Source organism: Chelonia mydas, chromosome 7, assembly GCF_015237465.2.
Source record: "Chelonia mydas isolate rCheMyd1 chromosome 7, rCheMyd1.pri.v2, whole genome shotgun sequence".
Lineage (NCBI taxonomy): Eukaryota > Metazoa > Chordata > Testudines > Cheloniidae > Chelonia > Chelonia mydas.
In genome coordinates, this window is record NC_057853.1 from 83,674,506 (window position 1) to 83,790,485 (window position 115,980).

At 42.5% G+C, this 115,980-nt stretch overlaps 3 protein-coding genes and 1 long non-coding RNA gene across 18 annotated transcripts; 2 read left to right on the plus strand and 2 right to left on the minus strand.

Annotated features, from left to right (window-relative positions):
- Nucleotides 1-455: 455 nt before the first annotated feature.
- Nucleotides 456-46,138, minus strand: ASCC1 (activating signal cointegrator 1 complex subunit 1). Of its 9 annotated transcripts, none has more exons than XM_043551526.1 (10): nt 46,036-46,138; nt 42,598-42,733; nt 41,306-41,405; nt 40,211-40,308; nt 38,073-38,251; nt 26,765-26,901; nt 24,797-24,916; nt 22,391-22,515; nt 20,860-20,939; nt 456-1,473 (listed from the first exon to the last, which is right to left on the minus strand). In XM_043551526.1, the coding sequence occupies exons 1-10, from the start codon at nt 46,093-46,095 to the stop codon at nt 1,357-1,359; spliced, it is 1,152 nt and encodes a 383-aa protein (XP_043407461.1). In that variant the 5' UTR covers nt 46,096-46,138; the 3' UTR covers nt 456-1,356. The 9 variants fall into 9 exon arrangements, with proteins under 9 accessions (XP_043407461.1, XP_037760641.2, XP_037760638.1 ...); XM_037904713.2 differs by lacking the exon at nt 46,036-46,138 and adding an exon at nt 45,761-45,903; XM_037904710.2 differs by lacking the exon at nt 46,036-46,138 and adding an exon at nt 45,761-45,865 and having other exon boundaries at nt 42,598-42,736.
- ANAPC16 (anaphase promoting complex subunit 16) lies at nt 45,832-67,161 on the plus strand. Of its 6 annotated transcripts, none has more exons than XM_043551534.1 (5): nt 45,906-45,961; nt 49,013-49,167; nt 59,375-59,449; nt 60,827-60,893; nt 65,000-67,161. In XM_043551534.1, the coding sequence occupies exons 2-5, from the start codon at nt 49,026-49,028 to the stop codon at nt 65,004-65,006; spliced, it is 291 nt and encodes a 96-aa protein (XP_043407469.1). In that variant the 5' UTR covers nt 45,906-45,961; nt 49,013-49,025; the 3' UTR covers nt 65,007-67,161. The 6 variants fall into 6 exon arrangements, with proteins under 6 accessions (XP_037760644.1, XP_043407468.1, XP_043407469.1 ...); XM_043551532.1 differs by lacking the exons at nt 60,827-60,893; nt 65,000-67,161 and adding exons at nt 47,081-47,159; nt 60,498-60,718 and having other exon boundaries at nt 45,925-45,961; XM_037904716.1 differs by lacking the exon at nt 65,000-67,161 and having other exon boundaries at nt 45,832-45,961; nt 60,827-61,652.
- On the minus strand, nt 58,148-74,294 carry LOC122466608. Of its 2 annotated transcripts, none has more exons than XR_006292255.1 (3): nt 73,161-74,294; nt 72,022-72,250; nt 58,148-60,956 (listed from the first exon to the last, which is right to left on the minus strand). It is a non-coding gene; the product is annotated as an uncharacterized LOC122466608 (long non-coding RNA). The 2 variants fall into 2 exon arrangements; XR_006292254.1 differs by having other exon boundaries at nt 73,744-74,292.
- Nucleotides 74,295-81,575: 7,281 nt separating this feature from the next.
- On the plus strand, nt 81,576-84,388 carry DDIT4 (DNA damage inducible transcript 4). Its single transcript, XM_007066743.4, has 3 exons — nt 81,576-81,966; nt 82,175-82,419; nt 82,993-84,388. Exons 2-3 carry the CDS (start codon nt 82,239-82,241, stop codon nt 83,481-83,483), a joined length of 672 nt encoding a protein of 223 aa, XP_007066805.2. The 5' UTR covers nt 81,576-81,966; nt 82,175-82,238; the 3' UTR covers nt 83,484-84,388.
- Nucleotides 84,389-115,980: the final 31,592 nt, after the last annotated feature.

A 115,980-nucleotide genomic window follows, 5' to 3' on the forward strand; every position in this document is an offset into this window, starting at 1 on the left:
CTATTAAAATAGAGTACAGGATAGCTTCAGACTAATGCGTGAATATTAAAACTGATTTTCTGAGCAAAAGGAATGTTGTGGATACAAAATGAAGAAACCAGGATCATCCATTTTTAAACTTTCCTAGTGGGGGGAGGGAGGGGGAAGGACTATGTTGCCACTATTACTGAATTCGGAAAGATGATCCCCAGCTAACATGAACTAAAACCTTTACAACAGATCAGCATTCTTTAAGCAAACTGTCTTAAGATGCTGTCTCAAAGTATCGCCAACTGTAATAATTTTGCTCCTTTATCAGAAAATCATTTACAATAAACAGATTTTTGACAGCCTGAGGAATGACTGCTTAAAACAGTTCTCACTGCGTTTATTGCAAATGGTTTATTAATACAAGTGCAAAAAGTTTACAAAAAATAATTTATGATAGCTTTATTAATGCAACAGGAGTTAAACACTGTTTTTGAAAGGAATTTATTTGGTTATTAACATCACTAATGTTACAGAAACACTGTCAAACTGTTTGGGCCTCAAGTAATGACTTGCCTTAACATTGTTATCTTACAGTCTGGGGAACTCTTCTGGATTTTAAACATTTATTTTGAGAGTTACAGTTGCTCATTTAAAAACAAAATTCTCAAGATTTGGTGCGAAACCCAGAAAGCCGGGTGTGCACCCTCTGCGGGTCTACAACAAGCAGTTTAGTGACAAATGTAAACAGGAACATGCAACATTCCTGTTCATATAAGGCCTGATCCAAAGACCACTGATTTCAATAGGAGTCTTTCCACTGACTTCACTGGGCTTTGAACTAGTGAAGTAAACAAAACGAAGACATGTCTTCTGCTCCATTACAAAGAAGGCTGAAGAGGGAGACTGGGAGAGAGAAATATTTGCTAGAGGGAAAAAAAACTGAAGAGAAATGCATGTTATTTTTGTAAACTTGTAAGATGGCACCAAACATCTGATAAAAACGAGAAAACTGCATATAAAAGGTTAGCTGACAATGACCCTTTATCCTAAAGATGCCAGCTAGCTTCCAAGTGGAAGAAACCTGTAAACTAGAAGTGTTAAGGGAAATGAAAAAGCTGTGTGAGGTGGAGGTAGGAGACCAGAGCTTTTTGAGAGGATAGGGAGATGGGATATTTGTAGGAAGGACTGCAAGAGAGTTCCACCAAGAAAATGCAATGTCGCGGATTGTGCATGGTTCTTTGAAGACATAACATGGCATCCCAGTCTTTGTAGAATCCTTAGAAGAGATCTCTGTTCATATTTGAGGCTCCAAAATTAATGTAACTCCTTTACAATTCTGCAATTCTGGGGGCACAGCAGATCTGTTGGAGCAGCTGAGTTTTTATTTCAGAAGAAAGTGAGCTGCCCAGATGTAGCGTAGTAACCTGAGCTGTCTGTGGAGAACCTCTGAGAAAGGTGGACTGAATTCAGCTGCAGTTCTCCAAAGTAGAAGTTCTCAAAGATCTGAAAGAGAGGAGTTAGAACCCATAAGGAATGTCCAAACAGAACAAATTGAGGCATGTTTTCAGACCTGCCTGTAAAAATCAACCTTGGAAAATCTCTTCTGACATTTAGCTCTACTTCTGTATTTGTTTTGCATTTAGAATGATTCTTCAGAAGAGTGTGTTTTTTTTTTTTAATAGAAAGTGAGATTAGCCTTTGTTGAGGATGCCAGATAAAGTTTAGGAAACTGAATTCCTGTAGTACCAAACAGCTCAGTAGCGGTGCAAGTTTTCACCACCCGACCTCATCCATTTGTCTCAGCCATGAACTAGAGGGACCACACCATTAGACAGGAGAAATTAATTCAGCCTCCAGGCCTATTCCAATCCTTAGTGGAGATCACCAACAAGGGGGCCAGTCTGGGCTAACTACAATTGGTTTTGCAATGTCCATAGGAAACTGGATTGAGACTAGATCATTCACATGAGTCAAACAGTCCTCAGAAGGCAATGTTTGTGGCCAGTCTGGTCCAAATTCAGATTTGTACATAAGGTAGAAGGCTCTTTATCCTAACATTAAACCCCAAATCACTGAGTCCCTCTTTATTCAAAGACTTTCAAGAGCAAAGGGGAAAAAAAGCCAACACAGTTCATGAGGGAGCCACTCCAGTAATTAATGCCATTTATGAGTCACGCACAAAAGTGACATCAGAATTAATTATTGGAAAGTTCAAGCAATACTGCTTGGAAATGCATCATGTTGAAGTATAAAGTGCTTTTCCCATTCCATTAAGATGTAAGAAATTACTCTACCTTAAAATACCAGTGATGCCTGAGGAAAGCTTTCCAATAAAAATCCTACTTTCAAACTCATTTTAATGTTGCAATGCTGAGGGTCATCAAGGGCCTGAATGGTATGGTCTCCCTACCCCGGGGGAACTTACAAACCCTCATTCCGTCTGTCCCCTATTGAATTTTATCTGTCCCTGTAAACACTGCCTCAAGACAGCCACACAGCTCTTCCTGCCATTATGGAACATGCAGACATTAATGGCTAGGAAACACTCTGTTCATTAAAGCCTGCCCTTCTAGGGCCAATGATGCATTGATTTTTCCATATGTAATCATCTTAAACCCAAGATCTAGTGCATCTATGAGGATGCACTTTCCCCTTTCCAAAATGCATGCAGGTCTCCCCAGCACTGATTTATACAATTTACTTCTATTACTGGCTTTGACAAATTGGTCTGACATTGCAAATACCCCTTTCTGTAAAAAACAAAAAACAAAAAAAACACCACTGGAAATGCTCATGAGACAAGTCTTGATTTTATTTTAAAGTGAATTTAGCTCTAGTGAAAGCTGCTCGATTAATAGCTTTGGAGATGGAAATTCCCTATTTATCCACAGGAGAACTAGTGAAAGCTCCCCCCCAAATGCTGCACCAGCAGAGTGCTCCAGCTGGATGCATCAACTCCAGCAGTTGAAGATAGTTGAGTCATCATGGCTAATACATCTCTCTGCACCTCTGTATGAAAATACCAATTTGTCTGGACACTTGTCCACTAGGAACTGGACTAAGACTAGCAATTTATTCATAGTCACCAAACTATTACATAGTAACTTTTTGCTTACTCTCACTACCAGCATGGGATAGATTCAGAACAGTGACCAACATGACAAAGGCTGTGTCCCCCATTACCAATCAGCCAGTTCATGGTGATCTTCATAACATTTGCCCATGACCTATTTTTTTAAATTCGTAACTATTAAAACATTTTACCTCCATTTATTAATTCTGTTCTCTTCTTTTAGAATCTAGTATACATCTAATTAGAACCCACTGCCAATTTACTTCTAACAGGGATTTAGTGGTGGAATTACCAAATTCATCATTCATAATCCTATTGGGTTAGAGAAACTGGTTGTAAGTCACCAAAAGGTAATTACAAGAATGCACTTGGCATTGACAGAAACCAGTTGCCCTGCTGATGGGGATCTCTCAGATTTATTTCCTGGCAGGAGGCTCTCCCACAGTACTGGTCACTGCATTCTTTTAAACATGAGTAAGGAAGGGGGCAGATTTTGCTTCTAACTAAGGCAGAAATTCAAGTCACTATAAGGAGATGGACTTTAGGATTGTCACCCATTTCTTCATACCTAGGTACTTTTTTTCTCTAATGAGTTCTGCCCTCCCCTCACTGCCCAATCCATTTGCATGGAAGAGAGCTGCTTTTCCAAGCAGTACATTAGTCAAGTTTCCTCCATTATCTAGGAGGATCACTCCTGCGATGCTTCTAGCCCCCCTGAGAACTGGAATGAGAGGTCACTCCCAAAACCCAAATTTCCCAAGTGCTAAGTACTCTTCATGTCTAGATCCTTGGGCAAGCTCAATTTCAGCTCTTTCACCTATTTATCCACCTCAGTGGAGGAATCTGCTGAGGTCTATTACTCGAGTTGAGGAGAAACGCTTTTCCTGTTCATAATTTTTGTCATCTCCTCCTCTCGTGCTGTATGGAGTTTTGAGGACTGGATGGATATAGCTCAGCTAGCAGGAATGTAACTGAAATGCAGCTGTAGCTCTAACGGAGCACACACACCATTTAAAATGAGATATTTTAATAAAGTATCTAAACAGTAGGAGGCATGAAAGATGAGAAATGACTAAGAAAGCCCAAACCCCATTCTATACAATTATAAAGATTAAGTATCAGAGTAGCAGCCGTGTTAGTCTGTATCCACAAAAAGAAAAGGAGTACTTGTGGCACCTTAGAGACTAACAAATTTGCTTGAGCATAAGCTTGAGCTGCAGCTCACGAAAGCTTATGCTCAAATAAATTTGTTAATCTTTTGGCACCTTAGAGACTAAGTACGTTCCCAGAAGCTTCTGAAGTTCACATTTAGCACAGAGGACCACAGTGTCTCATGGACAAGCATTAGTGAAGGTAAAATGATCTTCTCTCTCTCTCTCTTTTTTTTTTTTTGCTTTGATTTGCTCTGAAGAATAATTTTCATTACATCTCCAGACCAGGCTCAGTGTCAACTGACCTGAAATCTACCAACCATAAGAAAACTTTAAAACTCTCAACTCTGTCAAGATGTTCATACAGTTTATTCCCCGCCCACTGGTCCTTATAACCCTCTTCCTTGGAAAAAGGGAACACAAATCTGCTTCCACAACAAAAATGATCGCCCCATCATTGCTTACACAACAGAGATTGCTGTAAGGTTCTTGTGAATCCAGACATGCTGGCATTTTAAGTGATTTGTAAAGAGAAAACTGAAGCATTTATTTTTGTGGGAAAAATAATATACTCAGAATTCCATGAACTTTGCAAATAAATAATAAAGTTACATGTTGGGGCAGTCCAGTCCCAGCAGCAACTCACTGAAATCAAATCCATACACAAAACAGTTTATAATAGCAATCCTTTCAAAATAATTACTTCTGCAATCTTTCAATATAGCAGTTTGGTTTTGTTTCTAAGTCTCAGAATAATAAGTGGCAGCATTAATTAAAAAAATTTCTTGAGTAGCATCAGTCATTTTGTCAGTAAGATCAGAGGCTTTCCATTCATACGATGTAAGAGGTGAAGAGCTTCTCCTCCCTTGGCTTTTTTTTTTTTTTTTAAGAAGAGACAGGTGTGTGGTGGGTGTGTTATCCCCAGGGATAACACTGCTGAAACTCCTGAGTTTTAGGCCATGTCTACACTAGAGACCTTTCAGTGACACAGCTGTACTGATGCAACTGCACCACTGTAAGATCTCCTGTGCAGCTGCTTTATGCTATAAGGAGAGAGCTCTCCATCGACATAATTAAACCACTCTCAACAAGCGGTGGTAGCTCTGTTGGCTGGAGAGCGTCTCCCACCAGCATAGTGCTGTCCACACTGGTGCTTCTGTCAGTGAAACTTATGTCGCTCAAGGGGGTGTTTTTTTCACACCCGTGAGCAACTTAAGTTATACCGACAAAAGTGTTAGTGTAGACAGCCTTAGTAATAAAGCTGTACATTCTCAAAGTAAACATGCTGCAAGGACACCCATAGCCATTTTTCCTACCTTATTTCAAGACTTCTACACTTTTACTGACACTTCCTCACTCCCTCAGGGTCCCAATGACAGAAGCCATTAGAGTCCACAAATACTAATCCTGGGTAGCATTGCCACCTGTCTATCCACACTGCACTGCTGCCGGAGATTGCGATCGACTGGTTGGCAACCACTGTTAGACACTCCTGTTGGAAGTTTAAAAATAAACTATTCCTGTCCAGAGGTTCATTCCCCGCTACTATGCACAGATTACACTGCAGGGTGCCCCAGGAGTGCTGGCAGTCATTTTATAAACAAGGATGGAACACTGAAGTATTTGTTTTGGTAACCCCCCACACACACAATTAAACACTGCAAATGTAAGCAAAAATGTTACGACAAACTTCAGTCCAAACCTCAACAGTATCCTTTTTAAAGAGGCTGTAAGTTGAAGCAGGCCATCAAAAATAGGTGAATTTTTCTCTGCATTTTTAAAAACACACAATTACTTATTGCAAAAATACAATCAAACGAGTAACATTTCAAGATGAAATATAACTGTGCCCACATTACTTTTCAGTGCCTTATCTTATGCATTTGTAAAGCACTCATCACCATACTACTTATGTCCTGTGGTTTCCTCTAAACAACCTTCCCAGAATAAGTCGGTACCTCTGTTTTCAAGCCTTGGAACAGCAGTGGTAAATCACAGAGCAAAGCCACAAAGACAGCAGCAAAGCACTTCAGCTCCACTTATTCAGAGAGGGAATAAAAGTATCAGTTTGTGCTGGCAAATCATCTACCACAGGTGCAACAAATATGAGAAATAGTAATGGATTTGTCTGAAGAGGCAATAGGCAGCAGAAGGACAAAAGGCAAGAGGAGGAAAGGAAGCAATGGTATTTAAAACTTCCTTCATGTAATCTTTTAAGATTGCACTTTCAGCTGCTTAGCCTGGATTTTGCTGCTATTGTCAGGATTACTGATAAATCTGAAAGCTTTGCTTTGCCTCAAGTGGCATGACCAAAATCAGAGTGTCTAAGTAGTTCTCCTGAGAGTCTCAATACTCAAAATGCCAAACGAACAACTGACTGCAATGCCTTGCAATTAAAAACTACCATCAAAGAGCTGCACTATCACTGGATAAAATGCACACACATCATAGTCTGCAGGGAGATCAGTCTGCTGCAAACTCCAGCCACATCAGTACTGCCTTAGGGTAGGGCTATTGTAGATTAACCGTACAAAACTGTCCCTGGTGAATCAGCACTGCAGCATAGCGGAGGCATATTAGGTCACTAGCCTGTGACCGATTACCCTAAAAAAATAGCTTCCTTTTTCATGGATATGATAGGCTCAAGTGTTTCAACCTGAAGCAAGTACCAAAAATATGAACTCTCTCTTTTGGGAAGCAGAGGAGTAAGGGGTAGTGGCCAGTACATATAAAAAAATAATAATAATCAAATGCCTACCTGGTAGATGGGAGGATAATACAGCAATCTCTTTTCTCTCCAGTATGCAGGTGCTGCACATTTGTTAAGATTGCTTAGTGAAATACATGTATGCAGTGTAGTAGGATGACTTTGCTCTATCCCTGCTGGTGTGCAACTCTTTCAAAAATGAAATTCTGAAATGCAGCATGCAGTTAGCAAACCAGCACTTTGCACACAAAAGGCACAGTGCTGGGAATCAGTGGACAGAAATGTCAGGTAACAGAGACGTGCAGAGACTGCTTATGCTAGGATATCAAATTCAAGCTCAAAAGGAGGGTTTACAGACAGAAAGGGTCAGCTGCTTTGCATACTGTGACAGCAGCCACCAACTTCCCCAACCACATCCGCTACTTGGCTGGTCCTGATCAGAAACTGCATTCGAGTATATGAAAGAATCATTGAAAACCAAAGTAGAATTAAAAAGACAAGTTCCAAGGTACTAACAGGTGTGATGCTGGCAAGCAGCAGAACAGACAGACATTCACCTGTATGGTAATCTGCTTGCCTGATTATAAACACACACAACTAGCCAAGCAGAATTCTGTGGCGGAAGTTCACCATCCTCAAGAGCATTGGGGATTGGTTGTGTGTGTGTGTTGGGGGGAGAGGTTGTTAGCAACCCCAGATTTCACCAAAGCATCTGGCTGGTCAGTGCAAAAGGTTCGGTCCCATATCAATTTTCAGAGAAGCTGGGAGAACAGAAATTGTGTTCGGAACTGTATACTCACCATACCTCTCTCTGGGGACACCTCAAGCAGTGCCAGGTAAGTGAGGTACAGGAGCCCAGTGATAGCGGCCTTTAAAACTAGAAAAATCTAAACTTAGATGAAATAAAATCTCTCCTATCTCTGAAAAATAGCAATAGGTTAGGGAGGCACTTCCCTAAAAAAAAGAAAAAGAAAAGAAAAGAAAAAGAAACACACACATTATCCAGTCCACTAAATTGCAGAGAAGATCCAGTGGCATTTCTTAAAATGAATACAACCCCTCTAAAATCTGAGATAACAGCATAAAGCAACCTATTCATTAATTTTTAATCCACCCACAGCTGTTTCAAAGTCCACTCCAGGACAGAGGTCTACACACAAGGATGGATGGTTTCCTAGAAGAAAAAGGATGCTCCGCAAGTTAATCGAAGTAGAGCGATCAGAAGGCACTTTCTGGGGGTCTTTGGGCAAATCGGGGTCTCTCCATACTTCAGACCATCAGTCTGCCAAATGCTACTTGTCTGTCTCACAGGAGTACTGTATAATTTAATTAATGTTTGTATAGTATTTTTATAGCTTGTGCTGGAATATGCTAGAGAAGAGCAAAGTATCATTATTCATCACTCTGAAGAATTTGGCTAAACCAGAAGTCTGATACCAATATAGACTAGAGAGGATAGGGCACTTAACTCAGTATGTCTCCCCACCAACCAAAGGATAAAATTCAGCAAAGGTAGTAAGGATACATTCTTCCCCTTGACACAACTGATACTGGTACCAAGAAAGAGCGGAAGGACAAGTAGATCAAAGTGACTGATGGCAAAATCACTCCGGACAAAAATGATTTATAAAAGTGGAGGTCAATTTTAGAGTTCATGAATGTGTGCATCAGACAGCTCTAAATGCAGTACAGCTTTGCAAAGCACCTGGCTTGTACTTTGCCATCTGTCCCCACACAGCTTTGCTAGTGAACCTCAAGTGTTTTATGTAAACACCCTGCTATTCCAGTTCTGGGCCCTCATTGAGCTGTCTAATGCACCTCAATCCTAATTTGCATCACTCACCTTTTCCACTTGGAACACCCAAAACAGATCTGCCAACGCTGCTTAGTTCTGTGTTGTGCCCCTGCTGTTCCTAGCAAAGGTTTGTCTAGAGAAGAATTTGCCAATTGTAATTAATTTTGGGCAAATGCCCCTTAAAGACTATGCTGAGAGAAAGCCAAATTCATTTCATTTGTGACCAAAACTAAATTTCAACACCTCTAGAATAGGTGTGGCCAAACTGTGGCTCGTGAGCCGCATGTGGCTCTTTTACAGTTAAGTGCAGCTTGCTGAGCCCACTATGTACCCCTCCACTCTCCACCTACCAGACTTGGCGGGGCGGGGGGCAGGGTTTGGGGCTTCTGCCCTGTGGCGGGGTGGTGGGACTAGGGGATTCTTCCCTGCAGGGAGCGGAGCGGGGGAAGGGCATTGTCTAAGAGCTTTAGCCCCACGCCCCAGTAGCACTGCTCCGCAGGGCAGACTGTGGATGTCTTGAGGCTCTTGAACTTCAGGATTATTGTACACAGCTCGGAGGGTCAGTAAGTTTGGCCACTCCTGCTCTAGAAGTTAAAAATTCTCTATTAGCACATGAAGAAAAGATACAAACTTGCAACCAAGCATACAACCTGGCAACATGTCAAATTCTCGGAAGTTTGTTCAATTAACAGCTTTCTATTTTCACATTCAAAATATGTTTTCTGAAGCATTTCAGAGCCAAAAATGATTTTACTCTGGTTATTATTCACTCCGGGCTCTGTTACCCCCATGATTATCTGACAGAGGTTTAATGATGTTTGGAAGCTTTCCAGCAATAATGTAGAAGGACTGCAGAAAGAGCAGGCAGACAGGTGCTGATCCAGAGAGGCAGCTCCTTATAATGCACACCACCTTCTGTCAAAACTCGAAAGCTGCTCCCTTTTAATGGCTTAAGGCATTCCAGCCAGATGATGAACAAAACATTTAATTATTGCACAGGTGTTTTATGATTAAGATGTGCTCCAGAGGAGTTCCACAGCAAGCACAGAAAAAAAATTACTGGGAGTGGAAGAGAGGGAAGCATTTTACCTTCACAAGCACACACCCCACACCAGGGATTCAAAATCAGAAAGACAAAGAACATGTCAGATAGCTATTTGGATCATTGGTTTTGTTCTGCAAGCACACATATCTGGCTCTGCCCCACTGACGTGCAGTGTAACCCTTATGCTCTTGATAAGGTGATGAACAACCCTTAAATGTTATTTCTTGCATCCTAGATTTCTGAAGGGGCTGTAGAAGATATGCATGTACATATTTTATCACAGATACAAAGAAGCAATATGGACTTCTCTGTGGTAGAATGTCTAGGACGGGGTTCTCAAACTGGGGGTCAGTACCCCTCAGGGTGTCGCGAGGTTATTATATGGGGGGTCATGAGCTGTCAGCCTCCACCCCAAACCCTGTTTTGCCTCCAGCATTTATAATGGCGTTAAATATATTAAAAAGTGGTTTTAATTTATTGGGGGGGGGGGGGAAAATCACACTCAGAGGCTTGCCATGTGAAAGGGGTCACCAGCACAAAAGTTTGAGAACCACTGGTCTAGCATCATAAAAATTCAAATGATCCATTCTCGATTTTCTCAATTAATATATAATGCAAAATACAAATACCATAATTTACCAAAAATTCATCATTCATTTTTCTCTCAATTCTATTAACTGGTTTTGCAACAAAGCAAATAAACATGAAATTATTACAATTGAGCTTTTAAAAAAGTCTCAGTGTAAACCACAATGCAAAACAAAACTACTTATACATTTTCTTAAATAAAAGGAAACAAAATTAAAATAACCTCTTAAGTCAGCTATGCTTTGGCTTTTAAAGCACTAAACATGTAATCAGTTCTTACTGGAAAGTTATCATTACTTATTAAGAATGGGGGGGTTGAATTTGTGGACTGCATGTGATTTTTTTTTAAGTTTTCTTTTATTGAATCAAAGTAAAGCAAATACAAAAACAAAAATAACCATTTGCTATAAAATAAGAAAGAACTATATAACACTGGGTGTTTTGCACAAATTTCATGCAACAATCCCAAAATACATAAACATACTGTAGGTACAGATAATATAGTAGCCAACATTTTAAATGCAGGTGCAAAGCCAATATTTAGATACATGAATGAACGAATGAGTTTTCAAAAACGTTCAGCACCAACAGCACCCGCTGAAGTCTATGGGAGCTGCGGCATGCTCTGCACTTTTGAAAAACAAGCCATTTATTTAGATGTCTAAATACAGCTTTAAGATTGAGATTTTTTTCAAAGCTATGCAGAGGATCTGCCACCTAATTAACACTTAAATTAATGCCACCTCCCTTCCTGCCCCAGCTTGAGGAGGATGTGGTTGTAGTACTCCAGGACTTCAGTGATCCCCAGCTTGCATGCAGGGGATTTAGGGCTGTTACAGGGGCTGATATAGCTTAAAGCAGTCAGCATAGAACCATCTCCAGAACTGGGGGCCTGTAAACAACTCTTTTGCTGCTTCCACCACAACCATTACTAGAACAGCTGAGGACTGAGTCTGGTTCACAGAGAGGCCAAAGATTACTGACAGCAATTTAGGACCTTCTTCTTTTTGGTTTTTTTTAAAAAAAGTAAATGGTAACCTACTTCAGGCTCTATTTATCTCCCAGTTTTGTTTTGGTATCTGGTAGATGTGAAAAATTCACAGGTTGGTTGGAAATATAACAGATGGTTCCTTCTCCTCAACTGCTGTTCTATGAAATCACAGTTCATTGTGAAATTGTGGGATGACTACATCAACAATGAGCATGTGATACATAAGCTAAGGGCAATGGGAAGGTAGTCAGGGAGACATACTCCATCATGACAGTTCAATTAATCTGGTAGGTGCTTGCTGTTGTTTCTTAAGGCAAGACTTTTTGGGGCTAGCTGACAGGCTCTCTCAGTGGAGGCCTTTCCCTTGGGAATTCACTCTCCTTCACAGCACAAATCTTGCAGTGTTCAGGGCACAATGCAAGATATTTGTTTTAGCTTCCAATTCTCTCTCTTCTCCCTCAGTTTATAAAATAAATGCACTTCAGCTATATAAATAAGGCCTAGCTGCTATGGTGAAAAGCACTTTGCAAACCAACAAATAAATACAAGTATGTCTCAGAATTAACTGAATTACTAGTTGTTTTTGAAAACACCAAACTTTTGCACATTTACAGGTTGCTAACTTTCTAAAGTCTACTATACAAAAAACTGGTGGATACAGGGTTGAACATGTCTTTGGAAAAAGTTTCACAACTCCTGAAGTAAACTTATTAATTTCCAAAGCGTGGCCCACCTATGACCAACAGAGGTCACCTGCAGCCCACCTCTCCTCCTAATCAAGAACTGTGCAACATCCTTGTGGCCCCATGCAGTACATACTACAGCAAATGCTTATATGCAGCGAGGCTGACTAATTTCCAGCGGCTTCCGTAATTGTTTATGCTTATTTTTGCAATGAAGAGGCTGGATGCCCTTAGAAGCAACTGGAAACAAGGAGTAGCTGCCACCAGCATATGATCAGCCAGCTCTACTCAGACCATGAGTGGTCCACAGAGTACAGCTTAGGAACCACCGAGTTAATTCATAAAGACTCAGGAAATTAAAATACAAATGGACCCAGCTGCCTTTTGGATAAACCACCTCCCTTCTCTAATCCACTTGTTCTTTCTCATGTACTTCAACACTATGTCTCTGTATTCTATTAAGGAACCATTTTAATTCAACTCTTGACAGTTACTGGTGAAAACCATCTCCTGAACACCAAAGAGGTGAAGTTGGTGATTGCTGTCTACGGCAGAATAGTGATTTCAGAGAAACTAAGAGATGGGACGTCCACTGGAGTAACAAGGAGGAAATGGGCAAGGGGAAGGAGAAACGGGAAGGAGAGCTACTGAATTCCTAGAGCTTGATTTTCAGAATTGCGGCGCACTCTCAACTCCAACTAATGTCAACAGAAGTAGAGGGTGCTCAGCAACTCTGAAAGTCAGGTACCTGGTCTACTGACACATGGTCATCAAATCACCTAGCAAAGCTAAAAAAGACCACTCAGGCTAGCTAGTACAACATACATCCATTATAGTTTCCCCTCACGTGACTTGTCTCCGCTTTTCTGAATACTTCCAGTGACGACTTCTTTGGTCTACTTTAATGACTGAACTCTAACAAATGAAATATTTTCTGAATGCCTAGTATGAATTCTCATTTTCCACTCCTTGTTTTGCCATACTCAGATGATGTGTATAAGCCTCTTTCTTCACGGATGTTATTTCAATGAAAGTATTTATACAGTGACCTCCATTTAATCTCTTTTCCCAGATAGTACAAAAGTTGATCTTCAGTCTCATCTTCAAAACGGTCCTAAAATCATAGTGTCATTCTAATTGCCCTTTTCAAATCTAGTATAGCATTTCAGTATCCTTTAAATAATGCAAGGATCAGAACTGAATGCAATATTCTGTATTCCGCAAAGTGGAATTACCATCTTTGAAATTTTGCTTTTGATTCTTCTTTAAACATACCTGAGAAAGCACTAGCTTCCCCCCCCCCCTTACAATAATGCTGCATTACAGGTTTCTGTTCAGTTTCTCTCTTATCCTGTCTTTTTCTGATTCAAAACTTTCTAAATAGTTCTCTCTCATTTTATACTGGTTACCATTTTCCCCCAAATGTATTACTTTGGATTTATTTATAGTGTATCACCTTGCTGACTGCAATGAAAAATCTCTAATCTTTTCTGACTGTTCCACAGTTTTGATGACTCCTTATGTATATTTCCTATCCCTTTGATTTTGTATTGTCTGTAAATTTAACTTGAAACAGAGTCTATTTCCTCAAGATCATTAATAAAACAGCTAAACAGTATAGGTCCGAACACCGATTGCTGTGGAACACCATGAAAAACATTCCCTATCTGGAGGTGGTACTATTAATGATTATTCTATTCACAGTCAGTCGGAGAGCTGTTAATCCATGTTATTGTATTTTTATCTAGGCAGTTATTTTTCCTCTCTCATAATAATTTGTTTTTATTTTTTAAATGTGGATACTATATTCAATGCCTTAATGAAATCCAAATACTACATATTATGTCCACTGCACATTCTTGGCCACCAACATAAAATTAGAACAGAGAATACGGTCACATTCACTTTGCAAGATTTGTTTTTCATTAGTTCTTGTTTATCACTCAATAAACATCTTTTTTTCCCCATCAAGTGTAGGCAGATGCAGTCCCTTAACATACTATTTAATCAGCTGTATAACAGCAGAACCTACAGGCCCCAACTGAGATCAGGGCCTTCCCGCACTTGGTACTGTATAAACAATAAGAGAAAGTCCTTGCCCAGAAGACCTTACAATTAGGGCTGTTGATTAATCGCAGTTAACTCAAAAAAAGTAATTGCGATTAAAAAAATAAATTGCGATTAATCACACTGTAAACAGTAGAATGCCAACTGAAATGTATTAAAATATTTTTGGATGTTTTTCTACATTTTCAAATATATCAATTTCTATTATAACAGAATACAAAGTGTACAGTGCTCACTATATTTTTTATTACAAATATTTGCACTGTAAAAACCAATAAGAGAAATAGTATTTTTCAATTCACCTTATATGAGTACTGTAGTGCAATCTTTACAGTGAAAGTGTAACTTACAAATGTAGATTTTTTTTTAAAACTATACTCAAAAACAAAACAATGTAAAACTTTAGAGCCTATAAGTCCACTCAGTCCTACTTCTTGTTCAGCCAATCACTAAGAGAAACAAGTTTGTTTACATTTACAGGAGATGATGCCTGCTTCTTATTTACAATGTCACCTGAAAGTGAGAACAGGTGTTCCCATGGCACTTTTGTAGCCAGCGTTGCAAGGTATTTATGTGTCAGATATGCTAAACAATTGTATGCCTCTTCATGCTTTGGCCACCATTCCAGAGGACATGCTTCAATGCTGATGATGCCCATTACAAAAATAATGCGTTAATTAAGTTTGTGACTGAACTCCTTGGGGGAGAATAGTATGTCTCCTTCTCTGTTTTACCCGCATTCTGCCATATATTTCATGTTATAGCAGTCTTGGCTGATGACCTAACACATGTTCGTTTTAAGAACTTTCACAGAAGATTTGAAAAATGCAAAGAAGGTACCAATGTGAGATTTCTAAAAATAGCTACAGCATTCCACCCAAGGTTTAAGAATCTGAAGTGCCTTCCAAAATCTGAGAGGGTCAAGGTGTGAAGCATGCTATCAGAAGTCTTAAAAGAGCAACACTCAAATGCAGAAACTACAGAACCCAAACCACCAAAAAAGAAAATCAACTTTCTGCTGGTGGCATCTGATTCAGATGATGAAAATGAACATGGGTCGGACCGCTCTGCTTTGGATTGTTATCGAGCAGAACCAATCATCAGCATAGATGCATGTCCTCTGGAATGGTGGTTGAAGCATGAAGGGACATATGAATCTTTAGCGCATCTGGCACATAAATACCTTGCGACACTGGCTACAACAGTGCATGCGAAAGCCTGTTCTCACTTTCAGGTGACATTGTAAACAAGAAGCAGGGAGTATTATCTCCTGCAAATTGTAACCAAACTTGTTTGTCTAAGCGATTGGCTGACATAGGACTGAGTGCACTTGTGGGCTATAAAATTTTAGATTGTTTTATTTTTGAATGCAGTTATTTTTTGTACATAATTCTACATTTGTAAGTTCAACTTTATCATGAAAGGATTGCATTACAGTATTTGTATTAGGTGAATTGAAAAATACTATTTCTTTTGTTTTTTAAAGTGCAAATATTTGTAATAAAAATATAAAGTGAGCACCGTACACTTTGTATTCTGTGTTATTGAAATCAATATATTTGAAAATGTAGAAAACATCCAAAAATATTTAAAAATTGTATTCTATTATTAACAGCCCAATTAATCACAATTAATTTTTTTAATCACTTGACAGCCCTACTTACAATCCATGACTGACTCCTGGCCACTTTGGTAATACAAATAATAAACAGAGAAGACAATCAGTGTGAGAAAAGGGAAGATTATTACACACTTTACAGATACTAAATCTCTCATTTCCTGACTTGCCCAACATCACATAGGAAGTCTGTGGCAGGAACTGAACCTATTCCTGTTGAATCCCAGCTGGTGCCTCAACCACAAGGCTAACCTTCTCTATCATAACTTCAAATATGTTACGCATGACAGAGATTAACCATAAAACTAATTGGTTAGTAGTTCCCATTATTTTTTTATTTTCTTTTACTCTTTTTAGAGATTAATTTTTCTGATGAGGTTCAGTTGATTTTTCACAGCTGCATCCCAACTGTCCCTTTGATTTTTCGCCTATGTACCTATTAATACGCAACAGAAATATAATGTATGTGTCAAGGTTAATCTATTTACTTACCCAAAGTTAGTTTCCATCTTCTTTAAAGATAACTACAATTACTCCTTTATTACCACTACCCCAACCAACAAAACAAAAAACCACTCAATTCTCATCCAACAAGAATCCGGATGTTTTTCCATCCTATCTTGGACCTTCTTTATTTCAGATGTACTAGCAAATTATACCCATTATATATTTGCATGTTTGATCTTCTTAAACTACATTATGGTCTGCTTTCTGACCAGATTTATGCCACCAAAGACCAACACGGTCTTTGCATGTTTACTGACTTTGAACAATTTCAGCACTTTAGTGCTTGGACCTTGTGTGTGTTGCTTGCTGAACATGTCTGGCCAAAAATTCCATTTTTATTTAGAATTTAGTATTTATCTCAGCATCATTCTCCCAATCAAAAAGGGCTGAACTTAACTCCTTCCAGAGCTGTCAACCACAAGGAGCTGCTGAAGGTTCTCTCTATGAGGTAATGCAAGGTATTCCATATGAAGCCATCTACTACCTTTAAGCGTAACAGACTGAACAGGAATAAAGCCTGGGTATCTAGCATGTCAGTACAGGGCATTAAACACTAGGCTATTGGGCAGACCAATGTTTTTCAAACTGGGCTCTCGGCATCAATTAGAGTGGGGAGCCTTTTTCATTAAAATGTTTTTCAAAATGGAAGTAACTGTTTTCCAAATGACAGGTTTCAGAGTAACAGCCGTGTTAGTCTGTATTCGCAAAAAGAAAAGGAGTGCTTGTGGCACCTTAGAGACTAACCAATTTATTTGAGCATAAGCTTTCGTGAGTTACAGCTCACTTCATCGGATGCATACTGTGGAAAATACAGAAGATGTTTTTATACACACAAACCATGAAAAAATGGGTGTTTATCACTCATTCTAAGAGATCTATTCTCTGTTTAGGGTAGGATGGTACTGACACTGCTAATCCTTATTAATGCTAATAAGAGTGATATGTTTAACTCTCCAAAAACTGGTGGGAAAACAATGTTTTAAATTATTACTATCATGACATGCCCATGGTACAATCTAGACTGATGAACAGCTGCGTCACCTCAACCCTTTAATGTGGTGTGCCCTTTACACTGCTTTGCTGCTGTAGTCACCACTCCTGGTCTGTTCACACACAGCTTCCCGCATGTACGTCACTCCCAGCTATCTTGTAGGAGTGCTGCAGCCAGACACTCTTGAACTACACTGCAGTGTGACACCAACACATTCCCAGTCCTAGATATCCCCCTCCCCCCCCCGAAATGTGCATCTTGTACTGCTCTGCTTTCTCCTGGACAATAAAATTTCACATAAAGTCCATCATTTTGTTAATAGAAACAATATGCACAAACACTGTATCCCAAATGGATTTTCCCAAACACTTCAATTCAAGCACACTGGATTAGATAAAAACAAACAAAACAAGTTTTTAGTAACTACAAAGAGACAGATTTTAAGTGAACACATGTAACGAGGCGTAAAAGTCAGAATTGGTTACAAGGAAAATAAAAGTAAAATGCAACTAATGCCTAACAAAACGAGTGTAAAATCCAAGCAGTTTCTCTCACCACATGTTTCAGCAGTTCTACTGACTGAACTACATTCAGTCAGGATCCCTTCCCTACTCCAATGCTGCTTCCTTTGTCTTCAGGTGTCATGAATGCTGTGGGCAGAGAGAAAGGGAGGGACCTTTTGGGTTGTCTCCCCTTTCTTTTTATAGCCCTCTCCCTCCTTTGAGAAGCTTCTCCAGCTGGGAGCAGTGTGCCAGGCAGTCTCCCTGGACAGGAGCCCTATGCTGTTTCTTTGCTAAGGTCTGGTCAACACTATAGACCTATATCGGTATAACTACATCACTCAGGGGTTTGAAAAATCCACACCTTTGAGCAACGTAGTTATACTGATCTAACCCCCTCCCTGTGTAGACAGCACTATGTCAGCAGGAGAACATCTTGGGGAGGTGGTTTTACCATGTTGATGGGGGAACTCTCTCCTGTCAGCTTAGACCATCTACATAAGAGTCCTGCAGCAGCACAGCTGCACCGGTGCAGCTGCGCCGATACAGCTTCGAAGTGCCCTAGGATGTAGATTTTTTGCCCATATCCCCTTTCCTGCCAATAAATAGCCACTTAACAGGTGATGGCCCATTTGACCTTGTTTACACCTGGCTGAGGTGTCAGCTTGCCCTCTGTCTCTGAGGAACTGGTCTGGACACTCCCCAGACTTGAAACAAGTCTTAGTAACACCATACAGTGGAATCTTATAACTTTACATATGCTGCCACACATTTTATCAGAACACTACTGACCAGCAAATTCTGAGTTTTCAAAAGACACCTTACAAGGCATACTTTGTACAAAGATTATTTACAATAGTGTGCCGGTGTGAATACAGGGGTACAGACCGTCAAATATTTCCTCAGGAAGTAAGATTAAATACACTAGCTAGAGGTAGGTAAGTTCTTTGCAAGCACACACATCAACCTTGACTTGCATTACCCCTGCCATTCATGTCCTAAGTCTCCATATGACTGTGACAATGAACCACAATCCAGAGCTGCAGTATCCCTTGACACTCCAGTCTTTGGCTTCTACCGAACAAAGTCTGTCATTTATGATGAACAGTGCTTGGTATTGTTTGCACAATGAGAACTAGGATGGGTAGAATAAAACTCAGTTTTCCAATGTGATGATTTAGCTCATGTCTACAGTATTATTTCCCCACTCTGCTTACCAACTTCCTTTATGAAAACAATGCTGTCAAAACCAAATAATTTCAGAGAATGCTTGAGGATCAAGTTTAGGGCATATAGAAAAGAGAAAGTTTGTATAGCACATTGCACTTGGACAACAGAATAGCCCTGGAATACTAGCATGAGTAGTGGCAGTATATTAATCATTAGCCTATCATTCAGATCCTATTTCAGAAGTTAATGAAGCCACTTTGCAAAAGGGCAACCTCCTGAGGAGAAGAGTGTAAATAATGTATATGAAATGAGGGAAGTGGGGATGTGGGAAGAAAATCAGCACATCCCTGCAAGGTCGAGTTGGAATGCATCACTAGATCGATGGCTGGTTCTGGCAGGGCTCTATCGAAAAGCCTCCAGCCCATTATGAGTCATATAATGAATTAGTGACAACAGAAGTTGCTACGGGCACGTGGCTGACAAAAGGGAAATATTAAGTGACCAAGTTCAGGAATGTGATGGAGGTAGAGGAGAATGACAACACTTCTTACAACAAGGCTTGCTTTGAAGTAGTTATCAGCAGTCTTTTCATGCTCCAACAGCCAGTAGCTCTTTTGCCTAAAACAGTACAAATCAATTGGGAGTTTTAAAAAGACACTGTCTCATATTTCAGAGTGCAGTAGAATGAGAAATAGACATTTGTGGTAGACCAGATGGGTTTCCCTGCTTTTACATACCATACATCACTGGAGCAGACAGTCCCTAAGACACAGTGGTGCAGCAATCTATAAATTGTGGGGCCAGCAGAAGGAGCATCTTTTATTCCTTAAAAAGCACTGAGGTTTTTTGGATAAAATGTAAAGAAAAAAGGATAGTTTGATTCTCTCTCTCATAAAAATCTGAGGACAAATTTAATGTTTATGTAATGAAGGACTGGGAATAGTGGTTTGAGCTAGGCATAATGTGGCCTCGTACCTTGGAAGCTTCCCCCTTGGACATGCCAGTACACCTCACTTCCGACATGCAGTAGCCTCTGCTTTTAGATCCAGCTTTAGGATTTTGGGAGCCCACCACAATCTTAGATACCATTAAGAGCAGTGCAATAGTTGTGTTCTTATTGCCTCAATGTATGCCCCTTCAATATAAGGCAACGCTGAGTCATGATGCAATATTCACAACAACATTTTTGGACCGATGGTAGCTTTACTTCATTTACTGTCCCTTTTTCCTCAGCCATCTGGGATGAAGATACATGAGAGGACAACTCCCCTCCTGGTCTTTAAGCCACCACTCATTAAACCAACAATTTAACACCAACATCTATGAAATTATACACTGATCCTGCAAAACAAAAACACTGCTATGATTTCCCAGTAGCTCTTCCTCCTCATATGCCCGCAAGTCCCTTGATGTGTCTTGATTCCTACCTAAAACCTAAGGCCACAGCGTCGTCCCACTGTTGCAGGTTTCATTGGATAAAATCTGCATTGTCTGGTATGCCAGTCCTGGACTCTCTCAGATTACTGCCAATGCTCTCAATCCTGATTTAAGACCTCCCCCAGCTATTCCAATCTTGGATGTTTACTTTTTTAAGCAAAAAATCATGATAAAAATGTATGATGTGACTACTGGTTTAACTGATGGGAGTATTAGCTAGTGACTACAACAAGAGCAACAAAGTCATTTTTTATTCTGACCTATGGAAAAATATGGTGCAAGTCTCTAGGGGTAAACATTGTTACTGTAAACCACAACACAGATGCCTATTAAGTATCTTTTCCACATGCATGCTTCTTTGTTCTAAAATCTCACTGGCCTTAAGAAGGCGTGTATAAATACCACAATACTTCCAATTCTTAGTTACCTAGATTTGTTTATTTTTAAAACAGATTTTTCCCCTGGAGATCAAGGGCACAACACACACACTTTAAGTGACGTTTCACCTTATTTTGGATATACAATACCACAACCCAGCTAAGTCACAATGACCATTTAGCACTGACCTTCAGTATATTTCGGCCATCAAATGTCTCCCGTTCCTTCAAAGATGATTTGCCTGTAGTTGCATTATTTTTCTCTTCAACTGTGAAAAAGTCACAAGCGAGAACTTCAGATGGGATGATACTTTTCACTGTCTTTTCCCCCCTAAAGCCTATGTATTCAGTTGATAAAACATTTAGTACACAAGTCTCACTGAATTTTTATGTGAGCAAAATTTGCAATTTAATTTGAAAAGGAAACACCCCAAATCACAAATATTGTTGTGAGGATTTTGTATGGCTGACAGTACAATGTAATAGAATCAGTCAGGGAAAGCAGATTCCAATTTCTCTGGCTTGTCAGAAATTCAGCAATGACAAACTCATGCATCTCCTGGGATACCAAAGAGTACCTTACTGAGTATATGATCGTAATGCAAAGCACATTCTTGACAGCATCTAGAAAATCTGGATTGGTCTTAGAAATTTCACTGCACTTTTTACATTTTTTTTTAAAATATATCACACACACAATATACTCTCTCTCGCGCGCACACACCTATACATATAAAAATAAAACACACAAAACAAAACATTAAAGTTGTAGTCATGTCCAGAAAAGTTAGGAACTACAACCTTGTGTGTATGCACAATAATACAGTCTTTAAGTATGTGATCACGTGCTATTTTTTCCATAAGACCTCTCTGCCTCATTCAGTGAAAGGATAGTTATTCAATATTTCTTTTTATCCACAACATTCAATGTATGTTCCAAGGTCTCACCTAAGAGACCATCCAACCCCCGCTGCACTGAATACAAAATTATTCATTTCCTCACAGGCATTTCTATGGTGCTTCTACCACAGTATCTGAGTACTTCACAAACATTAATGAATTTATCATCAAAACACCTGTCTGAGAACAGGTGGTATTACTATCCTCATTTTACAGCTGGTGAACTCAGGCACAGGAAGATTAAGGCCAAAACTGTCAAAAAAACCCACTCCACTAATTTTCAGTGCCCAATTGACACCCCTATGGTCTGATTTTACTACATAGCATCTTCCATATGCAAGCCATCTTAGAGAGCTTTATAAAATAATGAGTTAGATAAGAAATACATTACAGCCTGCCAGTGCAGACACTGTTTTGGCAGAAATAGCAGACATTTAGGCACTCAGCAATAGCTCATATTCAGCCTTGGACAGCAGAACTTCATTTAACAAGAAAGGGAATATTGATGAAAACAACAGAACTATTTTCAAAAGTTATATGAAGTCTTTAACTTCTCCCCCAGAGATGATTATATAGGGCCATGGTTTGACTTCTCATCGAAGGTCAACACCTCTAATAATGCAGCACACCTGCTATTAATGCATTTGAATGCAACGGTGAGTGTAGGACTTGAATCAATTATCTTTTGGCCCAGAGCCAATGAATGTTATGAAGTGAACCGCAGCAATATCTAGACACACAATACCAGGGAACACAGCACTTCCTGTTCAGTGGTACTAATGTAGTTCAGATTTTCCACAAGGGTTCTAAAGATACTCACCATTTGGGTCTTTCCTGAAGAGAGTGTTCATGATGGTAGCATGCAGTTTCACCCTATCCCACTCCTTCATCATCAGCCCAGAGGTCACAAATTGCTCCATGAGTCTATCAGCTATTAGCTGTAATCTAGGAAGGTTGGGGGGGGAGGGGGGGGGGGGGGGCGGGGGAAGGAGAAACAGGACATTATAAAGCCAAGAGAAAAAAAAAAGCTTTTTTGTCCACTTTTACTCTCTTGTCCAGAAGAGGGTAGTGTATATGTAAAATGAAGTCTCAATATGCAAAAAGGAAAAACTGAGTGAAACTCTATTGGAAAGATAACAGACTAATCATAATCATGCCAGGCAAGATTGCATCCTTGTTTTTGTGTTTACTCAATTGCTTTTGTATTTAGAGACAGGATGGTTTTTTGTTAATGTCTGACGGGACAGGGAAAAAAGAAAGAGGGCTCATGCAAATAAGGAAACAAATATAAAAGTTCTGGCTGTTTGCAAAGGCTCCTGAGTAGTAACTTCTGTTACAAATATTTCAGTAAAAGAGGACATTAGCATAATAGGACATTTGATGTGGTAGATTATATTGGTTTGATAAATTGATGTGGCAGATTATATTGGAACTTGAAGGATGTATTTTTCTAAGTATCTGCAGGTTTTTCATACAGTACTCCCTTCACAACATAAGTAATGCCTCATCACACTACAGGCAGTGAGAGTTCAATACAACCCAAAGTTCCTATCCATTAAAATAAGATATAAGCATACTAAATGGAACTGATTTTTTACAGCCTGGTCACCATCCATGTCCATGAATACAATTCACTCAATAGTTTCCCATTTCACCACAAGATGCCACAACCTGGGTGTCTCAATTCGAATCAGGAAGATGGACATAGAGCAGTATTAGGACCAACTCCATATATCACTTGTTGAGCCCTCAGAAGTTAACTATACAGCCTACTTACTGGCTTTGTGCTGCCTCTTATAGGCTTCCATAGGTCATATGATAATTTCAACACTCTCAAACCAATTGTCATGGGTTTTAGTCACTGACTTTCTGGCTTTACATCAGTGATTTTTAAAATTAGCAATGACAAAGATTAAATGAATATCATTACAGACGATACTAAAACAAATTAACAGGGAATAGCTCAAGTAAAACTGGTGCTTTATTATGTTATAAAGTTAATCAAGGAAATAAAATGAATTAGAATGAATTATAGTGGAAGTTTTTGCCATGTGGGAAACATCAGAGCATGATCTCTCTTAGGTTGAGCCAGTATATATGCAGAAGAGCTCTCCAGTATCTAATACCACCATAGTTATGCAAGCTAAGATAGGGAAATCAAATCTGCTTTACAGCATAAGCTGATCAAGAATATGCAAAGATCAGGCAGGAACTCCTCTCTTGACATTGCCACGCACAGCATAGTACAGTTAGCTAGATGCCTTATGAGAATCGGAGGAAATAGCAAGGTAAACTTTCCTCTATGGTTCACTTACTGACTATTATGAGAAGCAAGATACCAAACTTGGACCAAGGTTCTGATCTGGCATAACAAACCATGTGGACACCCTTATCCTCATTAAATCTCTTCCAGCACTAGCCTTGTAGCTGATACGCAATACTCTGTACTGCGACATATTTCTCATTTCTCTGGGCAAAAAGTAATACCACTGAATCGGCATTACTAGCTCTTAGTGGAGAAGGAGGCGCTTGGCATAATTTAACAGCAGTCTCTCCAATCAGAGCAAAATTGAGGGATTTGGATAGTTCTTAGCGGTTACCAACTGGAAAACAGAGCATCCTTTGAAGTTTCAGGATGAAAAAGGAAGTGTGGGCAAGTTTCAGGGATCTTCCATAAAAGTAAATGTCTTCCCTTCCTTTTCTATCTGCAGAACAGACTTCAAATCTGAAGGGGGAGGGGTATATGTGAAAGCCTAGTGACACTGTAAAAGGCCAGCTCGTTCCTTTCCCTCAGGGCTAGCTGCCTGGCTTCCTCCATAACAGCTAATTTCTCCTGATAAGTCAGGTTTCCTGTCATCTCCTCCCAGTGCCATCCCATGAGCATCATCTCCGCCCTGCTTGTCATAGTTTCCCTTATCCAGCACGGGGGAGCATGAGCTCAGTCTTGCTTGACTCCATTATTCAACTATTAAGACTGCTAAAAACAAATGACATCTGTCTGCAACACTACCAACAATCAATCTAAAGACCAAACACATCACAGCTTTAACTCCAAGGGACTAGAAAGTAGTACCACCTCATCTTCTGGATTGCTAGTGTGATTCTCTCCAGCACTGCCCATCAGCTCAGAGAACAATAAGTTTGCTTTTGTTGCATTATTTCTGCCTCCTCAGGTACTGTCTGCATACCCCTGTGGAATGAAAGAGGGAAAGCACAGAGAACTCACTTGTCTGATCCATCCTTCATGCGAACTTTTGCATAAAGAACATCAATCATGGCAGGGTCATCATTCATGTATTCTATCCCTGCCACCTCCACAGTCAGGGATTTGCCTCCAACAGTTTTGCTAAAAAACAAAAAGTTCCAAGATATTTAAAAAAAAAAGTACCCATTTTGAATACAAAAGTAGGTGAATGCATGTTTTACTGTTTAAGCTACATTTATCCTCATTCAAGTTTACTAGCAGCTCCCACAACTACTACAGAAGTCAAGCAGCAATGCTTGTAAAAATGCTAGCCAGAGTCAAATCACTAATACAATTACAGGCCAAATCACGAATACAGTTTCCCTCATCATTATGCTGAGAGGAACGCAACAGTTCCAAGAACATAACATCCAACTTCCATTCCAGAACCTAGCCAGTGCTGGTGAGCACAGAGTTTCTTTCACAGCTGTGCCTGCTGTATCCAGAATGAAAGCCTTGCCCTCTGACTCTGCAGGCCCCATGCATGGACTTCCTCTCTCATGATGACAATTCAGCATGGCTCAGTTGCCAAGCACTCACTTCTGGGACAGAAAGTCATGAACTAAAGCACCAAAAGGTCTTGGATTTATATCCCATTATATTCGGTCCAGTAATAAAATGGTAGGTGCTTCATTACTAAACCTGCTGTCATTTCAAGGATGCCCTGAACTATGGTCTCTTCCATATTTATCTTGAAGTATTTTGGAGAGAGTAGGAGTTAACAGGGCCCTGACCAACATTCTCTAACAAGCCAGGCTCTAGCGTGTCCCTGGCTATGTGTAGATTATTGCTCAATGCAGAATGGTGGTTCCATTTGCTTGCATGCTAACAGACATATACTCAGAGGAAAAGTTTATAAAGCATTGAGAATCCTCAATAATTAAATAGAGATCTCAATAATTAAAAGAGATCAACAGACAGACAAACCCATACTCTATCATCAACCCACACACAGAACTCTAAGCTGGGGAAGTTTTGCATATGGACTGATGGTAGAAAGAAAAAGCTTCTTGTTTTAAGAAAATAAAATCTCAGACTGTCTAATATTTCTGGGTTGTAGTCAGATTATCTCAGTACAACACCCATTAGACCAGTGGTCCCCAACCTTTCTTGTGGGAATAGCATATTGCTATTCCCAGAAGACTGGCGGGCTCCGGACACCCCGCTGCCGAAATGCTGCCACAAAAAGGGGCAGTGGGAAGAAGCATCGCCACCAAAATGCCACCGAGAAACGGCAAAGCTTCTCAGCGGCATTTCGGCGGTGGGGTGTCCTGCAGGCGCACAAAAATGCCCTGGTGGACGCCATGGCACCCACAGGCACCACGCTGAGGACTCCTGCATTAGAACAAGCTTTCAGCTAGTTCTAAACCTCAAATATTATGGCTTTATCCTGGAAATTATGACAGTCTTAGTGCCATAGCAGCTTGAGCTAATATTTCAGACTGATTACTTATACAGTTCATCCTGTCTTTAAGGTTTTCTACTTGCCTCAAGAAATGCATTTCAGGGGTATATTAGCATCTGTTCTTAGGCAGAAGGGAGGCAACTTGCCTGAGACTGTTGCAGACAAAATGTGTTAAGACAATGGAGTTCTTCCTGCTCTTCTGGCCAGCAGAGGAAAAAATAATCTGTGTTCATAGTAAAATAATGGGGACTGCTGGGATATAAAGAAATAACTACTGAAGGTTTCTGGTAAACAGAGAAAGTCCTCAGTTATCGAGGCAAAATACAATTATGTCCTTGTCTTTCTTCTGGGTGGTTTCGTTTGAAATGTTTCAGTATTTTACAAATTTTCAAACAATGATTCAAAACTGTTGAATTACACCAAACAGGTGAACCACTTTCTCCTGCATTAGTTACCAGTGTTCTAAAACTAGTTTGGTTCTCCAAATATCTGCACTCAGTGACCATGTCCCTCCCCCTGCCCCATCATGCCTTTATTTCACTTACTTAATAAAGTCCTCTTTACTTCTCTGCAGGAGTTCACATGCCTTCTGGATCTCCTGCTCATTCAGGAGCACTAGCGTCCCAATAGTAAGATGGAGCTTTGCTGGGTTCTGGAATAGACTGCTATTGACTCCATGATCCTATTGAAAAGGTAACAAAAAAGATTTAGTGGGCAACTATATGACACAGATTATTTTAGAATTATTTCTACTTGGGTCACAATTTCTAGCACCAAAAGTTAAAAAGCCCATCCGACAGCCCCAAGAGAGCACAAAATAATACTTACCACACTGCTGAAAAGGAAAATATATTTCCCTGGCTCAAAATAAAGTTCATTATCTGAGATGAAGCCTTTAAAGTTTCTACACAAGATTCAGAGCTATATTTCAAAACTCCTCTTTAAAATGTTTAAATGGTATCCTGTCTCAAGTTGTAAGGGTGTTATGGACTGGGATGTGCGCAGCTGTGCCTAGTGGTCAGAGCAGGAGTCAGGAAACAGAAGCTGGAGCCCAGGGTCAGAGGCTAGCTGTCAGAGCCAGAGCCCAGGGTCTGAGTGAGGTTACCTGGAGTGAGGCGAGGCAAGGCAGGAGCAGGGCTGCGTCCAAGGTAGGAGTAGGACTGGAATAGGGTGGGAGCAAGGCTGGGATGGCAGCCAGGGCTGTCCCTACTCATATGCAAAGTACGTAGCTGTGTAGGGCCAAATTTCCTAGTGCCCTACGCAACTGCGTGCTGCTCCAGCCCTGCCTCTTCCCACACCTGCTCTGCCCCAGCCTCACCCCCACCCCACCCCTTCCCCAAAGCCCTGCCCCTGCTCCGCCCCCTTCCCACCCCCACTCCCCTGAAGGCTGCAGCAGGGGCCAGGCCTGAAGTCACCAGCGGCAGGAAGTGCAACGATCCAGACCCAGCCACACCACCTCTGAGTGCTGGGGGGCAGCTCTCCCCTGTCCCCCAGCCAGCCCCCCACCCATGGATGCCTGCCCCCCCCATGGGGCGGGGCGGGCTGCGTAGGGCCCCAGAATGTCTAGGGACAGCCCTGATCGCAGCCATGGGCATACGCTTTGAGAAATCCATGTCCTTCTGCTGCTGGTGATCTTAAGAGTAGATCTGCAAATCCCTCAGCCAATCAGGCAGCTCAGTCAATCAGGTGGCTCAAATCAGGCCCAGCTTTGCTGATGAGGCTGCCTGGGGTTAAAGCAGCAGGTAAGCAGGCTAGCAGCAGGTCCTTACTCCTGACACAGGATTTAAAGCCTCACATTTCACCCAGCATTTTTCATACCTAACTGCAACATCCACACAGGTTTTTTTATATTTATACTTATAGGCCAGTCCAGTGACCTGTGAGATCACATGATCTCATGCAGGAGCTTGCTCTCAAGTCACAAGTTGGCAAAGCCTGGTAGCCTTTGGAGGCAGCACTCTCAGGTCCCGGGGGGGGGGGTGGGCGGCACTTTGTGCAGCTGTTAATTAATTCACTGCTGAATTAATGCCAAAATCCTGAAACAGTAGTGTCAAAACCATCTGCATATTTCAATCCAACGTAGTAGCTTTTCAACAAAAGGAAACTACCTTGATAAGCAATCTCAAAAGCACAAGTAAGGACGGATTTCCTGTTTGAGAGTACACTTGATTTCAATTCTCTAGCTTTTCTATATTCTGCCAGGGACCAAAATAAAATTGAAAAAGGCTCTATGCTCCCTCTGCTTTAAGACATATTTGGGATGCAGTGCAAGAGATTTGTTTCTTTGGTTTTCTGGTTTTTAACTCGGGTCTGTAGTCAGAGGATATTTAGCCCATCAGTGGATGGAGTGGGAGACAGAATCTGGAGGTAGACTTGATTTATTCCAGTTGTTGGCAACAATTCATTTTAATTTCTGTAATGCATACAGATGATGATGATGAACAGAATACAAATTAACACAATAAATAAGTAGCTTGCAAGAGAGAAGAACTACCCTAATCTCATGAAGCAGATGGTGAAGGGTAAAAAGATAATGCAAACTGTGCTGTCTAACCTACTATTGGCCTGAGGAGCTGTCCCTTCTGCAGCTTTCAAACATCAGTTGAAGATATCTGAATATGGATTGATAAGTGCAGAGTCAGTGGTTGCACATCACCTGGGTGTGCCATGTCTTCTGTACTGGAAAGAAGGGGGACCCCAATGAACAGCCCAAGATTCACAGTATCTTCCCTGTGTAGTTCCAAAGATCTCAGGCCTACCCCAGAAATCCTTGTCACACCTTCCTGTGTTGCAGAACCACAGATCCTAAATCTTCCATGAAAAGATGTTGTATCTGAGCTGAGTCTTCTCGAAAAACAAAAGTTTCAAAATCTGCCTCCAAATGTCATAGGACTGAGTGGCCGGAAGCTGTATACTTAGATGCAGATAGGTTTTAACCCTCTTGTTCAAATCCCCAGCTTATGATTTATCATTAGCAATCACTACCATACCACTGTACTTCATTGATTTTTCTTTTAAAACTGCACTCAGTAATGGCATCAATCATGTCTCTGTACTGGTCTTCCAGCAGAGAGAATTAACAGGAAACCAAAGCCCAGCACACATTCAGTTCAAGGGTTAAGGAAAGTCAAATGGACATCAAGGGAGAAAGAGCCCACAGGATATGGGCCATATCAATATTCACCACTATGGTGCCCTAAGGACATCATCCAAATATCCAACAAAACATCATAGCTCAAATGCCCACTATGTATATAGAGAAGGGAGTGTGGTATAGTGTTCAGAGCAAGGGATAGGGACCCAGGAGCCCTGAATTCTACTTCCAACACTGACGATTAATCAAACTGGACAACTCATTTAATTTGAGTGCCTGTTTCTCCACCTGCAAAATGAATATAGCAGCTCCCTATGTCACAGGCATGAGCTAAAGTGAGAGGCAAGCAGAAGGGAGTGCAGATCCCTCTCTTCCTCTTAGCCTGGTTTTGGGTAAATTCTGTACTACAGAGCTTTCCTCCTCTTGCCCAGTTTAAGTCTGTTTCATGAAGTGTAGACTCACTAGGCATGGGAATCTGAAATCAGAAGAGCTAGTGCCTGGCTGAGGTTCTTGAGCAGCAGGTGGAGCTACATCAGCATCTGATAATGCAAGAAAAGGTGTCCTAGCTAAGAACAACAAGGAGCCCTTGTGGCACCTTAGAGACTAACAAACGTATTTGGGCATAAGCTTTTGTGGGCTAAAACCCACTTCATCAGATGCATGGAGTGCATCTAGCCATAACCTACAACCCCCAACTAAAGCGTCTCCACTGCATCATCAAGGATCTACAACCTATCCTGAAGGACAATCCCTCACTCTCACAGACCTTGGGAAACAGGCCAGTCCTCACTTACAGACAGCCCCCCAACCTGAAGCAAATACTCACCAGCAACTACACACCACACAACAAAATCACTAACCCAGGAACCAATCCCTGCCACAAACCCTGTCCGCATATCTATTCAAGGGACACCACCATAGGACCTAATCACATCAGCCACACCATCAGGGGCTCGTTCACCTGCACATCTACCAATGTGATATATGCCATCATGTGCCAGCAATGCCCCTCTGCCATGTACATTGGCCAAACCGGACAGTCCCTATGCAAAAGAATAAATGGACACAAATCTGACATCAAGAATTATAACATTCAAAAACCAGTAGAACACTTCAAATCTCCCTGGACACTCAACAACAGACAAAGGTGGCAATTCTTCAACAAAAAAAGTCAAAAACAGACTCCAACGAGAAACTGCAGAACTGGAATTAATTTGCAAATCGGACACCATCAAATTAGGCCTGAATAAAGACTGGGAGTGGATGGGGCACTACAAAAACCTATTTCCCTCTGTTGATACTCTCACCTTCTCGTCAACTGTTTGAAATGGGCCACCTTGATTGCATTGGCCTCATTAGCACTACAAAAGCAATTTTCCCTCCCTTGATATTCACCCCTTCTTGTCAACTGTTAAGAATAGGCCACTTCCACCTTAACTGAATTAGCTCATTAGCACTGACCCCCCTCCCCCATCTTTTCATATGTTGTGTATTTATACCGCCTACTGTATTTTCCACTCCATGCATCTGATGAAGTGGGTTTTAGCCCACGATAGCTTATGCCCAAATACATTTGTTAGTCTCTGCTGCCACAAGGATTCCGACTTGTTTTTGCTGGTACACACAAACACGGCTACCACTCTGAAACCTAGCTAAGAATGAATCTCTTATTTGCCTTCTCTCCTTTAAAGGAGTATCTGTCCCAAGCTTCCCATATCCCATTAGGAAGAGAGAATAGTGTACACCTCTTCTTTGCCTTCTCTGCCCTACAGAGGGAGCAGGAAAAGGGAGAAAACCACCACTGCTGCTTCTCCTCCCTAAAAGAGGAAGAAGGGAAGGAAGAAATACCAGTTTCCTGCCAGCTACCTCTCCCTTCCAGGGGAAGGCACATTATGTATAAAAATCTATCTTGCAAGGGTTATCTTCTAAAACACAGGAATTTTCCTAGGGTGTCACATTTTGTTTTACATCTACACGGAGACTTCATCCTGGTAGAAACTGAAGTTAAGAGCATTAGGGATATGGCCTGTATGCAGCTCCACACACTGCAGACACAAGAGCATTATTTTTGTTTAGGTGACTACGTTACTGCCTGGGAATATGAACCCCTTTTAGATACATTTCTTCTTATCCACAAGGTGTTATAAAACCACTTCATTCATCCATACCTCTGATGACAAGGGAAAAAAAATAGGTGAATACCCCTTCTTATTGTGATCTACTTTGACCATTGCTCACATGGATGCCATGAGGCATAATAAAATTTGTTAAATGTTTCAAGATCCTTGCACATAAGGTGCTAAGTAAGTGCAAAGTGGTAGCTGTTAACCTTTGATTTATGCCTACTGTTCCTTAAAATGTACTGGCAGCCAAATAAAAATACAAAAAGGATTTTAAAAATAAAGGAAATCACTGCCTCTCTAAAAAAATCCACTGCTCATGAACTTGGAATCCTGAAAGACATACTGAAGTTTCCATTTAAAATATTCCCTTTAAGTAACATCTACATAACATCACTAAGATTTTGGCATATTCCTGCCTTCCAAACACTGCCCTCTGCTGGATGGAAAGCCATTGTCAGCTCTCATGTTAGCAGCTCCAGTGTAGAGGGAACATAATAAGCTCTAAAGAAGGGAAGGGGAACAGATTACAGGGTTGTGATTTTCCCCAACCTCTGGAGGAAAGAAACTTTTTTCTGAAAAAAGTAGTAAGCCAATATTTGAAGGTTTTATGAAATGAAACAAAACACACTGAATGCTAGCTAACTTTATACACATATTTATTCCCCAAAGAGTCACATATGTTGTCTATACTGAAAAGCTATTGCAATTCTATACATGGAACAAAATAATTGTGTTCCCAATCTAGGCCTACCACTTTTTTGCATCTATATTTAAATACACACACATGCACACACACACCAGGCTCAACTGATGCAGAGCTGTCTGAAAAAGGAAGCAGGTCTTCCATAAAAATTGATAAAATTCTAAATTCAACTGTTCTACCTTCCATGACTGTCATATTTTTGTTGTATCACAATCTTATTCACAAATATATATTTAGGGTAGAAGGGAAATGACTAACCATTTCTACTTCCAGAGAGTGAGGGGGACAATTAACCACCCCATGGTAACTTTTAGGATCCAAATTCTTCCCCATTAAATATTTGACTCTTTCCCCACTGCTGAGGCTGTCTGTCCTAGATATCATCATTTCGATAGAATGCCAGACAACATTTTCTTTGAAGCACTTGCTTTTTCCTCCCAGAGCCCAAGCACTGTGTGTCTGCAGTACTCCCAACCCATTAGATCAGGGATTGAGAGACCAAGTTCCAGAATAAAACTCTTTTTAGCAAGGTGCATGAATAAACTATTTGATACTGAGCTTCCTCCTTCCCAGTTTTATCTTTTCTGCTACCCAAGGATCTAATACATAGATGGGCAAACTACGGCCCGTGGGACAGTCCTGCCCGGCCCTTGAGCTCCCGGACGGGGAGGCTAGTCCCCAGCCTCTCCCCTGCTGTCCCCCCTGCCCTGCAGTGATGACGCCGCGCGGGCAGTGAGGCTGCGAGCTCCTGCCGCTCTGAGCGGCACAGTAAGGAGGTGGTGGCGGCGCGTGCGTGGCAGTGAAAAGATTGGGTAGTGGGACCCTGGGGGCAGTCAGTGGACAGCGAGCGGTTGGATGGGGTGGAGGTTCTGGGGCGGGGCGATGAGGGGTTGGGGAACTGGGGGGGTTGGATAGGGCATGGAAGTCCTAGGGGGCCTGTCGGGGGGGTAGTCAGGGGAAAGAGAGTGGGATCTCGGTGGGGGGGGCGTGGTTTGGAGCAGGGGGTCCTGGGACGGGGCGGTCAGGGGACAAGGAGCAGGGGGGATTGGATGGTTCGGGGGTTCTGAGGGGGGCAGTAAGTGGGAGGGGGTGGATGAGGGCAGGGGCCAGGCTGTTTGGCGGGGGGGGGGGGGGAAACAGCCTTCCTTACTTGGCACTCCATACAGTAAAGTTTGCCCACTCCTGATCTAATATTTACATGAGAGTTTAAGAGCATTTTTATTTCTTACCCCCCCAATTATATGCCTCTCCAATCCTGATGTATGCACCTACAAGGAATGAGCAGGGTAATTCACAATTAGAATCACAGAATATCAGGGTTGGGAAGGGACCTCAGGGGGTCATCTCGTCCAACCCCCTGCTCAAAGCAGGGCCAATCCCCAATTTTTGCCCCAGATCCCAAAATGGCCCCCTCAAGGATTGAACTCACAACCCTGGGTTTAGCAGGCCAATGCTCAAACCACGAGCTATCCCTCCCCCACATATGACCTAAGGAATCACAGATACACTAGAAACTGGAGTGGAGGGTGAAAAGCATCAGACACACACACACACACACCCTTTTCACTCTAGGATACCTTCCTTTCATCCCATGTAATTATCTACATTCGATATTTATAAACTGTGAAACACCAAAGTAATTGTATTTTCCCTTCCACACTACAGCTGCAGCCTGCTATACATAAAGGCGGCACCTGCAGAGATTGCCAAGAAAAATCTTGTATAGTTCTTTCAATGTTGCTCCATAACCAGCCATTAAAGGATGGTGGAGACTGCAATGCATACTTCCTCTTCCACCCCCAGGATCAGCTATAAACATTTCAGTCCTCCCCTCTCCTTGACTGTCCACGATGCAAGCCTCTCAAGATCACCCAGAAACTTGTCTCCCATACCACAACAGTACCATCCCCCTAGTCAGAGACAGATGGCATACATGGAAATATTGGCCCTAGCATTCTATTTTGCCACTTCATTGTCTGGCTGCCTAACCAACATAACTGGCTTTGATAATGCTTAAGATTTTTGACATTTTAATGCAACTGTGAACTTACAAAACCTTGTGAAGCCAAAAAAGTAATACAAAGTATATACTGACACGCAAGACATCATTACAAAATATGGATGAATGGTTGTCATGGTAACAGTTTTAGAGAGCAAAGAATCCTGCACAAATGCTCAACAACCAGAAGAAATGCTAACTTACACACCTGGACTTTTCCCTATTTACTATCATTAATAAGCTTCTTTTGAGTACTGGAGTCATTAACTGACTCTGCACTGTTTTGAATCTGCAGCAGGAACAAAGTTACACAGTTTCTATACCTGAAATCTACTCAAGTTTCTCTAAGCATCCTGAGAAATCCCCTATTATTTTGGACAGCTCTATTAGCTCTCTTATGGCACTGTAAAGCACAGTTTTGAATTACTGGTTTTCATTACTGATATGCTTTCTAGCAGACCCGGCTGTGCGATACGGTGGCATTACTGGCTGTGGAATGATTGAAAGACACATGGAGTTGCAATATACGGTGTATCCATGATCATTCATGATAATGCTCAAAGGAAGAAGGGTGAAAAGTTAAGCACCACAATCCCCAAATCTCACATACATAAAAACACAAATATTTGCCACTGACTAAATTCAATATAGAAAAGTTAAAAATAATAAAAATTGAGGATCTGAATCCTGATAAAGGGAGTGGCAAAAGAATTATTTCTAGACCTAAGGCCAAAATGTCAAGGAAGCTATTTACAAGAGTCTGAAGGGGCAATGCTGAGAGAAAAAAATCTGTATTTCTGTTCACTGATGGAACAGGAGCAACATTAGCAGAGAAAGAAACGGTGAAAAGGAGGAGGAATAAAGAGAGGGAACTTATTTAAACCATTTTATAACCTATAACAAAACATACAGAGGTACTGAAAAGTGATACTGCAAACCAATTTTCTAGTTTAAAGAGTATAAAGTAGTTTATCATCAAATTTTTGGCATACTTAAAATGATCAAGACAGACATGTCCTAAGAATTGTACAGTATACATTAAATTTACCCAACTACATTCACTAAGTAAAACAAAACACCAATCCCCACCATTTTAGGAAGGCCCTAAAAATGCGTAATTTCTACCTGTTGATTACGCAGTTAATGAACATATCTCACTGATAAGTTTTATACATTCTCAGCGACATCATCCATACTACTGATAAGGGCTTTTAATTCTGGGTGCCAGGTCTGAATGCAGCCTGAGTCCCTAGTGACCAAAAGCCATAACTAATTGACAGATGATGAAATAAGTTGTGTATTTATATTACCACGGTGTTTAAGAGCCCTAATTCTGGACCAGGACCGCACTGTGCGAGGTACCATTCAATCAGAACAAAAAGACAAAGAGGCCTACCCCAAAGAGCATACAATCTAAGCACAGGACAAGAGACAACAGATGGGGGAGTATAAGCAAACAATGAGAAAATATTGGTCAGTGTGATAGGCAGTGGTCTCAGCACACAAGCAACCTAACTGTTGGGAAGTTTTTTGTAGGCAGCACAGCAAAGGAGAGTTTTAAGGAGGGATTTGAATGAGGAATGCCTCCCAAGCATATGAGGCAACACGAGAGAAAGCACAAAAGTGCTTGTTTGAAAATGTAACTAGTGGGCAATGCACGCTGGTGTCATGGGCCACTCAGAGGTGAGAACTAAAATTTCATTAGCAAATGAGCAATGATAGGTAGAGTTGGGGTAGGCCGTGAAGGGCCTTGAAAGCAAAGACAAGTGGCTTATGTGTTTGATGTAATAGAGAACAGGGAGCCAAGGCTAAGAAAATGATCTTTGCAGCAGCATTCTGAATGGATATGAGAGGGGCAAGGACAGAGAAAAGGATGTTGCAGTAACTGAGATGCAAGATGATGTGTGGATAAAAAGTATGAATTTTAGAGATGTTACACAGAAAGAAATGGTAAGATTCAGACATATCCTGGATGTTAGGACAGAGGTCGGAGTTGAAAATGATATCCAGGTCACACGGACCCAAGTGACAGGAAGGAAGGTGGTGTTGTCAACAGTGATCATTAAAGGAAGGGGTCGGGGAAGATTAAGAGCTCTGTTTTAGCTATACTGAACTTGAGCTAATGGCTAGACATCCACGAAAAGATGTCAGAGAGACAGGCAGAGATTTTAGATTGGACAGAAAGAGAAGTCTGGAGAAGAGAGATAGATATGTGAGTCATCAGCATAGACATAGTAGCTGAACTTTTGTTTGTAGATGAGATAACTCAGAGATAAGGTGTAAAGGAAAAAGAAACAATGATCCTCCAAAGGACACACTGAAGGAGCAAATAGTAATGAAGAAGAACAACCAGGCGAGGGCAGTCACAGAAGCCAAGGAGGATGAGATTTCAAGAAGAAGAACATGGTTGACTGTGTAAAAGACGGCTTACAGGTCAAGGAGGAGGAGAATGGAGTACTGTTTCTGAGCTTTGGCTATGAAGAGGTGAAGATTTTGATGAAAACAGTTCCAGTGATTTGCAAGAGGTGGAAGGCTGCCTGGAGAGGATTTTGAAAGGAACTGGAGAAGAGGAACTCCAGACAGCAAACAGTGATGTCGGTATGTATGGTGCTTATTCCACAAAACTCACATCAAGAGCTCTGCTTAGAGCGTGCCTATGACATGAAGGACCATCTCTTTCCACAACAGTTTTGTTCCACTGGAAAAATGGAACTGTAAACCAACAGAGGAAGCCAGGCCAAGATCATGGTACTCTCTGCTAGATAAAATGAGCACTCATCTTGCTGCACAGAGATGAATGCAAAACCTAACTCTGTCTAGGCTTCCTTCAATGGCACTCTTACACCAACACTCCTGATCTTCTATATTCAGTTTTAAAAAAACTAAGCCTGCCTCTTGCTCACAGCAAAAGAGTTATTGTTCTTATTCTTCAGAAGTGCTCAGGTACTAGGATGATGAGCACCAGTATCAGACCCTAGATAAATGAAATGACTGTCACATGCACACAATCTAGCACTCTCATTGTCATCCTCAGCAAAGAGGCCAATGAATGAATGGGCATGAAAACTGAATTAGCCCCTCCTCCCTAAAAGGTAGGCCTCCCAGTTTAGTGTTGAAATACATCAGCAGATGGCAGTTTAACACTGCTTTCTCTTCTGAACCTGTTCTGAGAAGACTCCATGGCTAACAAGTTGCAAGCTTTCACCAGCACTAAACTCCCTAACAAATTAATCATTCTTTAAAAAAATAAACAAACAAAAATACAGAGCATTCACTGAATTCTGTTCTCAATTCTGTTCCTAATTATTTCCTGCTGCTATCAGTTTAAGATTTGAAAACAAGCAAGAGGTAATAACAGAACAGTCTTGGGGGACGAAAGAAAATGTTGCTAAGTGATTAAGTTTCCATCGTGTCAAATGCTACCGAGTCATTTCTGGCTAAGTTAAGGTAATGATTCCCACATTTGTTCAAGGTCAGGGGCCAAAGGGATAGTGAAAAAAGCAGCAGCAAACTTATTAAAAATCCTTGTCACATGCTGGATATTTATAGTAGAAACCACGTAAAATGCAGCCAAAGGTTATGTACACTAATTAATAGTTTTCAAATTTTAAAAACCAAACTTTTGAATCGCAGAGTTTCCTCCAGATCTGTGGAAAATATTTTACTGTCAATTTATTACAAAAATAATTCCATGTTCCAAAAGCCTCCATTAGAGTGCTCTCAACATCTTCAGTAGAACTAGTGTTCAATGTCTACTTTTAAGGCCTCATAATTTATTACTGTACTTACGCATTCCACAATCACAAGTGACAGTTTCTCCCCTAACAGCATATATTTTAATTTGCCTTTAACAATATCAATAAAATAAAATAGCATCTTGGGGAAGAGCATCCATTTTTTACATCAGTTACTTCCAAGTATCATGGTTCCCTACCTTGGAGCATTTCTCCAATACTTCTTCCTTGAACTGTAGAAATTTTTCCTGAATCGCAGGCTGGTTGAGAGCAAAGGACAGGAAGTGTGTGAATGGCTGCTTCTTGCGGAAGCTCTCAACAAGAACATCAATCCGTGTTCGGGCTGAAATGACACCACTACGCTGCTGTCCAGTAATCACTAAAAGCAAACAAAGTAACACTAATTGTAACTATATGAAATCCACACAAGATTGGTGACATTTTGCTATGATGTCCACAAGAGCTAAGAACTAATTAAAAAGATACTGATCTTCCACTGTACTTATTAATGCATTTAACAATCTATATTGTAGAATATTGACAAGTTAAGTAAAAATATGAATTAAGTTCTAAAAGACTCAGGACAGAAGACAATCAAACAGAATTCCAATAATGATTTAATTCACTACAGCCAATATTATGAAGCATTTATATTGCAGTAGCACCTAGAGGCCTCAAGTAGTTTGGGGCGCACTGTGCCAGACACTGTAAAAAAACAGTCACTACCCCAAAGAGCGTACAAGCTAAAAAAAATAAACTTAGATCCTATTGGATAGTTATTTATCTACAGTACTATTAGCCTTGTTTATCTGCATCACTATTTCCCTTTAATTTCTTATTTGATATATAGCAGTATTAATGACAGAGAAATGTCTGGAGCTGCAATACTCTTTTTTTAATTACCTGGCAGCACTGTATCTTCTTATCCTCATTCCAGGTCTTAAAGGAGGAAAGGAAGAAATATAAAAGATATCCTAAACCCCTTAAACATAGCCAGAGAAGTCTTGCTAGACTCTTAATTTTACTTCAATGCCTTGCATTTTTGCTTCTCTATAAAATTAGGATGATGTCATTCAAATGGTTGCTTCTCCTTCTCCTCAGCAGCCTAAAGAAAGGTAGTCCCTAAAGTGTTTACAGGGCTGTGATGCCAAACAAAGTGATAAGATTCTCTCAGTTCAGTTGCTCTTGAAATGTCTACATAACTGTCTCAACTCTTCAGGTAGGCAACCCGTTACTTAAAAAGTCAAACATTTGCATGACCCCCTTACATTTACAACAAAAGAAAGAGTAAAAGATGTATCCATAACAACAATGGCAATCATATACCATTTGGTTGTGCTTTGAGAGGCTGATAGAGAATGTGTGACCTTGAAAGGAAAGGGCTTGTGGAGACTGAGGATTGCTTTAAATTAATTTTTCAAGGCCTCACAATCCTCCTAATTGCCTTTCATATCCCCCCAGAAGGTCACAACCCAGTGATTGAGAAACACTGGTCTAGAGGTTCACTTCTGAACGGTATTGACAGGCATGAAATTTTAAATACTATGAAAGACCTTTTTTTAACATTTATGTATATAATTACTGGGACATGTGGCACTAATATTATCCTGATGCCCATAACATGCTGTAGTGTGTGTCTGCTTCAGATATTCCATTCCTTTTGTAGAAGCCACAAAATGCAGCATATTATGGGCATTATGATGCTTTTTGTTATTATAAAACTAAGTGTAACAGGAGCATACATTACAAACCCACTCATTTTCATTGTGAAGTTCTAGTAACAAGAACAAAAGATGCAACAGTTTTATTAGAATACCTCTCTTTTTTTTAAAAAAAAAGATAGGCTTTATAACAACCTATGGTGCATTTAAAGAAAGTTTATTACACGTGTACATACACATTGAGAAAAGATGCCTTGCTATGTATGTACAACTCCCCATTAATATGGCTGTTAATATAAAAATAATTATTCAGGAACTTACACCCTAAATCCTGCAGAAACTTACATATATGCTTAACTTTAGACTACTGCTAGGTTTGACTTCAACGGAACTACCCAAAGTCTTAAAGTAATGAATATGTTTGTGTTAGGAAGATTAGGGTCTTAAATAATACTTTTCATCTACAGATATTAAAGCACTTTACAAAGGTGAGTAAAACAGAGAAAATAAGGTAAAAAGAAAAGTTAAGTGACTTGCACAAGATCACAGAGTCAGTGATGTGTCAGAGCTGAGAACAGAAGAGCCATCTCCTGATTCCCAGTCCCGTGCACAAAACACACACCAAAGGGGGAGTAGACAAGAGAACATTCATTCATCTTGTGCACATTAAAGCTTACCGATTTGTCCTTCCATTCCAGGCTTGGGAATGCTGATGGAAGTTCGAGTCTCTGTTTCTAGTCTCTTCCTGGTTTCCCCTTTTTTTCCAATTATATACCTATAGACATACAAATGCTATACTGTCATGCACAAAATGTCACTATTTTCTTTTTCTAGGAAGGGTTTGGTTGCTTTATTCTTTTCTTTCTTAGGGATAGAAGGGGGAGGATTCCCCTAGGGGAGTCTTCTGAAACTACCATATCATTCAACCACCAAAGAGAACACGGAGCAGAAACCTACAAAACGCGGAGCAAAGAAACACAATTCAGCACAGTCAGTTTAACCACCCATACATACTGAAATAAAAAATTGTGTATGTAATTGTTATATAACCATTCCTAAAAAATTGGCAAATATTACTAGACAAAGCTGTCATATCAGCTAGATACTTCCAAGCGCATGTCTACACTTCTAGCTGGGGGTGCAGTTCCCAGGTTGAGGAGGCATATCTGCACTAACTCTGAGCAAGCTAGTGTACTAAAAATGGAGTGCAGCCACAGCAGTGTGAATCCCTCCTACTGTTCACACCATTTCTGCCTACACTCCATTTTCAGCATGCTAGCTCTAATCGAGCTAGCATGGGTACGTCTCCTCCAGCTGTGAATCACACCTCCAGTTCAAAGTATGGACATATCCTTAGTGAACACTAAATTATTTCACTTCAAATATTCAATTAGCAAAACACTGCAGTCTTGAGTGTGCCTTCTCACAAAGTGTTCACAGCTTCCCCTGGCCTGGCTGCTTACCTCAGTCTCTCCCCACATTCTTCCATCTTCCTGGCTTGCTTTCATGTCCTGAAGAGCAGATGCTCAAAAAACTGCTACCAGCAAGAAAGCACAAGATGCACTTGCCACCATGGTGAGAGCCAAGTGCCAAATGTGAAACAGATACATTGGAAACGGATCCACACCCCTTTCCCCTACACAAATACAGAGCTCTCCACAAAACAGAAAATATTTGAGAGATCTAGAATCTACAGCTGCCTCTGAGAATCCAACCTCCCTGACAGATTCGTCTGTAAAAGAGGATTAAAATAAAACAACATATAGGCTCACTTGTATAGTGAGCTGGGAACCTCCACTGCACACTGGAAACCTCTCTCAGTCTCTTCCACCAGGAAGGCATCACAAGGCTCATCTGTAAGATCCCCAGGGCCTACAAAGTAAAAAGTCAAACTGTTCTATAAAGGTTGACAGTGTTTTATGTGATGCAACACTCTCATCAGCTTTCTTCTCCCAAGGTTAAATAAAAGAACAAGGTGGCTCCTTCTATCAGAGCCAACTGGCTTTTATTTCATCTTACGACCTGCTCAGAAAAACATCATGACACTACTTTTAAATCTTCCATTCTTGGAGGGTTAAAAAAGTAGCAGTTTCAGCCTGCTACAGAATAGTTTTTCTCTTGGCTGCAATTTGCAAAATAGTCCAATAGGATTTTTTTAAAGAACTGTTCTGCCTGTTGTTGAGTGGTAGCCCACTGGCTTAAGCATCAGAGGATATAAAGACACACTCTCATCCATGGACCACTTAGTCATATTTGTTTTTCAACCAAACCTGGTTAGCTCAATGTGAGCAGGGGTGGGTTTGGGTGGCAAGAAGCATATTAGAGTTTGCCCAGTTCTTTCAATCTTTTCTACTTGAAACAAATGGTGGATGTTTACCAGATATTCTTGGGCTTTTCTATATTTACAAGGACCCACACAAACATTACCTAATATGGTACACATACAGGTGAGTACACCAAGATAGAAAAGGAACAGTTAACCATGTAAATAGGTGATACCTTTCAAAATCCACATTAGATGGCCACAAGAAGACACCCATTTAAGGGCCAATATTGAAAGGTCCTGAGCACTTCCAAGGAGGTACTAAGTGACCTCAACTCCTATTAACTCCGAGATTAAATTCACTGTGGAAAATACCAAGGACAATGCACGAATAGGGAAAAAATATTCTCTACAAAGTCTTAACATTTTTACTGATCATTTTAAATTAAAAAAAAAAATCTTTTAACCCAGATAACATTGTTTTGCTGAATTTTTCAGTCAACAAATTAATTGATAGCCAGCAACCCACGTCAACTTCACAATCACTTAAGCCAACATTTTGTAACCAGAATTTACTCTGCTCCTCAGCCAGGACTGCTAGAGAACAATGCAAAGTATTTCTTCACTCAAAAGACTATGTCCCCAGTCCTGCAATAAGGGCAGACCCCTGTGCCCACAAGGAGCTCCTCACAGGCTCAGAGCCTGAGTTTGCTAACTCCCTGTGAGTCTTGAATGCTGATTCCCCACTTTGCAATATATTATATTTAATACCAGATTGGGCCCCTGCATATTAGGTTTTACCTGCATAGAAATCATCCTCTTCTTCATTTGGATAGGACTGTTGTTGAATAATATTTTTCCTATAAATGCGCCCTCCAATCCTTATAAGCGTTGGACGCAGAACTTCCATTGTGCTCTTCCCACCAATGATGGCACCCTACTGAAATAAAAATAACTCTGCTGACATCTCCCTAGAAATTGTAAATTCCCTGGTTTCCTATATGTACTTTCTAAGAGGTTATCATGGAGGCATCGGTAGAGACTCTGTAGTTAAGGCTGAGTTTTACACTTAAAACAAGGAATTCATCCTTTTTGTTACATATAAATAATACAGCAACAAAGTTTCTTCCCCAATATTACAGCACTTAGTTCAGGAGTGGCCAACTTGTGGCCCCAGAGCCACATGCGGCTCTTCAGAAGTTAATATGCGGCTCTTTGTACAGGCACCAACTCCAGGGCTGGAGCTACAGGCGCCAACTTCCCAATGTGCTGGTGGGTGCTCACTGCTCAACCCCTGGCTCTGCCACAGACCCTGCCCCCACTCCACCCCTTCCCGTCCCCTCCCCAGCCATGCCCTCGCTCCTCCTTCCCCCCCCCCCCAAAGCCTCCTGCACCCCACGAAACAGCTGATCAGGAGGGGAGGGGAGGCGCTGATCGGAGGGGCTGCTGGTGGGCAGGAGGCATTGGGAGCCAGGGGGGAGCTAATGATGTACTACTGTGGCTCTCTGGCAACGTATACTGGTAAATTCTGGCTCCTTCTCATGCTCAGGTTGGCCACTCCTGATTTTAGCCTTTTAGTAAGAAATTAATTTTCTGAGAATTTACAAGTAGTCTTAATTAGAAACTGAGAAATTTAAACAAAACTAAGAAATATAAGTGTAAGAGATTTAGCTCCCATCACGAGCCTTTTTTTTTTTTTGAGGGGGGATGGGGGGGAGGCCTAATGGTCAACCACCAACTCTTTGAAATTCCCGTGTTATAATTAAAAACTCTCAGAAAGTTGTGAATATACTACACATTTTAAATTATTTTTTGGATTAGCAGTCAATTTTCCCACATCATTTTTCATAATTGAAATTTTCTCCTGCAGAGGCTGAAAAATACAATGGTTACTACAGAGAATTCCACACAGAACTGCCTTTTTTCAAAAACCACTGTCATTTCCTATTGCTCCCAAAAGGAGCAAAGCCACAGAAGTCTCTCTCTTGCTGCTGTCAGTGGGCCTGTCTCTGCCTCCTCACAGCACAGGAAGCCTCCATCTTCCCTGATGGCCTCTGTGGCTTCAGGATGATTGAGAGCAATGGGAGATGATGGTCATTTTCAAAGAGAACAATTCTTCCTGACAGATAAACTTTGGTTACGAAAAACAACAAAAATGACCTTTCATCCTAAATATCTTTTCAAAAGCAACCCACTGCGCCAGATCTACTCAACAGATAGGCCAGGAGATGGGGGAGACTAAGTTCTATGTGTGTGAGAGAGCAAGAGGGAGACGGAGTTTTGGAGGGCATGAGGAAGAAAGTGCTGTGTACATTTTCAGCCGTTTTGCACTACACTGGCAAAACAAAGCAGCTGCAAACCCAGGTTAATTACGCAAAATACTTTTAGCTGTTCTGTGCTGCTCCAGAGTGAGATAAAGCAGCCACTGTGTACCTATATCTGGTAAAAGTTCAAAATTAAAAAAAAAATATGTGTGTGAGAAACTGCATATCTTCAAATCATTAGAAACATTACATTGTAACATACTCTTTGAGCATCTTGCTTGGAATCCATATAGGAAATTTTTAATTTAAAAAAAAAAGGAAATTCCCTGACAAAAATCTATATTAAAACAGAGTTAAGATTGAAATACAAATCAGAAATTTTGGGAAAGCTATATTTTAGGTATATTGTAATTATCCAAAAGCCAGCCATTATAAACCTAGGAAATCCAGTTAAACTTAAAAATAAAACCTAAATATATTAAAGTATATAAACAAACAGTTGAGGCACCCAAACTTTAACTTTGGCCTGTTACCGTCTTCAAACCCCCATATAATTAGAACTTACTGAAAACTTGTGAAAAGTATAGGCAAAGACTGAATTTTAAGGGTTAATGTTCATTCCCGCCTCCCATTAATCTTCATAACTGAGAGTTTCTCCTTTGTCAGAAACCTTATTCTGCATTATGATGACACTATGAAGGGAAAAAACCTGCCTCTGTTAAAAAAAAAAATTTTTTGTAAATCCGTTTAATCTAATCTAGGTCTACAAATATTTTGTCGGCAGTCTTACAACCTATAATGCTTTCCTTAAAGCTCCAGGGTTCTAGAGGTAATTATGTAAGAATCTCAGCTTTTATCTAAATAAAAAAGTAAGTTCCTTCCTAGCTCTTGTGGTTGTAGGGTAAAAGCTTGAAAATGTTAACCAAGGGCACCCTAAAAGCCCAAAAATCAGAAGACAAAAAAGAACAAAGCATTTCTTTTTACTTTGATGGGTGGGTTTGTTTTTCAGTCTCATGACTTTAAAGCCAAATTTGTTATTTTTGAGTGGAGTTGTGATTTTCTGAATATGCAAGGTTGACAAAATTGCATTAGTGCAGGAAACTGTGCTCGCAAAACCGGATGCAGGGCTGAGGCCTAGATCACACACCACAAAGAAGCAGTAACAAAACAATAATGAGGTGGCGGGGACCTGGCAGCGAAAAAACAGTGGGCTGCGGGGACAATCACACAAGGTTACAGAGCAAGACCCAGCTCCCACAAGGTGCAGCGCGTAGAATGACGGGTGCAACCCACAGCAGGGCATGGCTACCCCTCTGACACAAGTCTGGTGCCTGGGAGTCACTGGCCCAAACCCCCCAGTGACTCCCCCAGTGTCAGACCCCCTTAGTCCCGCACACACTGACCAACGCGCGGGCAGCCGCCGGGCCACCCCCGCACGCAGCTACGCGGGGCCCGAGCAGCTGCTCTGCGTTCGTCGGTTTCGCGGAGAGGAGCGGGGAAGCCAAGCGCCGCTCCCGCGTGTGGCTTTTGAAGCCTCATCGTGATGCTGCGGGCCGGCCTGCCGGCGGCCCTACAGCCGCACTCACCTGGGGCGGCAGGGGGGCGGCCCCGTTTGCCCCGGGAGAGGCGCAGCGGCCCTGCCCGGGGGCCCGAAGGGCGGGCGGGTCCCCGGCACTTAACCGAGACAGGCGCCAACCTACCCCAGGGCGCTGCGGTCCCGGGGCCGACCTCGTCCTACCCCACCCCGCCCAGCCCAGGCCCCCGCTCCAGGCCCCGCCCGCTCCTTCGCGGACCCCGCCCCGCAGGGGGCGGGGCCGTGCGTGCTCGCGCCCGCCCAACATGTAGCGTGAGCACGCACACACTCAGGCCGCCTTCGCCACGCCAAGCCGGCCGGGCACCAGGTGAGGCAGCGGGGTGAGGGCGGCCGGAGCGGGTGAGGGGGTGGTCTGGGCCCGGTCCTAGCCACCTCGCTCACTGGGGCGCCGTTGGGTAGGGAGGAGTAAGTGGTAGTTTTAGCGGGAGAGCGCTGCCCCATCGGACAGCAGCAAGCTGCTGCTCAGCGCATGCGCTGTGTTGCGCGAGCTGTCCGTGCGCGTGCGCAGTAGCCACGTAGAAACTGCCGCCGCCGCCGTTATTCTTCCGGTATGGGGGGGGTGAGCTCCCCTGGGACACCTCCCGCTCTCAGACGCTCTTTGCGCCATATGATTGGGCCCAGACCCTCAAAATATTTACTCTTCTAGCTTCCTAAATGGCTTTCAGATACCTGTGAGGACCTTGGCTTAGATCCATGCAACCATGAACAGTTTCTCTTTGCAGCCAGCTTTGTGTTCAACACCTGGAACTGCTGATGAATCCGCATCTAGTCCCAAAAAGCTGAGCTAAAATGTAACTTTAAATTGGTACGCAGAGTGGATGAATATATTGCTCCTGCCTTGAGCTTGACATCCAGCTTTCCTGGGTTTCAAGAGGGAAGTTCTGAATTGGTAATGAATAGGGAAGTGAGTGAGGGTGACAGAGAATGAGGATGGTATAGGCCCTATAAGGATAATGGGCCGGACAAGCAAGGAGTCAGTAGCCTTAGGGAAAGAGAGAGAAGACAGTTATAACCCAACAGTGTTCATCTTGGGTTCTGTAGCTGATCTATAGTTCCCATAGTGTAGACATCACCAAAGAAAAATTTAGAGGATAGATGAGAAATTATAGTGGGTAATAAAAACAAAAGACACTTCAGTGTCCAAATGTAAAGGGATAAAGGTCAAAGATATCAAAATATCTTTAAGCAGTTCTGTTATGCTGAAAGAATAAGGAAGGTGAGTGTTAAAGGCAGGGTGGGAGGTGTATGTGTGAGGAGTTAAAGTGATCAGGTGGCAGACTGCTAAATTGCCAAAAGAATTCCCAACCATTATTATTGTCAAATGCAATTTAAAAACACAGAGATAAAACACAAAAAGCACATTTAGGAGCGAAGTGCAGCAGAGGAGTCAAGACCCTTTTAAAGACCATAGCATTTCTTCACACAGGGAGTGATGTGAGGAGGGTACAGTCTTGTGGCTCTCTGGATTTTATAGCAGAATGTTTTGTGGGTTTTTTGCACAACTGGTGAGTGAGACTTTCTGTTCATGTTTGTGGGTGGTGGAAAAAAGTATCTTCAGAAGGTGAATCGAGTTTAATGCTCGGTACTGAATTAGAAAAGGAGTACTTGTGGTACCTTAGAGACTAACAAATTTATTTGAGCATAAGCTTTCGTGAGCTACAGCTCACTTCATGTAGCTCACGAAAGCTTATGCTCAAATAAATTTGTTAGTCTCTAAGGTACCACAAGTACTCCTTTTCTTTTTGTGGATACAGACTAACAGGGCTGCTACTCTGAAATCTGTACTGAATTAGTTATGCATACTCTGATCCTACTCATATTTCCATTTTGCCAAGGCATTTGAGCATAATTTTCTTTTATTTTTGTGTGCCACCAAGTGGTAAAATTGTGAACTGCATTTTGTACTAAAATACATGCAAGAAATCTGCTGTAGTTTGAACATAGCCACATTATGGCCCTCAAATGTCAGTTCTTCCTAGGGTGCAGAGCTCCACTTAGAAAATATTTACTTTTTCAGTGAAAAAGATAGCTAATAGAGGCCAGGTTTCAGAGTAACAGCCGTGTTAGTCTGTATTTGCAAAAAGAAAAAGAGTACTTGTGGCAGCTTAGAGACTAACCAATTTATTTGAACATAAGCGTTCGTGAGCTACAGCTCACTTCATCGGATGCATGCTGTGGAAAATACAGAAGATGTTTTTATACACACAAACCATGAAAAAATGGGTGTTTATCACTACAAAAGGTTTTCTCTCCCCGCACCACTAACCCAGGAACCTATCCTTGCAACAAAGCCCATTGCCAACTGTGCCCACATATCTATTCAGGGGACACCATCACAGGGCCTAATAACATCAGCCACACTATCAGAGGCTCGTTCACCTGCACATCTACCAATGTGATATATGCCATCATGTGTCAGCAGTGCCCCTCTGCAATGTGCATTGGTCAAACTGGACAGTCTCTACGTAAAAGAATAAATGGACACAAATCAGATGTCAAGAATTATAACATTCATAAACCAGTCGGAGAACACTTCAATCTCTCTGGTCACTCGATTTCTGATCTCAAAGTGACTATCCTTCAACAAAAAAAACTTGGAAAACAGACTCCAACGAGAGACTGCTGAATTGGAATTAATTTGCAAATTGGATACAGTTAACTTAGGCTTGAATAGAGACTGGGAGAGGCTAAGTCATTATGCAAGGTAACCTATTTCCCCTTGTTTTTTCCTTTCCCACCCCCACTGTTCCTCAGACGTTCTTGTTAAACCCTGAATTTGTGCTGGAAATGGCCCACCTTGATTATCATACACATTGTAAGGAGAGTGATCACTTTAGATAAGCTATTACCAGCAAGAGAGTGGGGTGGGGGGAGAGAAAACCTTTTGTAGTGATAAACACCCATTTTTTCATGGTCTGTGTGTATAAAAACATCATCTGTATTTTCCACAGTATGCATCCGATGAAGTGAGCTGTAGCTCATGAAAGCTTATGCTCAAATAAATTGGTTAGTCCCTAAGGTGCCACAAGTCCTCCTTTTCTTTTTGCTAATAGAGGCCAGTAGTTCTCAGCCATGCAGTTACTTGTTTTATAATGCCAAGGTCTAGAACCTTAGCCACTGAACTTGCTCCCTGTGGACCTTACTTGTGATCTATAACGCTCTGCAATCAGACAACCAATGATGCCAAGTACTGTGGTGGACTTGAGATGTGGAAGACTAAGATAGGAATCGCCAAACAAATTTTCACCTATGAATGTGAGTTAATTTGAACCCAGGTCTCTGTAGGCAAAAAGATGTGTTGAATTAGCAAAAATTAAGGTAGAGAAGGAAAAGGTAACATTTTCTCTGTTGCCTTCAGGTTAAAGGGAGAAATGGCAGCCTCCTCTTCATCCTCTTCAGCTGGCGGAGTCAGTGGAAGCTCTGTAACTGGATCTGGGTTCAGTGTTTCGGAACTTGCCCCACCACGGAAAGCCCTCTTTACGTACCCCAAAGGAGCTGGAGAAATGTTAGAAGGTAATTGCTCTGTTTCACATTTTGCTGTCAAACAATTGTTGATACAGTTTACAGAATGTATAAAAAGTTAGGATCCTTAATGTCATTTTAGACACAAAGCAGCCAAAGGATCTAATTGTAAAGAGAAGGAGATCTGAGTAGGCAGATGCTTGGTTTATCTCTGCTTTCAGTATATCCATGCCACCATCTTCTTTCCTTCATTCCTAAAATTATGATAAATTATCTACCCCTATTTATCTCAAACTTTAAGATGGCGTAGGATTGTTTTTCCTTCATATGTTCAAAAAAATTATTTAAACAGTCTGATATTTTAGACCCATAAAAACAAAAATCTCAGACTTCACAGAAAGCAAGGCAGCAGTTGGGACAGGAAAGACTGAGTGCATGACTGTGTCAGCTTCTTTTTGCCAGCTACTTCTTTGGTTTCATAACTGAAAATTACTATAGAGATGTCTGATGGGGTTATATTATTCTTTGGCAAATCCTCTTCTATTTAGGTTCATAGGGTCAGATTCGTGGCCGTGCCAGCGCAGAAACAGAAGGCAAGGCAGCTTGTGCCTCCAGTACTCAGGGACTAAGATGGCCTGTTTAGGCCGCAGCATAGACTAGGGTAGCACTGAGGATAACTTGCACTCCTACTTCAGTGGGCCACTGCAGTTGTGATGGTTGCTTCCACCATCCTGTGCCTTCCTGGGCCCATGCAGGAGAAAGGGGACTTGCAGAGGTGGCACAAAGCTGGCAGAGCCATGCACAATGGTAGGGGCATATGCATGCCATATGGGCATTTTGCACCAGCTTACCTTATGCAACGGGGCTGTAGCACAAAGATGGATCTGGCCTATGGGACTCTTTTCAGATTGAATTTGCCCATTATTCAGCATCCCTGCTGTTACTCCATTGAAGTCAGTGGAGTTAGAGCAGGGATGAACTTGGCCTTACATGTTTCATTTGAGTATCTGAAATGCCATTGCATTTGTCTAAAATCTAATCATAAATTAGATCTAATCTCCAATTAGATATGAGTGTGTGCTCTTATGATATATGCAGGTTAATAAACTGCTTCCATTTTCCTAGTGTTGGGCATTTGACTGGTTCAAAAATAATTGGTCAGTTGACTGGTCAAATATTTTAAGGCTCTAATTTATTAGAGCAATAACAAAAAAAAGTAAGATTTTTATGCTCTCCGATAGGCCTAGCCTGAGATAAATACATATGCCTAATTACAAAAAAGTTACTTACCTGAGTTATTTTAACTCAGAAAAATGCAAAACACAATTAAAGTTCTAAAAAAATGAATAATTACTATTACCGTTTTAGCAATGTTATGTTAACATTTAAATGTGAACATTATTCAAGACTGAACAGTTACAAAATAAAAGAAAAATGAAATTAAGCAGAAATAAACACATAGCAACTATAAAAGAAAAAAAGTCATTTTAAAATGCACTTATGCTAGGTAGGCAGCAGGCCAACTCTTCAAGCAGCTTAATGGCTATGAATCTATCCTCTTTGTGTTGGGTGAGGCAGTTCAATGACTGTGAATCTTCCTTTGCCTCCCCACTCCCTTATGAGTTAATTTCTGTATGTTTGTCTAGTCAGTTTAGATTGTAAGCTCTTTGGGGCAGGGACTGTGTCTTTTAACCTGCTTAATGTCATTTGTAAGCTGCTATGTAAATTAATGGCCTAGTATACAAATTAAAATCAACACTGTATGTATATCTTTAAGATTTGAGCCAACCAGGATGCTCAGCTTTCAGTTAGTTCACCTTCTTCCCCAACAGTGATGAAGACATTTAAGTAGATTTGCTAACAGATGGCACCATGATGCAATCCAAAATATAGGCCACCCCCTATATCAGATCATCCTTGCTGGAATATTTTACAATATTTGACAATGGTGAATAATTTGTGATGTGCTCAGATGAAACGAAGTTAATGTTCATTATGTTTTAATACATAAAACTGCTCAGTTGACCAGCCCTCCACTTGCCCTGTTGTTTTTTCTATTTGCCTTCTGCCTTTTTCCCCTTACTTTTTAGCTGTAGAATGGAGGAGTGCCAGGGCAGGCAAAAGGGTCCTTCAGTTGATTATGGGAAACACAACTTGCCTGTGATTGAAACTCATAGCTTTTAGTTCTGTAGCGCTGGGGGGTTTGTATAGCACAGTGTGTTATGTTCATTAGAATACATGGGTCTCCTCCTGCTCCCATTTAAGTCAATGCCCTATATTTGTACCAGCAGCACTAATATTGTCAGTTATGGCACTGACGTGATCTGCTCTTTCAGTGTAGTTTGGAGGAGCAGTGGTTAGGGTGATCTAAGCATTAGCATCACCTAAACTCTGTGGAACTACAGGTTAAAATCCAAACAGGGTCAACTCTGGCTTTTGTTCTCTGGGGTAAATAAACTGATTCCATGCAGTTTACTTGAGGGAGAAGAAGGTCTTTGAGATCTGTCTGCTCTTATTGGACACCATGTAAGAATAGGGGCCATGACTGTGTAAGCCCAGGTGTGTGTTTTGCCTCAATATCATGGCCTGAATTTCCCCTCCCTTTGCTGTTGTGCAGTGAGCTATGTGTCAGTTACAATCTTCTATCTTGGAAGTGACTGCTTTTCAGTGGAGCTGTATGTATAATTGTGGATGAAAGGCACTAGATAAAAGTAAATCGTCACCTAATACTACTTAGGTTAGTTGACGTGCTAGGTACTGATAGCACTGTAGTTAATTACATATTATGCCATATCACTAATTAAGATTTGTAGACATTAGTCTGTATGCCAGACTTGAAATAATTCTGACTAAAGACTTGTTCACAGAACTTAATGAGCCCTCAAAACAAATTAAAATTATGAAATACTTCAAGTTACTGACTTGATGGGTGACTCTGCTTCAGAAGGTTCAGCTAGGAGAATAGAATTTTTGGTATGTAGGCTTAAAGGGCCTGGGTAGGCTGGTAATACCAGTGTTTCATTTGAAAGACATGGTGGGATGCATATGTATTGAAATAAAACATAATGAACATTAATATCCTTTTATTTGAGCACATCACTAATACAGTAGAGGGCATTTTAATTGCAAAGGAGGCTTGGAAGATGAGCCAGTATGACAATGGTATTCTGATAATGGTAAACAGTAGATCAGCCTCTGATTCATCCCTTTTAAATAGAAGTGGATCCTGGGATGGGATTTTCCAGGACTGGTGGCAAGATTCTCAAAAGGCCCCAACCTTTAAAATTTTCTCCCCTTGTTTACTTTAGGAGCCTTTTAGGATGTGAGGTAAGGTACATTTATTTGATTTAGCTTTCGGTTGATCTGTTCCTGATAAGATGGTGACTAATCTATTTTGAGTGGCAGCAGCAGTTTAATGCTATCCTCATTACAGGATGCTTCATTTAATTTAGGCTTTTAATTTCGTAGATAACATCCCACACCGTTCTTTCTTCAAATAGATGCAGTTGTTAGTGTGCTGGCTGCATAATGTGGTGGCCTTTTTTTCAAAGAAAGCAGTTAAAATATTCATAAACGTCGCCCAATTGTACATCTTTTTCAGGTAGTTTTAGAATTTTTTTAAATAATATACCCTTGGATTCTCTAAGGGATTTTGGATTTACTGGTAGTACTACCAAGAGCAGATTTAAATAATGTTATTTGTCATATGTTATTGACAATATTGTGAACTCCCTTATTTCTAAGATGCTTGTAAGATACATGAGTAATTTTAACCTGCATGGGGTTGTTATTATTCTTGTGGAAATTGCAAGGTATAGAGGGAAGTTAATATATTTGATTGTTTAAACTCTGAGTGAGCCAGGGATTGCCAGAAGATTAGCTAACTTCTGCTTAGCTTGCTTCCAGTTTAATATTTGCTTAAAATCAATTGAAAAAGGAGTGATGTCATGTTTATGGATTTGTAGCATTTCTGTAAGTACAGTCTAGTTGCTTAAGTGATAGGCTCTGTACAAATGATTAAAAATAAATAAAAGATGTAATGCAGAATAATCACATTCTGCCATATCAGATAAATCAGGTGAAGTCTAAGGATTGTATATACATTAGCCTATGTTCGGTTTCTGTTCAGTCTGTAGGAAATTCACTTTCCTTGAGCCCTATTGTTCAGCCTTTATTCAGGCAAAGTTCCCAATAGTGACAGTGGGCAAGGCTTAAAAACTCCACTCATCTTCTGTTGACCAGAGTGAAAGATACTGTCAGGGCCGGCCTTTGGGGTGGGCGGCCAGGGCAGCCACCCAGGGTGGCCCGCCAAAGAGGACGCCATGAGCTGGCTCGGCACTCCACTTGTGCGCTGCAGACAAGCAGCCACAGCACTGGTTCCTCTCCACACAGGACAGCATTCCCACCCCACTCCTCTCGGCTAGCAGGCCCAGGACTGCCTTCTCCCTGCCCCCTCCCTCCTCTCAGCCAGCTGGCCGCCAGCTGAGGGCTCGTGACGGGGGCAGAGAGGACCCCGCAGCCGCTGGGGCTCTACTGTGCCCTTCCTCCCGCTCCCCCGCCAGGCTCATACCACTTGGTGGAGCGAGCAAGGGGGGAGGGAGACTCGGTGGCAGACCGGGGGGTTTCTGGCTGCCATGTGCCACGGACTGCTGGGGTCCCCCATGGCTCAGCCCCCGCCTCCTCCCTAGGCTCTCGGGGCCCCTGCCAGGCTTGGGGCAGCACTGGTGGGAGGGTGCTGCGCATGGGGCTCCCGCCCCATGCCCCAGCCCCACGCCTACTATTATTCAAATGCGGAGGCTGGGAAACATGAGGGTCCTGGATCCTGCTGTGCAGGAAGCAGCACCGGCACCCAGTGGATGGACACCTCGACCAGTGGGTGCCCCTTGCTCCAGATAAGCCCCCTCAGCCCAGGCCCCACAGAACAACTGGAGTCCCTTCACCCCATCCCCCCACTAGCGCCCCTGGGGGAGATCCAGCACCGTCTGACCCATCTCCCTACCAGTGCCTGTGGGGGAGATTGGACCTCCCCCAGTTGCCCCTGACCCATCCCCCCACCAGCGCTCTGGTCCAGTTCAGGGGGTTCAGTCTGGAGAGGGATGTCTTTTGCAGGCACAGCTGGTCCTGATCCAAGTCTCCATGCCTCTGACTTGGGGAAAAGACGAGCAAAACTAGTATGAATAATGACACTGAAATGTATTTTAAAAATTTTCATATTTTTTATTTTTAAAATGTTTTAAATAGTTTTTAAATTTGCCCCAATTTCATATAAAAATTTAATTCAAGCCCTGGTTGTTCATATGAGAAATGTGAAGGATGAGATAGTGTGATGGTTCCCTTTTAGTGGGAGCAGCACATGGCTGGTGTTTTGGCCAGCTGTGGCTTTCGTTAGCTGTTTTTACCCACCCACACACACACACACACACACACTCTTACACACACACAGTCTCCCTTATATAGTCCCCCCAGCACATACACCAGGGGTCCCTCCCTGCATCCAGATCACTTTCCTCACCTGTGCTGTGCTGTGAAGCATCAGGAGCTGCTGCTCTCCGGCCTCTCCTGAGGCAGCCCAGGCGGGGAAAATGACATGGATGCCGGGAGCCCTGATGTTGCTCCTCGCTCAGTCCCTCCCTCACAGCCCCTTAGGGGTGTGTGGGGCAGAGGAGCAGCAGTCCGGGGGTGGGGGAGCGAGCAGCAATGCCAGCTGCTTTCGTGCATCCAGGTCAGTTTCCCCACATGGGTGCAGGAGGGGGATGCAGAGGTTGGGAATGAAGGGGGTGCAGGGATTAGGGGCACAGGATGGGGAGCAGGTCTTTGGGGTGAAGGGAGGGAAGAGAGCCTGGGGAACCCATGGGGGCCAGGGGCACCAAAATGCAAATTCACCCATGGGGGCCAGGGGCACCAAAATGCAAATTCGCCCAAGGTGCCATTTTCCCTAAGGCCAGCCCTGGATACTGTACTACCACTAACCCTTAAATTTAAAAGATTTAGAATTTAAATTTAAAAGATTAAGATAGTGTACTTATCTGACTTTCTATTAATAAACTTAGCACATGTCTTCAGTGTCCATTTCTTCATTTCTTTGTCTTGTTTCACCATATTGTGTTTTCTCTTTCTCCCCCCTATATTGCTGGTCAGCTCTCTCTCTGTGCTTATTCAATCAATCTTTCCGGCCTGCTCCTCTTATGTCCACTCACTTCTATCCACAAAAAGAAAAAGAGGACTTGTGGCACCTTAGAGACTAACCAATTTATTTGAGCATGAGCTTTCGTGAGCTACAGCTCACTTCATCGGATGCATACTGTGGAAATTGCAGAAGACATTATATACACAGATACCATGTTTCATGTTGTCTGTGTATATAATGTCTTCTGCAGTTTCCACAGTATGCATCCGATGAAGTGAGCTGTAGCTCACGAAAGCTCATGCTCAAATAAACTGGTTAGTCTCTAAGGTGCCACAAGTCCTCCTTTTCTTTTTGCGAATACAGACTAACACGGCTGTTACTCTGAAACCTGTCACTTCTATCCAATCACACACAAAGCTAGAAAAGACACCTAGTAAACAGGACTAAACCACTAGCCAAAGCTTGGTATGAAAGATGAGGGGCCCTACTGTCTAGGGGCAAGGCCCAGGTAAGAAGCCAACTTCTCTCCACTACTGTGCTGCTCAGATAGTGGAGGATCCTGGGACTTCTACAATGGTGCTGCCCCTGCGATTTGATTAAAGCTTTAGTATCATCCAGTAGCTTGTAGGTGTCTAATAAATTGGATCCTCTCCTTTTCCCCCCTCCACCTCTGGTTGCTGGAAGGGAGGAGCATTTTATATCTGTTCCACCCGAGTGACCTGAATACTATGAAGGTGGATGGATCTTTACCAGCCTATTCTTCCCCGACCTCCTGGCTGCTGCCGTGGGGAGCTACAGTACTCTATGCCAGTGTTCTCAATAACCGGTCCATGGACTAGCACCGGTCCCTGAGATCTACCTGACATGGTTTAGGAAGACAGCAAGCCAGTCCCTAGTATCAAAAAGGTTGAGAAACACTGCTCTATGCCACCTCCAGGTTGGTTTTTAGTTCTTACTCACTGCGTTGCTTTGTCTGTCTCTGCTGTTGCCCAGTTTCTCAAGCAACAGCAAAGTGAAAATGAACTGCCAATCTGTTTTACTGCCGCCCACTGGGTTCTGAATAGCTGCAGTGAGGCCGAAAAGACTTAGTTTTCATTGTGCTGCAGCTTGACAATGCTTCATGCAGAGGCACTTGAGTCATCCGCAGACAAGACATCTGGCTTTCTGCTGTCCCTGGGCAAGTGGATTTTTCAGGCCGTGGGAGAGGGAGTTTTGCATGAAAAGGGAAGGGGGAAAATAGGATGTCTGAATATTAAGTGACATGCAAAACTGAAGACTATTATTAAGCTTTGTTAGAGGTTTTGCTAGAAATCTGCATATGGCAACTGCTGACTCTTCTCCTTGTGGGATGAACTGAAAGAAATAAAATGAAGGTCACACCCAGAATTATGTATTTGATAGGTATGATGCCTTTGAAAGTATCTCCTGTCATGTTCACACAACTAAATAAGTTAGTTAAAATTAACTGTTGACTTTGTCTGGTGACATAGACAACCCCTCATCAATATTTAAGAACAAGGATAAAAAGCTTTTTCTTAACATATCTTTATTATTAGCTCCCATTGTCAGAAGAGACTCTTCTAGAATTATTACATACTTATTAGGTTGAGGACTAAGTTCAACCTGGCTTTTCCATCTGGTAATGTATAAGTCACTTCCTGTTTGGAGCATCTCCATCCTTTTTAAGAGGATCAGATTTAACATTAGTTTATTGTGAAGAGTTTGCTAAATGTGATATGGAAAGTTCCAGCCTGTTCATGTCCTCGAGACTCTAGACTTAGGAGAACTCAGTACAGACAATTCTGTGATAATACAAGTATTATAGATTGCAATAAGGTTTCTGATATTTGTGGTGTCACATTCTGGGATTTCTTCAGTGACCCATGAAGTACCAAGTAGGCCTGGGGGGGGAAATAATTGCAAAAGGTCAATGAAAGCTGATTTCTGAGCTGAATGCCTCCTGCAGCCTGGCTAGTAGGGATATTTCAGAATGGAAATCTGTACTTAACTTGTCAGATTTAGTTAGCTGCTCATTTTTAAAACTGGTACTGAAGTACTACATTACAAGCAATAAGACATGACAAGATAGTGAAGGACATTGTTAATAAATTGATATATTTTAATGCTTGGCCATCTTAGTTGATGCACAAGAACATAGCCTGGCAGAAGAAAGATGTGTTTTCTTTGGATGATTCTATCCTTTGGTTTTAAAGTTCATTTAGCAAAGAATGTGTATAAATGTCTTAACTGTATTATTTATCCTAATAGCCACACATATTAGCGATCAGTATTTATGAGAGCTTCTCTCTTTGTGCGGATGGAGAGCTGGAGTGATCCATAGAATTGTAACTCCTTTTCCCTTAGTTTTTTAGAATGACATTTTGCACACACAAAATGGAATTATTTTAAATGGGTTGCATATAGAATAATAAATGCTGGGAGTATCACTTAACCATGAAATTGTAATCCACTGTAAGGTTATCTGTTGTTCCACATATTCAGTAATCTGTGTGTGGCACCAGATGTACTCTTTTTTACCTCAGAACTTGAAGATAATTAGATTTTATCATCCTTAGGGAAGTGGCTATGTATTATAGCCCTTTCAGTTGCTGAACAAAATATTTTAAAGTGGTGTAAACTGGAAGCCCTGCCTACAGGTGTAGAATCAGTTAATGGAAGAATAAACCATGATGTTGATAGAGCAAGGCTTACATACAAATGAGGCAATAACTATTGTTTTCCCTGAGAAGACCTTTTATATTAGGCAATAATGCACGGTCAGGGTTGAGATAAGGTGGTACTAAAGAGCTTAAGACACTCTTATGAGTTGTGTACTCTAAACTCTAGTTGACAGCGGTGGGGCTCTGTACTTTGCAGGATCAGGCCCAGTTTTTTCCTCCAGTGTAGGTATCCCTTTTCTGATTTATTGAGTCTATATTTGCATCTAGCAAAGACAATATGGTCTATTATGTAATGGATAGGCTGATGGACCATGGCTTGCTTTAAGGTTTGTATTTTTAAAAATATATATATATATATTTTAAGTACAGATTGTGTCAAGTACTACGTCTCTCTAGAGCCTGGTCTCCTTTCATTGTGCTTTCTATATGATAAAAGTGCACGACTGGCTGAGATGTGGCACGCTGTAGTGGTAATATGAATTATCAGCTAAAAAGGGAGACAGCGGCCTCTTCCCTTTTCGTTCAGGCAGAGATTGTGAATTGAGACACCTTCTACAAACCATCTGTGCTAAACGTTTATTTTTATATTGCACTGCACTGCCCTCAGCCGAGGAGTAATTCTCAATTATGAACACAAGTCAGTCACCCTACAATTTTCCAAAAAGCCATCCACAGCTGAGTTTCTACAGTGTCTTCAATTATGATTCTCCTACCATTTTTCAGGGCACAGTCTGGCACTGACACAGTATTTGGTCCTGTAATTGCATTGCAGAACCCTCAAATCTTAATTGAAATCGCAGTGCTTCTGTTACACTTTCAATAAACCAATGTAGTTTAAAGGATGAAATTTTATGTCATTTTGTATTTGGACAGGCGAATTGTCATTTGTCATACAAAGGCTACTCAACTAATTTTTAGCTATATTTTCAGAAATATAGGGAAAACTTGAGCTTTATGGAGCACCTTTCGAACTATATCTCAAAAGACTTCCTAAAGATGAGAGTTAGATCTTAAGAGCCATTACTGTGTGGGCAAATGCAACAACTTTTATGAACTCAGCAACAGTTCTCAGGCTGTAGATTATTCACGTTTGTTTTATTAAGGAAAAGACTGTTGGCACAGAGACCAAGATTTTCTTTTAATCAAAATGCCAATGACAGCAACCATGAGAAGCAGGCACAAGGGGTACCAAGATACCAAACAGAGCAGCAGCACACCCACTCTGTGCTCCATTTCCGTGTCAGCACTGGGTATAAGTCAAAGCCCTGGTGTGGGACTTCAACCCACGGCTTCCTGACGCACAGACCAGAGTGCTGCACATTAGACACTGTCCTATTCTGGTAAAGTAGGTGTGCAGAGGAAAAGCACATTCTGAACATAAAAATTATAGAAAGCTTCTCAGTCATAAAACTCTTAGGAAAGACTAAATCACTCTCTCTTCTGTTTACAGATGGCTCAGAAAGATTCCTTTGTGAATCCGTTTTCAGCTATCAGGTTGCCTCTACATTAAAGCAAGTGAAACATGGTAAGCACTCAAGTGTTGTACGTTTTGTGAACGTGTGTATAAGTTTACTGTGGAAGCTGCAGGAGGATATAGCAAAGGCCAGCACCATACTGTGCCGTGAACCACAAAAAGCAGAATGGCTATTTAAATTAACTTCCTGAATTAGCACTAAGTGAGGCTATTGTTGGGTCCTTTTTCAAATGTGATGCAAATATTGAATTAAATTCACACACGGTGGGGGTGGGAGCAGATAAGCGTTTCTAACCTCATTTTTCCATTGCTCTATGCTGTACTGTACACACAAGCGGTGAGGTCTGAACAGAGAGCAGAAACCTTACAAATTGGCTGTAATACAGACTTACTTTCTGGCCTTAAGCATGTCTACCCTGCAGTTAAACACCTATGGCTGGCCTGTGTCAGCTGAATCAGGTTTTCAGGGCTTGGGCTGAGGGGCTGTAAAATTGTGGTGTAAATGTTCAGGCTCGGGCTGGAGCCCAAGCTCCTGGACCCCCTAAGGGGGGAGGTCCCAGGCTCCAGCCGAAGCATTTACACTGCAACACCTTTCCCCATACTAGGCTCCCGTGATTTCTCCCCCCTGCCAGAGGTTTTGTGTTCCTTATTCCCCATCCCCACGTCAGGGACTTTGTGTGTACCTCCATACTCCCCATTTTTATTGGTGTGGGAGATAAGTCATTCATGCTGTCAACATGGTAAAGTCTATTGGGAGCATGAGCAGAGATGAGATGGGATACTATTATGCCATCTAGCAATTGTTTGTTCTATAGAAGAGGTACTTGAATCTGTGGCTGTACTAATCAGATGGCAGGGTCTCCAGGTATCCCCTAATTTCTCCCCTTTAAGTTTTCACCCAGATCAGTAGGGTTCTGGCCATTGATGCCTAGAACATTCTCTGGAATTGATTGGCTGCAACATTCAAACGTTATGTTATATACATACAGAGAAATACCAGTGAGTTGCATTTAAGGCCTCCAGTTATTTATGCTAAAGAAAATAGCCCCACATTGTTTTCGGCTTCTTACACTAATAAGTTTGTGTTTCCCTCTTGCAGTTTTTGATCCACATTAGCGCCTCAGTATGTTCAGAGAGTTGCAGATACACCTCCTGTCCCACGCTTGACATATATATTTTTAGTCCTTGAAGAAGGTTAATGAAGTCTGTTCTCTTGTATGATCTGATGAAGTCTTTGCTTCTATAGGGAAAATATCAATACATGTTTTTTTTTAATGTTCAGACTAGTCTGACACAGTGGAGCAAAACTGTTTTCCAGTGCCTGGATTATTAGGGAAGGACATCCCTGCTGCAAAGGATAATACATCTAATTAAAAGATTTAAGTGAAATGCTGTTGCAAACAATGTTTATCTTTGGACTTCTTGTAGATCAACAAGTTGCTCGGATGGAAAAACTAGCTGGTTTAGTAGAAGAACTGGAAGCAGATGAGTGGAGGTACAAGCCAATAGAGCAGCTGCTGGGGTTCACTCCATCCTCAGGCTGAAAGCTTTGGGATCACTGGTGTTGAAAGACAACACAAATATACAACACTCAGGATTGATTTTTAAATACGCTGCCATTTATCAGTGTGTTCCCAGCTGCATCATGTTTTTTAAATCCACACCAGGTGGCTCTGTAATAGTATCCAGTAAGTTGCAACCACAAAATTGTAAATCCTTTTAGTCTTCTGCAGTGTAGACATTTGGTAATAATTCAGCAGGGCCTGATTTCTGTAACTTATGAAATACCATAAGTTTTAAAGACTTGGAGAATAACCTGTTTGTTTAAAGGGGAAGGGACGGTTATTTTAAAAAACCCAATCATTTCTACTCACAATGGAGTGTACATGCCTGAATTGGTCAGGTAATATCAATCATTCAGGACCTGGATACCTTTGGTGTTTTGAGTCCAAATCCTAGAGGGCAAAGGCACTGAATGGAAGAAGGTTCTTTTTGAAGAAGAATATGATAACGAACTGTGCAGGGCCAACTGAAGGGGAAAATGTTAACTGATTTCTATATTTAGATCTCCTTGATTTTGCTGAGTCTTTTCTCTCTGCTGGCATGTTTCTTTTTTGACTGTACACAGAATATTAGGAGAAGGGAGCTGCTGTTTAATGCAGAGGCAGTGACTCAAGACACCGAAATCTGCTCTTACTTTACCATAATGTATACAACTGTTTGTTCTATGGCCAATAAATTTCAGGAGTTTGAAGTCTGTTTCTTTAACTTTTCTAAGGCTTGGGGATGTGAGGAAACGAAATCAATTGTTTTGTGGACAAGATGGGATGCTATGGAGCAAAAGACCCAGCTCCATAGTTATAATGGCAATATACCTCCAAACTTAAGTCCAATTAAAAAGAAAATCTCCCAAAAGAAACCAAATCCCCTTTGCCTTACTCTGGCCATCCCTTTAAAATATCTCAAAAGTGCAAAGCAATATTACTAGGTTATAAAATTCCATCTCCTATTCAAAGGATCCATTTCTAATATAGGTTTCAGAGTAACAGCCGTGTTAGTCTGTATTTGCAAAAAGAAAAGGAGTACTTGTGGCACCTTAGAGACGAACAAATTTATTTGAGCATAAGCTGTAGCTCACGAAAGCTTATGCTCAAATAAATTGGTTAGTCTAAGGTGCCACAAGTACTCCTTTTCTTATTTCTAATATAGTGTAACAGTAGTATACAATATTACATGTCTCACAGTATAGTTAACACACAATTTCTACATACTCAGAAAACCTACATCATGTCATATGCTGAAAGATTTCATATCAAACAGATTATGAATATCATATCTAAGTACTTACATTTCCCCCAGAAAAATGTATCATATGTATCTGACTAGCTCACAACATCCCTGGAAAGAAGGATAGTAATATCTGTCACAGTTCAAGGCAACTACACCTATATCCTCCTCTATGGGACAGCAAGGGAACCCATTCTCAAGCTTCCAGCTCCCCTGGCCATCACCTCTCGAGTGGAGACACACATCTCACTCCCTTCTGACCCAGGTATTTCCAGGCTGCACATTCCCCTGCCTATACTGTGATTGCAGCGAGAGACTCTGCCAAAGCAGGCCTGCTTGCTTTCTCTTCAGAGACTGATAGAGTAATTGTCAACAAGTTATAAGTTACCATATAGTAGTACCTATAGAAGCCCATTTTATTCTTAAAATAAAAGCATAGCACTACAGAGTAAACATATTAAAACAATAAAAGAACCTACACGCATGCTAATAAGCTTATGAGAGATCCCTTCAACATGGGCTCCAGCAGGTGAGTCCTTCAAACCCCTCGCAAAGGGGACACAAGTTCATAGCAACCTCACCTCTGAACTAGCACCTAGCCTTATGGGCCACATAGGTTAAGTCCTTCCAATTCTTCCCTAAGGACTGGGATCTTCCATGGACCAGTGGTCCTGTCCGTTTCCTGGATCAGGAAGAAGGTCCTGAGCTTGTTTAAAACCAGGCTATTTGTCCAAAAATCCTTTCTCTGTCTGTTGGTCCGTGGAGAATCCAGTTTAAACTAGTCTATGTGAGTCTCTCCAGGAAGGTGGCTTCAAAGGGCTAGTAACCAGAGGAATATTAACATACCCCAAGTTACATACAATCGCCCAATAATGCAAACAACTGCATTTTAATACAATGGTTTCCAAAGGCATTGATCTTAATTCAGTAATGATTATCTTAATTCCATAAGGTTTGTCCAGGATATTGCAGAGTAGTTTTATATCCCCTCACAGTATCGTCTCCATTTTACAGATGGGGAACTGAGGCACAGAGAAATTAAGCCTCAGCTCCACACGGGAAGCCTGTGGCAGATCAGAGAGCTGAACCCAGGTGTCCCAAGTCCTAAACTGACCCGCTAATCACTGGACCATTTTTCCTCAGCACATCACACCACCAGAACTTACAAAACTCTGACATAAGTGTATGTAACCTGAGTCTATTGCTTTTGAAATATGTATTACACTTTGATTCAGCACTATAAAAAATTATCCTGTTCACCTACCAACATTTCAATTACAGAACAAAAACGAGTGCAAACTTGGTAGTGACAGATGAAGTATTAAATTGTGCCATCAAATCTCTGGCTGCAACCTAATGCTGATTGGATTCAATCCCTAATCCTAAACCTACAAGCTCCCAGCACCAACTCCTTTGTCTATCTAATTACTACCTATCCAATATGTACATTACCTGTTTCAAAAGATGTTTGTTATGCTTTGTGTTATGTTTGCAATTTAATTTTAAGTTAGTAGTTGGCTCTTAAATGAGGGTATATAATCTAATATTTGGTCTAGAGAGCTCAAAGCACTTTAACAACATTCATTATTAAGCCTCACAACAAACCTATAAGGTAACTGTTATACCTGTTTTACAGATAAGTAAGATGAGGCACAAAGGGGTTACGGCCAGCATTTTCAGAAATGGTCACTCAGTGCTTCCTTTGTGGGTGGCAAACTGGACACACCTTGTCCCTGATCATCAAATATGTTGAATGCCAGTAGCTCCTATTGACTCCAGTAAGAGTTGTGGGGGGTTCTGCCTTTCTAAAAAGCAAGTCCCAGGCATTTCAAGTTGAACACCCAAAATCTGTGGTTGCTTTTAAAAACTTTGGCCTAAGTGACTAGCCCAAAGTTGCACAGCAACTCAACATCACTTAGAAATAGAACCTAGAAATCCTGAATCTCAGTTGCCTGTTATAACCATAAGACTTCACCCCACTCCTTCTATAAGGAAGAGATGATTTGTTTGTTTGTTAAGTCATATGCAAGTGGTATTCAAACCAATGCTGACAGTCTTGTTACTGCAACCAGCAAAACAAGGAAACAAATAAAGCTCTGTATTGTACATGGGTTGTTTGTATGTATGTATAATACCAAAATAGACATGTCTTTCTGTGCTGTTGAGAGGAAGTGAAAAGTTCACGTTGTACTGTATTACAAATGGAAAAACATGTTTTTTCTTCCAGTGAACACTTTATATAAAACAGCAAATACTGTAGGCTTCTTGAAAATAAAAATTTGGAAATAGAAAATAGTATTTTATCTACTCTACTCTAAATGCAGCTTATTCTTTATAGATTTAAACCCCCCAAGTTGCATTTTTGTGGGGTATGGTTCTACAGGGCACTTGCCTTTGTGGAATCTAATGCAGGTGGATATAGAGGTGTCAGCTGTGGATATAATTAACTATTCCTCATTAATCAGACGAGCTCATTTAGACTGATTTACCTCTGTCCCACACAAACTTGGAGTTCTCTCACATTTATCATTAAAAAAATGGCCATCACACATACTGAATCAGGAAACTCGTCAAAAAATTAATCCCCATAGCACAGTGATCACTTTGTGCTATTTTACATCTTGTGTGAACTACAGAACAACATTATAAAGGGGTGGGGAAAAGGCTTTGAAGTGCAATAAAAAGTTTGCAGGGGGAGAAAAAACCTCAAATGTCCTCGTTCAGAGATGTTCTTGGGGTTTCCTGTGGCTGCTACAAGAACATTTTGTCTTGACTCAGGCAAGCTAAATATTTCTGTACTCCTTTTTCACCTAGGTCCTAGTGCTGCTGCCTGGACACCAAAATTAAATGATCGAACCCCAGATCCATAGCCACACACGGAAAGAAGAATGAAAAAATGCAGGGTCTGAGAAGTTCTTATATAAATTCAAGAAAATATTCTAACAAATATTCTCAATCAAATCTCAGACTAAGAGGATATGTGCCAGTATGGAATGTCTGCACTTTTCTCTGTCTTGCTGCCCCACCCCATCTTCACATACACTGAAACTAATACAATTTCTGAAATGCTGGCAGTAGACCACTATGCTGATTTACAGCATATAATCACGTATTTTCCTGGTGGTTGGCCCCAGTGAAGGGAAGAGACATCTTATTTCAGACAGCCAACTGTATTACTCCTTCAGCTCAAGTGGCAGGGGCTTGTGCTTGTGTTGCTGAGGGTCCCAGGGTTAGTCCCTGATGATAACCCTGCATAAACCTGCCGCATGATTTAATACTGCAGCATTCTAGAAATAGGAAATGTTATAAATGTCACCTTGCTCTTAATACTTGGAGCAGGTAGAGAAGGAACGGCTCTGTCTGTATGATAAATACAACCAGATCTGGGAGGGACTAGATTATAGTATGGTCATTCCCCCAACACAGTAAAAGTACAGTTGTTATGTAAAGTATGTGGCCCCTAATCATACCCATGAAGTGTGCTAATGCCTTAGATAGTCCCCTACACTAATGAGCAGAACCATGCTAGTCCTCCAATGTGATTGGATTTGTAGTGTAGATGAGGCTTGAGAGCATTCAGTATGGAAGGAGTAAGAACAGGGTGAGGAAGAAGAGCAACAAAGAACAGGAGGTGGGGGGAAAGGAGGGAAATAGAGGACTGTGAATACTGAGGCGGGGGGGGGGAATACACAACAAGAAGGGGAAGAGTACAACAGAACCTATGGGGAGAGAGAAAAGCATAAAAATTAGAGTAGGAGTAGTGCCAGCACAGAAGGAAGGGGGAAGGCAAGACAATACAGATAAGCCTACTTCTCAGAGAGGCAGATACTTTCCAGATGGATTTCATCTCTAATAAAAGGGGAACACACCCACGCAAATGAATCTGGGGGCAAAAAATCATAGATGAATAGACAAATAAGTGCTTTAATTCATGGGTGGCCTGCCCAGGAGATCTCCTGGCAGAGTTCTGCACTTCCATCCAGCAAACCAGCATATCCTTGCTCCTAAAACAGGAAAGGTTGGGGGGGGGGGGGACGACTCCAAAGACAGCTTTGGGGTGAAGAAGAGGTTGTGCTATGCACTGAGTGACTTCAGGCAATTCCTTTTAGCCTGATCAAAGAGTAGCATTAGTGGTCTCCAAAGGGAGACCCCGCCATTTGTTTGGAAGGATGGTTGCTACAATCCAGGGCCTTAGCAATGGGAATTGGTTTGAAAGGGCAGGAGAAGATGTGTTCCTTAGGACTCTAAGCAAGAACAAGGAGGACATTCCAGGGAAATAAGAGCCTGGCCTTATCTAGTACAGTACTAATGAAGGGCATTATAATTACACTCTATCTCAGTCACCGAAACAGAACTAGGGAGGAGACAGAGACAGGTGCTAGACGACAAGTTAGACAACTTTCAGTGAAATCCCTTTTAACTGATAAGAGTCAAGCCACAATCTACAGAGGGATCTATACAGATTGCAAAGTTCTGCAAATACTAACTTAAGCAATGTGCAAGGGGAATATAGAGAGAGAGAGAGAGAGATGTCCAGATCTCTGATTATTTTTACATCAGACCAATTTTACAAGGCTCTCTTTTTGCAGTAGCTTGAGGCGTCCACTGTTAACTGTGGACAATTACCCCATGACTACAGAAAAGCTATATGAACCACAATCCAACTGTCATTAGGAGAGAAGTGGAGAAAAGTCAGTGCAGCAAGTATCACCTCTGTCCACACTTTCAACACATACTCTTTAACCCCTTTCCTAAGTCACAACGATCTTAGTACACTAACATTTGTAACAGGTAACTCGCCAGAAGACAGGTAAATTCCAGAAGACAGCGTGTCTTCACCTTCAAGATGTGACCTTTGTGGTCAAAAGTTTCCATCCTGAATTTTTTTTTCCCTATAATCATAAATGATTGCTATATTTCTCTTCACTGTTTCAGCATCAACAGAGTAAAAGATTCAGGTACAGAAATGATGCATGTAGGATAATAACTGGGTCTTGTTGCTTTATTTCACCCACTTTGCTGACACTAGTTTATACTCCAGACAAAGAGGAGTATAACAAACAAGAGAGACCAGTTCCAACAAGCAGGGTAAAAGGCATATTCTTGCTCCTCTGATGGGAGCGTGGAAGCCAGCGCTGCAGTCTCTGGGGTACAGACAGCAGTGGCGGCAGCAGCAGCAGCTCTATAAACTCCCTCTCAGCTGCAGTCCCATCAAGGGCTGAACCTCCTGGCTGCTTAAAGGCTCACTTATGTTTCTATTTAAGTCCGTAGGAGTTTTTCTGTTGACTTCAATGGGAGCAGGATCAAGCCCCTCATTTGTTCATTACTTGCAGCAGCTCTGGAACTAGGTGTATTAAAGTCAGAGGATTCCACTGTGAGGAAGAACTTCTACTGCACACATGGCCTGCTGGCTGGGATAACAGCAGGATCTCATAGACTTTAAGGCCATAAGGGACCATCGTGATCATCTAGTCTGACCGGCACATCGCAGGCCACAGAACCTCACCAACGTACACCAGTAAAAGATCCATAACCTCTGGCTGAGTTTCTTAAGTTCTCAAATCTCGATTGAAAGACTTCAAGTTACAGATAATCCACCATTTACACTAGTTCAAATGAGCATGTGACGTGCCCCATGCTGCAGAGGAAGGTAAAAATCACTCAGGGGCTCTGCCAATCTGACTTGGGGGGAAATTCCTTCCCAACCTCAAATATGGTAATCAGTTAGATCAGCAGCTCCCAAACTGTGGGTTGCGACCTCAAAAGGGGTTGTGCCATCAGCGGATGGGTTCGCAGCAATCCCTAATGCGCAGAGCATGTCATTTTATTCAGCACAGCATGGCCTCGCATGTATGATGTGCACGAGGTCACGATGCATGGAAGACACCAAATGTCATCCTGCACACAGCATGACCTCACACGCAATATATGTGCGAGCTCACACTGTGCGAAGAATGATGCCTTTTGTAGAACAAAATGGCAACCTCCATGAGGCATTATCTCACATGTATGGTGTCTGCGAGGTCATGCTGTGTGGAGGATGCCATTTTGCTCTTCAAAATGGTGCCCTCCATGTTGTCTGGAGTCCTGGCAGGAAACACTTTATTAAAATGGGGTTGTGCCAGCAGAAAGTTTGGGAACCACTGAGTTAAATCCCAAGCATGTCAGTGAAACTCACCAGCCAGACACCTGGGAAAGAATTCACTGTAGTAACTCACAGCCCTCCCCAGCTAGTGTCCCATCTCTGGCTGCTGGAGATATTTGCTACTAGCAGTCACAGATGGGCCACATGCCAATCTCATCATACTACCTCTCCATAATTTTATCAAGCTCAAGTCTTGCAACCAGTTAGGTTTTTTACACACCACTGCTCCCCTTGGAAGGCTGTTCCAGAACTTCACTCCTCCGATGGTTAGAAACCTTAATGCTCATCAGCTATAAACTGATCTGGTGAGTCCCAAACTTCCCCACTACTCAAGCGTTATATGTGTTAGTCTCCAGAATCCTGCTGTACACAGGGCCAGATTAAGACAATTTGGATCTCTCTTGACCGCCCCCTCCTCACCCCAAATAAGCAACTGAAATACTTCAGAACCAGGGGCAGATGGGACTAATAACCATCTGTGCATTTCTGGACACAGAGAAGCTACAGACAGAGAGGCTTGTGAAGTCTTGGTTCTCAGAACATGACAGGGTCATGCACAAGGGCTTTATGTGGACAGCCAATCTGTGAATAATTATCCTCTTTTTGGAATGAAACCACTACAAGAGGGATCAGTGCTCCAGCAGAGGCCTCACCAGTGCTTAGTAAAGTGGACAATTACCTCCTGTGTTTTATATATAACACTCATGTTAATACACCCCAGAATATTAGCCTTTTTTTGCAACTGCATCACAGTGTTGAGTCATTCAGTTTGTGATCCACTATAAACCCACATCCTTTTCAGCACCACTACTGTCTAGCCAGTTATTCCACATTTTGTAGATGGGGATTTGATTTTTTCCTTCCTGAGTGAAGTACTGTGCTCTTGTTTTTATTTAATTTCATCTTTCTGATTTCAGACCAATTTTCCAATTTGTCAAGGTCATTTTAAATTCTAATTCTGTCTTCCCAAATGCTTGCCATGTTTCTCCGCTTGGTGTCATCTGCAAATTTTATAAGAATACTCTCCACTCCATTATCCAAATCATTAGTGAAAATCATGACTAATACTGGACCCAGGACTGACCCCTGTGGGACGCCACTAGATACATCCCCCAGTTTGACAGCAAACCATTAATAACTACTCTCTGAGTATGGTCTTTCAACTAGTGTTGCACACACCTTATAGCAATTTTATCCAGGCCACCTTTCCCGATTTTTTTTTTTGAGATGTGATGTGAGACTGTGTCAAAAGCCTTACTAAAATCAAGATACATTATGTCTACTGCTCCCTCACCACCACTCGCTAGGCCAGTAACCCTGTCAAAGAAGGAAATTAGGTTGGTTTGGCATGAGTTGTTCGTGACAAATCCATGTTGCCTATTACTTACCACTCTATTATCCTCTAGGTCAGAGGTTCCCAAACTAGGGGCGCCGCTTGTGCGGGGAAAGCCCCTGGCAGGCCGGGCCAGTTTGTTTACCTGCCGCATCCACAGGTTCGGCCGATCGCAGCTCCCAGTGACAGCTGTGATCAGCCGAACCTGCAGACGTGGCAGGTAAACAAACCAGCCTGGCCTGTCAGGGGCTCTCTCTGAACAAGCGGCGCCCCTAGTTTGGGAACCACTGCTCTAGGTTCTCACACACTGATTGCTTAATACTGTAATCTGTTCCAGTATCTTTCCAGGTATCCAAGTTAGGCTGACTGGTCTATAATTCCCCAGTTCCTGTTTGTTCTCCTTTTTAAAGATAGGTTTCAGAGTAGCAGCCATGTTAGTCTGTATTCGCAAAAAGAAAAGGAGCTGTAGCTCACGAAAGCTTATGCTCAAATAAATTTGTTAGTCTCTAAGGTGCCACAAGTACTCCTTTTCTTTTTTTAAAAATAGGTACTATGTTTGCCCTTCTCTAGTCCTCTGGGACCTCACATGTCCTCCATGAATTCTCAAAGACAACTGCTAAAGGTTCCAAGATTACTTCAGCATCCTAGGGGGCATTTCATTAGGCCCTCGTGACTTCACTACATCAAATTTATCTAAATATTCTTTAACCTGTTCTTTTCCTATTTTGGTTTGCAATCCTTACCCCTTGTTGTTAATTGTGTTAAGTATCTGTCACCATTAATCTTTTTAGGGAAGACTGAAGTAAAATAGGTATTAAACACCTCAGCCTTCTCAGTGTCATAAGTCATTAAGCTCTCCTTTCCCACTAAGTAGAGAGCCTGCACTTTCCTTCACCTTTTTGCTCCTAATGTGTTACAGAACCTCTTCTTATTTCCTTTTATGTCCCTTGGTAGGTACAACTCATTTTGTGCGTCAGCCTTTTGTGCATTAGCCTTTGTCTCTACAAGCTTGTGCTATTCTTTTGTACTCCTTCTTAGCAACTGGTCCATGTTTCTACTTTTTTCTATAATTCCTTTTAGATTTTCAGGTCATTAAAGAGCTCCTGATTGAGCCATTACCTTGGGCGGCGGGTATAATAAGCTAGGGAAGGCCTTGCCTTTCCTGGCACTGCCGTCAATTGCCACCTGACACCTGGGCTGCGGTGACCCCGACCCTTCCCTGAGACCCCTACCACCTCCTCCACTCCACACACCCCCGTCCCCACTGCTCGCCACATCACTCCTCCTTGGGCACTGGGGCCAGTGGCTTGGTGGGGCGTTCAGGGGCAGGCGAAGGCTCAGCACTGGGGAAGGCCAGCAGCTCGGCCTGACTCTGGCGGGGCGGGGGGGAGGAGAGGCATCAGAGCTGGGGGGCAGGCGGCTCGGCCCAGAGCTCGGGAAGGCCAGCAGCTCGGCCCAGCCCGACACTCGGGGAAGCTAGCAACTCGGCCTGACTCTGGGGGGAGTCCGGTGGCTCGACCTGGCGCTTGTGGGGGCGATGGGTCGGGGGGGTGGGACCGGCAGCAGCGACTCGGCCCGATGTGGCTGCGGCTGGCGGGCTTGCCTCCCCAAAGCCAGGGTTCACCCATTGTCCATGGCCATTACTATTCTTCTATTTTAAAACTTTTATCATTGTTGCTCTCCTCTGGACTCTCTCCACATTGTCCATATCTTACATCTGTTCTACTATTCTTCCCATCTTTCCTTCATATCTATATAGTTTGGTGTTGCACCTTTAATACTGTCTCTTTGAGAAACAGCCAGCCCTCCTGAACTCCTCTATCCATTAGATTTTCTTCCCATGTGACCTTAACTAACAGCTCTCTGAGTTTAAATCTAGTCTCCTTATTCTGCTGCTCTCAATCCTTCCTTTCCTCAGACTCATGACATCTATCATTTCATGAATACTTTTACCCAAATTGCCTTCCACCTTCAGATTCGCAACCAACACCTCCATTAGTCAAAATCAAATCCATCAACAATTTCTCATTGCAGATAAAAGGTTATACAGAGCTCCAAAATCTACTGAGAGTGGGACTGCATTTTGGTACCAGAAGTGTGTGAAGCTTAACTTGTGGGTGGAGTTTTGGAGACTATCTCCTTATTTTTTTACATTCTGACTTCAGAATTGTCACATCTTTTCTTAAAGATGGCACATCCACCAGCATAGTGATCCCAACCCTGCTGCCATGAGACCAAACTCAGTGCATGGTTGAAAATAAAATGCAGCCAGATACCAAAACTACACCTATTTAGCCACAATAACCAGAATAGTTTAGCACCCACTAAGACACAAACACAGCAAAGAAATGCTCTTACCTTTCTCTATCAGGATAACTTTGGGGATTTTGCTGGGTGGCTGGCTTTCAGGTATTAGTATTGATGGAGACTGGCTGGGCAGGGTGTCTCCCTTCAGGCTCACTGCTGGCAAACTGCCTCTGTGCTGTCCTGCCCCTTATTTTTATTTCCCTTTTCCCTGTGAATCCCCTTAATTTGGGGGGTGGATATTTTGAAAATTTCCCCTCAGTGCCAGTTCAAGGCTTGCAATCTGAAAGCATGTTAAAAAAGTATATAGCAATGAGGTCCATAAAAGTACAAACACACCCAACAGTGACAGACCTGAGTGACTGCAATAGGGATATGTCAAAGAAAGGACAGGAAGCTCAACACTGTCTTGGGCATCTCTTGCTTTTTCTCCTGTGTCCCTTTTTCTTCATTCTTGTCTCTGATTTTCTACTTCCCTCTGTAGTTCCAATCTCCCCCAACCCTTTTAGTCCCCCTTTGTCTCTTATTTTTAAAATTAGACTTGTCTCTTGCTTCAAACTCCTTTGTTCACCAGTTCCAACCTCTGTACACCATCCCCTCTTCTTTATGTAGGTTGTACATTGCTCCACACAAGTCTTGACTTGCTACAAGTCTTCAAAGCATCTAGCATGCCATCAGTGCACTATAAAAATACAGTGATAACCATCTCTCCTTTCCCCTCTGTTGTCTGACTCCCCTTTATTCACTTCATTCTTCAACATATCTGTGTGCGTGTTCCTGTGTCTCACTGGCACTCCCTTCCTTGCTGCTTCTCTTATCATATTCCACTCACGCACCCCACCCCCATCAACCTGTGCTGGCCCTCTCCAACAGTCTGTTTCCCCTGCGCCACCATCTCTCTTCAGCCTAGAGTACTGCCTCCACATTTCTTGTCATGTTCAGGGCACTCCTCCCTCCAGCTCCTCCTCAACCACACCTAACCCTGGTCGTTGGTCTTGCTTTCTTCCTTTCCCCATCATGGCAGCTGGGCTCCTCTCTTTCCCCAGCCTCCCCTCCTCTGTGTACCGGCTTGGTGGTACTCAACAGGATCCTAACATTCAAAGCTATTCAGTTTGAGCGGCACCTTTGGCCTCCTTCCCTAATCTGCTGCATGCACAACCTGTGGCTGTTCCCTGGGGTCTTTGTGCTCCCACCTGCAGGTGCCAAATGGCTGCCAGTAGGGGACAGGTCTTTGCATTCACTGGCAGGATGTATCTTGGGGTGCTTCCCAGATCTGAATGATGTGATACTCCCTGCTGGCCTCGCAGCCCTGCACAAGCGATGTACTCCATGACGATTGTAGCTTGGGCGCTGTTTGTGCTCCTTGCCCCAGCCCGCCTATAGAGTGTGTCTCCTAGACCCCACCCCTTCCCTTTATGAGCAGCTTGGAAGCGACTACAGCAACGGATTGCAGGGAAAGAGACCCTAGGAAAGTATTTTATGTATTTCTAGAGGTCTTAATGCAACTTAATAGCTGGGAAACAGTCAATACCAGGTGACCAGCCAACTCTCCACAAACCCCAGCAAGTGCTGCCCAGACTACTAAGGTCTGGAAAGCTGGCATGGGATGGGAATATTTACTAACTAGTTCTCCTCCACCGCAAATCTGTAGCGCCGGAAACCGAAGCACAGCTGCTCCCTGGGCTCCTCCTATCTGCCCACTCCTAGGCCCTAGCTTCCCCCACACGCGGCATGCTGCATTCCCAGCTCCCCCCGACGGACTGCTCCTAGCACCACCTGGTTCCAAAGTTCCATCCGGGGCCTGCTGCTCCCCGGTTATTCTCTGCACTACCACCGCCGGTCGGGGAGCGCCCGTGCCTGGCCCTATGGCCGCATGCATTTCATCGGAAGGTGCCCGCCCTACACCGCCCACTCCGGCAGCAGCTGATCTCCCCGAGGCGCTTGTTATTGTCTCCGCCTCCTGTCGGTGCCTGAGGAACCGCCAGCAACCCCCTTCCCTTGCTGCTCAGCAGCAGGCTTGCAAAATCGCTGAGCTCAGCACGTCTGCTTTAGGGGGCCTGTGCGTATGGCTCGTCCCCTATGTAAATCCCCCAGCGAGCTGCCCTCCCTCCCAAGGAATACGCCTTGGATGGCACGTTCCAGCTCAAGAGTGCGCTTAACCCTTTGCAGGGACAAAGCGCCTGCCTGGGACTGCAGGCAACGCTTCTCAGTCTGGGCACGTTTAATGCCCAGTTCTGCCTCGGATTCCACTAGCTCGCATAAAACATAAAGTAAGGCTAAAGGGACAAACGGAAGCAAACAAGAATCCCACCCTCACTGTGGAAATGAGCACCAGACTGGGACGGACACTAATCAGCTCAGTTCACCTTTGCCCGTAAAAGAAAATACCCATAAAGAACCCATTCCTTATAACTGGCTTTAAATGCAACGTGAGGTATGAAAACCCCCATCAACTAAGATAAATTACGTGCAACGGTTAAATCTATATCAGACGGGTACATGAGCTTAAGCCCTCTTTAAATATCTGCTATAACCTTTTCGTAATGTACTACTTTAATTTCACTCTGCTCCAGGCGTCCTTGAAAACAGCCCTTCATTTGCAACGGATCCCCCCCCCCTTTTTTTTGTACAAATCGATGTAAACTCATGAATCTCATCTTTGGGGTGGGATAGGTTGGTGGAGGGACATACAGAAACTAGATCCAGCAGGCAGCAGCCAGTCCAGAACGTCTGTGCAAACAACTCAGTGTATATTGGGGTTGGTTAGGGCTCTTTTTAAACTCTTGTATCCAGTTCCAGTATCGTGAAAAACAGCACGAGCATAGCAAAAGATTCATGTTATTAATAGTGAAAAGCAAATGGAAAAATACAGCTTCGTGTTTATTTTTCTTTCACATAATTGGTTCTACATCTAGTGCTCCAAATTCGGATAGCTTACAGAAAGAGCCCCAAAAGAGTTTAACAAGCGCAATCTAAATTAGGAAAATAAAACTAGTAAAACGAAGTATATTTATTATACCCACAGAGAGGCTGTGATTATGTAATAACTTGTAAGTACTGTTATTTTATTTAAGAAATGGAAAAGTACACTAGTTTAAAATTTTTACCATAACTTCATTTCTATATAAGTATTTGACACAGTCATGTCTTTCAATAAGTGGGCTATATTTAAAATGTTCAATCCTACAGGTGAGGAATCCAAAATGTACAGGGCTAAATTCTGTTCTCAGTTACAGTGGTTGCACATGTATCCTGAGAAGAGCTTCTGGCTCCTAGTTCTCACCTGGAATCAAACACTTTCGCTGCATCATACCCAACAGGAACTTTACTAAAGCAAATTAATTTGCACAGTACTTTGAAGATGGAAAGGACTAAGTAAATGTTAAGTATTATTGACATTTTTTTCAGACACATTAGATGTGGTCTTTTAAGGAACTTTGCATCATCAAAGTCTTATTTAAATCAATGGGATCTGAGGGCAATCAGCAAAACTAAAGGATTGAGGCCAATGAGAGCAAAGAAACTTCACAGCAAATTACATCCCTAAGGGCTTCTTCTCTATGCAAGGCATTATCATTAAAAATAAAAATTTACACCCAATACAACTTCAGATTTTTTAACCCAATGTTTCCCTAATATTTTTCTTAGAAACTTCCTTTCCTTAATTGTTTCTAATTATTCTTGGTTATAATTAATAATTATATAAATAGCTCATGTAAAACTCTAATACTACTCTTCCCTCTTTGGAGTTTTGACCCTTTAGATAGAGTACTTGTAGACTACTCTACCTTTTGTCATTAGCTAGCCATACTACACAATCAGTTGTTTTAACAAATAGGGAAACAGATGCAGAAATATATCCAGCATGCTGACAGTCACCCAGAAAGTCATTGGCACAGCCCCAGGAGTAACACTGAGGTCTCTTGACTCTCAGTTTCCTGCCCTATCCAATGGGCTACTCCGTCTCCCAGTACACTATATACATAATTTAGTAATACTTTTGGCTTCCATGTATATAAGGGGATCTTCCAGAACTAGTGGATCTATACTGTGTTTCAGATCCTGTCCACATTCCCACCCCCCTAAAATGTCTCACTGTTTCTGTCTCTAGTTCAGCTTCATGAGTAACTACTATGCCATTTAAATATGCTCTTAGCAGAGTTACATTGCATGCTGGCTAACACACCAGCAGCTACCCTACATTGATATTCCAATCATTGCTTTCACCTGCACAGATGAATCAGTAGTAGCAATGGTGGAAAATTTTAGGCAAAACTCTTCTAGCAATGACACCCTCATCGGTCTGCCCTCAACTTATTCCACTAACAACTAGCACCAAATTTCCTTGCATGTTGCATATACTATCATCAGCAGTAAGGAACTTGCACTGGCATCTATAACACTGAACTGGTGCCAGACTGACTGCAGACAAAATGACCTGTTTTTAGTAGATGGAATTGAGGTCAGTGGCAGTGAACTAATTGTTCTTTAAATTGAGGTCAAATGAGCTATGAAGTTCCCCAAATAATCTGTAGCAAGCAAAAATTGCTTCAGGAAACACTGGCAAAATAACAGTTTGAGCTTAATCCATATTCCTAAACCATCGATCTTGGAGGTCTTAGTCTAGTCTCTACTGTATCCTGCATGTATACTCCACTCTGCTTACTGTAAAAAGAAAAGGAGTACTTGTGGCACCTTAGAGACTAACCAGTTTATTTGAGCATGAGCTTTCGTGAGCTACAGCTCACTTCATCGGATGCATAGCATATCGTGGAAACTGCAGAAGACATTATATACACACAGAGACCATGAAACAAAACTTCCTCCCACCTCACTCCCCCGCTGGCAACAGCTTATCTAAAGTGATCCTCAAGTAGAGCCATTTCCAGCACAAATCCAGGTTTTCTCACCCTTCCCCCCCCACACACATACAAACTTACATACAAACATACAAACATACAAAACATACAAACATACAAACTGCTTATTGTGGCACTATTATCAGTCTCTGCTCAGGAAGGGCAGTACCCAAGATAGCTCATTGAACAAATTAAGAATTTGGTCAATGTCAATGACAAACCTGTAATCAGTATCACAGTAAGACAAACATATTAGAGATCTTCATTTTGCCATTTCTCCCAGATATTTAACATTTATCAGGTTCTAATCTTTAAAAGTTCATAGTAATAGTGATCTACAAATACATAACACGATTTGCAGGGAAATCTCAAACGAGTTTTATAAACATTAAATAATCTTCACATGACCAGTTTAGAGATAGGGAAACATCACCATCCCCACTTTACAGATTAGTTAATTGAAGCAAAAAGAGATTAATTTGATCTTTTCAAGTATCATACAGTGAGGCCTTGTCCACACTTAAAAAGTTTTGGGGTATACCAGCGGAGCAATACTGGCAACATCTACTGCCTCATCCCCCGTGGAGACAGAGTTTATACCAGCTAATGACTGCTTTTGCCAGTATAGCTTAAAGCACTTCCCTGAATTATGGACAAGTCCTCATCATCCCCTGCTCTAAACTCTAGACAATATTCCCTCTTGGTGCAGTAAAATGTCAAACATTTAAAAAGCTACTCCTTTTTTTTTTTATATATATACAAAGCTTAATTTGGATTTTGGACAATCATCTTTTATACAATAAAAGACCAAGTCATTTTTCAGAAATGCAGGATAACCATGCAGTGTACACTGTAACCATCACAGTTAATACTCTAACCATCCACTACAACTATGACCCTGTGCTCTGAGGCCCATATTTGATATACAATCCTGAGTAGTACAAAAGAAAGAGAGAATGAATCAACAGTCAGGATCAGGGCCTTACTGCACTAGATACTGGTACAAGCGAATATTTGCTTCAAAGATTTTTGGAAGTCACTGAAATAAGGATTAGGTACAAAAGTTGCAGGCCCAGTATACTTTTCCGAATGCTTGTGCAACTAAAAAAATGAGTGAACTGATTTTACTCAGTCTTAAAATAATAAATTCAGCTCTGGACTGGGACAAAGCATGTAAAATTTCAGCCAAAATGGTGATTTTTTTTAGAGTTGTGGGAACAATTGGAAACACCAGGTGACTCATATGGAATTCCCAATGTGTTGACTACTAAGCAAATGCTCTTATATTGCACATGCATGTTTTGTGTTAACCCACATATTGCCAGGAAGCCTGATTAAAGATACAATTATCAATGAATGAATGTGGTTTAAGTCTGAAAATGCGAGAGCTAAATGTATTCTGTTTGCAGTCTCTGCACCTGCAGTGACCAATTTCGGACTAGGTTAGGTCAATTTCACAGCACAGAGCTGTTACACTCACAGGCAGCCACAGAGAGTGGGAACAGCATGTTAACATACTGTAGAATGGCTGGTACCTTGTTTTGTGGTATCCAATAAAGATACTGAAAAATGTCTATAGAAGAGGTATTCTCAAACATTTTAATATAATGGATTACATCTGAATCAAGAGACTGTTTCATGGATCCACTTCCTCTCCCATTTTCTATCTGATGAACTACCTCCCATCCCATTCACAATCATACAATGTCCCTGTAGCAAATGACAGCAATTGCTTCCATTGAAAAATAATATTAGGAAAGTATTTAATGGAAGCAGTTGCTTGTAGTTGCTGCCGGAATGTTATGTGGTTACAAATAGGAGGAGAAGTAAACCAGAGTGAATGAGAGGAAGGTGTCTGTATTTAATGCTGTGTTGGTTGTCTTGCAATTTTCACGTACTTTAATACACAGAAATTATAATTTATTTAATTTATCAATAATAATATGCTTCCCCACAACCCCAAGATGTGTTCTGCAATGCTGTTTCCATTAACCTGAGAACCAGAGTTCAGTCCATAATCCCTGCCCTCCTTCATAGTCAACATCTTCAGCAATGCTAAGTTGTTCTATAGCCATGGTCCATAGCTAACCAGACAGAAAACAGCAGGGGCTATGACTCAAATGTTGTAACCAGGACTATCATTAGTATATAGATTTACAGACAAATATAGACTGGACAGGCAGTTACCTAAGACAGAAAAAAAAGTGGTAAGGGCAGCAAAATGCATGTGTGTGTAAGTAAAATCAATATTCATGAAAGGTGCTGGATCAAGGATCATCACAAGTACTCAAGACTGAAGTCTTCAGTTTACCCAAACTACTGATTTGTAGTTCCCATTCAGTCCTTTGATTGTTGGGCCTGACAAGTATGCCCATGGTTACAGTGTATGTTGACATCAAGGAACTGCACAGGGACCATCAACTCAGTTAATTGAGGCTACCAGACAGCTATCCAGGAGAAATGACTTTCAGCCTCTAGCAGCCTGCTATAGATTTGGTGAGCTATGTGGAGAGACAGCAAAATGTTTAATAACTGTCTACTGTCTGAATGAGGGCAGGTCAAGATCAACAGTTACCTCCAGTTAGTGTCTCATCTCATAGCAGCAGCTATGAACCTATGGAAAAAGACATTCTGCTAACCAATTTAGAATGAAGGCACCTGTGATGAGCACACGGCACAAACCCCTCTACATTTGAATTTGGCTCTAGTGCTAGCAACACCGATTCTATATGCCACAGTGCAGACACTTCCTACAGCAATGGAAGGGTTTCTTCCTTCACTGTAGGTAATCCACCTCCTTAAGCAGCAGTAGCTAGGGTGAAGGAAGAAACCTAAGGCTTAGGTCAGCATAGCTACATTGCTCATGGGAGCGTGCCACTCAAAATGTTACGTGTAAACCAGGCCTATAATGGGGAGACCTTGTGTGTAATTGTTTCTATTTACTTATGGAAATTATTTTACTGTTTTTCAATTTTGTTTTTCCTTGGTTTGTGGCTTTTTAATTAATTAGGTGGTTTGTTCCTCAATTTAGGTGGAAATGTTTATTCTTTTCTCCATTTTGTTTCAGCTCCCCCACCTCCTTCTTATTTCAGAGAGTTTATTTTCTTATTTTCAGAAATATTTTCAACAATCTGTGTATTGAATATGCTGGCATGGACTCATCTCTGTGGCCCTGAGATGTAGGACAGCAGAGGGGAGTGTGGCTCTTAGGCCAGAAAAGGTAGCTATCTAACTACATACACAACTAGTACATCAATTCAAGATTTAAAGTTAATAATAACTAAAAGTATAATCAAAGAGCTCACAGGCTGTACTACACTTAGGTTTTAATCTGTGAAACTGAAGAAATCGTTTTCTTGCAGACTTAGACTGCGTCAAGCTTTAAGCCCTCATTTTAAAGGTTATACGGTTGATTGTTCCTGTTGTAGACTTGCTAGTTTCTCTCTGATGAAACGATCTGCTTTATTGCAGTCGCTGGGGATTTTTTCTCTCCAACCCGTTCCTCATGATGCAATTCTCCCAATCATTTACACAAAGCAGCCACAGAGTTCGGGACGGACGCTAGGACCCCGCGGATGGGCTGCAGCTAGTGTCGGATTGTTTACCTAGAGTTAGCTTTATACGTGCAGAATTCACCGTGTCCCCTGAATTCCCATAAGCAGAATTGCAACAAACAAATGAACTTATCGACTCGAATGATCAATAGCATGATCAGGCATTCAACCCCTTCCACCGTTCCCTCTCCCCCACCCCCACGAAAAAATCAGTTGACGTAAAGGAGGTGCAATAAACTAGTTTCTCAATAGGCTTTAAGGACTAAAAGTTAGGAAAACCATGGAGGAATGTCCTGACCTTGATTGTGCACGAAATAATCCTAGGCTGGAATGTGTAAGCTCAATGTACAGTTGGAAAGGCACACGTTTATAGTGTGTTAGGGATGGGAAAAATCTTTAGGATTTCTGAAAATAAACTCAAACTTCGCCTCTCTATAAGATTGCATCAGAAACAGTTGATGAAAATTACGGCAGCATCTTTCGTGTTCAGTTGATTAATGGATTTTTAGACATACCAATCCGAATTCATCGTATTCTTAAAAACGAACCCCAGTACCGAAACACCTACCAGCAAGGAGATTTTTATTCTTAGCCTGGAGTGGGTTGAACTGATTTTATATGAAGCGATCACTTGTCTTTGTTACAGCACCTAACAACCGATATTCGAAGGTTTCTTTCACGTTACAAATGGCTAACTATGAACACAGATCCCCTGTTTCTCCCAAACTGCCCGAAGAGTGTCCGTCTGAACGCGTCTTCCTTTGGAAAAATTATCCAGCAAGACAGACACAGCATGATAATGGGGGATGGGACGTGTGGGGGAGGGGCGGGGACACAATTAAGGTGAATAAAAGTTGGCTAAAATAAGTAACACTTATTCTTCCTATCACCACCCTCAGCCTTTCAATCTCTACGGGCAAAAGGCACCCACTTGCGCTGGGTCCGAGAGTTAAGCTAGGGCTCAGATCCCCCAGCACAATGCAATGCGACTTTGGGTAGCCCCGTCTATAGCAGCTAGCTTACAGCAGACACGAGAGGCTTATGCTTTCCGCAGTGAACGAGCCTTTCGGGTGCACGGGCTCGCTCCGTGTCATTCCCCAGCCCAACCAAGCCCTGAGACTCCCTAATAAACACCCCCCCCTTCTTCCCTCCCCCTCATCATGTCACTGCGCGCCCCCAAGGTCTCTCCGCCTGCAGCTCAGACTCCATCCACAATGGGGGGCGGAGCCCCGGCTGCTGTCACCGGGCAGGAGAGAACGCTGCGAACGTGCGCCTGCCTGCCATTGGCCGAGCCCGCCACACACTCCCGGCTGGCGACTGGTGGCTGCGGCACTGGAGGCCGGGTCGGGGTTTCTGGCCGAGCAGGGAGGGGGCGGGGGCGGGGGCGGCTCCTGAGCTGTCTATTTAAAGGGCTCAACAAGCCGAGTGAGGGGGACACCAGCGCCGAGAACGGGGAGCTCGGAGCGTGCGTGGGCTGTTGCACAGCACTACCCTGGCCCTAACCAGCAGCCTCCAGTCATCCCCGGGAGCCTTCGACTACCTCTTCCCCCGCCTCCGGCTGCTCCCAGCCCGGACCCCGCGGCCCGGTAAGTATCGCGCTGGGATTGCCTTTCGTGTCGCTGCCTGTCCGGGACACAGCGCGCCGCTCCCTGTCATTCTCCCCGCGGGTTGTTTCGCTAGATGAGCATCGGTGTAACCCCCCTCCCCAAGTGTAGCCCGCCCCCATCGGTGTAACCCCCCCCCCCAGGCCGTGCGTTACTGACTCTCTCTTTCTGTGCTGGCCTGGGATTGCAGGACCCGTCTTTTGTGCTGATCTCCGCGTCCCCACTTCCACTCCGGAGGGTGACCATCAGCAGCGATGCCAGGCGTGTGGGACAGCTTCTCTTCCTCGCTGCCTCCCATTCCAGAGCAGCGAGAGAACCAGCCCTCACCCATCTTCTCTCGGGGAAAGAGCTGGCAGCAGGAAGTGCCCGATCGCTGTGTCCGAGCGGAGAGCTCCGATTGTGAATCCCTGGACAGCAGCTTGAGCTGTGAAGGAGGTACGTACTGTAGATTTGAGGACTGAAAGGTCATGTTCTTTAGTGTTTTGAGTCAAATTATAATGAACAATTGAGGATGGCATTATCCAAATTTAAGCAGGGCCCACACGTCCTAAAAAATAAAATCTAAGTTTTTTTTTTTTCTAAACTGTGTCCAGTAAATATACTTTAAAACACAATTGAAATAGCAAAATGAATGTGCACTATAATTGTAATTCAGTAAAGCTAAAATACACAACGGGAGAGGTTTAAGCTTAATAAAAACATTGTCCCATAAAACTCTAGCAGCCCTTCTCTCCCTATCCCACAATACTGTTGTTTATCACCTAGTACTGTACATTATTCTCTCACAGAAAAGCTGCTTCAGTTCATAAATTGATCAGTTTTCTTGCCCTTAACATTTGGTCCTTTGTAGCAACTTTTACTAGGGAAAAAGAACAGGAGGACTTGTGGCACCTTAGAGACTAACAAATTTATTTGAGCATAAGCTTTTGTGAGCCACAGCTCACTTCACAAAAACCAGCTTAATAAACTGGCCAATACTGACCTGCCTTCTTTGATTTTCATTCACAGATGCAGAGTACCTGGATGAAGTTTCTCTGCCAGACTTTGACTTGTTAAATGACCCTGAAGACGAACTCCTATGTAACGATCTCATGAAACTAATCCAAGTCAGTCTGAACAAAGCCAACATCAATTCCAAGCGCTGCTCCAGACTTGTGATGCCAAGCCAACTCGTCACTCAAGTCAGCAAAGAGCTGCTTCACCTGGCTTATAGTGAGCCCTGTGGCCTGAGAGGTGCCCTCATTGACCTGTGTGTTGAACAAGGGAAGGGGTGTCACAGTGTGGGGCAGATTGCAGTGGATCCGAATCTTGTGCCTACTTTCCAGCTGACCCTTGTGTTAAGATTGGACTCCCGGCTCTGGCCTAAAATCCAGGGACTTCTTAGCTCTGGGACTTCTTTCACTCCAGGCTTCAGTCAGTCGCTGAAGCTGAGCACTGGATTCAGAGTCATTAAAAAGAAGCTTTACAGCTCTGAGCAGTTGCTAATAGAGGAGTGCTGAAGGCGCCTCATAGAGGAATAACCGATCATTACTCTTTAAACTGGCGTAGAGCACCAGGAGAAACTGGCGTGACAACTTACTTAAGTGCTTTGAAAAAGTGAACATAAGCTGGTTAAAATGTGGCAACTGTTTAGAGCCTCGGTTAGTTTGGAGCATGACTGTACAATTATAGAAGGAAATAGTCCAAACAGAGAGGGAGGGCAAGGAGGAAGCTTGCTGGAAAACAAAACTGCATCCTGCTTCCCTCACTCTGAGTGGGCATAGATAGCAAGTGAGTGCTAGCTTTAACCTTTCAGTGATTGTAGGACAACTTTTTATTGTACTGACTTTTTCAGTTAGTCTTGTGACAGTGCTGATGCCAGATGCAGCAGCAGGGCTGCTTTGGGGGTAGACAGTCTCCCTATTCCTGGCTGATTTTTTTTTTTTTTAATAACAAAATACATTGTAATCAATGTTGGGTTTTTTTGCAGGGGGAGGGTGGTGCATGTGTATGAGTGAATGGTGGTTAAACTTAGGTCTAATGGGACCAAGTATATGTATTTGGATCAAAGATGATGCTCCACTACTGACATTAGGGCAGCTATATATAGACTCCAGGGGAATGCAGAAGCAGGAGTTGTTGGGTTGTTGTCATCACTTCATATTTTTGATGCTTGAAGAAAACGCTGCTGGGAGCTGCCTACAGCACTCCAATACTGCATGCCAGAGGGGGAGGTGTGACGTGATGCTCGGATGAGGGCAGGCACCCTCACAAACAACCTATATGATATGCCATGGAGTGCTTCTGTTGATTACAGTTTACATTAATACACTTGATGTTCAAGTGCAAGCCTTTCTATGCAATTGTATTGTTTTTTGGGTGTGTTTTTTACTTTTCTAATAAAACCTTTCTAATTAAAACGAGACAAGCTGTCGGTTTCTCCTGTTTAACATATCTGAGCAATATTTTAAAGGTAGTGGACGCTTCCCCTCACTTTGTAGGTTTAGAGTATCTTGCATCAACCATGGTGAGGGCCGTGTCCTGCTTTACACACACAGTAGTACCTTAATCCATTACCAGCAGCACTGATTTTTCAGCAGTGCTACTGAGCATGAGTAAAGGTGGCAGAATCTGCTTCTTAACGTAGCTCAGACACCCATGTGTCTGGCATTTTTGGGAGACATTTCTCTTTTCCTTCTGCCTGCCAGGATTCTTGAACTATGTGGTCCCAGAACTATGTGCCTCAAGTTCCTCAACCATCTGAAATAGTAAAGTATAGTATTAACGAGACGTACAATCATGTCAATTAATTTCTAATTGCAGGACATTTAAAATTGATAGAGGTAAATCACTCTAGTGAGCAAGCACAATAACTAAAAGCTAGTCCTAGAGCACCCACATGAGCTCTCACCATAGAAGATCGGTGCCTGCCACTTTAGGGAAGAGCTTATGACAGTATTAATGCTCCTAGAGCAGTGGCATAAGAACATGATGCTCTGATTTCAAGCTTATCAGTAACAAAGGGATAAAAAGCTATTAAAAAACAGCCTGCTTCTGCCTGAGGCAATATACCCACTCCCCTTCTCTTGGCAGTTCTTAGCCATCCTAAATATTTTCATTTTGGAAATACCCTTCACCCATAAAGATACAGTTGTAGGGAAGACTTGTTTTTTTGTGTGTGTTTAAATGTAGCTGTATATAGGGCACTTCAGACACAGCACGGATTAATTTGTCTTCTGGTATGTCTAAACTCACTGAAATCAATAGGATTACACCAGGGATGAATTTGTCCCAAGATCACTCCTCCAAGGAGCTTAAACTCTACATTAAAAGATAACACCACCGATCCTGAGAAAGGAGGAGGAGGGGACACATTTCTTGAAACAGGAGTGAGGTTAAAGAAAGCTGATAGTTCCTGTTGTCTAGTTTCATATATTTCTGGTTAAGTTTATATGACTGGGCCTTTTCTGTCCCTCTTATGAGGATTACTTCAGCTCCTAGAGAGATTAGGAAAGGAATCTCAGTCTATTGGGATCACCACAGCTGACTGATGTCCTCTGTTTCTAACAAAATATTCTAGTTGAAGTCCATGGTGTTACCTAGTGAGGCAACTGAGAAATAACACACAAGATTGTATTTGTTATTTTGTCAGCCAGCCCAAATTTCACATCATGTTAGTGTCTGTGTGCTGTAGCATGGGATAGAACAGGGATAGGCAACCTGTGGCACGTGTGCCAAAGTCAGCACGCGAGCTGATTTTCAGTGGCACTCACACTGCCTGGGTCCTGGCCATTGGTCTGGGGGGTTCTGCATTTTAATTTAATTTTAAATGAAGCTTCATAAGCATTTTTAAAACCTTATTTACTTTACATACAACAACAGTTTAGTTATATATTAAAGACTTATAGAAAGAGACCTTCTAAAAATGTTAAAATGTATTACTGGCACGCAAACCCTTAAATTAGAGTGAATAAATGAAGACTCAGCACACCACTTCTGAAAGAAGAACAGGAGTACTTGTGGCACCTTAGAGACTAACAAATTTATTAGAGCATAACCTTTCACTTCTGAAAGGTTGCTGACCCCTGGGATAGAAGTTTCAGTCTCTATTTTAGTCCCTAGCATTGGGGAGGCAATGTGCTTTCCCCTTGGGGGAAACACATTTCTCTCAAATGCACCTTCTGAGCAACACTGAGGGCTCAAGGGGCTGTGTCCATCCCTCCTTAAAGATCATCATGACAGGAAGCCTTTGAAAGAGGGTGGTGCAATGAAAGATTCCTCAGGATCCTATTTCCCCATTAAAATACAATAGTCACAATACAGAAAGGGGCATTAACTGAGCAAAATTCTACCCTAACTTACACCCAGTAAGTGGCATTGGGTATAAATCAGGATATAATGTGGCCTATAATCTTTAATAGGTTACGATTACTTTCAAGAGTAGCTGTAGCAAATAGCCATCACATTTGGCAACCTGATTGTCAGAAATAGATGCCATTTTTTTCTTAGCAATGTAAACTGCGCATCTATGGCTCAGATATCGTCAATCTGGAGATAAGGATTTGGGTTAGTTGATTTGTACTTTACGTCTGGCTGGTTCTTGAAATGGGAGGTGAAGAGTTCAAATGGGCCACAGCCAATGGACTGTAAGCAGAAGAAAAGATGCCAGAATAGCCACCAAGAGAAAAGACAGAATCACAGAAAGACAAGTTAGGTCATTCTTAGCTTTATCCCCTCCTCCAGTGCAGGATTGTTGCCCACAATACATTGTCCAGTGCTTTGTCCTTTGATCCAAAGGCATAAGCCTACAATTATAACTCAAAAATCTTGCACCAGTGCATACATTAAGTTGCTTGACAAGTTAAGAGCTAAGCAAGATGGATCAGGTATGGGATGAAGAGGATAGAACTGGTTAAAAAAAAATCCATTTTTGTTTTTTCAATGGAAATTGGCTTTTTCAATTAAAGGGGAGTTTTCACAAAAAAGTCTGTTTTTGACCAAAAAAAATTGGATTTTCATTTAAAAAATTGGGGAATACTCCCTGTGTAAATTACTACTCAGTGTGAGTAAGGGTGGCCAAGTCAGACTCAAAAACAATATCAGAATGCGGAAATTTAACATTGCTTTTAAAGGTTTTCAAACAGTTGTTGTCCCACCCCGACATTTTACTAGCTTGGCCCCTCCCCTTTGATAAATTCTTAGGCGTTAGAGGGGTCCCTCAAATGTCTAAGGAGCTTCTGTCATTTTTCCAGCAGCAAAATATCCACACTCTGGGATTCTGAAGACACAAACTTCTGAATGGGTTCATAGCACACAAAATACTAAACTGAGGAAAACAAATCAGGTGGCTCTTGGCTGCAGCAAGCAAGAACAGAGTGTTAGGTAATCAAAAGCCAAGCAGGTCTTGGCAGGAACCCAGGAGGCCGTGCCATGCAATCTGAAATGGACATTTCTCACTATGGAGAAGAAAGAGGATACAGGCAGTCCAAGCCAAACACCTCATTTCTATGTCATCAGCTGCTGACTCCTAGAACAGCCAATGGATTAGCAGCCAAATCATAGGGGCCCAGCCACTAGTTCATTATTCAGGATCTACTGCAGCAGGACCTGAAATGTTGCATGAAACCACATCAGATTTCATGAAATAGTGGGACAGAAATGAGGCCATGACTACACTAAGGGTATGTCTATACTACCTGATGGATCGGCGGGCAGTGATCGATCCAGCGGGAGTTGATTTATTACGTCTAGTCAGGACGCGATAAATTGACCCCCTAGTGCTCTCCCGTTGACTCCAGTACTCCACCAGAGTGAGAGGCGCAGGCGGAGTCAACAGGGGAGCCTCAGCAGTTGACTCACCACAGTTAAGACACTGTAGTGAGTAGATCTAAGTACGTCGACTTCAGCTATATTATTCACATAACTGAAGTTGCATAACTTAAATCAATCCCTCCCTCCCCCCCCCCCGCCCCAGCCAGTGTAGACCAGACCTAAGGTAGCTCTCCTGGTATAGGAACAGGGGTATACGATATCGGCAAAGCACTCCTAGTGTGGACGCAACTTTACTGGCAAAGATGCCTTCTGTACCAACATAGTAAAACCATTCCTGAACAAAACAAGCTATTAAACAAAACATGCTGGTAAAAACACAGCTTTGCCAGTATAGCAGCATCTACGTCAGGGACTTCTGCTGGTACAGCTATGTTGGTCAGGGATCACACCTTTTCTCACCCTGACTGACCTAGCTATGCTGGCAGAAATCGGTAGTGTAGAGGTGGCTTGAAAAAAGGATATGTTTTGCCAAACTGTGTTAAAAAGATTGGTCCCTATTGACTTCAGTGGGAGGTTTGCTAGAATAAAGAGTAGAGGATTGGGCTCTGACTGAAAATAAGGTTGTACCACTGTACGGGGCAATCTTAGCAAACCAGTAATCACGCTTGCCTGAATCACGATTGCTTATTGCTAACAATAGCCAAGCCAGCAGGCCATACCGAATCACTATTTACAGCCAAGTCAGCAGGCTGTAAATTGGCTGCAGCGGCCCTAGCTTAACCAAGGCAGGAGGGGAGGAGGTTTGGGGTGCCACAGAAAGGGCAGCTTGACCCCATGTCCTTCCTGCTAAGAATGTTGAAATTGCTGATATATGTATTTTAGAAAAACAAGAAGTTTGTCTATATGTGCCCTCGGGAATGTGTCTGGCAGGGCATCAAGGTATGCACGCTGAAAAAAACACATCTGGTTAAACTGATGATCAGAAGGAAACCTCTTGCTTGACCTTTAAAAACTGCTTGTTTAGCAAGTTTTCTTTAAGTGGTACGTCATTGTATTACTAATGTACAAGTAAGGGGGGAAAGTTTGAGGTAATGGACTCTTCGGGAGGGTTTCTTCAGAGACACTCCCTCTGGTCCCCACCAGCAGACAGAAGTTTGGCCTACAGAAGCCTGTTGCTGTGCTACTCGAGAGCCACTCTCAGCTTCGGTAATTATTGAGGGTTGGCGGTGTTTTACTAACCTGTTGCAGACATGTGTAAGTGCTTGAGACTAAGTAAAGTTTAGCTTTAAGTGAAAGCACTCTTGTGTTGTCCTGTTTGTGCCAGCCATCTATCGGTCGGACGGCCGTATCTCCCTTGATTTATTTCCTGAGACCACCTCACACAGAGAAAAAGTTACCAATAGCTTTGGGTTGAAAGAACCGCGGGTAACACCACTATACTGGTATAAATAAAGTGATACAACCCCCCTGGTGTGGTTGCTATTATATCCATATAAATGTGCTTATACTGGTATAGCTCACTCCTATATGGGAAGGAGAATAAGTTCTACCAGTATAACTGCATCCACACTAGAAGTTGCACCAGCATATCTATGGATGTTAAAAAACAAATAAAATAGAATAAAAAAATCACCCCCAAACAACATAGTTATACCAGTACAAAACCTGTGTGTAGACCATGCCTAAGGGGAGAATACCCTGTAAATATGGGGAAAGGGGCACTAGGACATACAATACATTTTTACGGTCTTCTTGCAAAAGATTTTTAATTCTGTCTGGAGTATGGCGGATTTATCTCTATTTTCTTACTTGCCCTTTCCAAAACATCTGAGCCTCCTCCTCACGATTTCTGTACTGCTATACCCGGGGTCTCTGATCCCTGTTGCTAAGACAGGACATGGCATATTTAAATCCAATGTCCATGGCATATAGAAGAGATTCCCCTTTGCCAAAAAGCATACAGGTAAATGTAGCTAATAATGGAAGAGGCATATTGAACAGCTATAGTTTCTGTGCACCCGAGTAGAATATTAAGAAATACGCAGGGAAATCCTTTTAAACAAATACCAATTAACCCTTTGCCAGTTTCCAAACACAGACATCTATTGTTCCATGAACTGGAGCAGTTCATGGGGGGAATCAGCATATTAGATCCATCTGCTAAATAAACTTTCAGTTTACCAAAAAGTAAATAGAACATTTACCTTAAAACCACAGAATACCTTAGAGGGACACCAACATCTTGAAATCTAGTCATTCAATTTTTAAAAAGGGATTATAGTAGTTTCAGGTCCTAAACCTGCCCCAGTTCTCCTGCTAACGTTTGTGGTTTTATAATCACATTTTTAAACGTTTCCCTCTACCCCGCTGCTATGTGAATGACCCCCCTCACACAACAGAGGAAAATGACTATACACAAGAAAGCTCACCGTACACAAAGTTCTGTCAAATGAACAAAGGAAACAAACTAAAAAAAAATCACACCCACCCACCGACCCACCAACTTCTTTCAGAAATAATCACCTTAGGTGTTACTTGTGACAATAGCAGGTCCAACATTCTCAGACAAAAGTATGATTTTTAAAGTAGTCTTTTAAAAGAAGAAGTCATTTTGTCTCAGTGAATAGCACTCTTAGCCCTGGCTGATGGGTTCAAACGGGACTTGACCTTATATTCGATTCTCATTTTCAGATATTTAACACCTTGGAACCAGGGCTGTACCTTGTACTGTGTCTTATCCATTGCAGAATACACAGCTGGCATGTGGAGCCAGATTTTCAGAAAGAGCTTGCAAGATCTATATATCAAGCGTTCAGCACCTACAACCCTTCTGAAAATTCTGGCCACAGTAAATAATAATGATAGTAATTCTGACACTGCAGAATTTGGGAAAGGATGCTATACTGATAGGCTTGGCCTGCACTGGTTCCACCAACATTAGCAATGCTGCGACCCCAAGCATAAATTGGTGTCCAGCTCCCACCTGAATTTTAAGCACTGTGTCAACCTTTGAGGTGCTTTCCTATCGATAAGCCACTGAGTTGAGAGATTCCCTTTGTAACTGCTAGAAGGGGTGGGACGAGGGGAGAGATAAGTGACCCCACTTTCTCCTTTTTCCTTCCAAACAGCAGCTGTAGGGATATAGCATAATTTACACGTCCCAATCTGAACACTCCCCTTAGTCTTCTGCTCAATTGTGCAGGTGACAGATTGTGTGCAGCATTGGATAAGAAAGACAACAGCCTCTGGTGAAACAAGAGAGAGGGACTTCTGCTAGTGGGGTCGGTGGGGCAGTGGTGGCTAGTGCTGTGTCTACCCACTATGCCCAGAGGAAAGAGGACATGTTGCCTTTTCCCCCTTTCGATAAAGAGATTGAAAGTGCTGCCTCACAACTTCTCTATAGTCTTCTCCCTCAAAAATGTAGCATCCAAGGCTATGTGTGAGCTCATAGTTATTGCTGCATGTCTGCATAGCTCTTGCACTGCTAATATCTAACTCCCTAAAGCTCTTTGTGATACCTTCATGAGAAGTTGCTGCCTAAAACTAAATTCTAATCCTCTATGTGAAGCTACCGTAGAGATTTAACAGTGTTCACTCTGTTCTCTCATTGAATCATAGATTTTTACGGCTAAAAGAGATCGTTATGATCATATAATCTAACCTGCATAAAACAAGCCATAGATCTCACTCAGTGATTCCTGCATCAAGCCCAACTTGTGACTGAATGATAATATTTCCTTTAGAAAGACATCCAATCTTGATTTGACAGGAGATTATTATATATATATCAGTTAGGGATTATATATGGCAACTATTGCTAGATTCTTATCAGACACAGAGAATGAAAGAACTATTAAATACTGTAAATAGATACATAAAAAACCTTCAGAGAGACCTAGCCCATCAGTTATGTAATGACTGATGACAACATGAAAATGCATAAGAACATATATTATTGTTTCGGGCCTTGATTCATGATTAGTAATCCATTGCATGATCTGATGATTTATGTAGATGTGTTAAATTTGACCAACCTGGCTGATATTGACAGTGTATCTGGAAAACAGATATGATTAAAATCAAGATTAACTAGACAACCTGTCTGTATGCCTATGATGGGACTGTGTATTGTGAGCTAAACAAGGCCCTGCCTAAACGCTGGTCGAAACTGCATACTACAGGTCTGTGGTTTTACAGTTTTTCCTTTCATTGTTTCACCCATAGTCTAGCCAAGTCTATAGTGCAACTATTTACCAGTAAAAACGTCTGTCTCTGTGCTATGCACTGCACTACAGCAGGGGCTGATACAAAGATGCCTGCGTGCCAAGAACAGGTACAATATCACCACAAGTGGTTTTTAACTCTTTCCTTCTGAGGCTCTCTTTCAGAGCAGTGGGGATTGAGGATGGAATGTTTTGCCTCAGTTTTGATTTTTCTGCCTAAAGGCACTTAAAGTATTTCCACTTTGTGTGTATTTGTGGAAGGGAAGATATTCTTGGCGGTAAAGAACAAAGGAGAAACAGTACGGAAAGTGGATGGGTCATTAGCAGAATAATTTTTAAATAGAGGGCTTCTGTAAAATGTTTTAAGATATGTTTGCTGAAAGCAGTTCTCAAGCCAATTTCTTCTTTATGGTCTTTGCCATTAGGTATGTTTACACAGCACTCTGGAGCAAACCTCCCAGCTGGGTGGACAGACTCAGGCTAGTGGAGCTCCCGCTCGCGCTTTAAAAATAGTTGCAACAGGCAAGTGCTTTGAAGTTGCAGCTCAGCCTCTAAAGCCTAGGGAGGGAGTGCCTCAAAGAAATCATTCATCCTTGTTCACTAAAGGAGTCTTCAGCTTTAAGGAAACTTAATTGTGTGCACTAAATATATGGTGCATGGGTGTGTTGAGGAGGGAATCCTTTTGGGACTATATCACCCCCCAACCCTCCAAGTTTTTCAATTAATCCCCCTTCTCTTTTTATGGGAACGACATGCAGCTGCCCCGTGGGCAGGAGTGCTAGCGCAATCTCCTCCGGCTCTGTGACACAGGCAGGGAGATAAACGGCTAGCACCAGCTGCTAGTGAACCTGAGCCAAGAACTTTGAATACAAAATATGAATGTCTGTATGTGTGCGCATGCCCTCGGAGGAAAGCAGTTACTTGCTTACTTATAGGAGCATTCTGTTCTGTTCAGGTAGAGTGAGCAAGCCTCCCATGGGTATTAACTGTCCCCAGCACACAGGTTCCTTCATTGTAAACAAGCAAATGAGATGCCTTTTGGGTGGAGTGTCGCCCATCATTCTTAAAGATGCTTCTCCCTCTCAGACAATTAAAGACTTTTTTAAATTAACTGACTTTTCCTTCTCCAGGGGTTGTATTTATTTGCCTCCTTTTTATTGTTTTGCACACCACAACGTATTCTGTTTAGGTGAGAGTGCCTATTCTATAGTGAACAACTGTGCTACAACTCATTCATTATTAACGCATAGATCAAGGAAGTTCTTTGCTTGAGTCTACATTAGTCATTATTTGATATACCTGTGTCATATAGCTGCTTCCTCCTCCTCTTTTCAAACTAAACAAACAATCCTAGTATCTCAGGAACAGGTTTGGTCTAGTAAGGAACCATAAACTCCTGAGTTGCAATTCTGGCTTTAACACAGACTCCCTCTTTGGTCTTGGGCAGAACACTTAACTTCCCTTTCTCAGTTTCACTGTCTGTAAAATGGGATAAACCTCCATATCTCAATAGCTGTTGTGAGGATTAATTCATTAATATTTGCACAGCACTTTGAAGATGAAAAGTGCTATATGAGTGTTATTACTAACTACAGAGTACGCAATTCTTTTCTCCTGTGCCTCTAATCAGTGTATTGTCCTTCTCTGGACTCTAATTCTGTGTTCTTTTAGATATGTGATCAAAAACTAAAAGCAGGACTCAAAATGATGATGATGATGAGTGTCAATATATTTTTCTATCCATTACCAAATACACTAGTATAAAGTTAAATCACGAAGTGCCACAGGAATGAGAAGAACAGTGTACTGTATTTGATATTCAACTGCCTATGGACCTCATAGACAATTCTGGCACCTTAGGATCAATAACATGCAATGGCAATCCAGTCATTATCCCTGTGCAGGGCAACCCTGAGTGAAGGTGCCATAGGATCCACTACAACTGCCCTTCACCAATGGACGAAGCCCCTGAGCTGGCAGCATCTTCCCAGGCCAACTGAACAAGTTTAAGGCTGCTTTGTGACACCAGAACACTGCAAAGTAGCCTGAACTGACCAAAGGATCTTTTCCCTCCCCTCACAGTGCTTGGTTATAAACAGAACATAAGAACGGCCATACTGGGTCAGAACAAAGTTCCATCTAGCCCAGTATCCTGTCTTCTGACAGTGACCAATACCAGGTGCCCCAGAGGGAATGAACAGAACGGGAAATCATCAAGTGATCCACTTCTTGTTGCCCATTCCCAGCTTCTGGCAAACAGAAGCTAGGGACACCAAACCTGCCCATCCTGGCTAATAGCCATTTATGGACCTATCCTCCATGAATTTATCTAGTTCTTTTTTGAACCCTGTTATAGTCTTGGCCTTCACAACATCCTCTGACAAGGAGTTCCACAGGTTGACCGTGCATTGTGTGAAGAAATTATTATTAACTCAAGAAAAAATTCTCAGAGTTATTCATACACAAAGGGATGTAGTTTTATTGAAGAATGGACCCTCTTCTAACACTGATCTCCTATCCCACCAAACCACTGAAAGGAGACATATTGTCAACTGATCTCTCAGACTGACTATGATTCTCCAATAAGTGTCCAGAAAGCAATTATGAGATTTTGTATGTATTACAACTTGATGGCAGATGCTGCTATACATGAAGATTTAGAAGAAAGGGAAAAAAGAAAGGTGTTGACTTGAACCACAGACTCCAGGACATTCAGAGATAAACCGTCCCTACTTACTAAGGTATTGTACTACACGTGATCTATAGAAGCATGCTCTGCTCTAAGATCCTTGCAGCGCCCAAAAGCTCTAGTCCATCAGTGACTAACAGACTATCATTTCAGTTTAAAAAAAATACAAAAAACAGAGAAATGAAGCCAAATTATTTCTTTAAAGTTAGGTGAAGGGCAAAAATAGCAACTTTGATTACATCTGTGTAAAAAGTAATAAAAAAGCCGTATTTCCCAGTGTCAGCAAGACACATTTAAACAGTGGAGTTATAAACTCCTAAAAAATCAATCAATCAATCAATCAATCAAATAAAAGGTTAGAAAAGTGTAAATATGGACAGACTCTCTAAATGGTAAGCTGCTGCTAAATGAAGCCATTAATCACACTCAGCCACAGTATATGTATAGCAACAAAAGCATGAATTCTGTACCACCTGAGCAAACACTGTGTTATACCAGTATATCTGATACTTAGGTATAAAGCAGCATAAATTCCCTTACTCACAGGCCCCTACACATCCCTTCTGAAAGTACTGTACGGCACAAAATCAAAAAACTCTTTTCAAGCGGCTACTAAGATATATTGATTTGTAAGACTAGACATTAGTTGATTAGTTCTAGGAAAACAACACTTTGTCAAAAAGCCCACTGGGATTTGGGAATTTTATTTTTAGGGAGGAGCATAGGTGACTCTTTAACAAATCCACATGGTTGGAAAAGAACAGAAAGGGCCATGTGTATGTTACAGGGAAATTCTCTCCCCTGAATAGCCCTAGAATCAATGAAATATTTTCATTGTCTATAACAGCCTCTTCCCCAGCAAGTCCTTTACTCGCAACTCCACCTCTGATTTTCTAAATGAGAGCAGCGGTGAGTGTAGGTTCTGGATGACTGACCTCTGGATTCTTTTTATTAACATCCATTTAAAACACTATAAAACACTAAGATATATAGACTGGGTCTTAAAAGCTATATATTTTATATCCTTTAACTGTTCCAAGGAACATTATCCTGTGTCTTGTTATCCTGTCAACAGCATTTTGTCTTCTGTCAACAATCCTTTTCACAGTCAGATAAAATACCTTGTATCTGGATAGTGATAAGGATAAGCTTAGTTTTTCTCTTCTTTTCCATCATGTTAAATTTCTCCCCCTCGCCGCCTGGCCTATTCCCTTGGCTTAACAATCTTCAAAGCTTTGTAAAACTTCCAAGCCCTGTCTACATTAAGGGTTGAAACTGTGCTGGCATCTTTCTAGAGAACAATGTTTAAATTAAACTAGAGATGGGATTAAGCCAGGATGCCCAGACCAGGATCTTGACCCAAACTGCCCCAGAGAGCTAGAATTTTGGTTCTGCCTTTTACATAGATTGGATAATTATAGGAAAATTCTTAAAGAATGTTTGGATCAGGCCCACCTCTAGTTTTGATACAGTTCCTGCTAAATGAGTTCTAACAGAGGTTCCCTGGCCAGTATAAGTGATGTCCAATCATTCTAGCTGTTTATAGCATGGTTTACCATGTAAGATGATCTATAGCATGGTTTGTCTCTGGCGAACTATATTACCACGTTTCTAATGAGAACTCTAGAGAGTACACCAGAGAGGTGCTAACCCAGTGTCCATAATCAACATACATAGGACCTAACTTGCCTCTGTGCCCATGAGGTATAAAACATCTAGTCACAAAGGCCTACATTTTTGAAGAGACAATGTGGGTGAGGTAATATCTTTTATTGGACCAACTTCTATTGGTGAAAGAGACAAACTTTTGAGCCACACAGAACTCTTCTTCAGGTCTGGGAAATGAGAGTGCCTTTCCCAGATCTGAAGAAAAGCTCTTTGTAAGGTCGAAAGCTTGTCTCTTTCACCAACAGAAACGTCTCTAATGTCCCGGGACCACCATGGCTACAACAACACTGAAAACAACTGACTTTTAAAGTATTTAGGCATTGCTGTGCTTACTGTGGCAATGCCTAATTGACATAGGAACTTATGCTTCATTTTCAAAATAAGTGATTAAGTCTCTAAGCAGAGCAGAGCAATGCATACATACTTTAAAAAATCTGGGCCAAAGGGACTAATCTGTAACCCTGCAGAAAATTCTGGAGGCCATGTGCTCGTGCATTCTTAAGATTCTCATTGTATGTCAGAATTATTGATGGGGCATCCCTTTGGGCTGTTTTTTTAACCCCATTTGAACAACACTACAAAACTTTTAATTCATCTTGATGTGGGTCTCAAATTGGTTCAGCTGAAATGGTGATAAGGTTAAATTATGCAAGTACCAAGAGGACATAGAGAAGGTTGGAAGCATCAGAAACCTTGACCAAACAAGGTTCAAATGGTGAATTCTTTGCTGCATCCTTTTATTTCACCTTATAAAAGAGTCTGTCTGAGGTTGTTTTGTACAAAGCCATCTAATCTAAAATCCCATGCACATGACAAACCACGTCCACTTTGGAGCACATAAACACTCTGATGTGCCAGCCAAAGTGGGGAGAATAAGAGAGAGATGAGTGTTCCTTAACGGGATTGTTGTGCATGTGTAACCCACACACCTCCTGGGTGTGGTGTTCTGTCCCATCTAGTGGCACTGAGACCACTTAAAAAGAAAAGGAGGACTTGTGGCACCTTAGAGACTGACCAATTTATTTGAGCATAAGCTTTCGTGAGCTACAGCTCACTTCATCGGATGCATACTGTGGAAAGTGTAGAAGATCTTTTTATATACACACAAAGCATGAAAAAATACCTCCTCCTACCCCACTCTCCTGCTGGTAATAGCTTATCTAAAGTGATCACTCTCCTTACAATGTGTATGATAATCAAGTTGGGCCATTTCCAGCACAAATCCAGGGTTTAACAAGAATGTCTGAGGAGGGTGTGGGGGGGGTGGTAGGAAAAAACAAGGGGAAATAGGTTACCTTGCATAATGACTTAGCCTCTCCCAGTCTCTATTCAAGCCTAAGTTAATTGTATCAAATTTGCAAATGAATTCCAATTCAACAGTTTCTCGCTGGAGTCTGGATTTGAAGTTTTTTTGTTGTAATATTTACCCATAACTATTTTACATTTGGGGACAATGTATACCTTCAGATCAGCGGCACTGCTATGGGTACCCGCATGGCCCCACAGTATGCCAACATTTTTATGGCTGACTTAGAACAACACTTCCTCAGCTCTCGTACCCTAACGCCCCTACTCTACTTGCGCTATATTGATGACATCTTCATCATCTGGACCCATGGAAAAGAAGCCCTTGAGGAATTCCACCATGATTTCAACAATTTCCATCCCACCATCAACCTCAGCTTGGTCCAGTCCACACAAGAGATCCACTTCCTGGACACTACAGTGCTAATAAACGATGGTCACATAAACACCACCCTATACCGGAAACCTACTGACCGCTATTCCTACCTACATGCCTCCAGCTTTCACCCTGACCACACCACACGATCCATCGTCTACAGCCAAGCTCTGCGATACAACCGCATTTGCTCCAACCCCTCAGACAGAGACAAACACCTACAAGATCTCTATCAAGCATTCTTACAACTACAATACCCACCTGCGGAAGTGAAGAAACAGATTGATAGAACCAGAAGAGTTCCCAGAAGTCTCCTACTACAGGACAGGCCTAACAAAGAAAATAACAGAAGGCCACTAGCCGTCACCTTCAGCCCCCAACTAAAACCCCTCCAATGCATTATTAAGGATCTACAACCTATCCTGAAGGATGACCCAACACTCTCACAAATCTTGGGAGACAGGCCAGTCCTTGCCTACAGACAGCCCCCCAACCTGAAGCAAATACTCACCAACAACCACATACCACACAACAGAACCACTAACCCAGGAACCTATCCTTGCAACAAAGCCCGTTGCCAACTGTGCCCACATATCTATTCAGGGGACACCATCACAGGGCCTAATAACATCAGCCACACTATCAGAGGCTCGTTCACCTGCACATCCACCAATGTGATATATGCCATCATGGGCCAGCAATGCCCCTCTGCCATGTACATTGGTCAAACTGGACAGTCTCTACGTAAAAGAATAAATGTACACAAATCAGATGTCAAGATTTATAACATTCATAAACCAGTCGGAGAACACTTCAATCTCTCTGGTCACGCGATTACAGACATGAAAGTTGTGATATTACAACAAAAAAACTTCAAATCCAGACTCCAGCGAGAAACTGTTGAATTGGAATTCATTTGCAAATTTGATACAATGAACTTAGGCTTGAATAGAGACTGGGAGTGGCTAAGTCATTATGCAAGGTAACCTATTTCCACTTGTTTTTTCCTACCCCACCCAACCCTCCTCAGACATTCTTGTTAAACCCTGGATTTGTGCTGGAAATGGCCCAACTTGATTATCATACACATTGTAAGGAGAGTGATCACTTTAGATAAGCTATTACCAGCAGGAGAGTGGGGTGGGAGGAGGTATTTTTTCATGCTTTGTGTGTATATAAAAAGATCTTCTACACTTTCCACAGTATGCATCCGATGAAGTGAGCTGTAGCTCATGAAAGCTTATGCTCAAATAAATTGGTCAGTCTCTAAGGTGCCACAAGTACTCCTTTTCTTTTTGCGAATACAGACTAACACGGCTGTTACTCTGAAACCTGAGACCACTTAGAGAGCAAGAGAGATTGAGTCTGCGCTACAGCCTTAGCTAACAGCCAGTTGGCTTTTAGCTCATGTGGTAGAATCAGCAGCTCAGGTGAGATTTGGGAGATGGTTATTGATTTCTCAGGGATGGCAAAAGGGAAAGGAACCTTTAGGGCTTCACCAGAAGATGGGAATGCATGGGGAGGGAGATACAGGATAGGGGAAAAAACCCAACTTCCTCAAATCCTGGAGAGAGAGAGAGATGAGAAGAAGCCTGGAGCCCTCGACCCCAATGAAGAGCATAGGGAGATGCTCCTGGCCCCCATGGAGAGAATGTGTGGGAGCTCCCTAAAGACATCAGAACAAGGAAGATGTCTGGTGCTCCTCCTAGAAGATGTCATGGTGGGACAGGAATTAGAGGATACCAAGCCTCTCCACAGAAGACAACTGCAGGCTAGAGTTGGGGGCAGCCTGTCGCAGTGGAAAGTTGTTTGGGAAGAAATGGGGCCTCCATGAATTGCGGCTTGAGTTGTGGCTGCATAACTAAAACCTTGATATATTTAGGCACCCAGAATCCTGGCTTCTTCTCAGCCTTGTCCAAAGATGATGTTTGGAAACGTAGGCACTGTGCAGCTGTGTTCTCACTGTAGCTCTTTCCTTCAGAATTCTCCCCTGAATACAGTTCTCATTGGAACCAATGCCAGGACTGTTGCAGGGGAGAGAGGGAATACAAAAAGTAATCAAACATGAGACACAGGGCCCAGTCCTGCTCCCAATTTAGTCAATAGCAAAACCGTCCCTCCTGTCTAACCCAGATCTTATCAACATAAACCAGGCCCAGCTGCAATTCAGCAAGTGTTGAAATGGTTCTCTATAGCACCTGAGTAATCTTGAGACAACTGGCAGGTTGGGGACCTGCTCATCTAGCCCTGATTATGGAGACAAACAAACAGATGTGTCCTGCTGTTTCTCTCCTCTGTGGGTCATAGCAGTGCACAGAGCCACTAAGCAAGCCACTGCTATGTTCCCAAACACACCCACATGTCCCCCTCCCCCGGATGGTGAGCTGCGGAGAGCTGCTATGACACATGGGGAACTCCTTAGTGCCAGTCCCCAAAACCACAGACTTGAACATTTAAACCTGCTTTTGGCCTTTCTGCAGGCACATAAAGATCTGACCTTGCAGGATCCTTCCTTAGGATGTTTGGTTACAGAAGAAGGGATGTAATCGGAATTCAATGTCAGTTCTGCCAGCCTGAAACATGCAGCAAGCGTATTTAACACAACAGCTTTTTACAGAATTCTTGAGGCTTCATAGAGAACTCTCTCTCTCTCTCTCACACACACACACACACAAAATATTCCAGCTTCTACATCAGACTGACAATCTCTCTCCTTCCCTATTGCTAGGACATTTGTCTAGAAGCAGGGGGCCAGACTCACCCCTTACACTGCAGAATCCTGGCATCAGAGAGTCCTTTTAAAAAGGACATCACAGAGACACAAGCTGCACATATACCATCCTTGGCCACCCAGTTCTGACCCCGAAAGTGAGCGAGGTCAGCCCAGGAGGGGGTGAGACCAGGCAGACTGGCTCAGAGAGACCCTCCTCTGATAGCACACTTACTGAAGTATGCCTGCAATTCAAAGCTGCTTCCCTCGGATTGAACCCTTTGGAGAAGTAGGCTGTGGTACCAATGCATCCCCTCCCTATAGCGTGAATGATTCCTAGGGCACGACTGCACTCTTGGGCACAAGGTAGTGTAATTTGCATTCCCCTGTGTCTACAGGGGTGAATCTAGCCCAGGCTCACTGTTCTTTAGTCGCTCATCTGCTCCTGCAGCATGTTCTCCACCTGATGTTTGGTCACTGAGAAATCTGATATTATTTATTTGTTTTATAATAGCACCCAGAGGCTCCAACCTGGATCAGGGCCCCATTGGTACTGGGTACTGAACAAAACAAACAAACTAACAAAAAGCTCCTGACCAGAGATCTTTCAGTTTGAAGTGCTATGGAAGTGATTCCAATGGGACAGACAGGAATCTGGCTTCAGGGGAGGGTAAACACAAGGAGCAAATTAATGTTTTTGAAACAATCCTATTTATAACAAAATGTCCCTTTCCTATTAAAAACCGGGGAGAAAAATTCCGGGAGTGTATGGAGACAGAATGGTGTTACAGCTTTTCTGGGAAGAGTCAGAGGCTCTTTAATTGAAAAGGTTTTATTTAGCTCTATGCTGGGACAACAAGAAGCCACAAACAGAGTTGTTCTTGTGCTGCAGTGGGCCTGAGATAATTACATGGAAGCACATGACTGGCTTAGTGGTAACAACAGGCACTTGACAGACCCGACATGAGGATCAGGCTAAACAGAACACTGGAGAAAGAGGCCAGGATCTTCTCTTTAGAAAGACTTGGCTGGGTTGGAGGATTCTACACAGGGCTGAATGTGTTTACTGTTTTGCTCTAAAACATTAGACATGACCCTCCCTCGTAGAGGGTGGTGGTGAAGGGGGTTCAAGACAAAAGGAGGAACAAGCCAGCAGTCAGAAACTGGTATTTTTCTAGAGACACGTAAGAATTTAGGAGCCAGACTTTTGGGTAAGTATCTTTCCATGAGTATTTGAGTAGGCTTTTTTGTTTGGATTCCATTCCAAGTGGTTTTCAGTAGCCTGTTAACATGAGAATTTTTGGTACAGCCAGGATTGAAAAAAGCCTGCTACTCCATTATTTCCCAGGTAAGATTGCCCATAAAGTCAGAAGCTTTCAGGGTCTCTGCTTTTGAGGAATTCAACATGGATTGGACTTCAGTCCACCTCTGTTCTGTTCCAACATATCAACTAACTCTTCTGTCCCACTCCCACACAAATTCCTCCAAGGAACATTTCATCCTCCGAGCATGCCCTTCTAGCTGACTTTAAGGGCTAAGGATCATTACTTTACCACTAAACTAAATCAGCTAAAAACCAAACACAAACAACCCCACCCCCCATCCTCCGAGTTACTGACTTTGTACTCTCTGCCCTGCCAAAACCAAAGACAGCATCTTCGGTAAACATCAACACACATTTCTCTCTATGTACGCTCTTCTCTCAGCTACCCTCTTCACACATGCACATTTTCTTCACCCTCCCAGCAGACTTTGGCTCCCCTTGAAAACATTTTCAGCACCAGTAAGCATTTCTGCCGAACAGTTATTGTTTAAAAACAAAAACAAAAGAAACCTGTGTCAGAAAGGGAATAGTGCAGGCCTTTTGATCAATTTTAAAAAACAAAATAAAATCTTAAAACTTCTCATTTCTGTCCCTTTGATGCTTAAAAGTGATCCAGAATAATTCCCTCACTCCTAGGCTGGTAGGGGCTAGAATACTGCATGTGTATGATGTGTGTAGGGAAAACAACAGGAAAAGAAACACTTTCTGTCTAGCAACCCACTGTAGCCAACACAAGGAGTGGTGCTGACAGCTTCAAAAGGAACAGTGTCCATCCATCCTTTTCTGGATGGATAATTGCTATGAGACTCGGAGAAGTTAAAGAGGGAGGAGGAAGGGGAGAAAGGGGCAAGTCCTCAGAGTTTGCAGGAATTTTCCCTGAGGGAGAAACATACTATCGCAAATGTTGGGGTTCTTGGTCCTTTAAGAAGTTACATTTTTAATTATTGCCATTTTAAAAAAACCAAACAGTTGATCATTTTATTGGAGAGTTACAAAACAAACAGACAACCTGCTCAGTCCAGTGCTCTGCTGCAGCCTGAGCAAATGGGATGACAACGGAAGGTCCCATCACTGTTGAACAGGAGAGGGCCAGCCAAATTTCGTTCACTCACTCACTCGCTCACTTCACACACACACACACACACACACACACACACACACACACACACACCATTTTAAAATATGATCTCAGCTAGCAGTTTTTCCCCTGGTGAGAACAGGGCAGAGTTTCACTAACACGGTTTATGAAATCCAGTCTCAAGACTAAACTGTAACCTGATCATATGACCTTATATTGACAATGACTTTCAAAACTATTTTAGTTAAATTCTGTCCTGTCCACGCTGCTGGCAAATCTGTGCCAGCTGGAACGCTTTAAACAGCTGGTTATTAAAAACTATTCCCTGGTACTATTATCCATCTAAGCACCAATCACCACTCAGGGCAGCAACCATCTTGTTTTACGTTTGGAAGATGCCTGGCAATATTTGGGTACTACTGCAATGATTAAAGGACACCATTATCATAATTAGTATTTTTTCTTTTTTTGGTAGCGTAGAGAGAACAAGGATGTGGGGTGGAGAGAATTGGCAATATTACTAAGACCAGACAATGACCAGTGATACAGACAGGCAACTGAGGTAAGGAACGGAATGAATGAATGACGATGACTGCTTCCTAGATACTCAGGAGTAGAAGGGTCCTGGGAAAATACTGATCTGAGAGACATTGGCTTGAACAGGTTTATGGCATATGATTTTTTAAATGATTAGATGTAACTGGAAGAATATACAATCTCTAGTCAAGTGTTTCTTTTTAACTTTGTTTATTTGCACTGGTGTCCCACTTTATTATTTACACTTCTTGAAGTGTGGGCACCATCAAGAAGCCCAACATACTATTTGTGGCATTTCCTATACACGGAATAGGAATACTGTAAATATCTTGGGATCTTTAACAACTCTGGATGGTAAATGTGCATTTATTTATTTATTTCTATATGGTGCTCATTGGAGACGGCTGTCGAATAAATTCTGTTTTCCCTTCTGACACCAATGTTGCCCCTCTGTTGAGTGCTAGCAAGTGCCAGGGCCTTGCAGGTTGGCTCCCCAGGGGAGAAGAGGTCAGTGACATGGGTTTATTTTAAGTGAAATTTGCTTTATTTACACCAGTCCTGAAAGGAAATGGTCAAACAGCACACAGGGAAATCCCTTCTTCTAGGAATCTCAGCCCAATGCCAACGTCTGTTTTCCAGGAAGCAATTTTGTCTCAAGAATTGACTCTAACCAGAGTAAAAGGCAGAGAGCAAACTCCCCCTGTCCCCAAGCTGCCTCTGTGCAAAACCTTATATAACCCCAAATCTGTGTTTCTTTTCAAGAGTCAAAATTTGCTCACATGCTAAGAACTTGGGCGACTACGTTTAATAGCACCACGTGATAACAGCTGTCATAACATCTCTAACATTGTCACTCAGAGTGACTGAGTGTGCTCACTGTGCTACACCTAGGAAGTGGCACTACGAGAACTAGTCCAAGAAAATTTTCTACAAACTTGCAAAAGTCCACAGAAAGGGAGCCCTGGTGTGGTGGGCCTCATAAGACCTGTTGGAGCAGTGCTCTCTTCCGCTGGACCATACAATGCACACCAATGTAAGAGACCACTCCATTTTCAAACACGTTCACTAATGTGGTGTGCCTCAGTTTTTAGGTGACCAGATTGAGACACCTCATGATTTTTATAGGTACAAGGGGACAAAGTTAAGGTTGCATGGGCAGTATAAATGAGTTGCAGTTACAGAGGTAAGGAACTGGCTGGATCCCTTAACTGATCATTTTCAGCCTCTGTAGTGATTTTTGTTTTGTCTTTGAATGTTTAGAAGTTTCAGGAAACAGAATTTTTTGGGGAGAGAAAGACGTTAGGCACACCACCCTTTTTAAGCAAAAATATTTTATTAGAGAATATTATAATGCCATATAACATTGCAATGAAAACAATGGAGCTAATCAAAAATATTTATTATCTTATTTAAGTGCTCTGCTATTGCATCATTTTATAGAAAACTCACACAATCACAAATGCTGCATTGCAAGTCAAACAAGTTTTGGCAATTGGCACCATAAACGCCAGCTTCATGTTAATTTTTAAAGGATGTTAACTATTATATGAATAATTAAAGGCAACCTGATCAAATATTCAACTCCTAGCATGGTCAAGACTTGCAGCCCTGTTCCTTTCCGAAGTCCCTTTGAATTGGGACGTTAGGACATAGCAAGTATGACCAACTGGTAAAGCTGGATATCATTTCTGCTATGAGGGTCAGCCTTGAAATGGTTAACAATGCTAGTAGTTAAATGCTAATGGTAATAACTGGATCTCAGAGTTAAACTGAATGGAGGGAATTCCCACTGCTCTTGCTGCTGTTGTTTCAGTCTCTCTGGATATTCAGAAGGAGGAAAAGTCTTCAGTTAAATTGAAAAGATTAGTTTAGTCACAATAAAGGCTAAATTTCTCTCCTTTTTTAAATGGAAGTTTAGATGCTGAAAAAACACCCAGTATAATTTATGGCAAAAAACATAGGAAGATTCTAATGCCTTGGAACTTTTGGATTTTTTACACCCACAGATAACTACAGACTCTATTCCTCATTGTCAAACTGCTGGAACCAGTATTTTATAAGAGAAAAAGAAACTTTTGGGCATTTAGACCATGATATAGACACAGAATGACATGGACTTTGCAAAAAGACACAAAAGAGAAAAAAATATGTCCATCAAGTGATGCTACAGAACCAATAATATGGTTATGGGGGCCAAATAAGTACCTAAGACAGAGAGGGGCTAAAACAAGATGTATTAATTTATTGAAGTGGCAAGATAGAGCTTTCTTTGGCTTAGTAAGTATTAAGTTCAATTCCCTCACATCGAATATTTTTCCATTTTAGAAAGCTGTAGTCTGCCAGAAAAAAGACATTACAATACACTGCATTTTACTGGCACAAAGCCCAAGGAATTAATTAAGCACACTGATAGAAACAAGCATGACTACTATTTAATTGGGATAAAAGTAGCATAAATTCTGTTCAATGGGGCAGATTATGTTAGTGTCCAGCGAATGAGAGATGACGTTTTGCGCTCCAAAATGAACAAGAAAACTATCAAAGATGAAAGTATCGTTTTCATTCTTTATTTGGATTTAGTATAAATATTAGGCCTTCCCCTCATCCAAGTGATTTCTTCAGTTAAAAGGCTGGTTTTGCTTTGAATAGTTATTATGTAAAAATAGATTAGCAACATCTTACTCACCGATCTTCTCCCTCTGTGTATTCAGTGTCATGTCTGCTGACTTTAGTGACCAAAAAAAAAAATCTACTACTTTTATCCCTTTTATTATTATAGCATCAACCCGGTTTTGGGAGTCATTTTTCCCTCATGCATTGTCAACTGCACTTTTAACATGGCACCAGCTTTGCAAAAGTGCTCAGCACCCAATGTGATGTTTATGGTCAGATTTTCACAAAAGCAAAGCTCTTAACATGCTGAGCACTTCTGAAAATCAGGCCATTTATTTTGGGTCCCTGAATGGGGGACAAGCTGTTCTGAAAGCATGGCCCCAGATGGCAATTGCAAAGCCAATGAGAATGCACAAGTGTAACATTTAGAATAGACTCTTCATTACTGGTAATAATCTATCGGGCAGAAAGAACCCAGCTTTATTTTTATATTCCAGTTTGAGGGTGTAGGGCTGGCAGTTAAACCACGCTCCTGACCCCACCCCCATCTTTTTAGTTGTTAACAGAGTGTATTTTGCATGGAATCAGTGACACTCAAACACAGAACCCCATGATGCTATTTATCCCAGCCTCTTTTCTCTAGGTATCCCAATTAAGCAAATTTTACTGTATCCCACAGTGTAGCATGTTGTGGCTTGTGTCTCGGTCTTTGTCTTCCACAGACAGCTACTTGTTAGAACACAGCCAAATGAAATCTAAAGAGCGTCTCCTCAGAGTGGACTGAAGTTTAAAATCATCATACATTTATTAACACGGCTACGGCGCTGCAGCATCTCCACTGTGATTTACTCCGCTTCTAGATTCGGCCAGTGTATCTTAGTAAAGAGTAAAACTAAAGTCAGCAAATGTATGTAATTAATGTGATGAAGAAAAGAGAGGCTTTGGGGCTATTAATATGAATTACTTTCACATTACCCTGAGCAGAAAGGTTATTGATCCATATAAATAAGTTCATGCAATAATGTGCTAATGGAGAAAGGTCACCTTGAAAACTCTGGTATCCTGTCCCTCATTAACTTGAAACTTACTGGAAGTTTGGAACTGATGATTTGGTTTGAATTAGTCGCTGTCCAGAATAAATAGCATCCAGACTTTTGAAAGAATATTAGGTAAGTGTTGACAGCATGTCCATTGCTATTTAAGCCACAAATAATTAATTATCTGGACTAAGGAGATTACAATGTGAGGGCAAAATTCTCCCATTGTACTATGACCCTTTTACAACACAGCTGCTGGCATAAAGGGGCCATAAATCTGGTGGAACTGGCCATTGGGGAAATGCCTTCTCTTAGACAGAGTCCCCCTATGGCGCAGAGCTGGCCTAATGACTCTATGACTTGCCACTGCAAGGGGCATGGCCAGAACGCAATTGTGCTCTGGCTATTCCTGAAATCAATGGAACGTTGCTGATTTAGAACAGTTGGTGAGCTGATCCACATGGGATCTTTGTTTTGTTTTAACATGTGAACAGAATAAGTTAGCATTTTCCAATGTATAAGCTGCATGAATTTTGTAAAATGAAATTGCTTTGGTATCGGATTACAGGTCTTCAGCAAAACCTTTGAGATTGTCTGCATTGCACCTCGTGAAACAGAAAACTTTAAGATTATTTTGTTCTGAACTACTACAACTTCAAGAGTGCAGGAGACACTGCACACTGAACTGACTTGTCACAGAAGGAGATGCAGGAGCATTGTGGGACTGTGCTGGAAAGTCCTATTGCAACTGTGGATCTACGCCACCAGTGCTTACAGCATAAACTAGTGCTGCACCGGCCCAGTGCACAATGTATGTCAAGCAGTCTTGTGTCTGGCATGATAAATGTTACAGACATGGCAGGGGCTTGGAATGCCAAAATCCTCTAGGCCAGGAGTTAAAAGGACAAAGATGATCTTAGAAAGAAGGTAGACAATTGAAGAGATGGAGAATTAGAGGAATGATGAGCATTGCAGAAGTCTGGTTTACATTCAGAAAAGCTGTAAATCAGGTTTGGATAAGCAGTCTTTTAAGAAAAGGAGTACTTGTGGCACCTTAGAGACAGTGAGCTGTAGCTCACGAAAGCTTATGCTCAAATAAATTGGTTAGTCTCTAAGGTGCCACAAGTCCTCCTTTTCTTTTTGCGAATACAGACTAACACGGCTGTTACTCTGAAACCAGTCTTTTAAGGCACATGCACCACGTTGGTACTGTACCTCTCCAACTGGGGATTAATGTATCTAAGTTACAAAAGTTTGAAATGAGCCAAGTTGCTATGGTGCAATTCACTAGCATATAAAAGCAAAACTTTAGACTCTCTCACCTGCTGCTGTTGTGCAAGGTGTGACATTGTGTGACATTGTGTGGGAATATCTATATAGAGTTTATGAATTCTGGTTAATTTTAGTAAAGTGCTATATCACTGAATTCCTCTGTGTGTAGTGAGTCAGCCATGGGATAACAGGTTCTTGAAATGTACCACCCAGCCTGTCTGGAAGAAGCTGACAGAATAAACAAAAGAAGTCATTGAACTGTGCTATGGCCAAACAATAGGTATGCTAAAGAGGGTGCCTGAGGTGGAAAACAAATTCAGCCAGCTGCAGGGAAAGAGAAATGGAAAGTGGAAAATCCCCAAACAGGAGAACAAAGGGACAGAGGACGTGTCAGAGAAGAGGTTTTAAAAAATTAAGTACTTGTGGCACCTTAGAGACTAACCAGTTTATTTGAGCATGAGCTTTCGTGAGCTACAGCTCACTTCATCGGATGCATAGCATATCGTGGAAACTGGTCTTCTGCAGTTTCCACGATATGCTATGCATCCGATGAAGTGAGCTGTAGCTCACGAAAGCTCATGCTCAAATAAACTGGTTAGTCTCTAAGGTGCCACAAGTACTCCTTTTCTTTTTACGAATACAGACTAACACGGCTGTTACTCTGAAACCTAAAAAATTAAGAAGGTTTGTGACAAGAGATGGGAACAGAGATGCATGCTTTCATACCAGAGGGACCTTTTTGGACTGTGGCACCAGTCAAGGTCAAAAGAAACTGGATATAGGAAAAAGAGAGAGTCTGTGATTTGTAGAAGTCATGTGCAGTGTGGGAAACAGATCCTAGACATACTAAAGACTCTGACCAAAACCCAACGAACACTCAAGAGTGGTAAGGAAACAGGCAGGGAAATGCATACAGGTGTTTTATTTTTTGTCTAGATCTAGAATTGTGTTAGAAACCTTTGCAAAGTCTATGTGTTATGTGATTCAGGTATACATGTCCCTGGAGAAGTAGACTGTAACCAGAGTACTCACAAGGGTGGAGGTCTATGAAAAGGTGTGTTTAAGTTGCTGACCCCCAGACTCCCCAGTAACAGTACTGGGGGCCTACGGCAGCTGGGCCACCAGGTCCCACTTTGTAAGGGAGTAACAGACAAAGTCTGTGCCCAGGAAGTGTGCCAGAGACTGCTGGAGCCTACTCAGACTGAAGGAATCCTAAGAGCAGAGATGACCCATGCCTGCCAATAGTGGGGGGGAGGGGAGAGAGTGAGGGCAGCTGGCTTCAGCAGTGTTCCTGAGCATGCTCAGTCTGTGAGACCATGCGGAGTACAAGCCAAGCAACAAAGGGGGGTGGAGGAAGGGTGGCACATGCATCAGGTCTGCTTAAGACCACATGGGCCCATTGTGGTAGGACCCAAACACAGCGGCCTGGTGAACATCCAAATGGGGGAACTTGACCAGGACCATGAAAAGCTTGTCTATGCTGAGTTTATCTACGCAGATTTTTTTTTAAAAAATCCCCATCGTTGTGCTACCGCCGCCGCAGATGGAATGAAAGCAGTGGCACAAAAATCTTATGTAGACAGTGCGCCACTGCCATTTTTACCACCATGCCATCTAGATTTTCTCTGAGTGGGGTTAGACATGGTGGCAAAAAACACTGGTGCCCTGTCTACACTTGAATTCAGGAGCGGCAGGTTTGTATAATTTTTGGGGGTGCCCAGAATGGGTCCAAGTCCTGCTCCCTTCCCCCACACACCTGCCTAAGACTCTGGGAGGGAGTTTGGGTTCAGGAAAGGGTTTGGGGTGCAGGCTCTGGGAGGAAGTTTGGGTGCGGGAGGGGTGCGGGCTCTGGGACAGAGTTTGGGTGCTGGGTGCGGACTCTGGGCTGGGACAGGGGGTTGGGTTGCGGGAGGGGGTGCGAGGTGTGGGGTTGGGACCGGGATGAGGAGTTTGGGGTGCAGCAGGCAGGCTGCCCCAGGGCTGGGGCGCAGGGCCAGAGACGAAGACTCCCCGAGCCCTCTCCTCACCGGCAGAAATGAGCTCCGAGGGAGGGGGGATCCCCCCAGGCTGCTGCTCAGGAGGTCCAGCCAGGAAAAGTCCCCACCCCAGAGTCAACTCAGAGTCGCCTGCTGGGGGTGTGTGTGTGTGTGTGTGTGTGTGTCATGCACCTCCTCCACTCCTCCCTCCACAGGTGCAGCAGCCACCTCAGGCTGCCCCCCCGGCGCTGCTCCCTTGTAGCCGGCAGCTGCCAGCAAGGGAGTGCTGCGCGGAGCTTCAGGGGGCAGCTGCTTGCTGCCCAGGGCAGGCCGGGATGCTCAGGGGAGGCGCACAGGGACAGCAAGCGGGGCCGGGGGACACTCCAGGGGAGGCATGCGGGGGCGGCAGTCTGGGCTGGGGAGAGACCCGGCCCCGAACATTGGTGGAGCCGGGCCCCCCGGGCCCTGAATTTGCTGAAGCCCGGGCATCACGGGCTCGTACAACTCGCCGCCCCCTGCTAGAATTCCCATCATTCCTACCACCGTTGGAGCAACATGCTGGTAGAACAATAGGACAGTTTAAGGAAAAGTTCATTGTAGACACATCCTCAGAAGTTTCAGGGAATTCTCCCACTATTGGGCTAATACCAGTGCAGCTTTGGCAATGGCAGTGTTGGCATAGACCAGCCACTAGTGCTTTGTCTCAAGAGTTTCAGGGACACACAGTATATAGCAGGGGTGGGCAGACTACGGCCCATGGGCCACATCTGGCCCGTCAGACCTTTTAATCCGGCCCTCAGCTCCCGCTGGAGAGCAGGTTTGGGGGCTTGCCCCACTCCACATGGCTCCCAGGAAGCAGCCGGCATGACCCCCCCTCAGGCTCCTACATAGTACGCGGAGGCATGGCCAGGCGGCTCTGCACACTGCCCCGTCCGCAGGCGCTGCCCCCGCAGCTCCCATTGGCTGCAGTTCCTGGCCAATGGGAGCTGCAGGGGTAGTGCCTGCGGACGGGGCAGCGCACAGAGGCACCTGGCCGCGCCTCCGCATAGGAGCCAGAGAGGGGACATGCTTCCGGGAGCTGCTTGAAGTAAATGCTGCCTGGAGCCTGTGCCACCCGGAGCCCCCCACCCCCGCACCCCAATCCCCTGCCACAGCCCTGATCCCCCTCCCAACCCCTTGGTCCCAGCCTGGAGCCCCCTCCTGCACCCCAAACCGCTTATCCCCAGCTCCACCCCAGAGCCCGCATCCCCAGCCAGAGCCCTCACCCCCCCACCCCAACTCCCTGCCCCAGCCCAGAGCCCCCTCCCACACCTTGAACTCCTAATTCCTGGCCCCTCACCAGAGCCCGCACCCCCAGCTGGAGCCCGCACCCCTACCCCAAATTTCATGAGCATTCATGGCCCATCATACAATTTCCATACCCGATGCCCTCAGGCCAAAAAGGTTGCCCATCCCTGTTATATAGGAAAGTCACAAGATAAAGCTGCATTGTATTTGAACAATTAACTTCAAGTGGAGAAAGATGAAATAAAAGCAACTGAAAACTTCAGCGAATGATTTCCTCCCAGTTAGGAGTTTCCTGGTTCACCAGCATTCAGTAGTCAGGCCTCCACATCTGGTTTTAAGTGAACACATGAGAAGTGGAATGTGAGACCAAAGACACCCTAAGATTTAAAGGGCAAATATGACTTCTCTGTTATTGCTTTGCAGTCACATACAGGGGTGAGCTAGGTCCCGGATTATTTCTAGCAGAGGTACGTTAGAAATCCTGGATCTATGCACACTGGCCTTTGAAGTGTGGATCCTGATTTGAATTTGGTGGCTTGGTCCAACCGCAAGGGCAGCTTTTCTTTAATAATTTTAATTTGGTTTTCTGTTAATTGGGTATGATAGCCTTTAACATTTATCTTTACAATAGTTATAGGTTTCAAAGTAGCAGCCGTGTTAGTCTGTATCCACAAAAAGAAAAGGAGGACTTGTGGCACCTTAGAGACTAACAAATTTATTTGAGCATAAGCTTTCGTGAGCTACAGCTCACTTCATCGGATGCATCCGATGAAGTGAGCTGTAGCTCACGAAAGCTTATGCTCAAATAAATTTGTTAGTCTCTAAGGTGCCACGAGTCCTCCTTTTCTTTTTACAATAGTTATAGTCCATCATTCTCTTGGACTATTTAATGTATTATTTATTAGCCAACCCAACTTTTTAAAACAAAACAAAAAACACACACAACTCTTATAAATTGCGGGGGCAGACACAAAAGAGGCAGCTGGAACACTGAAAGGGTATTTTGTACAATCAAGGCAACAACAACCTGGCAGTTTTTACGATGAGCCAGAAAGGGAGGGAGGTTCAGGGAATTTAGGGCAGCTGTGAAATCAGACTCTCAGTCTAGCAAAACAGGATGATGTGAGCAAGGGGTGAGACAACATAGGGGAAGCCTCGCCCTGGACTCACACTGATTGGCTTTTCTACTCCTCACCTGAGGCCCGATGTATGAGCGACACACAGTGCAATTCAGTGCAATCTCCATGCAGTGCAGGCTGCCTCTTTCATCACCCTCATTGCAGCAGACGCATACATTAACAACTGCCAGTTCTGCCAGCAGCCCATCCCCAGGCAGGAAACACGCGACTCATCCCACGGCTGCTGTACTTACAAACTGAATGCTTTGTGGTTTCCTTATAAGACATTCATCTCGCAGCTGCAGCTTATGTTAGTTCTCCACAAAGGTCCGGTAACTCATGTTAGTTCTTTATTGAATTCTGTAAAATGAAAGAGGCTCCTTCCTTGGGAGAGCCAAAGGTCACGGTGTGGTAATTTTAGAAATGAGAGACTAGGCAATGTGGACTGACTGGCTCAGGGAATTTGGAGTTGCCAAGATTTTTAACTTATTTCAAGAGATCACTCTCAGATTGTGAAGGAGAGTTGGGGCTGCTCTGGGGCTGTGTGTTATTCTGGGTTATGAGATTAGCACCGCCCCGCAGCTCTGCCTCTTTCCACCTTTCTCACAGTAAAAAGCAACAGTTCCTTTTTAAAAATCACTATGGACTTGATTTCAGCCTGCAGATGGTCCCTCTAAAATTTCAGGCAGGCTGTGGAGTCCTCCATGGTAGCTTGTTTTGTCCATCAGCTTTGGTATCTAAACTGGGTATAGCAGTCAAACATGGCTGCTTTCTTCAGCCTTCCTGGGGTCGCTCTAAGTTATGAGTGCAGAGGGGAAGAGAATAGGTCTGTCTCCTGGGTCTTCTCCCCAACAGTAGTCACTCCATATTCCACCTGCCACCCCGACCCTTAGCAGTCATGGCAGCCTGTAGGGGCAGGGAAGCAGTTTGATGTGAGGTGACTCTTCTGGCCTTGCATTTCCTCATCATTTTTGCCCAGTGCCCACTAAAGCCCTGTACGTCTGCCAATCTACTCCTTCTCAGGAGACCGGGACATTAGTAGGGACTGCAAGTTTCTGGGATAGGTCTCTAGAACTAGTAACTGTTCTGGCCAAACCAGGAAAGTTCTAATCGGAGACTGATAAAGGCACAGGAGACATTCTCCTCAAGGTTTCCACCTCAAATCCTGCCAGTATCAGAAATGATTGGGCTATCTGGTGGTCAATGGGACAGCAGTTTGTGAGACAACAATTCCAAACAGGCAGGTGTCACATCACAAAAGCACAACAAGTGGCACTAGTGAGTCCACTTGCTGGGTGTCCCAATAAAGAGGGCAAGTACTGAATGGCCTTAGAAAATAAAATCTTCCCTTATCCTTAGATATAGTCTGCCAACTGCCCCAACATCCAGGTGGTCAGAGTTGTCCATCAGGAGGACAGCCTGGGAGGGGCAGGGGGAAGCTTGATCTGTGGTGCCACGCTTACCTGTTCTGTACAGAGATAGAGAGCTTCTATCTCCAGGTTGTTGATCCAGCATCTGTCACAAGCATTAAAGTCACCAGCCCATTTTAAAAGAAGGGGGATTCTTCAGGTACAATATACCAGAGCTTTCAGGTGTTAACAGTCCATGGATCATTTTACCATGTTTTAGGGAACCACTGCTTGTGTCAGCACATCCTAGTGTCATACACTGTCTCCTCAGTTAACCTCCTTAGGACACGAGTCAAAAACATGAATCACTGCTGCAGAATAAAGGCACTGACCTAAGGAGACCTACATACTGTCCCCTAGTTGCCACACTTGGACTTTCTTCGCTGCCATGTTCACGGATAGGACTAACATGATAGCTTCCTCTACAATCAGATCTGCTATTGGGTGGCAATTGGTAAGTCTGCCAAAAGCCAATCCAGGACAAGACCTTAGCTGAAGAGAGACATTTTCCTACAGCAATCAGGAGATTGCTGACAACATTTGGTTGGGTGTGTAGAGAGCAGGACTGCAGGTCAAAAGCTCGGGGGTTTCTAAGCTGATATCCTCAGTCCACGATAGAGCCAAAGATTTTAATCTTTAAATATTTTTCTTATCTGTCAAGTCAGGGAAACACTCACCTGCTGTACCTCATAGGGATGTTATGAGGCCTAGTTAATTAACTGAGGCTTATAAAGTACTTTGAGATCTTTGGATATAAGTGCAAAGTATAATTTTTATAACTCCCACTGTTTGGATAGAGACTGCCTGAAATTAGCTGTGTGCACATTTATACCACATGCTTGGAGCAGGAGCCTTCTGTGGCAGGTGCTGTAGAAAGAGGTCAAATAGCAGACAGAACAAGTTACAGAAGAAAACAGGATTCCAAAAGAGAAAATACATAAATAATCCACTTGCGAAGTCACCTCAAAGGGGAGGGGAGAGGAAGGTACACATTTTTCTTCAAAATCCGTGGGTGGTTCTGCAAAGACCCAATCCTGCTCTCACTTGTACTCACTTGTGAAACTCCCATTGCCTTCAGTGAGAGCAGGAAGGTTAGATCAAATATACACTCAGCTAGGTTAGAGCAAATGCTACACTCTCTCAGACTTTCCTGAAAGTATCTGCAATGTTGGAACCCTGGGAGAGGGAGGTTTTATAACGGATGCATTTATTTATTCTGGTTTGCCTGACAAATGTGAGCTGTACGTCACTGAGCAACTGTTATGAAAAGCCAATGATGCATTCCGTTTTCTAGACACCCTCCAGACAGCTCGGTGCTGAGTCATCTGTGAATGTGCTTGCAGATGACAGGAACTTGTGATGTAACGTTAGTCAAAGATTTTATCATAGCCTACATCCTTAACTCCCCCCCCCCCCGAGCAGCAGTTTGTGGGACGGTGGAGCACACAGTTTGTCACATGCACAATGGGGCTGGGAACTGACACAGACGCAGCAGAGCCTCAGACCTGCTGAATCCTGCCAGAGCTAGTTCAGCAGTTATTTGACACCTTTCAAAAACAGTTGCTTATTTAGCCCGGTTGACAGCTGGTTTACAAGTGCTCATCTCATTGGCCTCTAGGATAT

Excerpts from the sequence above, each read along its gene's own strand:
- ASCC1 (XM_037904713.2), bottom strand. The coding sequence starts at position 45,901 with ATGTTGGGCGGGCGCGAGCACGCACGGCCCCGCCCCCTGCGGGGCGGG. Across the intron at positions 26,902-38,072 it reads TATTGGAGAAATGCTCCAAG|GATCATGGAGTCAATAGCAG; the intron begins GTAGGGAACCAT and ends CCTTTTCAATAG. Across the intron at positions 24,917-26,764 it reads AGTAAAGAGGACTTTATTAA|CAAAACTGTTGGAGGCAAAT; the intron begins GTAAGTGAAATA and ends TTTGTTTTTTAG.
- ANAPC16 (XM_037904715.2), top strand. Across the intron at positions 49,168-59,374 it reads AGCTGGAGAAATGTTAGAAG|ATGGCTCAGAAAGATTCCTT; the intron begins GTAATTGCTCTG and ends TTCTGTTTACAG. Across the intron at positions 59,450-60,826 it reads ATTAAAGCAAGTGAAACATG|ATCAACAAGTTGCTCGGATG; the intron begins GTAAGCACTCAA and ends GACTTCTTGTAG.
- DDIT4 (XM_007066743.4), top strand. The coding sequence starts at position 82,239 with ATGCCAGGCGTGTGGGACAGCTTCTCTTCCTCGCTGCCTCCCATTCCA. Across the intron at positions 82,420-82,992 it reads CAGCTTGAGCTGTGAAGGAG|ATGCAGAGTACCTGGATGAA; the intron begins GTACGTACTGTA and ends TTTCATTCACAG.